This window comes from Metopolophium dirhodum, chromosome 6, assembly GCF_019925205.1.
Source record: "Metopolophium dirhodum isolate CAU chromosome 6, ASM1992520v1, whole genome shotgun sequence".
Classification (NCBI taxonomy): Eukaryota; Metazoa; Arthropoda; class Insecta; order Hemiptera; family Aphididae; genus Metopolophium; species Metopolophium dirhodum.
This window is the reverse complement of record NC_083565.1, coordinates 35,433,631-35,577,809: the sequence shown is the minus strand read 5'-3', so window position 1 is coordinate 35,577,809 and position 144,179 is coordinate 35,433,631. Positions and strand designations below refer to the sequence as shown.

Sequence of the window (144,179 nt, the reverse complement as noted above, 5' to 3'; positions counted from 1 at the left end):
ATTGTATCTTTTCGACTAATAATGTGTACCTACTTATGTTTAATACATTTAGTTTCAATAAATAGGTACCTAACTTTAAATAATAAATGTATTTAATAATTATTTTACATTTAAATTTGTTTATTTGTCCAATATCCGACTTAATCCACATCTATATCTAAATTTGTTAGGTAATTAAACTTAATTAAATAATAATACCTACTATAACTTAGGTACCTATATTTTTATATAATTAATTATTTGTTACCCGATAAGTATACTTTTTATACTAGAGTCACACACACACAAAAGTCAGTATTAAATGTACCAAATGAGGATTATCTAAACAACGAGAAATAGAATACTTACTAGGTAATTGAATATAAATTTGTATAGGTACCTACATCTATTTTGATTTTAATTTGTTAGGTAATCATAATCAACCTAATGCAAGTATAATAAACAACTAATAATTAGATACTTAAATAACTATGTATAATGTAGCTATGTATACAATTTTTTTCAAAGTGTCATTACGTTTTTTATTAATTTTATCTTAACTTAAATGGTCGCAACAGCAATATTTATCTTATCCGTCTCATGCTTAATTTAGCAACCTAAATACGACTGTCTAGTTCTTTTGAAGATAATGGTCTACTATACGGTTTGTAGAGAATGATATTTCCTGTGCTATGATAGTCTTTTCATATTTTGATAAGTTTTTAAGAGTTTGACACAAAATTTGTGGTTTATAAATTAATTATTAATTAAGTTCTATAATAGGTGCAAAAAATATGTCTTATTTATATTTTAGGTAGTTTTGTACAAATCAAAATTCAATAATTAATGTAATTTAAATAACAACACAATAGGTTTTTGTCTTGAGTGTCTTGCCTTAAAAAATAATTTTAATGACCAGCTAAAACTTAATATTATTATTTAGAATGTTTTCAAAATAAATATTTTTGTTCTTACCCGCTAACATGCTTCACTAAGATATCTCATCAGTAAAATATCTGTTGTCCCACACATTTGTATTTACAATTTAAATGTTTACTCCATTCTGTATAATTTCATTATTCCATAAAATTGTGTATTATTTACAGTTTGTAGTAATCTTGTCTCAGAAAGATTAAAGGGTTAAATTATCATTCCCAAATATTTATAAAATTTGCAAACTAACAATATTACAACCTCGATTACAACACTATTGCTTGGTTGCATAAAAATTGATCAATTTAAGTGGCTATTAGTTCACTATTAATTATAGTTATATAGGTTTATTGATTCATTAAATGTTTAGTAATTGTTCCACTTCATCCAAACCACCATTAATAATGTCTGGTCTAACTGTTCAACAAAATAATGACAATAAATGACTCGTAATAAATAACAAATTAAGAAGTATAAGTGTAGAATTCAATAAAAAAATTAAAATTCATAGGTATTGTTAGGCAGCTGTAATTGATAAACTGATGACATTAAACTTTAAAAATTTAACTGATTCTTGAAAATCTTTGAAACTCTAGAAAAATATATTTAATTTGAATAAGATAATTTTAATTTTTCAATATTTTGTATAAAATATTAATTATCTACAGCTTAAATAAAATTATGTATTTTAATTACAGGTGTTAGCTGTGATGCATGTATGAGAGGAAACTTTAAAGGACGTCGTTTCAAATGTTTAAAATGCTACGACTATGATCTATGTGCTCATTGTTACGAAGCAGGCGCAACCACACCACGTCATTCAGTTGATCACCCAATGCAGTGTATTTTAACACGTGCTGACTTTGAGCTATATTATGGTGGCGAATCATTGGCATCTGATCAGCCACAAGCATTCACATGTCCTTTTTGTGGACGTATGGGTCTTACAGAAGTGGTGCTAACAGAACATGTCACAGCTGAACACCCAGATTCTACTACTGAAGTTGTTAGTATACTTCTTAAAATACATCCTTTAGCTGGTTAGGTCCTAAAATTGCACTTCACCCAGGCTTGGTTCTTATGGATCCGTCTTACAAGTGTAAAACATAGCATAAACCTACTCACGGGGACAAAAAGGCTGTAGTCTTAAGTTTAGAGAATGTCGTACCAGCTGTGTTGTCTCCGTCTTACATACATACGACATGGCAAATTTTTCGTTCAACAGTTTCAATAGTTGTTCGTTTTGATATTAGTCAATTGACCTATTATAAAATTTAAAGGTAAGATTATCTAGGGCACAATGTAGGCTTTTCTTGTTATTATTATTCTTTAGTAACTTATGACCTTTTTGAAACAGTACATTTTAAAATGTTCATAACTTATTTAAAAATAATAATATCAAAACTAACATCACACTATGTAAGACGAAGACAACACACGTGGATACGATGTCCTCTTATGCAACCAAATTTTCACACTAGAAAGAGGAGAACATTGACTGTGTATAGTTGTATTTAACTTTTTAGTATCACAAATATAAAAAAAGTTTTTATTGTTTAAAAATTCATCATTTTTGAGTTTTTCAAACACGAATAACTTTTTTTTAGTTCTGATATCGAATAAATAAAAAATACATTGTAGAGTAAACGTTTTCCTCTTTATAGTGAGGACATTTTGATTGCTTAGCTTAAACTAGAATACCATGCTGAGTGGTTCTTACACTGTTTTTGCTATGTTTTACATTTGTAAGATGGAGACAACACATTCAGGCGTAGCGTCCTCTCAATGAAATCCTTGATCAAATCTTTTTTTTCATTATGTACAGATTTAGTAAATAAAAAAAACATTTTACATGAATTGTAAATAATGTAAATTTTTAAATTAAAATATGTTTTGATTAAATCAAATAGCATTACTATTTTACTGTAGATAAATATAAATATTTTATTTTTTAGATTGAAAATATTTTTCTTGACATAGTTCTTGGGTACAAAAATATGTGTAACAGCTATGTATTAAATGTATATATTTTGTCTATGAATGATAACGCATTAGGGTGTAATTATAAAAAATATGCTTGCAAAGAACATAAATACTCTACAAAATGTATTATTTTCCATACTAAATTGTTAAGACAGCCTTAGATGATAGACATGTTCTAAAAGTATGGTTAAAATTCATAATATTATCTATTAGTAAAATAAAAATTTGAATGTGTTAATATTATGACATATTTTATACTGTTTATCATAAACTATAAATTTATTATGCAATTTTGTACTGTTGTGTTAATACTAATTAGTAATTTATAATTTAGGTGTGCCCAGTTTGTGCAGCACACCCAGGAGGTGATCCAAATTTGTTGACTGATGATTTTTCAGTTCATTTACAAATGCAACATCGTGCCAGTCCAAGTGTTCCAAGAGATTTAATTTCATTTTTAATATCCTTTTTATATTAGAACTTACATATTATTTTTTATTTACATTATCTTTTTATAACATGATAAAAAAACAGTATGATTGTGATAAATACTTTCTAAGGAAATCATGATTGTTCAAAAGTTTCATTATGTTGACTAGTAGATTATAAATCATTGCAAAATATTAAAACTAAGAGGTGATTCCGAAGTAGTGATAGAGGCAATGGAAATTAATGTAGAAGGATTGAGAGTGAAAGAAAAATTTAATAAGAGATTGGTAATTAAAAATGGTATACAAATAGCGGGTAAGGGTAAAGAAGAGGTGAGGACAAATCTCTGTGCACAAGGGTGACTGACCCCATATATTTGGGAGAGATAGACATAGCAACAGCATAATACATTTTTATTAAACTACATATTGTAATTATTTTTTGAGGTTTTTCCTTAATTAAAGTTATTACGATGAACCTGTTGCAAGACATTCTGTTCGGCGTATACCACAGTCTGCAAGAGGTATGGGAAGTACAAGGGTTCGAAGAGCAATCAATTTCAGGTACCGGGCAGCAAAGTACGGACAATTTAATTATATTTATTCAAACAGTAGTCTTTTATGGCTTGAAATTAAAAAAAAAAAATACATTTTTTATTAGTTTGGCTAATGCATTTGGTGTCTAATTGCTATAGATATTTTTGTATTATTATTATTTGCTATTTTTGAATTACATATATTAAATTGTTGATGCGTAAATAATTGTTCATATTTTTAATATTTTTCTAAATGAATAGTTATTAATATTATTCAAATGCATTCTAGTGGTGGAACGAGAGATGGTTCGGATCCAATTGCTGAGCTATTATCACAGTTAAGTGGAGTTCGTAGAGCACAATCAAATAGTGTGCCTGGATCGTCAGCAAGCAGCTCACAAGGCACTCACAATGTTTCTTCACAGCTGCAACAGTTGCAGATGCAGCTGCAGCTTGAAAGACAACAAGTCAGGGTATTGTATATTAGTGATAATGCCAAATTTTTGTTGCATAAATATTTTTAATAATTTACATTATACGAACAAATTACAGCAGTTTATTAAAAATATTTTATGGTTATAGGCTGCTAGACAACAACTAGAACGTCTACCTCGTCGCCAAGGACATGGCTCATCTGCAGCAGCTGCATCATTAGCTAACAATAATATAGTTGGATCTGGAGCACCAACACAAGCTGCTGGTACATCATCAAACTTACTTAGTATTCAAGTTGTAGATTCAAACTCTAACCAAAATCAGTCTGCACGTAATAGTTCATCACAATTTCTTATCAAGTATGTATTAATATTTTTTAACTTTTATTATTAAAAGAAATAACCAGACAAAAGATAATTCCCTATAAATTGTAATTAAATGTTTGTTTATTGGAATCGAAATTTTGAAGAAAATATTTGGATAAGAATCTATTTAAAGTATTATTTAATTATAAGGAACTGCCAGTTTTTGGACTTTTGACACCCAACAGTTAAAAGTTGGTCAGATATTCTACACCCGAGGTTAGGCTAACCTATTGGACAATTGACACCAAGCGTAGCGAGTAACAATTACAGCTATTAGTTTGTTAGAGGAACACACAACACAAGAAAAATATTTTCTATAAATTATTATTAAATATTAAATTATTTCAATCAGAACTCTTCAAAACAATTTTGTCAAGATTCAATGTAAAAAAAATATTTAAAATAGCTAAGTGACGTCATAGCGCTAGGCTCGATATTATTGCCTATCTTACACATGTAAACGTTACTCAATTTACATAATAATTTACCACCTTCAAAATTGTATTTTTTGGTGTTAAAACTATTATGTAAAAATGTGTGATTTTTTGTGCTAAAGATGATAGAAGTATCAAAATTACAATATAACGTTGAGTTTTTTTATATGTTAAAAATACTAAAAAAAAATAATGATTGGTTACGCCATACACGTCATAAATGGACCCTACACAGACATTTGTTGTCTCCATCTTACAAGTGCGTAACATTGCAAATTTTACGCTAAGCAGATCACGTTTAGCTCCGTTAGTTTAAAAATGAGAGTGAATTGATCACTTATAAAATGTAAAGGTAAGATTATTATCTAGGCATCTTATAGGCTTTTTGTTATATTTTAATTTTAAAGCAAGTTATTAAAAAATAACACAAAGCCTATGAGATGCCTGCCTTAAGTAATAATCTTACCTTTAAATTTTATTAGAGGTCAATTCACTCTAATTTTTAAACTAATAGAACTAAACGTGAAATGCTGAGTGTCAAATTTTATATGTTATGCACTTGTAAGACGGAGACAACAAATGCCTTTGTAGCATCCTCCTAATAAATAACCTCCGCTGTTACAGAAGCGTGCATAACTAAAATTTCTTTTATACAACTCTTAATATTTCAAAAAAATTAAACACGACAAATTCTGATTCCACCTATGTGTTCAGTGTATAAAAAAACTTCACATGCATACAACAAAAATTTTAATTCGAAAATATACTTAAATAGTAAGTAAATAATTGTGTGAGGCAAGTAACTTTTACACATATAAAATAGGCAATCGTTGGGTGCCCAGCCCAATGACATCAAGTGTCTATTTTCAATTTCTTATAACTTATTAAATAATTCGAAAAGAAATTTAATATGATTTTTATAAAGTACATAATAATTATGACATTAAATTTTTATATTTTTACTGTATATTCATATTATTACATCTTATATAATCAACAAGTTTTAAAAGTAAAAAAACTTCAGTATCAATTGTCCTATATGTCAAAAGACCTATCAGTGGTTGTCAAATGCCCTACATTCAAAATGTATTTATAACCAATGTTGATGCCACCATAGAACTTATACTAGTAGATGGAGCATCCGGAAAAAGCTTGGGCAGGTGATGTGGACTCTCGTGATAGAGAGATTGTAGTTATATAATCAAAGATAATAGATAATTTTGTATTATCTATGTATATAATAGATATAATAATATTGTAAATTCAAAAGTTTCCATTTCGGATGTGCCATGTAGTCTGGTAACACCCAAACAGCACATTCTTGTATGAACACTGGAACTACATACATACTCTGTTTATTAGTATTAAGTCTATTGATGCTACACCATAAACACATAGATATAAATTTGTATATAAAATGTGATACTCTCTGATTGCCGTGGTACAACTCAAAAATCAAAATGATTATTAGGATTTTTAAAATAAAAAATTATAATCTAAATTATTTTAAATCATGCTTAGCTCTGAATATAAGACTAATGTTTCTTACTTGAAAAGTAAGAATATAATTTAAAGTTCCTACAATGATTTAAAAATTGTTAAGAATATTTTAATTTATAGAGTGCATTAGTAAAATCAGTTATCTTTTATCTAAATTTTAACTGTTACGGCTGTATTCATAGTCAATGCTTAAAAATAATTATTGCTTCTCCTAATTTTGTTAATTTAAAAAATTAAAAAATTGTAATAATAACTAAAAGTTATGCTCAAGGTTTCAACCAACCTTAAAAACAAGTAATACTTTTTCTTAAGCCAAAGTCTCATTTATGAATATAGCTTAAGGAGGTTGGAAGCGCTCTGTTTCTAAGGAGTAAACTATAGGCAATTAGTTTACCAGGTGAAGTTGCGTAGTGCTGTTGGTGTGAGTAGTAAATAAACATTTGTGTGAGAGTCCAGCGCGCCACAGTTCCTACCCGCATATTCAACAACAGTGGGATATTCATTATAATTTCTGGGAAACAACTAGCGGTTCACACGCGCATGAACAAGTCATTGCATTTGATGATATAATATATTTTGTTCCAACAAGAAACTAATTTTAATCAATCTATACCTAAAAGCCTGACAAAAATATGTCAACTCAAAATTATTGGATTTTAATTCTGTAAAAACATTTGAGTTGATCGACCTTTTTTCTAGGTTATTGTAGAAGTCGATTTTAGGATAACTGTTAAACTTTCTTAAAAAAGGTACTAAAGTAAATCTAAAAATTTTAAAAAGATTTAAGAGCAATTTTTAAAGAAATATCAAAAATCGATTTCCACAATAACCTAGAAAAAAAGGTCGATCCACTGAAATTTTTTTACAGAATTTAAATCTGATTATTTTAAGTATGTGTAATCTTGTCAGGCTTTTAGGTCTAAAACGTAAAATAAATATGCCGCTTCCAAACCCCTTAAGATGACACCACACCCGCAGTGTTGTCTCCGTCTTACAAACGCATAACATACCAAATTCACGTTTTATGCCGTTAGCTTAAAAATTAGAGTGAAACTATTATGAAACTTGATGGTAAGAACATTATCTGTGTTTGGTTGGAAGTTTTTTCACAATAATTCAGTTTTTAAGTAAGTTATGCGTGTATTTGTAAATTAAAAACAGAATTATCGTAAAAAAACTTCCAACAAAACACATATAATGTTCTTACCATTAAGTTTCATAATAGGTCAATTCACTCTAATTTTTAAGCTAACGGCATAAAACGTGAATTTTTGAGCCTAATTTTGGTATGTTAAGCAATACTTATTCTATATTGTCCTCTTAAGCAATACTTATTCTTAAGCATTGACTGAATACGGCCCTATGTTTTTTTAAATTAAATATGTTCTTTTATTTTTTATTCCAATATTAAAATTCTATTATTAAATAATTTTTTTATCTCTTATTTCAATAGTATGTGTAGTCTACATATTTTGTGCTTAAGCGAAATTAATAATAATTACCCTCCAACTAATTTTAATACAAAAGAAAATTTGGATTTTCTATACACAAATTTAAAGTGTTTTTATCTAATGTAAACAATTTTGTTAAAAATTTAATGTAATCTCTTAGTTTAAATAATTTTTAGAAATATTCACACATAATTGTTTTATTTTCTTATAGATATATTGATGCTCCACTAAATGAATCTGAACAGCAGAAATTGGAAATAGATCGTGCTGACCGTAGTTTCTTTATGCAAGAATTATTATTATCTATGTTAACTCCAAATGGAGCCATGCCAGCAACAATAACTGCCAAAAAAGACCAGTCGCCATTAGCCACAGTAGCTCAACCTCAGGTATCGCAAGCATTAGCTAAGACGATAGTACCAGATACCAAACAACGACAGTCTAACAGTAGACCATCGCCACCTCCTCCACAACAACCACAGCAATCGGCTAACCATGTAATTGGTGTTCCTCACAGATATTCTTCACCGCCCAGTCGCAATAGGCAAGCTGTAATGCAATCACAAATTCCACAGCCAGCAGCCAATGTTAGAAAACAACCTAAAGTCTCTGATCCATCACCATCGCATTGAATTAATGGGTAAAATCCGGTTGCTGCTTAACAAATTCAACATGAAATGTCTAGTCGTGTACTGGTGTTGTGTAACACTTAAAATTAAAGTAAAATATTTAGGATGATTTTTTTCTATAGATTTCAGTTTAGTTATATACTTATATGCATATAAAAACAAATATTAATGATAACTAATTCAAAACGGTATGTTATATATATATATTTTTGTGTATTAAAAAAAAGAAAAAACCAAAAAAAAAAATATACTGGTCTTTAAATAATTTAACATTGATTTATCGCTTAAGTTATTAAACTAATCGCTTGAATTCATACGTCTGGAGTTTTAAATGCGGTATTTCTCTATTGTGATATTGGAATTAATAATTATATTTTGTTAAGAACAAAATTGAAAATAAAGTTGATAAACTTAGTAAATAATATATTGTAAATATGTCTAGCCATTGTTAATTTTCTTTTGAAATTAAAAATTATATAAATATGTATTCAGTAATGTTTGTTCATCGTTTTTTTAAATAAATTTCCTCAACTTTTATATATTTTTGAGTACTGATATAATTACTTTTTTTAACAATTCTTAACAATGGACTTAATTTAATCACTCTTTTTTACTATTTTTATGGGAAATAATAATATCAACGCCTTGATACGTAGTTAAAACAACACTTTTAATTTAGAAACATACCGAGTAGGAATATTAATATAATGTGTAAACATATTATACAATCATAATTTAATTTTTATTTAATTACATCAATTAGGTTCTGGTAAATGTTATTGTTTGTTTTCATCACTTCTAGAATCTGTATAAAAATTAATTTTATCTTTTTTTTTTTAAATTATTTTTTTTTGTTACGTTAACTATATATATAATTTTATTTTATTTTTGCTTTCCACACTTAATATAACTATTTATTTGTATTCAAACACTTAAAAACATTTTAACTAACATCATTCTATAATAAATTACAAAAATAAATAATATATGAGTTATGAATGTTTATTACAACAAGAAAAAGGGTTGATATATTTAAAATATATCTTACAATGATAAACCAAAATATTTTACTTATATTTTTATAAACTAATTTTTATCAAAAATGTAATTGTGTTTTCCTTAATATACAATGTTAAGTTTAAGAAGCTTAAAACATAATTTTTTTAATCAGGACATCGTATGTCGTAGGTATAAAATGCTACTAAATTAATAAGAGAGTAAAGTATATATTCTTCAAAGAAAACAAAACGTATTTTTTCGTAACAATATTTAAAATTTATTCATTTTTACTAATTATATAATAATTAACAACACACAAATATATTATATAAAAAATCTGTTGTAATACAAAATTTTGAACATTAACCCGTATTTTTTTTCAAACAAATGTTTTAATAAAATATCTTAAGCATTAAAAATTCGATGTTGAACATTTGATTCTTTTATATATATTAATATTAGAGAAATTTCAAAATGAGTTGAAAAATATAATACCAAAATTTATGTATATAATATGTGAACAATAGTGTCATAACATGATATAATTAAATTAATAACAATGTTAATCTAATTTCCACACTATAAGCAGTACAAATGTTTATAATATAGTCCCAATTTTAATTAATATTTCCCACAGTAGAAAAATTTTTAATAGCTAATAATTTTTTTATGATTCATGACTTTCTCCAGAGATCTCAAATTGTCCCACCAGTTTGTCAATTCGTTTTGTGCAATTAGATTAAACCACGGTGTAATTGGATGTCTTAAATTCTTTAAGAATTTATTCATTTTTGATTTGGGAATATACAGGGCAGTACTCACTTCATCTGGATTGGGGTCCAAAGCAACATCTTTGTGCAAAATAAATATATAATCAATTTCGTGTTCGCCCCAAGTCCCATCTCCTTCGGACATGTACCTAAATAATACATCAAGTCAGGTACCAATTTTTTTCAATGTATTGATTAAGTTGTTATTACCTTATTCTGGTTATATATTGCAAGTCTTTAGGTTGACACTGGCTTGAAGGAATTCCTAATTCAAACACAAGTCTGCGACAAGCAGCAGCTTTAGCGCCTTCTAAGTCTTTGCGCTCATGTTCAATCTCGTACAGCGGATGACTGCAGCAAGAATTTGTATAATGATCGGGGAAAGTGATCTTTGTTGATGACCGCTGTTGTAATAGTAGCTCATCCTTGGTATTGAACAAAAATACACTAAACGCACGGTGTAACGGAAGTTTTCCGTCTACTAGTCTGTGACAGTCTCGTTTACTGGCGAAGCCGCACTCTTGGTCATGTTGATCAACAAGAATACAGCGTTCTTCGAGGGCAGCTTCTTGTACAGGGTTTAATGGTTTGGGTACGGTTGATAGAAATCGCCGTAAGGGTAATGTACCCAGCGACTTAAAAATCAACTTCATAATATATAACCTGTTGGTAAATACAAATTAATTAAAATATTATTTAAGTAAAGTGAAGTGCTTATACTAGCAATGTTAGTTCAACTGTGTTTAATGAACTTTACTAAGTATAAAGTAATGTTTCTACATTTCATTAGTAAACATATTAAGAGAGAGAAATTGTTTGCAAATGAATAATACACTGTTAATGATAAAAATAGAAGGTTTACATTCTAAATATTTAGAACGCAATAATGTGACTCATTCAATGGACATAATTACTTTGAAATACAATTGTAATTGCTGACAATTATATCAAAGTAATTAACTATTGACATACACATACATAATATGCTTATTATTTAAATTCACATGTAATTAATAATTTTTATTTTTAGAACGGTAAATATACCCAAGGGCCAAGTTGGATTATAACATTTTTAAAAACTAAACAAAATATTTAACCTAATCGACAGAAACATGCTAAAATCCTTGTTACTCAGTTTTTAAAAATCGTTCACGAAAGATAAAAAATATTTGATAGGTTTAACATTATTGAATATAACTAATAACTATGATGTTAGTCACAACATCACTATAATATTTAACTTTAGAAAAACTTGGATTTTATAATATTAAGTGATATTAAATAGTAGTTGTCATCTTATTTTGAGTTACAATCTTTTTTTTAACCCACGATAAAATTCAATTACATCATAAGTAATTTAGAGTATAAATTGCGTCATTTTTACAAAATAATAAAAAAATAAAAGTAAATATGACGTTATTAATTAAATTATAATACAATATGTTGGTTAAATTAATATGATGATAAAAATATCAAAACTAAAATTATGGCATAAATAAATTGAATCAAATACAGTATTAAGCAATATTTAACTATACATACGTTGTTATTTCTTTTTCCTGGTAAGGAAAATTATCATAACGATTTCGTGCATAATTGTGAAATATTTGTTTATTTAAGCACTTGGAGTTACTTGTATTTTTCAAGTTTTACCTTGATTCGTTGTTTGTACAAACGAGGTACCTAATTCAAATTATGAGATATTATTTTGTGTTTGTAGTACTAATTTCCATTCGTCATTTAAATTTATTTTAAGTTGAATAGATCCAGTTTGGCTGATTTTTATACATCTAATATGATACAGGTATGCTGCAGCAATTTTTAATTTTTTAGGACTATTTCTTATTAAAAATGTGTCATACACTCGAAGACAATGCTGTCAGTTATTGTACTCAAAAATTACTAACAATAAAGAATATTATATTTTTTGTGCCTTCTAGTTAAAATTGAATACATTCTAAAAAATCAGAATCATTTTTTCTATGTTTTTAAGTAATCTTAGAGTAAAATCATCAATTACAAAAAAGATAGAGAATAATATTTTTAAGGGAATGACATCGATTTTATATTTTATTGTTATTTGACATTGTATTTGACTTTCAAAATAAACAAAAACATTTTGTACATTAAAATTATGTTTAAATTGTTTTGAGACAATATTTAGAAAAATCGTTATGACATTCCCTCAAAAATATTATTCTCTATCTTTTTTGTGATGGGTGATTTTACTCTAAGATTACTTAAAAACATAGAAAAAATGATTCGGCGTACATTTTCAGCCAGAGAGAAAACAATTAGTGCGCTGACATACTCTTAATAACAAAACATTGTAACTTAAGTTGAGAGTTTTTTTCCACCTTCTATGTAAGAGGTTTTGACACAAAGCTGCCATCACATACTTGTTTGTATAAAATTAAACTAAAGTAATATTTAAACACACAAATTGAATTGTTAAAGTAATAGTGGCAAGCTACAGCTTGAGTTACTAAATGTAGTGCACATTTTATGGTAATCGAAAAGAAAAGTGGGTATAGATTATAAAAATAGATACTATAGATTGATTTATTCTTTTTCTATTATTATGTAACTTGTTTTGAACAGTACCTATACACATAATATATGTAATCTTGATTTATTTAGTTATTTGTTGTACACATTATATTGTATACATTCTATTGTGTAGCAATGCTGTGTTCCTATTGTATACTTAATAAATAAAAATCTAGTTTTATTTTGCAGGATCTGAATTTAAATTTAAAATAATAGAAACAGTTTAACAAATTAAATAAATATGCTTAAATTGAAACAAAAACATACTTATTTATATTATTGAAGAAGTTAATAGAGGGAAATTATTTTCAAACCAAAGTCAAAACTAATAACCTATTTGAAATGACAAACTAATAACTATGACTTAGTACCTATTATAATATTTGTGCAAATATCATAGTGAAATCTCATATATTATCCAATTTGATTTTTTTCAGTTAGTATACCTACCTGATAAAATAAATAGGCACATTTATTTATTTTAATGATATTTTATTTTAAATTACATTGATCTGATAGCTAAATAATTACTAACCAACATCTAGTTTAATAAATTAAAAAGCTCATTAAGATATGATAATTATTTTTGAAAAACTAGAATCATAATTTAATAGTAGGTATGCCTATTAACTATTATGTAATGATTGATCCTTGGTCTTAAATAATGTGTAGACACTTCGACAATAATGATTATGTTACTTAAATTTTATCGAATATCTATTTGCGAAAACTAAATGTTTTTATTTATTTGATTGAGTTAATTTAAAAACTATATAATCAGACTAATAACTAGGTATCTAGTATAACGAGAATATGCATAACCACATTCTAATAGAAAATATTTTTAAAAATGTCATTTAAATAGGTAATATCATTTAACCCAAATATACAACATTGTACATGCTTAATTAAATATTTTTAATACCTACCTAAAGAATAGAAAAAAAAAAAAATAATAATAAACAGGTACTCCCTCCTGTGATCACAAACGAGCAAATAAAGAGTTGTCTTCAAAACTTATTGTAATAGACCCTACCGACATGCTTGAAAATTCCATGTACCTATTGTATGCCATACAAAAGAAACAAAATACAAAACAAGTAACATACCTCGAACAAAAAAATTGAAATCCGTTTAAGAACTTATCGGCTGGTATTGACTGCACACTCGGACGAACAACACTGGTCGTAGATCCGTAGCATAATAGGCAGAAGACACCGTGCACACGTCTCGACACTAACGAGAAAATTAGAAATCGTTTATCTTTTTGTTGGAATTTATACCTACGGGGCAATAGGTCAGTAGTGGCACCGTTCCATTACGATTTAATGTAAAATGTAAATAATAATATTGTAATATTTCATTCAAAGCATCCGCTTTTTTTATCAATAATCTGCTACGTTATCAATTATGTGATATGATGATATTGTTTGACCAATCCGATGAATTCCCTCTTAAATTTTTATTTTAGGTTAAGATAACAAACTTGAAATGTAAACAAAGTACGAAATACAAATTACAAACATTTAATTTGTTCATAGTGTTGAACTGTTGACACTTGTTGTCTATAGCGTTTACTCTAACTGTTAATAGTGTTGTCTAATAGCAGCTCGTCAGTTACTCGCTTACCACTTGCCAGTTGCGAGTTGTCAGTAGTCTTTTTTCACGTCTAGTCCGTTCACACTAAGACTATAGTAAAAATACTTCTATATAGGATTGACTGTTCTCCTTATTAAAAATATTCTTCACTTTTGAGTCTTGAGAACTAGCTAGCCGCCTTATAATAATTTTTTTTTATAATTACCACTTTACCTACCTGCTGGGTAACTATGTGGTGAGTTGAAATCGACCATAACTTAAATCGTTTCGTGACAAATAAATATTCGATTTATTAAATCTCGATTAAATTATTAAATTAATAATGAACAGTAACTATAAAGTTTGCCATACCATTGCTGATGTGAAATCGACGATTTCGTCTGAAAATAATTCATTTGATGTTCGCATTGAATCTGATTTGCCTGAATCAACGACAACTGAGAAATGTATTTTGGGAATTGACGAAGCTGGTCGTGGTCCTGTCCTAGGTATGTATAAAAATATATCAGAGTAAGTAAGCAGGTTTGGTAATGAATCAAGTTTTAACAAATTAATGTCTTGACAGTAGATGTGGTGATGAAATTATAGATTTTAGGTTGCCTAATTTTCAATTTTAACTACTGATCAAGGTACTACTGTATCTTACATTGTTCATCATATCATTGTATATAATGTATTAGATGACTCGGTTCATATGTTTTAATTTCTACATTCTCGTAGATACATTAAAATATTCTATACATTACTCATAAACACATATATTTGGTATTTTACTTTACAATACGGGTCAAACCCATTACATAAAATATCAGTATGTAGGTACAGTAAAAAACGGGTATAACAGGTGTTTTAAAAATATTTCGTATCATTATTTCCCTGTTATGTCTTTATTTTACATATATTTTCAAGTCAAAAATGATAATTTGTAGATATGTTAAATTTAGTTAAATGCTAGGCAATACATTATGTGTAATAATCATCTCCATTTGACTTCTTTACAGTATACCATTGATTGAAATACTAGTACAGTAGTACCTAAGCTAGTATTTACAATAAATGTATATACCTACTGTTTTGAATTTTGTTTAATAATGTATTTGTGTCTAGGTCCAATGGTATATGGTACGTCTTATTGTTCAGTAGACAATCAAGCTATACTAAAGACATTAGGATGTGCCGATTCTAAAGTTTTGTCTGAACAAGCTCGAGATGATATCTTTGATGGAATAACAAAACAATCTGAAATACTTGGATGGGCTGTACACATTATATCACCGACTACAATAAGCAATTGTAGCTTTAGGAGGTACTTATATGAGATAAAATCATTTTTTTATTTTTGTATCAATGGTATGCATTTATTGTAGGCCATAATACTAGTGTTTTTATCACAATTATAGAGACTATAAAATATAAACCCTGTAGCCTAACCAATTTATGTTATATTTCCTATTTATTAGCATTGCTTAGGTAGTATATTTATCATACGTTTATATTCATCAACATTTTTATATTATTTTGAATAGGCAAAAGTGTTCTTTGAATGAAATTTCACATAATGCTGCCATTGGTTTAATACAACGAGTTTTGGATAGAGGAGTAAATATTTGTGAAGTATTTGTAGATACTGTTGGACCTCCCGAAAAGTACCAAGTAAGAATAATAGTAGTTTTCATTTGTTACATGCATGAATATTAAAAAGTACTTGTAAATTGTAATACATAATAGTATCTCTTTTTAAATTGTTTTTTTGTTTTGTTACATGAATACAATACATTTTAAATATTATATTTATTATATGCTTGCAAATATTAAAAACACTAGGAACAAAAATTCCAATATAGCTTTAAGCAAAAAAAAAAAATAATATATAAATACATTATAATATGAAATATGAATGACATATTCTTATTGTACATTATGATCTAGTACAATTCAAATGTTGGCTTTAGAGATTTAATCTAAAATTTTAAAAAAATACTATAAAAGTTCATATTTTATTTAACACCACTTCTGATTTTAGCTGTAATAACACAAACTCAACTGTGGTCTGACACATTTTCTGGTGGAATTTTAAACTTCAACTCTACTTATCGAAGTAAATTACTATTTATGACAAATAAGTTGAATAAAAGTAGAAATTAAATAATAATTTTACATTTTTCAGGAATTCTATTTAATAAATTAATATAAAATATTATCGGTTTACCTATACTAAAATGTAGAATGTTAATATTTTTTTTTATTATTGCTAATTATTGAGGAATATTTGTGAACAAAATGATTTGAATATATTTATATTGAGTAAATGATTTATTGTTACTTGAATCTGCATATTATTATGTATAAAAACCTAAAGTATAAACTTTTCTAATATTTTATGGTTAATATCCATAATATCCATGTATTATGGTTTATTTTTAATTTTTCAACTCGTATTGTAAATTCATAGTTTGTAATTTATTGTATTTTTTTTTGAATTTTTAGGAAAAATTATTATCAATATTCCCTCAACTAAAAATCACAGTGTCTAAAAAAGCTGATTCTTTGTTTCCAATTGTAAGTGCTGCTAGTATTTGCGCTAAAGTAACTCGTGACGCTGCGTTAAAAAATTGGAAATTTATTGAAAGACCTGGAGAAGATATTGATTCAAATTGGGGAAGCGGATACCCAAATGGTAAATCAAAATAATTATAATTACTAATGGTTATTTTCACTATTAGTTCAGAATATAAAAACAAAATGCTTCATTTAATATATTTATACTATTTAGATCCCGTAACAAAAGAATATTTAAAAAAAAACATAGATCCGGTATTTGGATTTCCTAGTATTGTACGATTTTCTTGGTCTACAGCAGAATTGGTACTAAAAAATAATGCAGAACAAGTAGACTGGTAAGTAGATGCTATTGTGAAGTGTTTAATATATTATATAATATAATATATTAATATTTATATTGGTGTTTAGTTTATATAACAATAAACTGAAAATTGAAACAATTAGATAAGTTTTTAAATAAAATATTTAACATTTTGTTTAGGTCTGATGAAGAAGAGGAGGAAGACAAAAAATCAGTACCTATAACTTCATTTTTTGGTCAAAATAGTAAACAAGTTCAACAAAAAACACCTTTTTTTGATGATAGAGGTTTAATAGTTACAACTAAATTTTAGTAGAAGAAAAATTTTTGATTTATATGTGTATGTTTCATCTTAATCATTATAATAGATATTAATATAACTTTTTTCGGTTCAAATAATGTTTATAATATTAAACTACTTACTTAAATTCATAATTCAATAATAATATATTATAATATGTAAATTAAAATTAAGTAAGGAATCTTTATTAAATCATAATAATTATTTAATATAGAGTATAGACTATAATATTATTATATTCCCTGTATTTTTTAATTCAAAATACAGTAGTATTCTTTCCTTTCCATTATGTGTTTTTATCAAATAAGTTATTACATATTTTTTTTGTAAACACTTCTCAACTGAGAAAAGCTTATTATAAAGAACTCAGATTTATAGAATTTAAATTTAACAAAGATAGAAAAAGTTTTTTGAAATATCTTATTAGGTTTTTAAGAAAATTACCAACGTTTTGAACTTTAGGCAAGCTCTTACTTTTAACTATATTGATTGCTTAATTGTCAGAATCTACCTAACTTGTTGCTAATAAACTTGTTTTAATTGTATGTTATACAATTTACTCTATGAAATATTGTTTATTCAAAAATAAGAATAGGTACTGGTACATAATTCTAAGTTTTTTATGTTCTAGAAAATTCAATGGAAATACCAGCGGTAACTGACTAATGGTGGTTGAAGAACCATTAAACTGTATCTGAAGTTTAAAGTTTAATAAAATGTAGAACAAATTATGATCACAATATTATTATGTCTATGGTTAATATGTAAGTAATGACACTGAATACACAATAATGGCGTAACATTGGTCACACTTTTTTTTAAGGTAAATGTTGGTAGGTACTAGGACATTAAGTAGTACCTATGGCATGTACTATTAAGTTGTGGTTGAAAATTGCTAAAGTACTTGTTATTGGAACTAAAAATTTTAGTTAATTTAATTCAACACTTCATAAGACTCCTAGATCAATAATCGGTGAAATAAAAAATGTATACCAAGAGAAGAAAATATTTATTACAACCATTGACCAATGAGATTATTTCAGAAAAAAATTAAGAAAAGTATTTATAGTAGTGTTCTATAATTTTAAATATATTGATTTAATTAAATGTTCAAAAAATACAATTTTTGGCTTATGTATCTTTAATATTTTAGTCCCAGCAAAAAAATTTGTACTATCTACCGCGATTATTCGTTTTTGAATTCCACAAAATAATGAAATCATCCCATGAGAAATTTAGTTTACGGGTGAATACCCCGTCAATAAAACGCTCATGAAAATTGTATTTGACTTTTATTTGGTGAAGGTTGATCAACTTATGAGAAATCTTACATTAAATTTTCAAATCTTAGATATAGAATAAACATTTTTTAGGAAATTCTAACAACAAAATAATTTTCAAATATTCGTGATTTTGACAATTTTCACATACTTACAATAAAGTATGTCTTACAACTTTCAAGCTCAGGTTTTTTAAAAATAATAAAAATACAGAAAAGTACTAATACCATTTATGGTTAAATATCAGTATTTTTGTTCATATCGTTTAAAAAACGGCGGTAGACGGTAGTATGACAATGAGATGATTATTGGTTATAAATTATTGATCATATGTACATATGTTACATTTTATATTTACTTAACAAGATATATTTTTATTTTTTTAATAATAAAAAAATAATTCATATTTTATTGAAGTAGGTCAATAGTATTTAATTTCTATTACTTAAATTGTTTTTATCAGTTTTTAGTTAACTGTCCCATAATACAGTGTGATACATTTAACATGGCAACAACAGGCTCAATCATTATTTAAAAAATAATATTCTGCTTTGGAATATGAAAATTAAACTTTAGGTATGCTGTCATTGAAAAAAGTTCAAAACCTAAAAAATTATAAAAATAAATGTTTTCTAACGACTAGAAACCACAATGTAAAATTTTTTTTCAAAAACATATTTTTCGAAATAATGAGTGGCTTATGATAAAAGAATCACTTGGTATGTAACATGCACATGTACATATGACCTATTTATTAGTATATTACAGTTATTATGTTGATTAATGATTAGCAGCAATTCTATTTTGCATTAAATCTTCGTTTAACATTACTTATCAATGTTTTTCTTTGATGAATGACAATTAGAATATAGTATTATTAATATTAATATTTTTTTTTTTTTTTTATTATTTATGTGTTTTTTAGTTACCCATTCCCATTCATTAATAATGTACACCTTTTACTTTTATTATTTAAATTTTAATTACGTAATATGTAAGCCATTCATTTGACGTATAATTGCATTTATTTTTGCGTATACTTAATGTTCATTAAAATTGTTGTAATATTTATTTTTTATCCGTCATAGGTTATGTAGTTTTTTATTTATTTATGTATTAATGAAAAACTGTTGTGCCAAGGATATTATATTATGTATGTCTGAAGAACATCGCAGCTGTATGAATTATATAATTATATTATATTAATTATATTAATTTTATTGTCTCCATAGTTAGGCTGTGGCTTATTATTAGATATATCAAAGTTAAGTACCTACCGATTTTAAACTTTAAGGGAATTATAGTGAAGAATCAGGATTCAGGCATGTCTTTATTCGTCATTTAGATTTTCATTGATGTTTGTTTTCCTGTGATGTGATTTTTGGTATCTATACATATCTTAATATATTATAGTAAATAAATCACCAATAGGTTCACATATCCATTTAGGTGTATTAATAGATATGGAAATACATTATTGTAATGATATGCTCACACGCCATTATAATAAACTAAAATTGTACAGAATAATAAACAACGGCCAGACTGTCGTTTGGAGAAATCGGTCGCATCAAATAAAACCATTGACAACGACAATATTAAGATATCGGCACGCACTTGTAACGGTATTGCGTAGGATGTGTGTGACTTTATTTTATGCTGAAGTCAAAGGATAATCTAGTTCCCATAACTTTTCGATAAAGCCGCCTCCAACACCACTCTCTGGTCAGCATCCTCTCGTCGTCCCTTAAACCAGTGCACGAGCACCAACCATCAGAGAACAACCTCTCAAGTCCCAAAGAAACCGATTTCAACGAGCGACAACCGGACTCCTTATGCGAGCAATAATCAGTGCGTTCTTTAATAATTCAATTTGTGTATTTGAAGTATTACTTTGTTTCATCTAAAACCTAAAACTCCTACGATATAATCTACAAACAACTGCGAATCAGGTAAGGCATATAATATATAATATTTTATGTTGATTGCAGTCAATACGTTCATGTGCTTTTTTCCATAAAATTACATTGAACGGTGTATATATGATCTAATTCTCGAATACACGATCTCGAGAGCCCTCCGAGGAAGGTAAAAGCGTAATTTTAATATTTTAATATAACTCGACAGGAGTCGCCGTATATTTATCTTATTTCTACGTTATTACATTATACAGAATTAAACCGAAATAAATTCTGAGTAGGTAAACCATTTAAGAGGACGCTAATACCCATGCATTCGAAATTATACTCCGAATTCTTAATATAGTATCTTATATATTTTAGCAAACTGGATCAAAATGGTACTTTAGAGAGGAAATCTTTCGATTTTCTCAATAGTTGTTTAATGCCACGGGAAAAACCACCGACAAATTACGAAAAACCGCGAAAACGGGATTTTAATTTCCAATGCTATTTTATCACCATAGAAACGAATAAAAAATAATAATATAATATTAATTCAACTTACAGGCTATAATAAACAATGCTGGGCAAGTTAATGATTTTTTTTAACTCAGTTAAGTTAAGTTAATATGCACCAATAACAATAAGTTAAAAGTTAAAAGTTAATTTAATTTTAGATTAACTCAGTTAAGTTAAAAGTTAATACACATTTTTTTAAAACTTTATTAAGTAAAAAATTTTTTTTTACGCATATTTTATTTTCTTACAAACCCTGAAACCCAAAACTAATTTTTGGACTGAGACTAGAAAAAATGTTTATACTCTATACAATATATTATTGAACTTCATTGAAGTTTTCATTTCTAAAAAAAGAACAGTAGTTACCTTACCTATATATAATAAGTAGTAAATAAATACCTAAAAATAATGAATTAATATTATTTAATCAAGCCTTGAAAACAGATACTATTTGTGTGTGTGGGTTTGAAATGGAATATTACTGTGTTTAATAAATAATCACTAAATATTTTATTAAATAGATAGGTACTAGGTATTACATACTTAGTAAAATACTAAAATATAACATATAATTTAAAGAAAAAGATAATAAATAAGTTGAAATAGTTGGATAATTATATAATATTTTATTATTTCAGCATACACATTTTAGTCATATAGATATAGTTATTATATTTTATATAGTATATTATTATATTTTAATAAATTATAAACGTGCATACTGCATACTGTTTGTGTCGTTCGTGGTTCGTATATAACCAAAAGTTCACAACTGAACACTGATACAATTTCAGGACCACATCACACAAAATCATAATATCGATAATTGGTTTTTGTTTATTTTTAGGCTTGTTGGATTTATATTTTTTTCCCGAAATGGCGACTTCGGTTATCCATAACAATAATATACCCATCATAAGGGTATAGCCATAAATCATAATGCCATAGAGTCATAATGGGACTATATTATTATGTCTATATTTTTATTGTTACTTGATATAATTAATTTATTTAATAATAATATAAAACCTTTTATTATAAAATATTTTCTCATGTATCACTATACAGGGTGTTTCTTTAGAGTACAGAGTGATTGGAAAAATATAAAATTTTTAAAAATTAACTTAACTTATTCTGTAAAATGAAAATCAACTCGTTGATTTCACGTTAATTAAAAAAAGAATTTAATAAGTTAATAGTTGAGTTAATGAATATCCAAAAGTAACTAGTTAAGTTAAAAAGTTAAGATAAAATTAACTTTTTAACTTAACTTTAACTTTTTAACTCGTTAATGCCCAGGCTTGATAATAAATAATATCAATATAAAATATCCAGACTGACAAACGGTCTCCAACGGTCAGAATCGTTATTCTAATATAATATTATTATATTAATATATATTATATCATTGAATTCTGCAAGTTTAATACAATTGTCCCACTTGTAACCTATTGTACAGCAAACCGACATCTACTTACCCGCTTTTTTTTATATCTAGTTAAATATGATTCGTGAATTTCCGAGTAAATTGATCATAACTAATGCAATAGTGTCAAAACAATTTTTACATATTTCGGTATAAAAACATTTTTTTCATCGATAATAAGTAAATATATGTTAATTTTGTATTTTAGATCCGCTGCAGAGTGACTAATGTATTAACTTTGGTTTTTAATTTTTGGAGTATGTTTTTTTTTTGTGTGGATACACTTTTTACAATATAAAAATTAATACTTTAATAATATATTACTTTCTTTTTTCTGTTAGGAAAGTGGATCTGTGAATCTAGTTGGTACTTGGGGATGTCAATTTTATTAAATTAATAACTAATAACAATATAAAATATTCTGACTGACAAACCGTCTCTTCTCAGAATCGTTTTTCTTATACAATGATATTATATCATTGAATTCAAGTTTAATACAATAATCGATTATTCATTGACCCACGTCTTGTAACGTATACTGTTACTGTACAGCAGAGCGACATCTGCTACGCGCTTTTTTTTATTTACTACTTTCATATTTCTATGATACACGAAACATCCATGATCGCTGGGATGGATAATATATATTATATACAAGCCCGGCTTAAGAGGGCAGGGGGGGGGGCACGGTCCCGGGGCCCATCTTTATCCCCAAAATATATTTTTTTAACGCATCCGCAATAGTTTTCAAAAAAAAAAAAAATTATTTAAGTAGGTAGGAATAGACGTATAGTAGGTAAATCATTATTAATAATTATAAAATAAAATTGTTCTTAATTTTATATCACGAAAAATTACTATAAACATTTTAGATTACCAATTTAACTATTTAAGTATATAAGAAGGTAGTTATAAGAAAAAATTATTTAGCTCTTGTAAATTAGGTAGGTATTTCAGTTAAAAGTATTAATGCATATTATAATATACTAAACTTTAGAGGACCATAGTCAATAACCTAGCGAACCAAAATTGATCATTTGACAGTCAAAATGTTCAGAATTTAAGCTCTAACAGAATCCATCAAAAAAATAAAGTGGTTACCATTTGAAAAAATAAAGTCGATTTTATTATTGGTACAACTGCGTGTTTAAAAATGTTATAAAAATATTATTAAAAATTATTTTTGTTTTAACGAAATTCCATATCATCGATCCATAATTGTTCAAAAAAAAAACCCGCGTACAATGACATAAGATACACCTTATATATTTTTTGTATAGTAAAAAATTATAAAGTCGTTAAGGGGATTTTCTGTTTTTGTCTAACACACGCGCGACATAGGATTTAAGACGGATTCTTTGCCAAACATACCAATTGATCTAATGAAGTGATGAGAATTCTGAAAACATATTTGAATTCGTCGTCAAGTCTACTTGATTTTGATTTTTTGATTTTAGCTTCTCCAAAATTTGAAATATAAAAATCTTTAAATACTCTTTTTTAATATGACGTTTTCTGGAATTTGGGAGATAATATCAAAAATGTGGCAAAGTCGATTTCAAGTAGACTTGACGACGAATTCAATTCTGTTTTCAGAATTCTTATCGCTTCAATAGATCAATTGGAATGTTGGCAAAAAACACGTCTAAAATACTATGCCGCGCGTGTGTTAGACAAAAACAGAAAATCACGGTATCGAATCCCCTTAATATGTAATGATACAATTATTTTGAAGTTTAAGTTTAAAGGGGGCCCACTAAAGTGTTTGGTGTCCCGGGGCCCAATTGATCCTTAATCCGGGCTGGATTATATATGTTACACCGAATTTATGAAATTGCCGATTACCTACATGAAATCGGTAGAAAAACCTAACCTATGTGTCCACATGCATGTCACAACTCACGGATAATATTAGGAAAACGTCCGACTTTCGCAGCACTTGTCTAACGCCAGCTACTTCGATTAAATGAAATTTCTCACGGATATGATAATATTATTTCCTATCTTTATTTATAATTTATCAAGTCTGCCTAGTTCATGTAATTAGCAATCAACATTTTCTGATTTCGTGAACTTGGTAGCCAAGTTGTTGATTTCATCGGCAATTTTTTTGCGATCTCATAAATTCGGCGTAACATGAATATAGTATAGGTCGGTGGCTGGCAGTTGTCCGAAAAATGATAAGGACCCGAAAATCGAAAATCGAAAAAGTACTGCCAACCATTGTAATCGAAATGTTGTAATATAAATTATTATTATTATTATTATATTTCTGTTGATAAAAGTTATACTATGATAAAAATTATACTATGATAAAAGTTATACAATTCCCGCGTATTTTGTAGTTAACGATTTCAGTATTTGGTACTATTTTTTAAGTAGGTACCTATAAGGTTTTTACTTTTTACACAATACAAAAAAAATGGATTTTGGTAATTATTTATTATGATTTATGATAGTAGTAGAAATACTCAGTGGCGTAGCCAGGGTTATGGAATGGAAGGTTTAAGTATAAATTAAACCAAGTTTTTCACCGTTTTCGTTTATAAATAGTACATATATTAAGGGGAAAAAATTCGATGGAACACCCAAAACCCCCCTGGCTTCGCCACTGGAAATATTCAATTTTTATTTACGCAAGAATTAAAAGAACATTATAAATAACATTTTTTTTTGTTGATAAATAATAAATAAATACATCGATTTTATACAACTTATTCCACTATATTATACAGGCAATAATATAACAATAATTACAATTATTTAAATATAACATAAAAAATATTTATTTCATTTTTTATATTTAAAATTTTAAATTAAGAGTTAAACATTGTCAACATTTCAACAATAAATTAACAATAACCAAACAACATTTTACTAATATTTACTTGATGATATTCCTAAATCCGCTTGTCAATTGTCAAATACAATTTGATTTAGATGAATTATTGAGTTATTTATTTATTAATTGGTACTAAATGATAAGCAGCTTCATTTCTGAATGTATTCACAACAATTGTCTCTGTTAACTGTCTAGACATCATCAATCATGATCATAATTATTTTGGTGTACAAGATGAGCCTGTTGTCGAATATAATGGTATGTATGCAATATACAAAATTTTTAATTGTAAATAAAATATATTAAATGTACATCCTTCTTCCCCTGAAAGTATTGCATGTATTATTTATATTGATTATTACTCATGATTGTAAGCAGAGCCATAATTAAGGGGTGGTTTGGGAGGGCAATAGCCAGGGTCAGCTACCCTAGCTGGTTTATGTTAGGGAGCAACAGTATTTTTACAGCGATTATAATAAAATAAAATTATGTTTTCAAACACTCAATGGAAAATTATTAATTATTAATAAATATATAAATAAATTGTGTAATATTGGTTCCCAATCAACAACTGTGAAATATTTTTAAAGTGAAGCGAAAAATTGTTTTGTTTTTTAAAAAAAAAATGCCATTGGTTACATAATATATTACTACTATAATAAAATTAGTAGAAATATGGTATATACATTTTTTTCAAACATAATTTATGGGCAAAGTAGCTAGAAAAATAAAGTAATAATACAATTTAGTCTTCTATAAAAGTTTGTCATATTATATTATAGTTTATAACTATATTTAGTTAATCATAAGACACTTATTTTTGATTTTGTGTGAATAATAAATATTGTGTAAAAATACTGAAATAAGAAAAATTAATTATATCCAAAGCCAGTGGCGCCAAAATTATGTTGCCCACGAGTGACAAAAGCTTAAATACGGCCTTGATTGTGAGTGTTTTTCTTTACTAATTTAAATCACAGATACAGAAGTTTTATAATCTATTGACGTTCTGGATTCCGGATTGCCATTTAATATGCTTCTAAGGTAACACTTTATTTTTAATTGATAGAACCTCTGCTTCCGGTTGCTGTAGAAAGACCACACTCCTACACCGTAGTTTTAGGAGTTCAAAGGGGCACAGAAATTATAAGAGACAATCTTGGGTTTATGTACTATAAAAACAAAGTAACAGAGAATAAAATGTGAGTATTAACTGTACAATTTCTTATTAAACAAAAGTATTTTAAATTATGAACATACTTTTTAGTTACTTGGCATGTTACGAAAAGAAATTGGAAGGACAGTGCCGGGCAACTGCTCACATATCTCCGGACCGCAATGATGATAGGTTGACACTGTCGAAGCAACATTTTCATCATGTCAGGGAACTTAATCTCAATGTTCCACTGCTTCGACAGGAGATAACTGAAAGGGCTTTAGAGAGAACCATAAACTCGTATACTCCACGTGGAATTTATATGCAAGCAATTGCTAAGTTAGTACCTACCTATAAACTTGAATTTTTGCTTATTTTGTAAATAACAATACATATTGTACATAAGTTATGTAACTATGCATAGGTGATGGTTAGTTTTGATATCCTTGATTACTTGAGTTTGATATGATGTATGAATTAGTTTTCCAGAAGCTGCAGAAAATTATACCTTTCTACAGAGTGTAGAGAGGATGCGGCGTATAAGACGTAAGTTTTTCCCGCAGACTCCACGAAACATGGCACATTTGCACGATTTGTTGACAGCTGCTGATAATGAACATTTTGCAATGACACTGCAAAACCCTCCTAACAGGTTAAAATATATTAATTTGTCTCATTTATTAAACACAAAACATACAAAAAGTATTTAAATACATCATTTCAATAGGTTTTATCAAGGTCCATTGATGGTAGAGGGAATCGTCAGTGGAGTCATTTTTTGTAACGTCGCCAATATCAATATGATTGCACCAGATTTGAGAAGTGTAGGTCCATTTCACAATAAATAAATAATTTATACAAAGGTAATTTAATGAATTATTTTTATGGATTTTTAGGTCCGTGTAGCAGGGTGTGATGGCACGTTTAAAACTGTACCAAAGTTTTTAGAAAATGACGCCTATCAGTTGTTTTCTTTCCAAGTGGTATTTAAGGATGTAGTAAGTTTCAATATATCTGTGTAGTAAAGTAGGTTGTATATTAATTTATTATGACTAGCGTACCTCAAAATTTCAGTATAACACACATTAAGTAATACTAATATCTATATTATTTAAATTAATAATTTATTCCACAACCCATTGTTAAAACTTTATAGTATACCCTGTTAGTTCAACAAATACTAATATATTCAATGAAAATTATTATATGGAAATAGAATATGGTAAATACTTACAAGGACATAATAAATTCTATAGAATAATGTAATACAATATGTTGTTCCAGAGCTTCCCTTTAGTTCATGCCATTTTGATTGGAAAAACTCAACAAATTTATGTTGAATTACTACAGTACATAAGAAATGTGCTTCCATTATGTTATGATCAGCTCAAAATTATTACTGATTTTGAGCTAGGGCTAATCAATGCAGTCAATTTAGTTTTTCCGGAAAGTAAACACCAAGGGTGTTACTTTCATTACTGTCAAGTAAATAGCAAATACCTTCCACTGAAATTAATGAAATTAATAGTAGATAATTAATAATTAATAATTTATGTTAGGCAGTAATAAGATATGTCAGAAATAAGAGGAGCAACATATTTCAATTATTCAAAGCTGACAATAATGCTGCTCGTGTGCTTCGAATGGTAATTTGTAAAAATTAATAAATATTATTATAATTTATAATAACTGAAATTTGACTATAGCATAAACATAGTTAAATATAGTTTTAAACATCATTCATTATTTTTAATTCAATCTTTAAGCCTTACCCTAATCACATTATCAATATACAAGTTATAGAAATTAATTAATCCATTTTTATTTTATTTTTACATTTAGATTTTAGCATTACCATACTTACCAGCTACACAAATTGGTGATGTTTTGCCTTCAATGGAGGATGGGTTTCATAGCATTGTTGAGTATGTAAACCAATTCCCATATTTGGCATTGCAATTAAACCCATTTATGTTCAATTACATTTGGGGATATTGGTTCATAACAATGGGACCAGCAGCTGTAACAGTATTCAACGAAGATATTAGGACTAACAACTTTGTAGAAAGCTACCATGCATCACTGCTTAGACTGATAAAGCCTCATCCCAAAGTTTGGGAGTTTCTAAGTATAATTTAATATTTTTAAGTTAATTAATTTGGTGCAGTGAATTGTTTCATAATAATATTATATTAGTATTATTTATTTGAGTGACTAACAAAACCTAAGTAATTTTTTATTTTTTATTTTATAGAAAAGGAGAGAAAAGTTATACATTGAAGCTTGTATATTATGTTGTTATTTCTTAATGTTGCACGATTCAATTCATGTTTAACTCTAACCAAATCTATATGTTTGTGTCTCAGGTAAGTATATATACATTATAAAATACAGATACAGGTAAGCACTATATATGTGTATGCTGTTTGTGTTAACCACCAACACTTAAGTATCAGTATTGAGAAAATTTTAGAAATAATCAATAAAGAATAAAAATATTTGGCTTAGTAAGTAGTAACAGTTTTAAAATATATAGGAGTAATCCCTAATTTATACATTTTTTATTTTATAGAAAATAAAAAAAAGGATAAATTGTGCATTGTTACTTGTATGAGTTGTTATATGTTTAACATAAAACAAAACTTTATGTTAGTGTCTCAGGTAAGTATATTATATACACAGAATACAGATACAGGTAAGCGCTATATATGAGTATTAAGTTTATGTTAACCACCAACACTAAAGTGTTATTAATCATTACTGAGAACATTTTAGACCTCAAGAAAAATTTTATTTTTAATCTTAATAGTTATTGTTATTTTATGTTTTAGTAAGATTTAATTTGGTAAGTTATAAAAATAACTAGATTTTATGTTTAGAGTACATGTATATGGATCCTAGATAACCTTAGAAGCTTTTATCTTAGACCTTAGTATCAACTAATACTCAATACTATAAACTAATAACTATAAATCACAATGTAGATACTATAACATTATAATATTATTAGTAAGTACTTCTAATAAACAACTTACTTTAATTTATTACAGTTCAGTTACAATTTCTGGAAAACCAGCAGTATACTGAATTTCGTCAGGCTAAGAACAATTTAAATGTAGGTGTATCTATAATAGCATAATTTACCATATTCCGTTATACAACTACTTCTCATGGATTTATTTACCTAAAATAAAAATATAGGTTATTTTTTTTCAATAATTAATATTTGTTTTATACAGATTCGAAATGGAGTACCAACTAGAGCAAGAATACAGAACTCTGATGCAATTAGGAACTTCCTTCAGGAACTTGCTACAGATATGAGCCCTACTCGAATATTTACATTTTTAAGGCGTGCTGGTCATAGGGTGGATGGGTATATAGCCCAAGAAATTGGACCACATCCTGGTACGTTTTTCAGTTTTTGAATTACCATTTTATCTCTAAAAAAACATCAAAAAAATTATAATAATAAACATGTTTACTTACAGGCGAAGAAGAGCTTCTTTTATTTGAGGCTGTGCAATAAATTTATAAATATTATGTTTGTAAATACTGTAAATTTGTAATATTATGTATAGTTTGTAAATACTGTAAATTTGTAATATTTTGTATAGTTTGTAATTTGTATATATGTTATGTATGTACAGTTTTGTAAAGTATTTGAGTAAAAATATTCAATAACTTAGTAAAAATGCGTCAAACTTCATGAAATTTATAATTGGATAATCAAAATTTACATAATATTGGTTATTTATTAGTGTACAGTAGGTAATTTACATAAAATAGATGTTACACCTTACGTTGATTTATTAAAACTTGACTATCAGTTATTGTCATAGTGCATTAAATTTTTCATTACATTTTTTTGTTCAATTATTGTCAATATTGTGTCTTTACAAATAATAATTGCACAATCACAAAATACAATAAAAACAACATAACAATAAAAGGTTACCCACCACAACCTATATGCAGTGGATATAACTTATAATTTAAATCCGCAATAATGTACAAATTAAACTTTGAAACTTGAAAGTTTGAAATTATAAAATTTTAAATATTTACTTTATGCATTATATGGCTTTTAAAGTTCTAAACTTTTAACTTCAAATTAAAAACATAACCTCAAATATATAACAGAAATTCAAATGGTAACTTCTGAAACCTGAACCATGGTTAAAATTAATAATTTGTTATCAAATTTAACAAATCATGATTTATTCATAATTGATGATAAAGGCAATTTCCATATGGTATTTTATTTTTTTGCTGTTTTTTAAATTTATTAGGGCAATTATTTGAATATTCGTTAAACTGACAATTTTAATGAAATCTACATACAATTTCCTATCGATACATCATACATTTCATAACCTCTCGTTTACGTTTGAATCATTAATCTTATCTTCTTACAGACATCCACAATATTTCCGTTCAACTTTAGAGAAGTTTTTTTGACCTTAGACTTGTATTTAGTGAATATTTGATGAATAACTAATCAATTAAATGAACACTAAATATAATTCTCAATCTAAATTAAATAACTGTTGTGGAGAGACCAATTTGTGAATTATATACAAAGAAAAAATACCAAGTTAGCTTTAAACTTCTTGTTGTATCAGTTAGGTATAATAGTCTATGATAGTTGTATAACTAAGTCAACTAAATTTACTATTATATCTCCGCGTAGTACGATTTGCCTAAAAAATAACCCCGGAAAAAATAACCCTGAAAAAAAGAACCCCGAAAAAATAACCACGGAAAAAATAACCCTACCTTTAAAAATGATTTGTAAGTATAAATATAATAAAGTATAAATTTGTAATACAATGTCAATAATATATAAATAAAAAATACACACCATAAATGTGGAGTACAATACAATTTTTCAATTTCAGTTTCAATAATATAATAATTTGGTAATTAAGTATAAATTGCATGGACATTTGTGGCTATTTTTTTTGCAGCATTTCCACCTTATAAAATGTATACACTCTTTGTGTACAACATACATAAACTTTTTATATGCCAACTTTTCTTTGCCCTTCTGGCTCTATATATATATATATGTATGTTACTATGTTTACACTTTCACAGTACGTTCGTTTTTCGCAAAACCGATTTTGAGTGTGTAATCTCCCTGTAATAATAAAATAAGGCACGATGCAATACTGAAAATATTTTTGTGTGAGGGCAAATAGGTGAACAATGACACACAGTTTGTAATATTTGTGTTTTTAGTCTGCTTATTAAAGTTGTTATGCATAGATTATTACAATAATCTATGTATAACAACTTTTCCTACTAGATATACCATACCTACTCATTTGCAGACCGTATTTTAAAATATCTTTTATATCAAAAAAATATTGAGTTATAATGTCACAAGTGTAGAACAAATGACTATGTAATATCCCCGTGACATAGTGTAATTACCGGGGAGAAAAAAAACGAATGTACATTAATATACTATATAGGTATAACGTAAAATATTTATTATTATTAATTGTTGTTGTATTATTATGTTATATTAATAAGTAATAACAATATTTATGAAATGACAGTATTATATTATATATATTGTTATACCTAGATTTTATCAGCTGAGTCCAAAAATTGAATTTTAGATTTATAGTTTTTTAAATATGACTTGAAATCCTAACTTCTTCAATATTGATCGTATCGACTTGAAGTCTTCAAGATACAACGCACAGAAGCTTCGAGATCAAATCTATGTATTAATGTATAGTTAAAAGTCGCGTGTCGATCTTAAGGTTGACAAATTGACAAAACAACATTTCCCTCCAAATTTATTTTTGAATAATTCAAATTATGAACACTTAATCTACCTTCATAATAGGTAATAGAGTTAAAAAACTTTTACTATCTGGGAAATAATCAAGAGACTCATATGCTTTGATTCTTGAAAATTTCAAGACGATATGACCAATATTAAAGGTTTTAAATTGTTTGATATTATGTTTTTCAAATTCGTATTATATTGAAAACCTACATCATTCAATATAAGTCGCCTATCGTTATGAAACCTTCGACGATCGAAGCAGAAGAGTACGTAGATAATCTTCCATTTGGTAAAAGTTGTTAAACTCAATTATTAAGGGGGTACGTTACATGTTCAAAATTTGAACTATTCAAAAAAAAAATTGGCGGGAAATTTTGTTTTGCCAATTTCTCAAACTTTAATACGAGACGCGGCTTTTTTAATAACAGAAATTTGATCTAGAGATGTCACTGCATTGAACCTAAAAGATTTCAAGACGATACAAGTATACAACCCATATTTAAGGAGCTAGTATTTCAAAATATACATACAATTTTGTGTTATTAGGTCAAATATAATATGTATTAGAGTGAATTGACCTATTATTTTATAGGTTTTAATATAATATTCTTATATGTCTATCGATTTACATAAATAAATAATGAGCTACACGCTTACTAAAATAAGTGTGAAAAAAAAGTTCAAAATAATTATTACTTAAAACGTTATATAGACGTATACCATAAGGGAACGTCTGGTTATACAAATAATCACATATTGCGTTTTTCAACATTTTTCTACTACGATAACGGGCGAAATAATGGTCGTACGTACTTTAACCATAGAGCCTTTTTGAATCTACGTACACCAAAATACCAGAATCTTGAGTTTCATAGTGATCAAACGAAAACCCAAAATCCAAAATGCACGTAACTACGTAATTTTCTCATTACAAAAAACACTCAAAAAATCATAACTCCCGAACCGAAAGTCAGATAACCTCAATATTGGTACCCATCGATACGTCGCAAAGTCCTCTATAACGTCCAACTACAAAAAACGGTTCGCCGTGCCCAAAATCTAAGTGTTCGTACCGAAAACCCCGATAAACGCAAATTTAAAAATTTCGAAGCCCTAAAAGACGGAGAAAAACGGCTCCTATGGTCTCGACTCAAGACACCGAATTTGATCACCAACTTCCAAACTTTAGGAATCTCGAGTTTCAGAAACGTCGTACAAAAACTAAACCTTTTCCAAAATACACCTAGGGGGGGGGGATTCGAGGACCCCCGATTCCGGGAGTACGTTTTAGAAGGGCCTAAACCGAAAGTTTGGTAACTTAAATGTATAATATTATCTTATGTGAACGTCATCTACAACTTATAGATTTATTGAACTTTAAAAACTATTACATATTTATACATTAGTTGGTAATTACGCCAGCAACATGCAAATTTCTATGTCAGTAGTTTTCTTAGAAGTAGTTACCTATTCATATAATCACAGCGATAGTAAAATTAATCTATTTAAGAGTGTTAAACATGAACAATTGTTTATATAATTGATGAACTTTAAATTTCAATCATCAAAGTTTATGATGTATACGTCTCGAAAATGATTATAACTAATTGTATTTTGTTATAATATTATAATATATTGATGTTCAACAATAAGGTGAATGTTAAATACATCATCATCATCATAGATCATGTTAAAAATATTTTTAAGTACGGTCTGCAAATGAGTGTGGTAGTAGTGTAGTGGTATTAGTAATCTATGCATAATAACCCGTCTAAAAACACAAATATTACAAATTTGATACAATCAGAATTAAATTAAAAGTGTAAAATTAAATGTTATACCCAAAACACTTATTATAAGATGTTACAACTAATAGGTATTTTTTTTTTTTTTTTATAATTTATTTACAATAAGGTACTCCTAGCTTTCGCTATCTATACCTAGAAATGAAGAAAGGTTATACATTTTGGCGTGGTAACGCAATAATTAAATTATTACATTTTAAGTTAGGTGATAACAATTAATTGGTATTAGGTAGGTACTAATGGTCGGTTGTATACATCTTAAACAATTATTATATTTAAATATATGCTTTTTATAACTTTTTATTTTTAAGTGGTAGTTAGGTTTTAAGATATTTTAAATTATGATTTTTGTATTTGTATGTTGGAAACGCTGTTATTTAATTTTTAAATATTTTTTATGCGGGAAATTTGTCTGTTATCAAAATCTGTAAATCTGTTCTATGCACAACCGTGGTATATAGATTAAATAAAATATAATTATTATCAAAAAATATAATAATTATCATTAAGTGGAACAGTAAAACCCCACAAACAAAAATATAATTTTATAGTATAATTTTTAGAAATTCAATGTTGGCAACACATTTTATGCCGCCGTCTTTCGATCCGGGTCCTTATCATTTTTCGGACAACTGCCCCCGACCCAGTATAGGTATAATTGCGGCTTCGGTAATGGAACGCTGTCGTGGATACGTCGTATTGCCATAGTATTATCCATAGACGTAATATTAAGTTAGTTATGATAGTATTATCTGTGCTCTTATTTGTTATCAATATTGTTATCATAAAAAAATTGTTATCATTCGTGCAGTCTTCATGGCGATGCACATTGTACACCAAAATTCAAAATATTGAGTTGTGGCTCCATCCACTGTGAATATGATCCACAGGTATATTATGTATATAATATATCTGTGATATTATGATCTAAGATCGCCTCCAGTCTCGCTACGTCGTACTCCCGGCCAAGTTAGGTTAGGGTCCTGGAATGGTATTTCGTCATGCTCCGTCACGAACCGCTTCGTCTTAAATATTGTTTGCGTTCACCGTACTTTGTAAACGATTATGTTAAACCCTTTTTGTGTTTTTACTAACGCTCGTAGTATGCACGCGTAGCAAACATTTCTGTGAGTCACTTCAAATAAAACAATATTACTACTTTGTCGGCAATTCAGCCGTTTTGGCTTTCGTCGTTGTTTCAATGTTCCTAACCACAAACAGCCAAACCTTTCCACCTTCGTCGTCGGCGGAATAGCATAGACTTATAAGGATAGAAACTAGTTTATACTAGTATAATAAACTTATCTACGATAGTTACGTACAGACCACAGATTTCTATATGGTGTAGTATAGAAGTCAGCGGTACCGACTCATATCCAAGTCCAACTCCGATACCAGATTTAATAGCCTACGACAAATAACATTTTTTTAAAACGTAAATATGGTGTATAAATGTGTGGTTCCAAATTGTGGTGTAATTTATGCAAATGCATCAAAAATTAAATTTTATCGGTAAGGTTTAACATTTAAAAATCATTGAGTGTATTGTGTGTAAGACTAAATAATATCTTTGATGTATGTATTATAGATTTCCAACCGATGAAGTTTTAAAAAGTAAATGGATGAAAAGTTGTTCAATTACAAAACATCTTGTATCTTACAAAGTGTGTGATAATCACTTTTTACCAGAAGATATTAAAGATAATGGTCGCCTAATGCCCTCTGCTGTCCCTAGTTTACATCTAGGTGTAAATGTCGATCCAAATTCAGAAAATTCAAGCCAAACGTATGTAGAATTTTATGTCTGTACACCTACCTTTTTATATAGATTTATAGTTATCTTATTGTTAATTATTATACACTCATGTTTAGTGATATCAGTACAAATAGTAATTCCAAACCGAATGGAGCTGACTCACTTCAAAGATCCGATGAAGTTTTAAAAAGTAAATGGATGAAAAGTTGTTCAAATACAAAACATCTTGTATCTTACAAAGTGTGTGATAATAACTTTTTACCAGAAGATATTAAAGATAATGGTCGCCTAATGCTCTTTGCTGTCCCTAGTATACAACTAGGTGTAAATGTCGATCCAAATTCAGAAAATTCAAGCCAAACGTATGTAGAATTTTATGTCTATACACCTACCTTTTTATATAGATTTATAGTTACCTTATTGTAAATTATTATACACTCATGTTTAGTGATATCAATACAAATAACAATTCCAAACCGAATGGAGCTGACTCACTTCAAAGATCCGATGAAGTTTTAAAAAGTAAATGGATGAAAAGTCGTTCAAATACAAAACATCTTGTATCTTACAAAGTGTGTGATAATCACTTTTTACCAGAAGATATTAAAGATAATGGTCGCCTAATGTCCTTTGCTGTCCCTAGTATACAACCTGGTGTAAATCTCGATCCAAATTCAGAAAATTCAAGCCAAACGTATGTAGAATTTTATGTCTATACACCTACCTTTTTATATAGATTTATAGTTACCTTATTGTAAATTATTATACACTCATGTTTAGTGATATCAGTACAAATAGTAATTCCAAACCGAATGGAGCTGACTCACTTCAAAGATCCGATGAAGTTTTAAAAAGTAAATGGATGAAAAGTTGTTCAAATACAAAACATCTTGTATCTTACAAAGTGTGTGATAATAACTTTTTACCAGAAGATATTAAAGATAATGGTCGCCTAATGCTCTTTGCTGTCCCTAGTATACAACTAGGTGTAAATCTCGATCCAAATTCAGAAAATTCAAGCCAAACGTATGTAGAATTTTATGTCTATACACCTACCTTTTTATATAGATTTATAGTTATCTTATTGTAAATTATTATACACTCATGTTTAGTGATATCAGTACAAATAGTAATTCCAAACCGAATGGAGCTGACTCACCTCAAAGATCTGATACCTCTACTAGTTTGATCACTAAGTACATACACCGTAACTACTAACAAATATATATTTTTTTAAATACGTTTTGTATACTATGTATTGCAGTATATCACCAACTCAAACATCAAAAAAAGGAAAATTTTCTCTAAAGTATCCTAGGTATTTTAATGATTTAACCGTTGAACATTTTTCTACACCAATTAGAGCTGAAATATATCTAGCATTTGCCAAACAAAAGCACAATGACGTCAGAAAGAAATTGAAAAAGGTTCAACAACAAAACCGAAGATTGGCAGAAAAATTAAAATGTATCAATATTTCAAAACAAAAGGATTCAAACCATTTGACAGAAAATGCTTCTCAATTGATGCAAGTAAATCACTTTGTACTTACTACTTAGTATACGATCTATGGTCCGATCCATGAATATATTATTATCTATGTTGATAATGGTAAGACGGCTATCTAGTATAGTTGTATTTATGTGGGTTTACATATGAAACTTTAAAGTTTTAGTTATGATTCCAAATTTTACCAACTTCAAATTTTATTTAAAATCAATGTTAAATTAATTATAATTTAAAGTTTTGAGGACGCTACACATGCATGCGTGTCTCCAAACACTTATTGTAGAAAAACGTACATTCTGAATAATCCATTCGACTATATTATTTAACATTTTCAAATGCTCATAACTCGCTTTAAAATCAAAATATAAAAAAAAAACCTATGAAATGCACTATATAATATTATTCTTACTTGAAAATTTGATAATAAGACAATTCACTCTAATATTAAGCATATCAGAGTTAAATTGATTATTCATTTTGCTCTATTTTGCTATGTTATGCATTTGTAAGATGGAGACAACATAATATGTTATGTATCACGGCCGAGATCACAGCTAATATAATAAATGGTCGAAGTATTGTATCATGAAGGGGGGCCGTTTTGAAGACCATGACATAATATTAGACCTCTGTAATATCACTATAATTATTCATAATTAATTAATGTATGGTTTAATATTAACTTAATATTTTATTAATTTTATATTTGGTTTAAGATAAACCAAATACTGGTTATCAAGCAAGGTAAATATTTGTGGTTTATTGTGCGCCATAAATGTGTCATGTCACAAACTATTATGGTTAGGAATATATTATATAGTATATTATAGTATTATCATTATATACTTTTATAAATTTGTTAATTTATGATATAGATGCCAAGTTTCTAAGTGACTAAAAAAAAGGACCATATCATTGCATTTCTTCAAGGTAATGATCATTTTTAATATTAACATTTCATTATTTTTTAACTTGATAATTTTTTTTAATTTTATCTAAAATATAATAATAACATGAATGGGGGTCTATTTGTCTATATAAATAAGTTTGGTATTATTATGTTAATGTTTCATTAAGTATAATATTATAATGTACACGTTATTATTAATTATATTATATGTTTATATTTTACAGCTATTCTTACACAATGTTCTTCAGATATTTCCCCACAAGTGATATCAAGACAACATGAAAATTTAATCCTACCAGTTCAATTTATCAGGTGTTCCGGCTCTATTAGAGAAATATTCAATATTACATATGAATATTATTAAAGGATAAGAATTTAATTTTTATTACATTTAAATAATTCTAATTTTTTTTTGACATTTACCTAACTTAAAATAGTACATTTTTTTCACAAACATGTATGTAAAAACTATGTGAAGAATTCAATATTTTTATTTTAATATAATTTTTATTTTTCTGGCTTTTAATGCTGCAAACTCTTGTGTTACTTCTTCCAAGTACAATTTGTTTGATACGTCCTTTTCAATTGAAAAAGTTGCCAAACTAAACAAATTTGGCATATTTAGAACCACAAGTAGTTTTTATAATCTTAGATTAAATACCTGTAACTATAAATTGATTAAAAAAATTAACTTTAAAGTACATTTCTGGATCAATTATAGGGTTGTCTCGAGATTCGTAAGCAAAGAGAGTCGCCTTACGTCTCAATCTTTGTAAACTATCAAATTTGTCATCAATTCAAACTTTTTTAGCAACTTCTTTTGCTGAGTTTAATGTTTATTTTAGGTTAATGTTTTCGCGTTAACTTAGGGAGCAACATATTATCCTAAACACTAGGACCTGTCTACCACCAAGGAAATGCCGCCTTTTACATACTGCGCCCCTTGTTAATATAACTTTTTTTCGACTCATACCTACGATGTTTACAATATTAAACTACTTATTTAAATTCATAATTCAATAATAATAATATATTATATGTAAATTAAATTAGGTTTTACATTGTTAAATACTATTTTATGAATAAATTAAAATTAAGTAAGGAGTCTTTATTAAATCACAATAATTATTAAATATAGACTAGCAATATATTTCCTGTATTTTATAATTCAAAATACAGCAGTTTTCTTTCCTTTTCTATTATGTGTTTTTCTTATATTTTTTTTTTTTTGTAAACACTGCTCGGCTGTTAAAAGATTGTTATTAAGAACACAGATTTATTGAATTTAAATTTAACAAAGATAGGAAAAGTTTTTTAAAATATCCTTAGGTTTTTAAGAAAATTAACAACATTTTTGACTTTAGGCAAGCTCTTATTTTTAACTATATTGATTGCTTAATGGTCTGAATCTACCTAACTTGTAATGTTGCTAATGAACTTATTTTAATTGTATGTTATACAATATACAATATGAAATATTGTTTATTCAAAAATAAGAATAGGTACTGGTACAGTGGTACATAATTCCAAGTTTTTTATGTTTTAGAAAATTCAATGGGAATAGGTACCAGTGATAACCGACAAATGCTGGTTGAACAATCGTAATAGGGTATCTGAATTTTCAAGTTGAATGAAATGTAGAACAAAATATGATCACAATATAATGTCTATGTTAAATATTTAATAAATATAAATAATGGCACCAAATACACAATAAAGGCAGTGGCGTCATTTGGGGGACCTTAAGTCAGCCCATTTACCGTGTAACTTTAAATGCTTATAAAAAAAAATTGTGTCTATGTATTTTTAATATTTTTCAACTGCTACTGTAACAATAAATTTTCAAGCTTTTTTAACCAACAAATAAAGTTTTATGTCATTCATAGAAAAAATACTAATAAAATTGGAAACTGAAAATGTTCCTAAACAGTTCATAACAAATCAAAATATTTTTAAAATTTTATCGTGTATAGAAATTGCAAGTATAAACAACCAGTGAAAATTGCATGTATATACGTTCATTTGTTTTAAAATTACACCAAAAACCAAAAACGATACAAATAAAATCAATACATTCATCGTTCCACTCAGAATCTAAAATTTGAGTTCATTTAAATTCAGCACTTAAAAATTTTAATGTTCAGTCCCACTTTTATTTTTGGGACATGGGTGACGACTATAAAGGTGTATTTTTGAAATTACGTTTTTTGTGATCCGTAGTTTGCATATCATAAGTCTAGATTGAGTTTATTGATCAAAACACGTTAAGTAAGGTGTCTAATTATTTTTATTTTTGTATTTTACGTGTGAAATTATTATTTATGATTTTCTTTTTAATATGAAACTTGCAAATTCCGTTTCAATGCCTTCGATTAACCCGATTTATTAAAATCTTTTTCTATTTGATGAACAATGCAAAACGACACAAAATTCCGTTACAACAACATGCGATATGCCAATGTATCATGTATGTAATAGGTACTATAGGTATTATATTGTGTAACAATTATAATTTATTCATATGTTTCATACGTAGGTATTGTTTCATCGTGCCAATGAATCTGTACTATTGTTCGTGTCAAAGTACCTAATTACCTATACGTAGGTATTTAATACGATATATTATTGTATAATGTATAGTCTTTTTTTTCACGAATTAATGCGGAAACCAAATATACGTGATACCATTGATTATAAATACTAGTATTTATAATCAATGGTGATACCATCACGACAATAGGCATGACTCGAGTGGGATCCGTTTTTTCCGATTCATTATTCAATAGCATTATTCGCACTAACTATTAATTATTATTTGTTAACAAAGATAATTTCCCAGCTTATCATATATATATTTTCATATTACCTATCATATAAAAATAAATATTAATACGATTACAAATTTACAAGTCTATTATGGCGTGTGTCTGCCGTCTGCCATGTGTCCACCCAGCACCCTATCGTTTGAATATTTTTTTATATTTTCCCTTTTCCAGTTTTTCATTATTATTAGTGTTCATTAGTGGCAGACAGCTCTGAGGAAAGGGCCATAGGGGATGGAGTTTCTTTGCTAGTTTCTCTCTAATTTTTTTAGAGCATCACTTCAAATAATTTTCATCTGCAGTAGCGTACACAGAGTTTTAGTTAGGTTAGGGTTTTTACCTGAGTAAATAATATACATTATTTTTTTTGAAAGTTTGAAAATTTGGGCTTGGCCGGTTCCGCCAAAAGTGTATCTTTCTCTTTTCCACCAAATCAAAAAAGTTAGTCTAGTATTTGAATAATATTTAAATATTATATATTATACAATATACATGGCAGTCATATTATAATATATTATAAATTATAATTTTATTTTTATTTCACATACATGTCAGTCATATTATAATTTACATTAAAAATTAAAATTATTTTGTTTCTTATCACTATAAAAAGGTGTTATACCTAATATATGTATTTTATAAATCAAATTAAAATTATGTTTTTATTTATATTTCACATACATGCGTCAGTCATATATTTTATAACTACATAATATTCTTATACCTTACTTAGTTGTATGATATTTCTTTTACGAAGTCATATCTTTAAGAACTTAAAGAAAAAAAAATATAAATATTGACATTAAATTAAAATAGTCACACTACCAGTCAAGATCTCCATTTGTATACTGACTTGTAAATTGTTCATTTCGAAATAATCCCGATAATCAGTGATAAATTTATCATTAGGTTTAAATTACGGTACGTTATATATATAATTATAGTACAAACTTTTTAATACTAGTAAGAAAAACTGTTATTATGAATCCTGTATTTAATTTACAAAATAATTTTAATTTTATATGTAAATTATAATATGACTGACATACATATTATATATATAATATTTAAATACTAAACTGACTTTTTTGATTTGGCAGAAAAGTGAATTGGGGGAAAGGGAAACTACACTTTTGGCGGAAACGGTTAACTCCCGAAAATTTAATGCAAGGTTCTTAATATATTGTTACAATCACATTTGAAAATATTAAAAATACATAGTCACAGTTTTTTTTTTATAAGCATTTAAAGTTCAAATCTTGACAAAACACGTGAAAATCACGAAAATGTGCAAATTATTTTGTGTTAGAAATTCATAAAATGTTTTCTTTTTAAATATAAAGATTTGAAAATGTAGGTAATATATACAAGATTCCTCATAAGTTTGTCTACCTTTGTCAAAACAAAAAGTCTACAAGAAAGTCAAATTTAATTTTTATGAGTGTTTAAAGTTCATATTTTTACAAGATTAGATATTCACTCGATTTCTCATGTGGCGATTTTTGTTATTTTGTTGTAATTCAAAAACAAATAATTGTAGATACATGAAAATTTCACTGAATTTTCTATACACCATAAAATATTGAAAATATTTTGACTCGTCTAGAGCTGTTTACGGACAATTTTAAATTTAAATTTTATTAGTTTTTTTTCTATAAATATCAATAAAATTGTATTTGTTGGGCCAAAAAGCGTGAAAATTTAATACAAGGCTCCTCATACATTTTTATAATATTAGCTTAAAAATACATTGGCAAGATTTTTTTTTATAACGTTTTGAAATTCAAATGTTGACATAATTAATTATCAAATTATTGACTATTTACAAATTATTTTGTTGTTAAAAATGTATAAAATGTTCAACTTTTATAGCTAAGGATTGAAAATGTAAAACAAGGTTGCACGTATATAAGTAGTTAATTCTGTAACCATAAAATCTAAAAAATATACATAAACATAGCTTTTTTGTATAGTTATTTTAAGTTAAAATTTGTACGAAATCACATATTAAATAACCGAGAATAATGATTTTAGTTATTTTTTTTGTAATTTTATAGTATTCATTTAACTTACCGACTACCGTATTAATAATAACAATATTAAATATCCTCGGCTGACAAACCGTCTCCGCTCAGAATCATTTTTCGTATACAATGATATTATGTCATTGAATTCAATTTTAACACCATATTCATTTAAGTCACCCACTTGTAACCTACTGTACATCAGAGTGACTTACACTTACCCACTGGTGCAACTAGGGAAATTTTTTGGGGGGGCTAAAATTGTATCAGCAGCACAAACCTTGACAATTAATATTTTAAACTAAAATATGATTAAAAAACTGGGGGCTATACGAATAAAACATTTTTGCGTAATGTTCATTGAAAATAAATTGTTTTAATAACTCTTTTTTATCTGTTATAGTTTATTTATTCATAATGTATGTATTAATGAAAAACGGGCTTGCGCAAATAGGATATTCTGTGCACCTATGATTGAAGAACACCGCAGTTACAGTATGAATTATATAATTGTATCATATTAATTACATTTTCTCTAGTTAGGCTGTGTATGAGGAATGTTTAATTTGGTATTAATTAGTTAATCAGTGACGTTTGTTTTTCTGTGCAATGAACACTTTTCTGGATAACATAAATTTTGGATACTTAAATACATATATTGTGTATATACATATATTATACAAATCGAATTGAAATCAATTCTTAGTGTACCCTATAAGAGAAAGTGTAAGGTGGATATTATTTAAAGTATTCATGATAATTATATTATTGTGTAATAAATACTAATCATTATAATATTAAGCATTTACACTTTTAAAAATACTGTAATGTACCTACCTACCTACCTAATCTAAATTATAGATAATTAGGATTACGAGACAATGCTTATGGGTGCAACATATTTAGAATTTTGACTAACTATATATAACAGCTGCAGTTCTCAAACTTTTTATAATATCCGTTTATCTCCTACACAGCTTGAACATTTTCATGGACTACTTGACCAAATAACTCTTTTTTTTTTTTGATCATCAAAAATGTATAATATATACTTCATTTTACATGTATGGAATTTTATTTTATTAGGAACTACAAAATAATGATAATATAAACACGCTGAGTGCACACAAAGAAAATTAATTATGTAAAAATGTACAACTATTATTCATCTTATTATTTATATCAAATAAGTAAACCAAATAATATTTAATGTGAACAACGAATAATGATATCCATTCCATTTTTTTCATAAAGTGATATTTTCTTAACGCACCATCTATGGCCTATATGGGCTATGAGCTTTCCGAGTACCTACCTACTTTTAGTTTTAAAAATTGTTCTTTAGGCACGCTAAAATTGTCATTCATCCCACTGTGGGCCATAGAGTAATAATATTTATCGATTTATCCTTTATTACTATTTTTCTCTCTTATATTATTATTACGTTGTTTTAATATTTATAATTATTATAATATATTATTATGTATACATATTATCGACGGTATGTCAAGACTAATATTTTGGAGTCCATCGGTTCAATGCAAACCATAAATATTATAAAATTATTGTAATCGTTTTAATGTCTTTATGTGAATTTTTAATTTTTTTAGATTGAGTTTTGTTTTATATGGCCGCGGCGAGTAGGCAATTTCTCTTAGTTCTAGACTTCTAGTCTATTTTTTCAACATTTTAAAATGCATTATTATGTCGTAATTTTATAATTATAATCAGTCTTCTTAAGAGTACTTTTCAAATGTATTCAGAATACGTACCTATTTAAATACTTGTTATAATTTGTATTTAAAATACGTATTCAAATACTTTCTTTTAAAAGTATTAAAAATTGAAAATACTTACACAAATATTTTTTTTTAAGTTCAATAAATTAATTATTTATAGTCAATAATTCAATCAATTCAATAACAAGTCGACTAACCACTACTATCCACGCCATGAAGTACTATTATTAATTAGTTTTTTTTTAATCGAGCCAACCAAACCCTCTTATGTAGGTATCCCTCCATCTATTGTGCTTAATTTAAAAATATTTTATACAGATTGTTTAAATTAAAATAAAAAAAAATTTAATAACATTAATACCAATATCTTACATTCAAATTATAAACTACTACCACAGTACCACCCATTAAATAAGAAGAAATACTATATTTTAAAGATTCAAGATAAATGCCAATCCAACCAGTGATGATCAGTTTCTTGTAGGTAATAGGTATGCAATGGTATAATATGGGAGTGAGGAGCCGATGGTTTCAGTGTTTAGTCAATGCTTGTATTTTGGCGAAACCTTATTTATAAATTATCAGAAGTTAGAAACATTTTAAAATAATATTTTAGAAACAAAATTTAAAATAGTACATTCCGAAATATTAGTAATTGGAATTTGAGTAGACCACGAGAATTAAAAAAAGTATTTATAATAGTATTCTAGAGAAAAATACAAATAAAAAGTATTTTCTGAGTATTTAAATACAAGTATTCGAATACTTAACAAGACTGTATTTAGGTATTTTATTAATATCATCATATGATTTATGATTTACCTATAGGGTAGTTTTATCAATTTATTTTTGAACAATCAGGCCATCCGCCATTCGACAACAACACTTTATTATACGTAAACCAGCCAAGCGGTCGATGGATAATATCATATATTATATAGGTAGGAATTTGCAGTATTAAATACCGTAATATATTATTACTATTATAGTATTATCATCATCATTATCGTTATAATTATATTATATACATATAGTCTGCGTATATAATATAGGGACGACAAGTGTCTATATACGGTTGTTACTTTGATAATCGGGAGTGGCAGGAACTACGGTGGACCTATATATATATATTAATATTATGTTTGTGTCCTGGACGTGTTTATTGTGCCGTGTGCGGGCTGCACTCGAAGTGTGACTCATCCCGATTTTTACTAGCAGTAAAACAGTAGGTACTACCGACTGTCCGTTTTAATGGATATCTAACGTCCGCTGTGATAAAATATAATGCGTGTATATTGTTGTTGTGTTCGCCGTACTTTTTCCCACCGTATTATGATAATTTTATATAGTTTGAATTATTATAATAATATGTTATACTGGGTGATTCACCGGGAACGCTCATCCCCACGTGTTTCGTTAAATATTGAATTTATTCAAATTCTGATTTTTGGAATTTTTTTTTTTATTTTCACAAACGCACGTACACAATCTATACAATTTTGTACAATAAACATATAGGATAAGGGTTAAAAAAAAAACATGGATTTCTTGAATAAGATGCCACCCATTATAGAGACACTCAGCTTGGTGTTTCGTTTATATTATGGTAATTAAGGAGGGATATTTAATTTAAATGGTCACAACACCATTTCCTTTTGAGTCCACGTTGTGGATTTCCGGGCAGTGAGAAGGTATGTAACTCTTTTATTAGTGGGTTAGGGTGATTTTCTAGTCTATCGAAAAAACGTTTGTAAAAAAGTTTCACTTCGGCCCAGGTATCTTGGTGGAGAGTTAAATTAGAGACAAAGAAGGGAGCGTTAGTGATTTTTCTAAGAGTAATATTCTGAAAGACTTGAATTTTGTTTAAATTTGATTTTTTGGCCAATTGGAATTTTTAAATAATAAACTGCATTATTGAAGAAAAAAAGAGGGTGACCATGCTTGGTAAATCCAAACAAAATATTATGTAATATCAGATATTAGACTTAGCACTTAGTTAATCTGAAATATAAATGTAATATAATGTATATAAATGTATCATTTATTAAAAATACTGTACTATGTACCTGTAGTATAGTATATAGTATCTGACTTATTCAGACGTCAGTGTTAATATCTATATTCTATAGGCTACTAGAAATCAGAAATTTTTTTACGACACTTATTTTTAATTCCTTAATATAATAAATAAAAAGTAGTTCAGAATACTTTCCTAGAAATATTTGTGTATAAACATCAAATAAATAGTTAATAAATCGCATTTTAAATATTCATTTAAAGTTTAGATAAGTAGAGTAATATCAACACATTTGTGTCGGTTCCGTAAAATCTGTTTCCGCCTGCCATATCGTTTCCGTCAAAACTAGAATAGATTCAATTTTCGTTTCCGCAAAATGCATATTATGTACCTACACCTATAATACATGTCACCACTTGTGCGAGTACAAGTTTAATTGGAAACCACGCAAGTAATGAAAGTAATGGTTGAAAATAATAAATTAAAATAGAAAATATATACTAATAATATTATACAAAATAGTACCATTAAAAGATAAACAAAATGCGCAACATATGAATATATAAAAATTGTGTCCTAAAATAGTATAAAAATAAATTGAAATATTAAAAATGTTTAATACACTTTAATTGTTGACATAAACGTTATTATAGATATAAAAAAAGAGTATTATTTGGAGAGATATCCGATTTATTAATGACCTTTCAAATAGAATATATTTTCAAAAATCATGTCGCCATTTGGCATATTTTGGTTAGCCCGCTCGTTTAGCCCACGGAATCTCAAAACCAATTTAATTACTGGCCACTGTATATTATTACAATTATTATTATATTATAGATTATAAAATGAAAATCTACATAAAAGCATAATACATAATATATGCGCGAGTAGGCTATACCTGCCTACCTATATGTGACTCGTACTTAGGGAATCGAGTTAATTCGTTAAATATTTTATTTACAGCGCGAGTTGTAGCTCTAAATTTTTCACTTTTCCGGCGACGGAGATTGAAACGTGGATTTATGATATAGCAGTATTTTGATGTTAAGTTTACTAATCCCCGCCCCATCCCATCGCTCCCGCTTCAATTTTGTAAAGCCGCGAAATCTGCAGCGGCTCACTTTTAATATTACAAGACGTAACCTTCGGCCTAATCGGCATCCTCAAACACGTGTAACATCGTTCAGTGACCGCGTCCACTGCAGTATAGCCATTATAGCTGTATACGAGTTTAGGTAGGTACGCCCCACAAAATGCAAAACGTTATTATTACAATTTGTATTTATCTAAGACGAGCTCCACAAGTGACCGCTTATCCACAAGGCATGACGCCTGTTGAGTGTGTCTGTGTGCGGAGTTGGGTTTTAATGTGCCGGAGAAAACGGCGTAAATAAGTATAGTCGTCGTGCAAAACGCGTACTATATGGCGAACCGGGCGGAACAAAGAAAAATAATATTATAATCTATCGTTTCGTTCACAGTCCGTCTGTGTTCGTCTATATAATGTGTTTATACACTCGATGAGTTGTTCTATACCACTCGCCCAAGGCCCCTCGTTATGCGATATACGCGTCGTAATATTATAATTTATAATCGTCCGAAAATAAAATATAATAATACGTCTTCTCTGATTCCACTCGTATTTCAATAGACAGATACGTCTCGTTCTTATTTCTTAAAATATAATAATCGATTTTTGTGTTTATAAACTTATTAGTTATTATGGAATCTAGGAAAAAAATCCCCAAAGCTATACCTAACCGCACTGTTGGGTACAGCTGTCAAAAATAATAATTAATATTAATAAAAATATATAACATTTGAATGATAATTATTATATTATTATGATATTGATAAATAGGTACATATTATATTATATTATATTGCTATATAAATATTTATTTATTTGTTTATTTATAAACGGATAGGTATACCCTTTGATAGGTAATCAAAATTAAAAGTACAGTAAGTTGAATCTCAATTTGACAAATATTATACTGAAATGTAACAATATTATATTATAAACGAGTTAATATTTTTAAAATTATTCGTATTCCTATTTACGAATCTTAATATCTCTTAAGTATTAATATTATGTAATATACTAAAATTATCAATTTTATAATAAAAGTCATAACAACTAATAACATTATCTAGACGAAAAAAAGTATTAACACCGTAATTGTTTATATTTAGCGGGAGGTAATTTCGACAATTATATAAGTAACAAATTTGTTTAGATTTTACTGTAAAATTAAAGTATAATTTAATAGTCATATTATATAGCATTATAGCCCACCCCAAAAACTATTTCTATATACGCCACTGGAGTGAATTGACTTCTTATAAAATTTAAAGTTCAGATTATTATCTAGGCAATATCATAGGGTTTTATTTTGGGTTTTTTTTCTGGGGATTTTTTTCCGATTACCCTTATTATGTGCCTGTCCAATACAGGGTCACTTTAAACAGGCCCAAATTCACTATCGTAGGCTCTAGGCACAGTACCTTTAGTGCATACACGCAGATTCCAAATCGGTTGTATAGGCTTCAACTACTAAATTATTTGCCTTTATTTTTATTTCTACGTCTTTTGAAATCTATTCAGTTAAAAACTAAATCTTTTGTCTATCTTTTGATATAAATATGGCTTTTTTGTTTTTCCATTTCTACGATCAATTTGTCAGTTATACCATAAAATGTTTGAATTTTGAATTTATTTCTAGCACTCATTTGATCACAGCATCAGTTGCATTGCCATAATTTGCCATAAATAGTGTCTATAAACACTATATATACTTATTATGCGTCTGTCCAATACGCAGGGTCGCTATAAAAAACAATAATATTTTGACTTAAATATATGTCTTTGGCCTGGGTATACGTCTTTTTTTTCTGACCGATTTTTCGTAAGGATTTCGTGGTCATACACTTATACTTATTAACAAAAACATGTTTTGTTGGTCTATATGGTCCGTATAGTCCGTCTGTGTTCGTCTATAATGTGTTTACACACTCGATGAGCTGTTCTATACCGCTCGCCCAAGGCACCTCGTTATTCGATATAAGCGTCGTAATATTATAATCGTCCGAAAATAAAATTTAATAATATGTCATCTCTGATTCCACTCGTATTTCGGTAGACAGATACGTCTCGTTCTTATATTTCTTCGAATATAATAATCGATTTTTGTGTTTATAAACACTTTATACTTATTATGCGACCGTCCAATACAGGGTCGCTATAAATAACAATAATATTTTGACATAAATATGTTCTTGGCCTGATGGGTACACGTATTATTTTTCTGACCGATTTTTCGTAAGTTTTCCGTGGTTATACAGTATACACTTATACTTATTAACAAAAACATGTTTATAATTCATACATTTTTCTTGTAGAGGAAAAATATATCGACTAGCGTGCAATGGATTTTATATCGATAATATGCGATATGTATGTACATAGCCGTATTTTAAGATTTGCAGGTAGGCTTACATCTCATAATTCTTCCCATTTGGAAGGGGTAAATAGGGGTGCTTGCAGATGTTTGCACCTGCAGGGCACCAGATGGTTCAACACAGTGGTTTTAGGCATACCGCAAACACATGTATATATATTGTATTTGTATACATTACATACATCTATATATAGCTATATTATATATTTGTTTAATAATTTGATGATGTCTGTTTTGGCAGTAGGTAGTTAAATATTGGTCAAATGCGATGTTACTGTCGAATATTCGACGAAAACAAATTTTACATAGTATTAAACTATAATAAAATAAAATATATTTCAAAAAGAACACTTCTGTGGAGGAAAAATCGATTAATCCTTAAAATAATAAAAAATACCAGGTGTAGATATAGATCTCATGGCGACTTACAATAAATGTTGAAAGTATGGAAGATATTATATAAGTAACTAAATTGTTACTACAATACTACCTATAGTAAAAATGTAAAATGTTCATTAATTTGTAATCAAAATTTGTTTACGACGGAAATTACAAATTTGAAATTATAGGCACAATGAAAGGTAAACTGTAACATCGTGCTAACATGGCAACATTGTTGCAGTAGAAATCAGTTTACAAATTGCAAAGAGGAGTCTGTTAGTATTACCTAATTATGTACCCGACATTCAGTTATCATCTCTGACCTCGGTTATCACTAAGAAGTAATAAGGCAAGAGGCTCTATTCTAATCTTTCTTTGCGAAGTTTATGATCGAATATCGATGCACTTGTTCAAAAGACAAAAATGCATTACATTGAGTGAAGGAGATGCAACTATATATGTAAGTGTAAAGATAATTGCAACATGCCAACATATGTAACTAAAAGTAAATAGGTAATTAATTGTAAATCTAATATTTATTAATAATTAATATTCAGTTAATTTTTTATTTAATTGTGTGTGTGTGCGTGTGTGTGTGTGTGTGTGGCATGTGCATCGCGCTCATGATTTTGAAATTTGTTACATAGGCAGTGGTCGAAGTGGGGGGGGGGGGGTTACGGGGGGATGGCATCCCTCTACTTTTTTGTACTTACATTTTTCATCCCTCTACTTATTTTGTCTAGAATAACGCATCCCTCCTAAGACTTGTGTTGTAAAATTAAATATCATATTTATATTTATATATAAGAAAGTTTTTTTATTTTTTCAGTGAAAATAATATTGTTTTATAACATTGAGGCCCGGCTATATCGTGTTGTTTAGTATAGGCAGTTTCGCCTATACTCAAAATGATAAGCGTTGATAACAAATGTTACGTCATACTATCTGCCCGTATATCACAGAAAAATAACAATATTGATGATAATAAGTAGGGACGTAGCAACTAGCAATATGCTAAAATATTTAAACGTAATTTCTGACAATATCTTGTTTATAGCTAATAAGTTGATGTGTAATATGTGCGAGTCGATCAATTTATAAATTTAGCCCATGGATAGAATACTGTTACTCCTTAAGTTTTTTTTTATTTACTTTTATTACATAATTAAGAAAAAGTGATGCTAAATTAAGTAGAAAAAATGTTTTACTTGAATATTAATAGATTTTGTTATATTACATATCATATTTTTAGTATTAATTACAAATTTAACTATATAACCTTAAATCTATACAGAAAAATATTAGAAATAAAAATCAGTTTTGACTAAAATTTGAAAAAATATATTTATTTGTTTAATTTTAAAGATTATTTATGATAAAAAAAGATTGTAGTGTTTTGATGCATTAACAAAACGTGAACTATAAAAAAAAAATACAGAAAAAATATTATACAAGGTGCGAAGAATGTTATAATGATATCAGGAAATATAAATTGTAAGGCATCCCTCCACTATCTTGAGCCATTTCGACCACTGTACTTAGGTAAATCCTAGACGCGATGAAATGCATCTAGATGAGAATTTATTTAATTTTGCATTTAATTAGTGGCTCGCACAGAGATTTTTTGACTTACCAAAAACGAATATTTTTTGGTTTGTAAAGGGTTGCCGTTAGTTACAAAAAATACATTTTTATAACAATTGTATCTCATTTTAGACCTGTATTTTATAATATATTTTGGTCAAAACCACCAAAACGACTGTACTAAAAATATTTGTATTTTACATTTAAGGGAGTTTAAGACAGGGTAAATCCACTGGCAATGCCGTGTAAATGCCTGTCAAAAACCAAAGGCTTACAATGGACGACCGTTATGCAAATACACATTTTTCGACCTATTTTCTTAACATTTCCGTCAGTAGATTTAGAAAGATCCGTTAGTGTCTAGACAACATTTTTATTTCATAGGTACTCGCTCTTTTTACTTTTAAACACAAATGTTGAATATGTATAGTGAAAACTCGTGAAAAATTATAATTTTTTTTTTATATATTGTTTCCATCGGTTACAAAAATAAAATAGGTAGTTATTATGATTGGGTTTAATTGTAGACTTGTATTTTATGTTTGGTCAAAATAACCTAAAGAACTTTGTTAAAGTGTAGCATATGCCATATAGTGCAGCTAAGTGCAGCTTACATTTAGCGGAGTATAAGAACGGATAAATCCATGGGCATTTAATTTTTACGAACAACGCCGGTCGCCGAGCAGGATATCGGCTTGTAATAAATTTATAAATGTCAATAAACTTCAATAAATCACAAAACGTTAAGCGCGTAATATTATATACATTTTGTTCACTTGGTGCTTTCAGTGCTGCTGGCCATTGCATAAAATGTTTGTTATGTATATAATTTATCCACACGGATCGAAGAACTCAGGTAATGTGTACAATACTAGGACACTGTTTACAATGAGCATATATTTTTACACTTGGACCGTAACATAAATAATATTATATTTATGCGCGTGAGAGTTCTGCGTCAGTGGTTCTCAGCAGAGTATGAACCATCACTGTGAACGATGGCTTGTAATTTTAATTATTAGTGAATTAGTAGATATTACTTTTACAATGTACCAATAGCTATCTTTATATGTCATGTATTTAAAAAAGATTTTTGTTCTTTGCATGCGTGTTCGAACACATAGGTACAATATAATATATTATACACATATTATGTAGGTAGGCACAATGCAAAGGTGGGCTGCATTAACTTGTTAAAAAGTTAATTTTTTTAACTTTTATCTTAACTAGTTAATTATTTTTGTTTTTGACTTATCAACTTATCCAGTTAAAATGTTTATTGTTAAAACTTAAGTTTTTTTAGTTAATTATCATTGTCATGCTGTTAAGTTAATTTTATTTTCGTGTCCGCGGAACCAACTAGATAATGCTGATTCGATGACTCTTTTTCGATTTTGGTAATTTTTTTTCTAATTATATATTAGTATATTACAATAATCTAATTTTTTACACGTGGTGACTTCAAAATATTGTTGAGGGAATTACGTATCGATTTTACATTTTACTTTGTATTTGACTTTCAAAAACATAGAAAAAATGATTCTGCGTAAATGTGTTTTGTCTATGTTGCGGCATGGGCCAGAGAAAGAAAACAAAAATTGTGCTGACATCTTCTTAATATTAAGTTTATTATATAAGTAAATATGGCTTACATCTACACCATCTTAGGTACCCTAATTTTTGTTTTACACAAAAACTATTTTTCTCGTCAAATTGACGTTACTTTAGTTGTCTCTCAGACTTCAGGACTTTTCGCCTAGGGCTCAGGGTGATCATTTAATTATTATGTAGGCTACATCGATGTGTTTTTTTTTTATTATTGTATCTGTCATCTTGTTTTGGAGTGGACGAATACTTTGTTATTAAACTTTGAGGGTATAGCAAATTCGACTAAATTAGTACCTATAGGTACCTCTGAAGGTCAAAAGTAAAAAGTACTCAACTTTTCAGAATAATCGGAATAAAAAATATTTTTCTCATGAAATACGGTTTATCATTAAACTCAAACTTAACACATCCATTATACTCATTACAGTGATCTACTCAAAAGGTACACTTGATGATTACTATATACAGCAGCGCAAGCTCCCAGGTTTTTAATACTTAAACGGTAAATGGTATAAATAGAGCCTTAGGCAACTAAAGTTAAAACTCTAGTATATAATATTAAACAATATGATCGGTTGACGGTTGTCCTGAAATGTTCAAAACATTCATTTTTAGATTCACCATTCACGTCTTAAGAAATATAATATAATACCCGCGTGTATTATTGTAATTAATACAATTTGTTGTTATAGTGGTAGTGTCACCGATGGGTGGCTTCTTCTATCAAAAGTCTCACTCGTATATATTTTATTACCCTTTTCACATTTACTTATTGTTCTTTACAGAATATTAGATTGTAAATATCATATATAGAAAATAATATAATATATCTAATTGTCAATACTTACCTATTGTATTATTAATTGTATTTATATTTGTCTTTCATAGTTTTTTTTAAATAGATATGTTTTTGGGCTGGTTACAACATTTTTTTTCTAACCAATTTTCGAGGCCGATTTTTGTAACGCTTTGTTTATCGCCATTGAAACACATAATCAACTATAAAAAAAAAAATGTAATTAAATTTCTAACAAAACATATTTATGATTCCTTAATTCAATTTTCCTTGCAGAGGAAAAACATTCAGTAGTATACTACATATAATATTTTTTTAAATAGATTTGTAATCTATTTTTGATTATTATTTTTTTCTTTCTCTTTCTTATTTTATTCTTTCTCATATATTGTAATACATTTGTAGGTACATCCTAGATAGGCGTGTTATATATATCTTCAAAAATTAATAATCTTACATTTTATTAAGTGTAATACTCTCTATTATGCTGATGACGTTAATAATATACTTAGGTATATAATAGAGACGAGTCTATAAATTAAACATTATATTACCATAATAATAAAATAATAATTATTATTGCAAGTGTGAGTATTTGTGTGGAATTAATAAAATGTAAAATTGATTGATATGTCTTTTAAGTTTTAAGAGATCTGGTTTGACCCTTCATCAGTATCGGCCTGGCACACCAAAGGCCCTAGGATCAGTTTTTTAAAGGGCCCACATAATGAACGGGCCTTGGGCCCTGTAAAGAAAAATTGTGTCTAAAAATGACGTATGGTTAAATATTTCAATAAATCCTTGGCAGAGTCCTTACTTCCTATATGGACCAGAACACGCCACACAAATCAATTTTACAAGTCCCTAAAAAAAAAACATAAAACGGAGGGCCCCGGCAGGGGTGGAATGGGCCACTGTGCTACTGTATAATTGCACAGTGGGTCGGTGTCACTTTATTTTCCCTGGGCTGGTAAAAAATAATCCACCTGGTAAAATATTATTATTATTGATGACTTTTTTAGGACCTCTTCTACATCTTGGTAAACGATAGTAGACCAACATGACTCCACTCCGCTCAACTAAACTTTTAATATTTATAACTATAGAGCACGAATTTTAAGGCAAAATTCATTATTTTTAGAAATTCCCCGGCAATGCTTTTCAAGTACAACATCCGTTTCATACATTAAAGAATTGAAAAATTAAACTTTTATTTTGCATATTTATCAGTTTTGACGTTTTTTGAGCAATAATTATTGTAATTTTTATATAATTTTGTTTATTTTTACTTTATAGTGCACATTTATATATGATATACATTTTTAGATTAAACTTAATTGGAATATATAATTCAAAACATTTTGTTCCAACCATTCATAATTGGTCAATCGTACTATTTACGACTTTGATACGTCGGTAACAATTTTGTCTATCTACAGTTTAACGGCTGTTATACATGCGTCCAGTAATAAGTAATTGGTAAGTTGGTGTTACATCATAACCGCGTTTATTTCATTAAGTTTGTATTTTTGTTTGCTCAAGAATTGTTAAAACAGTTTTTTGGTCATTTTGTAACGACATTATTGCGGTTAAAATGCATATTTTATGGCATTTTTGATATTTTTAGGGTATGTAAATCCGGGCCCGTGGTTATAAACCCATAAACATTAAACTACCCATTACAATCATCATATGATCTTAATATTAAGATCGGCGCTTCAAGTACAACTAAATAAATAGTTGTACCTAAATAAGTTTACTATGAGTTACCTACTTAAACAATTATAATTATTCCTTAAACTATTGTGTACCTAAGTAATAATGATCCATACATCACATTTATACCTACCCTAAATTTTATCTATGATTTATGATTTAGAGTACAATAAAAATAACAAACAAATCAATAATATTATCTCTAATAAATTTTAATTTTATAACATTTATCACCTGTTGATTATGGTAATTGGTCTGTAACCAAAAGTTAAAAATAAAGTTCTAAAAGCTTAGGTTGTTATAGTACCTATAGGGACGATTTTTTTCAATAGTAAGCGGACTGGGTCCCAGTCCATCCCTGGCCGACACTGATCTTTATATAGGTACAGTAGATAGCTTTCCAGAAAATATTTTGTATTTTGTAATAATTGTCTGTGTATATTGATATTGTATACGATTGCATCGTCCATTCGTGGACCTATTATATTGCATACGTTCGTAGAAAACCTGAACACTTGGAGGCAATATTGTTGTTGAAATTGTCCGAAGTAAGTATAGTGGACCGTGCAGCTGGTGTATGACATATTATTTAATTATTACCTATATACTCATACTGTATAATATTACGTATCCAACGGGTATATTGGAGCTGCTGATTGACACACACGTCAGTCGTTCTATTACTCATAGTAACAGTACCTATTCATAATTAAATAATTAACGTATTTCTTTCTTACCACAGTACCAAAATCTAACGCAATCTTTACTTCTGCTCTTCTACAACAGCGTGCTGCAATTTTCTTTATTTCGTGGAAAATCCAAACACTGCCCCTGCAGGCCTGCAGATCTGCAGTCATAATATTATTACTAGGGCCCGGAATCATATGCACTAAAAACGTACGAAATATGCATGCATTTATGCACCGATTATCGTTCAAATATGCACTTAAAATAAGCAAAAATATGCAAACAAATAATTAAATTAAGAGCATTGGAAATGCGTGTACCCAGTTGTAATGGTCACGTTATATTAGACGACTTTTATCCATATTTTTTGATTTGAAATGAAATCGCGGATTTTGGCAACGATATGGTCTGTTCATATAGGTACATCGAATAAATAGTTTTTCCTTAATGTTGACTCATCCGGAAAAACCAACGAACAATAGTAAAACAAATGGGTATGGAACACTGAAATACAGAAATATGCAGTACACATCAAAAAATGACAAAATATGCAAAGTAAAACTTTGTATATTCCGGATCTATTGACCATAATTCAAACTTGTAGCTTATCCAGCTACTTTTAAGACTGTTGGAAAAAAAATCATGAAAATGCATATAAATCCGGGCCTTAATTATTACCATATAATGATTTAAGAAATATTATACTCTACTAACCGCATGCCGCTTCCGGAGCACGTCGTGTTATTATTGTACCGAACGGTCAAGTCCCCCGACGTGCACGCACTCCAGCCAGGATCTACGCCTCGGCAGAGCACTTGTTTGTCCGCTCGCCGCAGTGGTGACTGGTGAGTGGTAATAGTGAGTGGTATATACCGAAGGGGCCGTGTGTGTTGCGGCGTGGAGCGTTCGGGTTTCGATTGCTCTTCGTGTCGTCCACCGTCCGTCGTCGAACGCGTATCTGCAGACCGCTGCAGGTATAATAATAATGTCTCTAAGCACGCGTATTAAATGAACAAAAAAATATAGTATTAAATATAGGCGTATTGTGATTTTAATCGTTGTTCGTTTGTCAAGACTATATCGATTAGTATACACTTTATTATATTTACGTTTATATATTATAATTATATTAAATCATTATCGTTCGCTGTACAACGTCGTCATTCCGATCGTCTTATATTTGACATTATGTATGCATAATTGTATATTGTATCTATATAAAAATGGCCGAAGTGTTGCGATTACCCGCGGAGGACGAGCGCAAGAGAACGGCACAATCCGCTAGGCAAAAAGCGATCAAATTCGGGCGGACTCTGGTGGGAAAAAAGGCCGTAATCAGCAAAGCCATCGTAGACAGTTGGCACAGAAGAAAAGGACGTAAAGTCAAACCGTAAGTCGCTGCCATTCGTTATTACTACGTTTTGAGAGTATTTTTTTAAGGAAGTATTTAGTATATGATTTTAAAATTACATGTACCTACACCGCACTACTACGACGAACGCGTTCGTGAGAAATAATAATTTCGATAATATCTTGCGTATTTTAATTTATAATAATAATAATTAATAATTGCATAGTGTGGAAATATGTAGTGTGGCGGAATGAAAAAAGTAGATACCTAGGTAGCCAGGTAGGTATACAATTTTTCTGTTGCCTGTTAGGATTGTATGTAAATATTGTCTATATACGAACGAAGCGCAAGTAATTATTTTCGTCGTAATATTTTTAGACTGGAAGGGGTATATAATTACAGTAATTTTATTTTATATTATTCTAAGCGTATAAATACATTTATTTACAGTCCATTATATTATAACGATACAACCATACATAATATTTGGATAATTTTAATAGTTAGATAAATATCAAAGAGTCTGTATAGATATATCGCAGATTTATACCTACTATTTATAGTGATACAAGTTTTATGTATGTACCTATCTATATACCTACTTGTATAGTTGTACCTTAAAATGCATTTGATAATTTTGTATGTTTATATACAATAAATATAATATATAATAAGTACCTATTTAGCTAGATAGATTTATGTACAATATTGTCTAAATTACTATAATACTGTATGTACAAATTAAAGCGTAAACGTAAAACGTAACCATTAGCAACAAAATCAAACATAAAACCATAAATCGATATGTTTTCTAAAATCGTTTTACGGTACATCTACTCATTTTATCATAATACAATATGACAAGGCATACGCGATATTACACTGGCGTCGTAAAGGTTAAATTCTCCTCGAATTTGTAAAAAAAAAAAGGTACACAATCTGTGTCCTTTATATATAGGACGCACCCTCCAAACAGGTTTTATGGGATGCTGTATTATAAACATTCTGCAACAGCTGAAATTGTGTTGTTAAACGTAAAAATATTTTCTACCCGAATATTTAGTTATATTATACGATGGGCGTTGTTTAATTTCGCATACGAGAGTACCTATATGTATTTTAGACTAAAAAATTGAGATTTATCGAAATTGTTTCTAATTTTGATATTATTGTATCGTAATAATTACAGCCCGGAATTATATACACTTGCATATTTGTACTAAGTGTATGCACGTCTAGGGGTTTTCAAAATGTCCACGGTTCATTTCACACCGAATTTAAACACCAAATTTTATATTGCATATTTAGAGGATTATTGCACATTGGTTCATAAAATAATGCATATAACACTCATATTTAATGGGTTTTTAATAAATTACCTATTTTAATTTAAGATAAATACATTTTAGTAATTTTAAAGGAAAAAAAATCGTTGACAAGAATATTGTTAAAATATTGTAATTTTTGCAACAATTCAAGAGATCGGAGCACGTATAGATAATATAATTATATTAACAACAATAAATCGCATACACCCGCATTTCGGCATGCTAAATCATGTTGTTACTTCGACTAAGTTCGACGTGCGCAGCGAATAGGCAGTAACTCAATTTTACAAATTTTTTTTTATAACTATAATAATATTTACATATGATTTTATTTATTTTTTATTTTAATTTTATTTTTTTTAAGTTTTCTGAGAGTTTTAGACATTGTATTTTAAACAATCTAAAATATGAAAAAATGGTGATTATAAAATATTGCATTTTGATTTTTAAAGTATTAAAATTTTAACTATTTAAATATTCTTTTGTTTCTGATAGAATATCTAGTAGGTAGGTACCTATTTTCCTAGGTGTAAAAATGTGTGTTTTTTTTTAAAAAAAAACCCATTTTATAAAGTTTAACATATGTCTTATAATTTTATATTTAGCTACTTTTTCCTTGCATATTTGCATAATATTTGACACTTTTTAAATGCATATAAATCTGGGCTCTAGGTTAATATTTAAATCATATTATAGTATGCGATTTGAAAAATAAAATATATTTTGTTATGAATTCTGCATACATCAAGCACGATACACCATAGTGATACGTATATTATACACATTTTAAATTATTATGCTTATCGTATTTATATTTCAATAAAATGTTGAATGTTATTGTTTAGATAATGAATTATCTGAATATTTCGTATTTTCGTGTCCAATATTATGTTATTATTATCAATGTGCGGTCGGTTGTCACGGTATAGGGTAAACGGAATGAATTAAACATGAAATTAAAATTCGCTATCACGAACACGCACCTGGAAATTGGTTAGCACATTGTTGGATTGACTAAATTATATTGCACGATGCATAATTTATCTTATGACAAATGCATTAATGCAGCTGCCGCGTGTAACCGAATTGAGACATTTTTGTTTTTTATTATAACAAAAAAACTATACAAGTAACGTACCTATATTCGTTATTCGTATACATTATTACATAATATTATAATGGATTACTAAGTTAACTTATTACCCACTATAGGTACTTATAAGAGTAAGGGTAGAATACTTCTATTAATTGAATCTCAATAAGTCAAACACTTTGATAACTATTAGGTAATAATATTAACTATGTCGCTATCCGTTGGCCATCGCATAGGTTAGGTGACATATTGTATGTATTGTCGCATATGCAAAGTATAATAATACATTATATGTTTATAATATTATTAATGCGTAGGTATCCGTTTGTAATAATTACTTACTTACTGAACAGTGAACACTAAAATGACGGGATTTCATCATAATATACTATATCCACTTTTCGCGTTGACGAGAAAACGGTCGATCGAGAACTAATTTCCTACCGCTGACCGATGGAAAATATCGTGGTTACGGTAACCATCTTCAAGAGTAGGTACAGCCGGGTTCACACTACACCGCGTCGTGTAAAATATAATCACACGATACCGCAGTAACCAAAACGATACCATAGCTGAATATATTCAACTTCTGAACTTAAAATTATTCATTTGTTTTTAGTTATCACTTTTCCGATCATAAATGTAACCACACGGTCAAAAGTTGAATATATTCAACTATGCGGTATCGTTTGGTAACTGTGGTAGCCGTGATTATTTTACACGATACGGTGTAGTGTGAACCGCTCTTACCACTAAAGCCGGATTCACAGATACGCGTCATGTGTCGTTTGTTGTATCAAATGTCAATCAAATCGTATTGTGATTGGGCTTTACTTTTTTGTTATCATGTAATAACCACGTTGCAACCGAGTATACCAATAATTGACTAAATTTCAAATTTTGAACCAATAGGGTTACCAGTTGTAACCATAATAACCACGCCATCGCACAACACGACACACGACGTAGCTGTGAATCCGGCTTAACGATGCGACCACTACGAATTTCGACAGTGGTATAAACTCTAGTCTCTACCATATGTTGACCAGTGACCAAGCATCAACGAGCTTACCACAGTATAAATTGGCTGAGGTGACCACTGCAGTCCACATAATATGGAACTCGCGAGTGGAAAGAGGCTATTATACACTGTCTACGTATTCCGTGTAAACCATGTGGTTAACACGTATTACCACAGTATACCAAAATAGTTGAAAATATTCAACTATCGCCCATCGTAACGGTGGTTTGTGGTTATATAAATGTGGTTATTAATGACTTGTGAAATCGTAGTTCTACCTAAACAATATTATTTAATTTGGCGAATGACGAGAAAAATCTGAACACTGACCACATGGCTTACACGGACATGGAGGTAGTGTAATAGCACCTTAAGTTATGTGGTAACCAGTAACTGTAACCCATATCCATGTGGTAGGGTACACAGTTATTGGTTATGGTGTGTTGTATGGTGTTCTGTGTGTAATATGATTCAATACGTATAGGTAACAAAATGTTGGTAACATGCTTCATACAAGTTAAATATATCAAATACCTATTGTGAACACACATCAAAAATAAATACCTAAGGAAAACCTTCGCCGTCTGCCGTCTTCTCCATATGTCCGTCCGACTCATCTATTCTCTCGATCAAACAGTTTTTTCGTCACCGTCCGTAAGTGCGTATAATATGACCTGCAGTGCTTGGATAGTTGAATAATTGTAGGGGGAAGTGGAGGGGAGGGGCGGCGGAGCACTCCTCCTTTTTTTACAAATATTACAGCGTTCCCCTTCTTATTATTTTCTAATCAAATTTTAATCCTCGCACATTTTTTTATATTTTTGCATCCCCCTTCTGTTTTTTTTCCAATTCATGCACTGCAGCGTACCTATAACATGTGCAGTGCGTCTGCGAATTTCGATCTGTTCACGCGAACGTTTACGAAATCATCTCAGCTAATACCGCGAGTCTTGCTGCAGTTGAACCTCTAAAACCTCTACCCCGAAGGAATTTGTCGTCTGTTTTCCGAAGAATACGTGCCAACAGGTTGGCGCGTTAAGGTAAGACACTAAGACGTATTACAGATTCTTGAAGGGATTGACATACAGCTCGTTAACTTCACCAAAAAAAAAATATTGTCTAGCATGGATGATGAACGACTATTATTAGTTATTATTTCATATTATTTGTTTGGTTATGGGTTAAGTTGACGTAGTGGTGTATGACTCATAAGTTATTATAACAATATTTTTTTTTGTAATTTAAATTATACATATTTATCAATATTTATACATATTACAAAGACAAAATTACCTAATTTATCTACCTTCTTTAAGCTGACGCTTGTGGTGAAGGCAGAGAGTTGAATATATAGATTATTAATATATTAGATTTAACATTTTTATAATTTTAAATAACAGACTTTCTTAGTATAGGTACAGTTAAAAAATAAATTAGATTAGAAAAAAAACAAAAGATTATTGTTATTATATAGATAATTTAGGCTTTATATTTACACAATATACATTATACATTGTTAAATATTAAATACATGATGTAAATAAGCATTCAAGTATAAGTTTTTTAACATTTAAACTATTAATAATTTAATAAATAATTTAATATTATAATAATATTAAAATAATTATTATATAATACTATATAGCTGTCCCGTCCGGTGTTGCCTATGCCAAACATTTGTTTTTAAATATATTTGTAAGAAAATGTATAATATGCTATATTTGAATATTTCTACTAGTTGGTAATTATTGTAAAACAATTTAATATGTAACCAATGACAACCCAATAAAAAAACAACAAAACTGAATGACAACAAAAAAAAATGCATGTTTATGACTCAGTGTGACCTACCATTTGGCTACAAAGAGGGGTTGCTATAAACACGCTACGATAGTATTAAGGTATCTATTGGTACATTTTTAATTGAAAACAGTAGTTTATGAGTCTATTAATTAGAGACAGACAGACCAACATCCATTTTTATATGAAAAGTGATTTTTTAATCCAAATTCTGACTTTTAAGTTTACCCAAAGACCATACTTTAAATTTCTGATATTTTTTGTACTACTCAAAGATTGTTCTGTAGGAAGACAAACTTCTATTTTTCAAATGCGAACTTGCAAATTATTTTGCAGATGATTTTCTTGAATATTGTTCTGTACTTAATACTTATCTAAATCAAAATTATAATGTGTAGTTTCCGAGTTATTAAAATGTTTATACTAAGGTCTAAGGATAACAATCTTTAAAAACGGTATTTCAAAAAATATAAACAATACATATTGTAGTATTAGATGTAGTATTTAATAATACTCTTGGACCATTTCTAGAAATTATTTATTTTGAATTTTGATAGATCATATGATTGTAAAATCATACAACTCTCCATATCTCTACTTGTTCCATTACCATACCATAGTATCCTTGGTACAAAAGTTATATAACTTAAAATTTACACGGTCAAATTTTAATTTACATCAAAATTATTAAAAATATATCTGCTTTTCCTATTAGAAAATCCGAAGTTTGTGCTATCACAGGATCATCCTCAAGTGGTACAAAAATCCTCAAATATTCAAAAATATGGTTTTCAGGTGCGTATTTAAAAATTCCAAGTATCAGAATTGGAATATATGCATAATTTAAACACAAAAATAAATTGAGCATGCTTAACAAAATCACATTGTATATAGATATAGCTATAGGCAAGCCTGGGCATAAACTAGTTAAAAAGTTAAAGTTAAGTTAATTTTAACATTTTTATTTGACTTTTTTAAAATTTAATTTCAACTTAACTGATTTTTATTGATATAAACTTAATAAATAACGAGTTAATTTTAATCAAATCCAAGTTACGATAATTTATAAAATATAATTAAATAATTAATACAACACAATTATTATTGATGTTACATGTTGCGTAAACATTTACTTTTTATTATTTTAAACCATATTACTGTAGGCTACTTATAAATTAAAAAATAATTAAATAAATAACTTAACTTATATAATAGGTAATTTAATTGTAAGTTTCCTTATAACTTTTAACTTAACTGAGTTAAAAACAAATTAAAATAACTATTAACTATAAACTTTTAAAAAAATTTTCTATTGACTTAACTTAACTCAATTAAAAATTATCATTAACTTGTCCAGGCTTGGATATAGGTAGGAATTAGGTATTTTTAAAAAAAACTATTAAAAATACCCTGTAGTAGAAAAATGAATGACTACTATAGTAGTATTAAACGAATGGGTGATGTAGAGGTAGTTACGCCCCCCTTCCCCTTGAACATGTTTATTTATTTCAGGTATATAATAAAATTGTGAAAAATATATTTACACTACATTATAAATTATAAGCCATTTAGCCGGCCATTATTTAATAGTAATATTAGTATTGACTACTGATAAATATCGAACTTATATATTTTATTGTGTATATTAAGGTTAGCTGGTCATAACACTTCCCCCCTTGAACATTTCTGGCTATGCACATAGATCAAATCAATTGTGAGGTGGATAAAAGTCGATACCTTCTATACAGCAGAGCGACTTCCCCGTTTTTTTTACTCATTGTGTTATGATTAAAATGTAAAATGTATAATAATATTTACAACGGTCTGTCAATCAACGACTAAAAGGTGGAATTGATTAATTTTAGATTCCGAGTGAAGTTAAAATTGCGTGGTTCGCATACAAATGTGTTGTTTATTTACAGTCGTTATGGTAATTATTTTTTATCAGAATTGTGTGTTTACTTGCGCCTTGATATATGCATATATAATATACACGACCACTCATTTGACACTAACGTGTTGTGTTGTATGACTCTATTCTATCACGGGGAACAAGATAATTCGTAAACACATAACTATAATATTGTCGTCAATTATTATCACTTGTTGTGCGCAATATTTGTTAGAGCACACGACATGGATATTATATTATTATATTGTATCGGTATGTCATGCTCGTTAAGTTATTTTTACGAGAATAATTATTGTGGTCGGTATAACGTTGCATAGCCGCATAGGTATATACTAGTGTATAATGTAAGTACGACTATATTATGATTGTTTAAAGTTATTTTTAAAAACAAAATCAAAAAGTAACCAAGCCGGATTTAATTGACACACGTGACGATGCATAAAATTACTTATATCAATTTGGTTCTCGCTAACCTCTCGCAGTTAAACCTATACATAGTTTATAGACCATGGACAAAAAATTAGTGAACGGTTTCGGGATTGGTTGTAATACTCTTAATACTAATTCTCCATAGGCACACGTTCTGTTTAAAATTCTAAGGAGTGTTGCAATTATTTACCCAAAGTTTTACACCTCCCAAAACATCGACCAAAAAACAAATCCCTAATTGCTTATCACTGAATATTTTCTATATTTTTAACATTATTTTTTGTTTTTTTCAACGTTTTATTAAAATATTTAATTATAATAACAAAAAAAATTAGCAGTTAATAACAAAAATAATGACAAGTTCTATTTGCAGAAATTATTTCTGAGAAATTTAAATTAGCCACAAAATTGCATATGAAAAAAAAAAATCATAATATTCAAAGAGATAAAATCCTATATGTAAGGTTGACAAAATTGTTGTTAACACCGCGGGCCACGGAGCCGACATGATCACCTTGTTAAATTAATAATAGATACATATTTGTTTTAGTTTGATCAATAGTACAAAATCAATTATCATTATGCATAATATACTATAATTGTCATCACAACATTCAATATGAACTATTGATAAAACGCTGGTGACAAAACATATACTCACTAGTCGCTACAGTAATATTATTTTGTAAATACCCTTTACCTTTACCTTAAAATGACTATAGTATACTATAAGTATAATATACGTATAGTAAATACTACTAGATGAGTTTTATTGTTGACAATATTATGTTATTATTAACTATAAAATGTTAATTTTTATAATTTGGTTTAAGTAATTAAATAACTTTTAAGGTAAACTTATAGGTAAATGCAAAAATAATTTGTAAAAAAATAAAAAATAAAATCATAACATTTTATTTATTAATAATATTTTAGTTTAAAATAGATGGTGGTGGGGAGGGGTGCTAAATGCAATTGATTGGAATTATAATTATGATTGGAATAAATACTTGACGGTATATTATTCATTTTTAAGGTTTTGACGATCAATTTATTGTGAGAACTAAAAACTTATGTAACTGAAATATTAAACATTTTCTATATACACTTTACGTATTTATAAGAAATATTCAAAATTAATTAAGTGCATCGTTAATAGGCAGTTAATACTTAATTGTTAGTACCTACACTGTAGGACGTATATTGTAAATAATTTATTAATTATTAAAGTATAATAGGTACTACAATGAGTATAATGCATTACATTTACATTTATTTCTATATTGCAGTACCTATATACTTACACAACTAGATATATATCTTCTTACTTGATTACAGCGCAGAAAGCAATATGTACCGATTGCATAGTATGTATTTAAAAACTTTCCTAGTACACAACGCTAAGTACAACGGTTGAACGGTCTAAACTGTTAAACAAGAATAGAATAACAATAATGGACAACGAAAACTAAAAAAAACTATTATTGTATTGTGTTTTTCTATACCTAGTAATACTATAATGGTATACTAATATTATACTATTCGACCATTCGTCGTACTCGTACAACAGATTACAGCCATACCACATTAGCTGTAATATTATTTTCATTGTCTTCTATCGACCTTCAAGTAGGTAGGTACGAATTTAATTTTTACCAAGTAGAAAAAAAAATATTAAAATCTGTTCCAAAACAATAATAGTAAATTGAAATTACACGAAAAATCGACCTAAATTAAAGCCGATTTTAATCTCGTTACTCAATATGTTTGTTGATAACATTAGACCTATTGTAGTTGGGATTTTTTTTTTATTCGCGATGTAACCGGCAAAGTATCTACGTAGTCGAATTATTTTTATTTATTCGAATACTTGGGTAGGTTATCTACTACCTAAATTTAATATTTTCATTTTTTCAAACATTCAATTGAACGTAAAGTTCTCTCCCACTTGAACATTCTACGATATTATATTTTTGAATATTACCACTAAATTTATAATAAATTATGGTTTTCGTGACTCGTACTGACAGCTATGAGCTATTATTAAACCGCACAGACGAGACGTCAACAGACAGTACCTACCTACCTTATATATATGGAATAAATGTCAGTATTTCACTGGTTAATTTTTTCTTCTTAGGGTCACGACTTATACGATATCGTAATTATATATGACACGAAAATCAATTTAAGCTTTATAGGTTCAAGGACCAATGGATGCTTGAGAATAAAAAACAAAAAATACGCAAACTATTATTATAATTGATAATATATGATAAGTCATATATTCCATTATTGTTTTTCGTGAATTTTTTTTAAACGCATCTAACTATAGACTATAGTTGAATAGTTTAAGTATTATTTAATATATTATGTAATAACAAATGATAATGCATTTTCCTGTATTATATATTATAGGTACTTGAGCACTATATTGTACTAAGTATGTATAATAAATAATAGTATATTGTAATTTGTAATAAAAACGTTCATATTTTTTTTATATAATTATATACTGTATGAACTCTCATATTTTATTCGTCGACAGCAGCTTTTAGAGTCTGAGTGGAACGATGAATGAATTGCGATGGTTTCATAACGATGTGTTTTTTTTTATTTCTGTGTCTGTAATCATGTTTTGTAACAGTTAAAATGTTTCAATCTCAATTTCAAGGTGGTTTTTTTTTAGCAAATTAGATCTAGAGAAATTAAACAATAACAAATGACAGTTCCAAGGAAATTGCAAAAAACCAGATAAACTGAAATAATAAATTACATATAAGCGGGATTGTTTACGCAACACTACCAGTTTTGCAATTTTTGCTGGGATTAAAAAATAAATAACCGTAGAAACTTGACATTTTAATCATGCAATTATTATTTTAGCATTTTATTGATATAACATAATTTTCAAAATATTTTGGCTATTTTTAAATTATTATTAAACATTTGGTTTTTTTTTTCAAATATGAAGATCAAGTTCAAAAAGCTTGAAAACAAAGTTCTTTATAATAGTTTTTCTTACTGGAATTTAAAAAAAAAGTTCAGCGTAAAGAGTTACCTATATATGGCTAAAATTTTAAAATTCTAAAATGGCCTGTTTTTGAGCTATGTTCACCACGACATTGGATATGATTACTAATAAAAGGAGTTCTCTGGTCCTGACATATCAAATCGTTTCTTTATTGAATGTAAATCTGTGTCAAATGTACCTTTATTATATTTATTTAATGTATCTATTTTTACTGACTTTTTTCCTTCTGACTAAAGTATATATATATTATAGTACAAACTGTCTGAAATAAAATGCATTGCTTGAAACAGAATATAATTTAAAATATCATATACCCGACATAACTAGCGCATAACTGACACGATTACGGTACTTTGGTCTTTGGTACATGCTATAATATGGTACGATAGTGACGCAGCAGTGTGCATGAACACGGAGAAGTTTGTTTTCGTCTATGATTCCATTTAAACACGACACAAATACCATCGCTAAATAAAAATTTAATTTTTATCTGGAATACAATTATACTAACCATTTTAAGTCTTAACCATTGATCATTTTCATTTCATAACAGTGAACGAAAATCAAAGGGTGGGGAGGGGGGGGGGTTAACACCCTACCACTTGTGTGTGACATGCGTTTTATATTTTAAAATAATTGTAATAAGAATACAAGATAATATTTCAGAAAACCAATTAGATTCATTGATTTACATTCGTATCAGAAAATACATTGAAGTTGAAGTTTGAAGCATTTTTACTGCTCCAAAAGTCAAAATGTGGTGACAAAAAAAACACACTATTGTAAAATCAATACATATTATATAAGGTACATCATTTATAAATACAAATACCAAAGTTGAAAATTTAAAAATCATATCACATATATTAGCACATTACTTGATATTTTTTCTCTACAAGAAAAATCTACGAATCATAAATATGTTTTTGTTATTTTGTTAATGAGTAATAATCGTGAATACGAAAACCTTACGAAAAATTGGTCAGAAACATACAATTTTCTAAACAATAAGGTTCCATAAATTAGGTACTTTATTCACTATAATATCATCAAATAGCTAAACCTAGTAATATCATAGGCTGACTGACCGTTTTCGCTCAGAATCGTTTTATCATACAAATATACAATGATACTATAGGTATATCATTGAATTCAAATTAAGAATACAAGATTATTTTTTAGACAGTAATTTAGACAAAATTAATAAATCAATTAACAATATACAAATCATAAAATATTTTGAGATTTCAATATTTTACGATTGTAGTCATACCAGTGCACTTGATAATATGTTTTATAACACTATTTTTTTCTAAACAAATTATTAGATGTGCATGTGCAGTGGCCAGTGAGATTGATTTATTATATATCTTTTAATGTGTAGTATATATTATACTTTATGGTGATAGATGATTTGGCTCTGTTACAACTATTCTTACAAGAACATGTATAATATGTAAGCATATTATGCAGATTAAAAGAGTAATTATGTTATTTTATTAAAATATAATAATATGTTAATCATTAAACGAAGTATACCTACATATTATAACTTAGGTTATATTATTGTACCTAACGAGGCCCGGCTCAAGGTGTAGGTGACATAGGCCCACGCCTAGGGCGGCACTTAAGCGGCACTTTAGTAAGAGGATGGCATTTTCAAAATACTGATAATATTATATTTAAATTCGATTTTGCCTAGTTCACTATTTTCGCTTGAGCCAGTCCTGTACCTAATTGCCTGAGTATCATACATTCACACTATCATAATATACAGTACTTGTAAAATATCTATTCAAACCATTGGCGTAACCAGAATTATTTTTGGGAGAGACGGGGGCAGGTAAAAAATAAAGAGTAATATTAATTGTAGTTTATACCACGCAAGAAATAAAATATTGGAAACAATTAGGAAACAAAAAAAACACATATTATTATCATTGCGTAAAATAATAAATACATTCATCGCTCCGCTCAGAGTCTAAAATTAGTACGAACAAGTGTAATTATTTTACACAATGAATCCTGTAAACTGGATAATAAAAACAGTGGTTGTGGTGGCCCAGCCACTCATAAAACAAATACAGTCAAATACTTAGGTCTTCATATTGATAAGCAGATGACTAATTTAAGAAATTTTTTATGTTTTTAAAAATCTAAAAAAATATATTGAATAATAAGCTTAAACAAACTGTATACTATCTATTACAATCCAGTACAATTTATTCTTGCACATGGAATTGCTTTTTGGGGTTTGCATATCATGTCAATAAGTTTGAAACCACATTAAGTTCATTACTTAAATATTCATTTAATTTTTCAAGACTATTCCCTACAAGTTCTCTATACAAAAAGTCGGAAATACTTAACATTAATTCCCTTAATTTATTGTGTGTATGTACCTTATTGTTTAAGCATAAACATACTATATTACTACCAATACATACTCATTCTACTCGTTATAAGCAAAATACTAATTTAATAATTCCTGGATTAAGAACCAGTTTTGCTCAATCAGGACCTGACTATGTATTTGTAAATTTCTGTGTCAAGTTCAAAATTAACCCTAATAACTTCTATTATTTACTAATCATTCAAAAAAAAATTATCACTGCCATTATTTATAATTTTAGCTTGGCATAAGTCATCCCGGTACTCTTTATTACTGTCATTCTACTTTATTTTATAACCAATATTATTATATCTATTCATAACTTTGTATTGTTTATTGTTTTCTTTTCATATATTATGCATATTGTATTATTGATATAACCTATTAATATCAATTTTAAGTTGAACTCCCACTTCCGCACAGCCAACGGCTTGGAAGTGGCTAACTACTGTAATTAATGTATCTTTATATTTTAAATGTTAAACCCTAGTTGGAAAATAAATCTATTATTATATTATTATAAATGTATGTGTAATCACGATGGAGATGTAAAACTAAATACTTCGGGCAGGAGACCATCATGAGTTTTATTGGGTTTTTTTTAACCGCTTAAAATTATAAATTATATTTTAAAAATTAAAATATTCAACCTTTTTCTGCTCACGCTCTGTATTACAAGTTTTGTTTTAATAACACACCCCCCCCCCCCTCCCCTCCATTTAAATCAAGCCGTATTTTTTCTAACTTATAAATTAGTCCACTGAGAGTGATTTAAAAATCGTACGATTCAATTCAAATCATACGAAATACAATCACATACAATTTTGTGGAATCGTATGTAATAAAAAATAAATAATGTGAATTATTGGAATATGCGATTAAATAAAAACAGAATATAGATGGTTAATTTACGTAGAAATTGTTTCAATATTGTTTTCCATATTAAAACTAGAAAGTCTTATACAACATGCGATACCTATTATGTATTGTATACTTGTATGCACAAGCCCGGATTAAGGGTTAATTGGGCCCCGGGACACCATACACTTGGGTGGGCCCCCTTTCAAATATAACTTCAAAAAATTGTATCCCTACATTTTTACGACTGTATAAAATTGTATAATTTTGTGCAATATTACCACGTAGAATCGTCAATCATAGATAATAAAGACTATCATCTATGCGTACGATGTAGTTTACCACTCCCATTTTATAAACTTCATCATAGAATATAAATTTCATAACTATTATAATTTAGTAATTTTTCGTGATGTAAAATTAAGAACATTTTTATTTTATAATAATTATTACTACCTACTAAAATTATTTTATTTTTTTGAAAACTATTTTTTAACGCATTACAAAATAAATATTTTGGGGATAAAAATGGACCCCGGGGCCGGGTCCCTCCCGGACCCCCCCCCCCTTAATCCGGGCTTGGTATGCATACAATATGCACCCGCATAATATATATAAATCATTGTAAATTAATCATAGGTTTATATTAAAATAGCAACAAAATAATATCAACATGCTTTTTTGTTTTTTTTTTTACCCAATTGCTTATAATATTCCACAGACCGGTGACTATATAAGTATATTGAATAAAAGCACCATAATATTATATTATTTATTAATTATTTAATACATTTATACAATGAATGCCAATCATAATTAGTGTCGTAATACCTACTCATAATTATTGCTGTTTTTAGTTCGATCTTTCGTGTATAATGTAAGCCACGCGTGAAGTGGTGATTATAATCTTCAACTTGTAATGCTTATATTCCAATATTACTTATGTAAATATCACGTATTATGTGGAGATAATTTGCAGTATAATTGTATAAATATACGTGGAGTAATTCCCAGTACAAAAAGTAGTTACCAAGTTTTGTTTGGATTAAGATATTACAACTCGAGTCAATAATTGTGTAGAAAATATGGTATCGGTACACGCGCGTATACTTACATGGGGGCTTAATGGTTCGAACTTAAACCGAAACGTTTTCAAACAATATTATTTTTTGACATGCAGCTATTATATTATATAAAAATGATACTGTTATTTTACCTATGTAAAATACAATTTTGAATTTTTTTAAATATGATTTTGTATTAACTATTCGACTATATTGACGTTCGCACGTTCTACACAATACATATTATTATTATTATTTACAATATTCTTGTATGGTTTATATAACTGTCCATGTCGTATCCGCCGGTGTAATGCGTTATTTTATGATTTATTCATCAGTTTTCGTCGCCTTTAGTGTTTGATGGCTTAAATATTTCTTGGAACATATTATAATATTCCCGTAGCGTTTATACTGCAGGTCTACGGTCATTATACTTTGTATAATCGACTAACGAGTTTTTTTATTTAAAATATATATTTTAACGATTTTTTAGTCTTTGAATCTGTAACAATTGATTTAATTAATTAATTAATTTAATCAATTAACAATTCGACAAAACGAAAAAAAAAGAAACAATATTTTTTTGTTCACATCAAAATACGTTTATTAATTAATAATAATTATAAACCAAAAATAATACGAAAATTTATTAACAATAGTTTCAAAAAAAATTAGCACGTTGGCTATAATTAATATAATATTTTACATTATTATTTTCATGATAATAAAAGGAAAAAAAATCAAAATTTACAATAATATGTGAACAATTTAACAATTTGGGATAATTTAATGAAATTTAATGAAAAAAAATACGACGGACAGGAGACACAGTAAACAAGGGGGGGAGGATGCAAGATGGCGAATTGGTGCGGAAATGCAGTGTTGCTGGCCACTGGTCACCTCTGCACGTTCTCCGACCTGTCCCGCGGGTTGACGAGTGTCGCTGGCGCGTTTGCTCGGACGCTTGACGACCTTGCCCAGCCGGCGAGGCCAGACCGAGACGGCCACGGGAGCGACCACGGTTGACGGCGACGGACGGCGGCTAGTGCGCGATGTCGTGCGCGTCGACGGTCGACGGCGCGACGATTCGGCCGACGGACGGCGAGGACCAAGACGCGGAGCGAGCTAAGTGAGATTCTGTGCTGCGGAACCGGTGGGGACGAGCGAAGCGGCCGATGTGCGATTACCACTGGGCGAAAAGGCGAGAGTCAGCGGACCACAACGCGATCCTCGACTCTCGGTCATTTTCGCCCTGGCGTTGTCCCTTCGGCCGCGCCACCAGACTCTGTGAAACAGTTAAGTTTCCGCGAGTCCAGCGCCGCTGACGTCCCCGTGTTCCTAGCACGCAAATCTCCATACCACTCACCCCGTGACGAAGTTTCCGCCGCTGCCGTCGTACCGAGTCGCCAACGCCGTCGTACCGGTCGGTGTACCGTCGGGGCGGAATCGTTGCCCGCGCCGGTACCTCTGCTATAGCCGCCGGGTCGTCGCCGCCGCCGCTCCACGTGACCGTAGCTGCAGCCGGGCGCTCGCCGAGCCGCCAGAGGGTCTCGCGCGTCAAAGACGACCGAGCGCGCTACGCCAGCGAACCCGTCGCGCCGCGGGTGGTCGGAGAACATGCGCGGGTGACTTACCGCCGCGCACCGTCCGTGCTCTTTCTCGCATCCTCCCCTCCATTCCTTCGCCGTCATCCAGTTCTCATCCAAAACGTCGTCGAGCGGTCCGCCCTCGGGAGTCGGAGTGGGATCGACGGGCCCCGACTCCCGAGGACGGCGCGTCCCCACACGACGACGACGTACGCAACACTGCTCGTCAGCAAAACGGAATGGTCCTCTTCTACTTCCGAAACGTTCGAACTGTCGTCTCCCTGGACCTTGTTGTTGTTGTTGTTGCCGAGCGGTGCTGTCTCTGGGATCGGAGCAAGCTCCGACTCTGGCGCAGATGACAGCGCATCGCCGCTCGGCAATCCATCATGCACTGTGCAAGGAGACAGACTCCTCGACGTTTTCGTTGAACCCTTTTCCATCTGCGCCTCCAAGAATCGGATTTCGTCCTTCAGGCTCCGATTCCGGGGTCTGATCGTCGCCACTTGCAGTAGTTGCGCCCGTATCAATGGCAGACAGAAGAAGTGTAACTAGACGCACGAGGTATCCGTCGCTTTCGTCAGCGTAAGCGCCTTCCATTTTGTTGACTACAATGTCTTCTAAGATTTCGAGCAATGTGGCGCGGTCGATGATGTTATAATACTGTAGTTAGTTGCCATCTTTTATATTTTGAGTGAAGATAATGTTGTGTACGTTAGGATCGAATTGAGAATTGGTAATGAGCTAAATACAAATATTCCACCGCAGAGACCGATCTCCGAGAAAATCTCCTAGACGACGACGTGTATTACTAGCCAGGCAGGTAGTATGTTTATCGTACTCGGCGGCCCCCAGCATTATAAGAATTTCGAGCGCGTTAATTTTTCTAAAGACCATTATTATAGGTATTATTGATATAATATATCCTTTTAACGAGGACGGTTTCTGGTATTACGATTTGTATAAATATTCTGTGACTCGATTTATACTTTTAGGTGATATTTTATAAATGTTACGGGCAAAGTAGGAAATTGAGCAATGTCCAATTAAATTTGGGCACTGTATAGGTTGAATATATTAAATATCATATAAAACATCTTACCGAGTTCTTAAATAAACATAAAAAAAACTTGAAATAGACGCTTCAAATATTAGTTGCCTATTAATAATTTTTTTATCTATTATCCAATATGGTACTTCCTACTGAAGAATTAATATTTTTATCTAAACAAGATACTGTTGAAGAAAATCGAAGCAGTTTTACAGCCCCAAACGGCGGTGACAGATAGAAAAATAAAAAAATAAAAAAAAACACACACAAATCATAATATATTATAAAATCAATACATTCATCGCTCCGCACATAATCTAAAATTGACGAACAAATCGATTTTATTAAATCTGAAAAAGCTATTTATTTATAGATCATAAATAATTCTTAATCATAGGTTCACTAAAAATATTCTAATATACTAATATAAAATAACATATTATAATAGTGATATTTTGTTCAATTGTATAATTTATTATACATTTGTGTACCTATATTAGATTATCTGATTATAATATACGTATTATTATTTATTTATATTCATGTTCATTATATATTCCAAAGAAAATATTGTTTTATGTGCTATTGAATAAAATGAATATTACCCTGAATATTACCGAGCGCAATAATCGACCCAGAAAAGACCGAGCTCGATTTATGTATAACGACCCAGAAAATGACCGAGGGCAATTTTATTGGTATACTAAAAGGTAATTTTAATCGCAATTGGTAAACTCCCAAGTGTACAACTAGGTATATATAAGAAGTACATTGTACATACACTATTCACATAATATACTATAATGTATGTGGCTATTTAAAAATATATAATTAATCGTTTTTAGATTACACGTAGGTAAATAACTAAAATTAATATTTTTATGTCACTATATCGACCTGAGATTATGGTCCAGCTAACCATTTAAACGGTTGGTTGCGTCCAAAAACCGCACACTTTTGATGTTGACATAAAAAAGGTCGATAGACAAAAACTGCACACTATTTTTAGTGCTAAATAGAACGGATAAGATAATAAAATACTATTTGCAATAATAATGCCAACACGTTGAAAGTCGGTCATGTGTAGATACACAGTACACCTAAATAGTGCAGTGGCGTGTTTAGGTTTCTGTCATGGGGGGTGGGGGGAGGGTGATAGGGTGATCCCCTTGATCCCCCCCCGTAAATTCGCCACTGGTGTAGTGGTTAAAACGTAAGTTCCATAAAACAATGTAAATATTGTCAGTCCAATCGAAAACCAAAAACAAGTTAGTAAATACATAGCAGTAATATTTTTGATTTTTAATGAAACTGTATTTATTTTTAGGAGCACTTGTTTAATTTTTTTTTTTGAACTATGAATATATATAACTAAATTTTTTTTTGTTTGAATAAATAATAAATTATAAAGTATTATAGATAAGACGTTTTTGGGGTCAAAATCATAAGTGTGCGGTTTTTGGATACAACAGCTTTAGAAACTGTGCGGTTTTAACCTACCAAAAGTGTGCGGTTTTTATCCTTTCAAAAGTGTGTGGTTTAGTCCTGTATTTTATTGCAAGTGTGTGGTTTTAGGAGTCAACGAAAATATTGTATCAACTACTATTTGTTGTCCATGTCTGCAGTACGTTGTTCATATAGTACCTAGGTATACCGTATACCTATTACCTGCATAGTACATAATAATAATAATAATAATATAATATAATATACTATAATAGTTAGATGAAACTATATTATGTGCCTAATTTATAGTTTATCTATGTATATAAAAATAAGTGTACATTTTGAATAAATCTTATAACTTAAGATCCGCCAAACCGATTTCGATAATTCTATTTTAGGGCATATTAAGATTGATATGTAGATGGTTTCTGTGAAGTTTATACGCTGTGGGATAAGTGGTTCTGGATTTATGGTCTTTTAAGTGCACACCTGGTGACATGGCCAAAAACAACAACAACATCTATATAATTATTTTTATCTATGTATATAACCCATAGCAACCATTAAAAAACAAAAATGTCTATCGAAAATCTCGAAATTCCTGTTTGAGCACCTACCGGGGGTGATCACTTCCCTTTTTAAATTAGCCTATGACACTCACAAAGAATGTGGCTTTGTATTGGTGAAAGAATTTTCGAAATCGGTTCAGTAGTTCTACCGCAGGTAGATTGCCTACCTGATAATATACTGCTGCGAATCAGAATTTTTATTCCGGGTAACAAAAAAGTTAAGATAAATTTTGAACACCATACACCATACACCGAATATTAAATAACGAATTGAACAAAGTTTGAGTCATATAGAATTGATACATTTAACGGGCAACGAAGTGCCAGCGGGATCAGCTATTTTGTATAAGTGGCATAACTATACTATAACTGTAAGTGAGGTCCGCGGTTGTAGCCGTAAGGCACCAAAACCCGGGAGTCTTCGTGTATATATTATATACCTACAAAACTAGTGTAATACCAAATCTAATACTGTCTACCGACCAATTATTGGATATTTAAACCCTGTGACGAATCTTTATAATTAAGACAATACCCACAACTTACAAGGGGAGCACACATAAACGAGAGCAGAGAGCTCATAATATAAACGAGTAAATATAAATAAAATATTATTTCTGTATAATACTATTCCTAAATTATATAATCATTCTGTAAAAATAACATTCCGTACACAAAAAAACAATCCTAATTATTTTTTCCTGTTCAATATTTTCCTGATTTATATAGTCCCCCATTTACAAACATAATAATATAACAAATTATTCTACGATGTAGGTAGCAGTATTATACCTATTTTAGGTAGTACCTCCTATCGGCAATCTATAGTCTGTAGGTAGACTAAAATGTATACATGACCGTATCTTATTAATTTATTATACTATGTATCTATTAACTATTTAAATACATAAAATAAATTGTACACAACACATTTCAGTAGTTATAATATTATACAATTTGGCGTATATTACTTGGCATGCGCTGACAAAATTAATGATATATATACCTACCTAATATTCTATAATGTATTTGAATGTTTGAAACTTGAGAACATCATATTCGCTTGATTATTTATTGAGTTCCAGTTAGAATATTTATCTTTACTTACGAATTTTATAATAGATAATTTCCAATTAATTAAAATTATAATCCTTTGCTATAATAATATAGTCTTATATCATATAAGATCCGTAACTACAAAGACTTACTCCGGAATAGCAACGGACGTAAAGGACGTGGCTTGACACTCTGACAGGCTCTTTTTGTTATTTAGAATTTTAAAATACCTATTTAATTGTATACAAATATTTTGTATTTCTGGATTAAAATATATTATGTGAAAAGACCGGATTTATATGCGTTTTAAATTGTAAAATATGCATGTAAACACGTACTAAAATAAGTCAAAATAGGCAAGAAAAAAATACGAAACATGCAAGATTAAATATCAAGGTTTATTAAGTTTTATATTTTATTTTAATTTTGCAGTATTAATTATTTAATAATTTTACTAGAATTCTTATAGACAAAAAGTCAAATGTATAATTTACAGGGTGTAATAGATTTTTGGAATAACTTTTGTTCTAATAAATATTTAAAATGTTTTTTTTATATATTATTTAGTCACTTACAGTAAACATATATTATACAAAAAATTATTTTTTTTTAACTGAAAATAAAAAATTTTAAATTTGATTTAAATTTTTTGGATATATTCAAATCAGCCAATTTGTGAATCTGCTTATAAAAACAATTTTGATGGTGAAAACATTTATCTAAATCAAGTAGTTTATATTTTAGAATTTTTTAAAATATCAATATTTTTTTGATTAATTGAATTTGAAACGAAATAACTTTTTAGTCTTTTCAAAATTTTTTTTTGGGAATTGCTGACACGAATATATTTCTTAAATTATTTAATCATATAATTTTAACAATTTTTGTCATACGTTTAAGTAGCATCATTTTTTTCTTCAAGTCTCTGTTATACCTTGTATATATTAAATCACAGATATTGAGATATGCAGTTCAACAATTTAATTTATTAATTTTTAATCGTTAATAATGATTTTAAACCTGTAAGTAAATAACATTTTAGTAAGTACGACAAATTTAATTCTTTGAAGTAAAATATTTGATATATAAACATAATATCATATATAACACCTTTTTAGTGTATAATAATTAATATGTATGCTTTTTTCTTAAAATATGCAAACATATGCAGACCATGCAATAACGTCGGAATATGCAAAAATATGCAGAGTAAAATGTTGATATTTAATCAATCAAATAATGATTATAGACACTCATTAACTGCATATCATGTTGAAAATAGCAATATGCATTTTATGCAAAATCTGGTCTTTAAATGTATGTGTAACCACGTAAAATTGTTAGGTACCACTTGCCAAAGTTATAAACGGGGTGATAATCATTTTGTCAAAAAATGATATAAAATATTTGCACAAAACGATTTCTCGCTCAACTAAAGTCTGAAGTTCTCGATCTTATTTTATTTGATAAAAGACTATAACTTCGGCACTTCACCTCAAGAACAAACGTTAATAACTACCTATAACACAGTAGTATATGTTCATTGTTTTTTCTTTGGTCATTCTAAGACCGGTTTGTTCTCAGTTCGCCAATTCCCTATTCACCGATACTCGTTTTTTCGACCAAAAAACCAGTTTTTAATGGTTTTTAGAAAAGCCCAAATTGCCGGCAATGATGATAACATTGACTATACACGCTTCTTAGCATAGTGATTTAAACAAATATAAGGTATACTACCTAGCCTTTTCACTGCTCCAGACATACAACTATTACGTGTAAAAATGTCAACTGTCAAGTAAAAATCTTAATTAAAGATAAAAGATAAAAAAAAAAAACAGAAAATGTCATCCTCGGAAGATGTGAAAACATATATATGAGCTCAGAAATGTAGATTTACCATGTTGAATTTGAAGTAAATATTCTTAATTTAAAACACGTGCTTCCATATTATTTGTAGGATAGGATTAAAAATTTTGAAGAATTATATTTGTTCAAATTGTAGTTTTCAGAACATAAAGAGTTAACTTTTAAGAGAATAAAATATTTACATAATAGGTAGGTACGCTACGTACATATTTACATGCATATATATAAAAGTGACAAATAAATTGAACTAAAAAAAAAAATTACCTCCATAAAAAATTCGCTCGGCACGAATTCCGATCTCGGCCTACCTCCAAGGTTCGACGTCCGAATTAGATTGTCAGTGGCAAAACAATACATTTTCGGTGAATTTTTCGAAAAATGCGAAAAACCAGTAGAATTTTAGTTGGTGATATTAAAGAGATTATTGAGATATAAAAATCGCCTCTCCTTTTAATAATATAATAGGTATTGAGCGTTACGCAAAAACGATAACGCTCGAAAATTTTCACTGCGGAACATCTGAACGTCGTATAAGTTGTTTTCACATCAAAAATTGTATGATATAATTATATATTCTTTCAAAGTTGATAACTTTTTTTGATAACTTGATATTGCTTTTAACCTTTCCAACAACTTAAAACTTTTCGAAAAAATGTCTATATTTACCTTATAATGATGTACTTTTACAGTTTTACTATATAATTTATAGGTAGGTTAGAATGTTGAAATTTGGAGTGCTTATTATAGTAGTATAGGTATCTTACTTAATAATTTGTGATAAATGACACGGGGGACGTTTTATATCTCCAAAAATTGATACGAATATTTGCAATATAAAGTAGGTACACACAAGTTCATTGGAATATAATATTATTATAATATAAGGTATGAAACGCTTAAATGTTAGAGGGAATCTCACATGATACGTAGGCACAAAGTGCAATAATTATAAAAATATAACGACAATTGATGACACTTTCAGTGCCTATATAAATAGGGTATTTCGCCCGTCATTAACTATTTTTTAAACTTTTATTTATATAGTTTGTGAAATATAACTGGAACTTTTTTACTGTGCCTGACCAAAATTGACAATAATCCATGTATAGTCATCAGACCGTATTGTCGTTGATTTAGCATAACATTTGTTAATTTATTGTCATATTGTCATATTGATCCAGATGTTTTTCCATTATTTGTCTGCAGTTATGGTGAGTATGTAATTTTTAACGTCATTTGTTCAACTAAATAGTATTTCTCCAATTAATGTTGTTGTGCGCTTACCTATACACATACTGTGATCCCCACTGTATGATGTTTTAATAGGCCACTATTGGGTTTTTACACTTTCTCGACACCTTGTATGTGCCTTTAAATTAAATAGACATTCAATAAAATGTATACATATTATATTTTGCATGTATTTTGCATATTATGACCTATCCAATTGAAATAATATCGTGACAAAGTCAAGTCTAATTAATTTTGCATGTGATTATTAGGTAGTTACCTACTTACATTAGTATACACACGTGACACGCACTGTTCCTTATATATTTTATGTGCTATATAGCGCGTTGCAGTTGTTAAAAAATATGTTATACAAACAGATATTATATCGGAATGTCACATTCTAACAAAGTATACCATATTTATATCAACTGTTACTACTTCTCTTGCAGTTTTTTGAACTGTAGTCGAGTAGTAAAAAGTTTGTTTTAACAAGCCAGAGTATTTAAGACAGGGGTGTCCAACTTCAAACTCTATGATAGGTTTTCCTTATGACTCCATTAACGACTTAATTTCATTTCCCAAAACATGAAATCTGTTGAGCACTAAACGACCGTCTGACCGTCTGTCCATCACGTGTGTCTGTATTACTTAATGTCCTAGGCCCAGTAAAAATCGGTGGCCGTTCAAGTCATGAGGGACCGCTGATTGAAAATATTATGTTAAGAGTTAAAAGTTGAAGAGATGGGACTATAAAAAAAAGATAGATGTCGACAAGTGGGTACCGCTCTGCTGTACAGTATTTGTATAGAGCATGTCGTTGTAATGAATATTTGAAATCAATGATTAATCATTGAACAACGATTCTGAGCGAAGACGGTGTGTCATCTAATTGTATAAATAATCAAATTGAATAGTTAAAAAAAAATTTATAAAAATATAAAATTTTTCACGATAGTTATAAATAACGTGACATTCCGGTGAACTCTTTCTTTTTGATAGAGATAGAAACACATGTTGGGACCCTTCTATTAAAATTTCTTGTGTTAGCTATGAAAGAAAAACTTTTATGAATTTCTAACTGAAAAATATAGTTTACAAAATTTGAAAATTTTAACATGTATGGAAAATGTTAGTATAAATATTTGGTGAACATTTCATGAGTCTACAGTTATTTGTTTTAGAAATACAACAAAATATCAAAAATCGATCAATAATTTCAAATATTGTAAAAATTATAAGTTCAAAAGTTCAAGAAAAATTAATGTTCCGTTTAAGTACACTTTTTTTTTTACTACAGGTAGAAAAATATATGAAAAATCTTCCATTAAAATGTTTAATCTGAGGTATGAAAAGAAAAACATGAATTTCTAACTGAAAAATAATTAACAAAATTTAAAAAAAAATTATATAGCTTAAATAGCTCAAAAAGAGTCAACATTGTTTGAAAATATTTGGAATATTTTTTTAAGTCAGCCGTGGGTTGGACACCACTGATTTAAAAGCTTAGCGAAGTCGAAGTGGCGACACGTTTATGTACTATACATGACGTGATAACTAATAATAATATAATAAAAAACAATAGGTAGTACCTAAATGAGTAATGCATTTATGCACGTCACATTATCACCTAGGTTAGGCTAGGTAGCTACCTATCACCTACGTAATAAAAAATTTTACGCGACTTGTTTGATTTCAATTACTTATGAAATTCGTCGTATCATATAATTATAAAAGTAAAAAATATACTTGAACATAGATATGTTTTTGGGCTGAGTACAACTTTTTTTCTTAACCAATTTTCGTGACGCTTTGATTATTGTCATATAAACGTGAATAAACAATAAAAACCTATAGGTTAAAATAATTAAATTAAATTCCTAACTTAATGTAGCATGTTACTAGATATTTTTTCTCTACAACTATACCCAAAACATATTTATTATTCCATGATAAAATAACATGGTATGTTGAAATATCGTCGGGTCATCATTTTTCGCCTCATAATACGCTATATATAGGTATACCGGGTGTAACAGCAGAAGACCCGAAAAATAACTTTAAAAATTAAAACAACTTTTGTTCTAATTAATATTTTTAATTTTTTTATAAAACATACATGTATTGACTCTTGCGTTACACGTATAATATAACATTTTATTATTTTTTTATACTTAAAATAAAATTTTTTAATTCTGATTAAAATATGGCTAATTTGTAAATTTGGTTTTCAGAAAAAAATGTCATTGTAACATTTATGTAAGTCATATAGTTTATTTTTCCAATTAGTTTTGTTAAGTAATGTTGAAATAGTCGTAAAAAATATTTAAATTTCAACAAGTATAAACTTTTTTAAAAATATTTTACGGTTTTTTTTTCTTAATGTAATACATTTCTGCACTATTTACGTTTAAGTCACCTTGGGGGGCTCACCTTGGAGGGAACAAATGTTATTTTATTTGTCAGGTCTTCTTGTTTCATCCTGTATATTATTTATGACAACCAATGAAAAGTGGCGAACTGGTTACAGATGGTCGGCGAGGTAAATATGTATAGTATGCGTATCATTAAATCATAAATTGCCGCATCGTGCGATGTTATTTTATCACGTAGGATTCCTCGATTCAGTGGCACGACCAGGATTTATTCAAGGAGTGATCCAAAAAAATTATTTAACTACTGTTTTTTTCCTGAGTATCCACATACATTTTATTTCTTAATAAACACAATTTACCGGGTTTAAGGCCAATAAAAAAAAAACCACAATGTCCAAATTTCATAAGTAATAACTAATAATCAATCTAATCAATAAGTTTCAATGAACATTTCAGGGAAACTTTTAAAAATAATAATATAACTATGACATAAGCCAAGGGTGGGGGGGGTCGGACCGGGGTTCGCCACTGCCTCGATTTTCCTTGCAGAGCAAAAATATCTTTCAGTATGCTTCAATGAAAATAACTGGCCGACGATATAGGGTTTTCCCTACGTTGAATACGTTGTACCTATATAGGTATATTTATTATGTAGTCCGCCCTTCGCCTGCAGTCTAGTCTAGTTGATTACAATTTTTCTTACCTTTTTCTTGGTGCAAAATACATTCGAATTTTTACCGCTTTTATACCGGTAAACGAGAACCTATAAACATATTATTATAATTGTGTGTGTTTTATGCGGTATGTAGACCGCAACACTCGTAAGATATGTCTACCTACAAAATTTGTTTAAAAATAATGTACGCGTGCAATAAAATATAATAAAGTATGTTATACACATTGTGCTATGGATTGTGTACGTCTGTTAACTCGGCTGCAGCCCACGTAGCAAACTTAAATTAGAACGTTCGCGTCGCATGTGTGCGTGCACAGAAGGTACCTACCGATGTGATACGAAACAAATCTCCCCCGAAAAAAAAAAATCTGTCCCCTTCCCAAATCGTAATATTGCACCTCCCCTCCACTGCTTGGCCGCGTTCTGATACAATATCGTTGTGCCGCCGTCGCCGCCACGTTCTTCGGCGAAGGTCGGCCCCTCTAAAATAATATCTATTATTATTATTATCATCATTATTATTATCATCATCGTCGTCACGTGATGATGAATAAATTCTTACCGAGCGTTTGGGTTCATTGGCAACCGGTTACCGCGGCATACCGTTCAGTCGGCACCAAGTTGTGCTTAGGTGTTACGCGCGCGCCTCTATAATAATATGATATCTGCCTACGATAGATACCTCGTCTGTTTCGTGTAAAACTTTCGTCTGCACTCGCGTCACGGTCACTGTCGAAAGCAAGAACAATAATAATAAAAAAATGGAGGACGAAGAATCGTTGTGGAAAGTGTTTTACGTTCGGTTGCAGCGGAAATTGAGCTCCCAGAGTATTTCGCCGGACATACAGTAATAATAACCAATATATTATAATTAAATATCCGTAAAAACGTTATCAATTATGCACAAGTAATAATATAATGATTTGTATTATAATTATCATAATTATTATTATAGTCACTGTGGTCCGTCGTGGCCGTGGCCAGTTAGTGTAAGGTACAGCTGTCCAGTCGTAAATTAGTGTGCAATTAATTTTTACTTGTTTATTTTTAGATATCACTATAGCCTTAGGGCTGGTATCTTTACTCATAACTAGGACATTATAATTTATTAATATTAATATATTATTACCATATTATAGTAAATATCACAATCCCCATATCACGCGGTTGAAAATGTTTAGCTAAAAAAAAAAACCATTAGATGTTTATAATATTTATATTTATAGCCTTACAGTTGGACCAGTCCATTGCATAATATATAGGTACCTACTTATAATTTATATTTAATATTTACAAATATCTATGTTGTCAAGGGTGGTTGTCGGACACAAAAGGGAGGGAATCGTCACCATGGCCTCATCCCCACTCTAAAAATAATGTGTTATGTAACTTTACAATATACCTAAATAATATTTTAATATAAATGATGAGATTAGCAAACGAGGATCCATCGTTTCTATTGAGGGATTAACCAGTTCCAATTGTGTAATGTTCATCACTATATTGTTGATTTTATAATTTAAAATGTTACGTACTTTAGCTGTAAGATTAATGTCAACATTCGTATTGGTCTCATCCCGTTTCATAATAATAAATAAATCATCGACTTGTTTTTCATTGTAGTGTATACTTTATTAAGCAATCAATTAAATCGGTGACAATTCGTGTTGTTGTTATTTTTATTATATTAAAAATATTAATATTTTTCGAAATAATGAGTTTCTTACATAACAATATGTCCTGTATATATATTTTTATTACGATTAAATTTTTTCCTGAAAGGGCAGCTAAAACCAGAAATTAGATGATTGGATCAAATAGTACAATTATAATTGTAGTGACTTACCTACTATAGTTGTATAAAAAATAAAAATTAATGATATAATTGAACATATCATATAATATATTATATGTAACATAAAATATTAACTTCTAACTACCGTCTACCATTCATATGTAATATGTTGTATTGAGTACTTATATACAATGTATATAATTAATAAATATATAGTAATTATATAGTGTTCTTATACAATTATATTATTACTATAATAATTTAAAACAAAAAAAAAAATGTTACCACTGTTGGTATCCCCCCTTCAAAAATATTGGTTTATATATGTGAACTGTATGCATACTTAATTGAAGCATATTAAAAAGTGATTATAGTCTGCATGAGATATGTTTCTATACTGTGAATTAATATATTTTAATAATACCTATAGTAACAAGTAACTTCTTAACTAGGCTATTTAGACTTAAAGTTGTCTACATTGTTATACATTTTATATTGTACATTGAAATTTATTTTAAGACTATTTGTCACGTTTACAACTTGTAAGTGCATAAAATATGGTTGATTAAAAAATAGCAAAAATATTGGTATATTATGTTATATTAAATAGTTTAGAAACTAATTTTCTTGTCGCGTATAATATGTAACTGTATATAATATTATATATTATTTTCTATAAAGGAATTTGTTAATAATAATTACCAATACATTTATCCATCCAATTGTATTAACAGCTGGTCGTTAGTAATCTGGTATTTTATTAATCCGGCTTTGTTCCCAGAGTTTAATGATTTACTGCAAACTGCAGTCCAGGGGTATTCAAATTTTTTTTCGAAATCAAGCTCAATCTTCGATGCATTTCTACATTGTGAGTAGAAATTGTTTGGGGAGCCATACCGATGTAATGAGGTTGAAAAGATAGCTAATGAATCATTTTATTACCATTTTATTATTTTATTTACCTCACATTAATCTTACGGACGATAAAAAAATCATTTTACCATTATTTCCTTTTTATTCAATGATTTTACTTATTGATTGAATTCCTCACAATAAAAACTCTGATATTATATAATAAACATCCTACAGATCTTGGCTCTGAAAATCAAAACATCAGTCAGTTTTGCGGGACGGCTCAAAAAGCTTCAAGGATTGGTAACCCCTGAATAGCTGCAATTGTATTGTACACAATATGTTTTACAAATAGTTTTCCTGTCACTCGATGCAATCACTTGACAATACTTTTTGTATTGTTGAATCTAAATAACAATTGTGATATTTAAAATATTCAAAATAAACGAGTAGATGAGTACATTATTTTGTTTATGTACCTATTAAATTGTGCTGGCTGAATTAACCGTCTCTGCCGGGTTACATAAAAAAAAAGATTGTTGATTATAATTATATATAATATATAAATAAATATAAAAAAGGTGGGTAAGTGGATGTCGCTCTGCTGTACAGTAGGTTACAAGTGGGTCACTGTAATGGATGGTGTTAAATTTGAATTCAATGATATAATATCATTGTATAAGAAATACGATTCTGAGCGAAAACAGTCAGTCAGTCTATAATATTACAAAGTATATTTGATGATATTTTTGTGAATAAAGTAATTTATATATAACCTATTTACGTGGAGCCTTGTTTTAAATTTTCAATCCTTAGCTATAAAAGTTGAACATTTTATAAATTTTTAACTACAAAATAATTATTAAATTTTAAATTTAATAAATTTGAACTTTAAATGCTTATAGAAAAAAATTGTGCCTATTTATTTTTAATATTTTTCTACTGCTATTAGAACAATATATCAGGAGCCTTATATTAAATTTTCACGCTTTTTTACCCAACAAATAAAAATTTATTGTTATTTATAGAAAAAAAAAACTAAAAAAATTGAAAACTGACTATGTCCGTATACAGCTCAAAAAGAATCAAATTATTTTCAAAATTTTATCGTGTATAGAAAATGCTAATATGAACATTCAGTGAAATTTTCAAGTATCTACAGTCATTTGTTTTTGAATAACAACAAAATAGCAAAATCGTTACATGAGAAATCGAGTGAATATCAAATGTTGTAAAAATATGAATTTCAAACGCTCATAAAAATTTAATGTGACTTTCTTGTAGACATTTTTTTTTTTGATAAAGGTAGAAAAACTTATGGATAATCTTGTATTACATTTTAAAATCTTAGATTTAAAAAGAAAAAATTTTATGAATTCTCTACTCAAAATAATATGCTAATTTTTGAGATTTTTCCGTAATATTTTGATTATACAATTCTGATTGTTTTAAAAATAAGTTGTTTATGTCCTGTGGTTTTTATAAACTATATTCATTGTATCTTTTAGATTCTGAGCGGGTCGGATGAATGTATTGATTTTTCAATGAAGTATGTTTTTTTTTATTTTTTACGCAAAATCGGTTTTCTGGTTGTTGTTTATTGTCACAGCAAAAGCTATTGTTAAATTATCGGAAATTGACGTTTAGTAAATGAAAAGAGAAGAGTAGAATCAGACAGGGTCAAAATGTCAAATAAATTCGAGGCAATAAAATACGCTGGCCAGTTATGAATTCGAAGTCTAAAGAATGGTCGTACAATAAATCTTGTACCATTCATTAGATTTGACACTACATTTAAATTTCTCATGAGTACAGAGTATTACTATATAGTACCTTATTGCTTTAATATCAAACCGTGCGGAGGTAATGGTTAACCACTTAAATGTAAACTATCTAAAAATTCTGTAAGAAACAGAAAATAGTCACAGTCTTCTGACACTGTGTTGAAACTTAAAACTACTTGCCCTGGCAACATAATTTATTTCATTACAATGTTTATTCTTAAGTGCAAGAATATAGCAAACTGTTAAAAAATAGACACATTTTCATATTTTATCAAAAATAATATCTCCAAATACGTATTTTAGTATATCACTTGATAATAACGATGGATTTATTTCAATCGAACGAATAGTGTCAGGATTTATTTGTGGGTATTCGCCACATGAAATTACGAAATCGGAAATAGTGTTTTTATTAGAAAATGCCGACGACGATAACGTAGCAGTAGATATAGGATTGTGTGCTAGCACAATGTAAACGTATACGCTAATGACAAAATATATTATGTTTTATTTAATGTTATGTTGTCATGTCGCCAGGCAGTGATAACCACGGTTGTAGATATATACCTATATAATATACATATTACATATATCTTAAACCGTGGTAATAACGCACGTCGCCGGCAACGACGACTCGGCAGTAAGGTACTGCAGTTTTCGACAAAATCGATTTTGGTTTTTGGTGTAACTCTAAAACAAATGACCATATATAAGTACATGCAATTTTCACTGGTTGTTTATATTAGCATTTTCTATACACGACAAAATTTTCAAAATATTTTGATTTGTTTTGAACTGTTTACGGACATTTTCTGCAGTTTCCAATTTTATTAGTATTTTTTTTTCTATGCATTTAAATACAATTTATTTGTTGAATAAATAAGCATTTTAAAGCTTGTTTATTCCTAACATATTGTTACAATGATATTTGAAAATTATTAAAAATCCATAGTCACAATTTTTTTATACGCATTTTAAGTTCAAATCTCGACAAAATACGTAAGAATCTCAATAGTCTGCAAATTATTTTGAGTTAGTAATTTATAAAAATTTTTCTTTTTAAATCTAAGATTTAAAATGTACAAGATTCCTCATAACTCATAAGTTTGTCTACTTTTATCAAAAAAAAAAAGTCTACAAAAAAGTTAAATTAAATTTTTATGAGCGTTTGAAGTTCATATTTTTATATCGGATATTCACAGCGATTTTTTATCGCTTCGCTCAGAACCTAAAACTACTTGCACTGGCAACATGTTAACAATTGCATTATTTATTTCATCACAATGTTCATTTTTAGGTGCAAGAATACCAAATTATGAAAAAATAGACAAATTTTCACATTTTATCAAAAATAATATCTACAACTACGTATTTTAGTATATCACTTGATAATAACGATGGATTTATTTCAATCGAACGAATAGTATCAGGATTTATTAGTAGGTATTTGCCACATGAAATGACGTGAAATCGGAAATAGTGTTTTTATTAGAAAATGCCGACGACGGTACGACGACGATAACGCAGCAGTAGACATAATATCGAGTACGTGCACAATGTAAATGTTAATTATACGCTCATGACAAAATATATTATGTTTTATTTAATATTATGTTGTCATGTATACGCCAGGCAGTTATAACCACGGTTGTAGATATACCTATATAATATACATATATCTTAAACTGTGGTAATAACGCACGTCGACGAACTCAGCAGTATACTGCAGTTTTCGACAAAATCAATTTTGGCTTTTGGTGTAACTCTAAAACAAATGAACATATAATATAATGTAGTACAAGACATTTTCACTGGTTGTTTATACATATTAGCATTTTCTATACACGATAAAATTTTCAAAATATTTTGATTTGTTTTGAACTGCTTACGGACATTCCAAGTGTATTAGTTTTTTTTTTTATGAATGTAAATACAATTTTATTTGTTGGTTAATAAGCTTGAAAATTTAATACTAGGCTCGTAATATATTGTTACAATGACATATGAAAAATATTAAAAATCCGTAGTCACAATTTTTTTTATACGCATTTAAAGTTCAAATCTCAACAAAATATACGTAAAAATCTCAATAATCTGCTATTACGCATGCGCCGCTAGTAACTATAGTCGCATATTTATCTCAAACTATTAATCGTATAAAAATTTTTTTAAAAAAATATGCGAACAATGGAAAAATATGTGACAAGTCATGCGCAGAAATGTACACATAACTGGCGACTTGTCGCTAACATGTAGATACATCAAAATATTGGGCTGTGGCTCCATCCATTGTACCTATATGATCTAAGATGATAACGCAGTAGTAGACATAAGATTGGTGCGTGCACAATGTAAACGCATAATATACGCGCATGAAAAAATATATTAAAATATTATGTTGACCTGTATACGCCAGACAGTAATAACCATGGTTGTAGATATACAGAGTGTAACAGATAAAACTGACTTTTGGAAGAACTTTTGTTCTAATCAATATTTAAAATGTTTTTTAAATATAATTTATAGTCACTTGCGCTACACTTATATTATACAAATAATTATTTTTATTTTTTAACACTAAATAAAAAATTTTAAAATTGATTTAAATATTTTTGGATAAATTAAAAATATCTAATTTGTGAATCTGATTATAAGAACAATATTGAAAGTAAAAACATTTATCTCAGTCAAGTAGTCTATTTTTTAGAAATTTTTATATTATCTATAATGTTTTGATTAAATAATTTTGGAACGTAATACCTAACTTTTTTCAAAATATTTTTTTTGAAAATTTGCTGACATGAGTATATTTCTTAAATTATTTACTTATCATATAATCTTAACAATTTTTGACTTTTGTCATATACGTTTAAGTAGTATCATTTTTTTTTCGTCAAGTCTTTCTGTTACACCTTGTATATATCTTAACCGTATTATTAACCGTGGTAATAACGCAGTAGATATAGTGTTAGTGGGGGTTGTAAAGATGTGTGTGTGCGCACGGTAAGCATATGCGCGTTGTTATACGCAACTACAAGGACAACTAAATATTTCCAAAAACTATTTAATTGATATATTTTTGGATTTTTCTCATCAGATGGCTCACCAGCACACTGAGTACCTAATTGGGTTTAAAAAAAAAAATCATGAAAATCGATCCAATATATAGAACTTCAGATATAGCTGTCCGAAGAAATCGCCTCGCGTTTTAATAATATATAAAGATGGTATAATATACCTATATCTAATATTATGCATTTATGCATGTTATGCACAACAATTAAAAGTGACAACTCATAATGATCTAATATCGAATTAATGGGTATCATACGAATCAAGGTTAGGTTAGGTTAAACCCAATCGTAGGAATTCTTGTGCACAAAAATGTAAGTTAATTTTTAATTGCTCGTAGATTTTTATTTTTAATTGGTTTTCGAAATCGCCATTGCTCATTGCAAGAAATTTGTTCTGCAATTGATCAATATATGGACATGAAGTATAAGTGTATAAGGTATAATCACCATTTAATAATTAATAGTACTGCAAATTATTGCAAGTACTTAATTAATGGTTATATTTTGAATTGTCTACTAATTACGCATAATCATAGTGAACCGTTTAAAAGAATTCAATTTTTATTTTGAACACCTGTGTTTAAAAACAAGTTGTACAAAAATAACAATAGGTAATAGGTAGCAAGCAAGTAATACAATTTATTATAAGTTGTAATATGAACCTATACCTACTAGTAAATTAGTTTGGATAAAACTATTGTTATTTATGAAGAAGAAAAATAGGAAGGGTCATATTTATATAGTGTGAATCATAACATATTTGTGTCTTGCGAATTGCAAGTTATAAGTAGGGATGTAGAATGCCTTTTTATTACACACTTAAGTAATTATATATGAATTTTTTTTTAGTGCGTATATAGTAATATGCTTCAATATTATTTAAGTATTTGAACATTGTGATTCTATAACCAAACTCGATAAAAACGAGTTGAATTGAATATATATTTTTATTTTTATATAATATTATAGTAATTTAAATGTTGATAAATAAAGTACATTTCAAAGTACTTAAATTAGTTATTAGTTTTTAGTTTTAAATCTTGCTACATGCTGATCTATTTTCTTTCAATAACTAATTTATTCAAATTCTGATTTTTGGAATTTTTAAATATACTCAGACCGTTTTTTCAAATTTTTAAGATATTTTTGTAAGACAGGAGTGTCCATACTTCTGATTTTCAACTAAACCACCTCCCTTTTTTACTGTAAATTATTTAGTGAATAGTTATTTTGAAAAATTGAGTGTACCTCGTCATCGATTAAATCACTGTAATGGAATGAATGTATTCAATTTTAATCCAATGCTAAACTATTGTACATGAAAAACGATTCTGAGCGGAAACGATGTGTCAGCCTCTATTTTAAACCTAAATATATTTTATTGTATATTTATTTAACTATTTGTAATTCATTTATCTATTAGTAATACAATTGGTTGAAAAAAAATAATTGTTGTCAAGAACAAATCTCATATTATATTAAAATATTATTTATTTATTTCATATACCCACCTATTACATATTCAATATTTATAATACTTATATTTACAATACTTATAAGCATTTAAAGTTCAAATTTTGACAACATTTATCAAATTTATAATTTATAAATTATTTTGTAGTTAAAAATATATAAAATGTTTAACTTTTATGGCTAAGGATTGAAAATTTAAAACAAGGCTCCACGTAAATAGGTTATAGATAAATTACTTTATTCACAATAATATCATCAAATATACTTGGTAATATAATAGGCTGACTGACCGTTTTCGCTCAGAATCGTTTTTTTTTATACAATGATATTATATCATTGAATACTCCAACGCGGCCGTCCACACGACGTCCTAAATCTTTAATCTACTATTATATTATGTAAATATTGTCTTATATTTTATTATTTTTATTATCTGTCAATGTTTCACAATCTTATCCTATTCAGTATATTTTTAACCATAGTTTTAACTATTTATACCATAATTGTGATCTAATTTATAAATGTTAAAAAATAATTAATTATTTACACCTAAGTTTAGATGATGTCAAATGTCAGGAAAACTTTATATTAATAATAATAAAAAAAAAAAAAATATCATTGAATTCAAATTTAACACCATCCATTACAGTGACCCACTTGTAACCTACTCTACAGCAAAGCGACATCCACTTACCCACCTTTTTTTTTAGGTTGCTGTTTGAAGAATTTATCAAATTTTATTTAAGTTTCAAGTATCGTATGTAGGATTCCTACCTATATTCGAAAATTTAAATATCGTATGAATTTTTAACTATATACATTAAAGTATACATACTATTATATTACTATTATAGGTACTCGAAATTCATGGTTAGGTTGGCATTCACACCATCGTTAGGTAGGTACACATACCTTTTTTTATTTGATGTATATATTTCATGTGATGTATGATAAAAAAGTCAAAAGTGTTGTATTGTATCATAATTCTGATTTATTCATACTTAAGTATCGTCTGGAGTATGCGACCTTGAAAAAAATTTCCGAAATAATTGTCATGTATTATAATATAAATAATAATATCATAATATGTAAACATTGTTCGTACTAACATAAACATAATGGACTATTAATAGACAAATTCACATGGTATGACATCATCCTATTGTTTTTTGTTAATATCTAAACTACAACAGGTACCTATTGCAGGTAAATTAGTAGGTAGGTAACTTGGGAGTTTTTTCTATTTTTCGATTAGGTATAGTTTATTATTATATAGGTACGTTTTTTCAGCGTATCACCTTGAGATCATAATATAGGCAATTGTCTCGGAGTTTAAAATGTTCCAATACCTTACTTATTATAACATGAATAATCACTTTTTTAGAACACGTACAATATGTTGCAAATTATTTGATATGACATTTTGAGAGTATAAGGGGGAGGGGTTACTACTATACTACATATTACTACATACCGAAAACCAATCGGTGACCTTAGGTGTTAAGTACGTATTTGTTAGTTGTTTATACATTAAGTTATTTTATTTATTTATTTAATTTTATTTTAATACGGGCCGCAGCCCAAAGTACAGAATATACATTAGTTATGCATTAAGTTATACATTAGTTATACTTTATACATTAAGTTATACATTAGTTATACATTAGTTTATTTGTTAGTTGTTTATACATTTATCTGATAATCGGGAAAAAAGACCAAGGAAAAAAATAACAAGGAAAAAATTTAAAATATACCTATTAATTAACCATCACAAAAAAAAAAATAAAATATTAATATCAAATTTTATTACCTATTTATTACCGGTAACACTGCAAACCTACAAAAAAGCTAATTGTCTATACATTCACATAAATGCTTCGTTGTCATTCCTATATAAAATATTTAAAAAAAATCATTAAATATAAAATAAAAAAGTTAAAAAAAAATGAATTTATAATAATCAAAGTCGAATCAAAGTATGTTATGTATGAGTCGATTTTCGATATTTTAATTTCAATGTTTCATAATTAGCTCTAAAAGTTGTGATATTTTACTTTTTTAATTTCAATTATTAAGTACATATATCGAAAATGTACTATTATACAGGACACAGGCATGGATCAACTTGTCTTCTACATTATAGATAATAATATATAGGTGTTTTTACTTTCAAACCACCCAATAAATCATATTATTAGAAATACAAAATTAATTTTCATAGCGTTTTCCATGCCATTGTTATTTGATACACACCTTAATATTTTTTTAATTTTCATCATCAATTAATATATTTTTAATTTTTAAAAAATTCTTTTTTTATTCCGTGTTTTTTTTTTTCTTCGGTCTTTTTCCGGGATTTCATTTACTTATATAACTTTCTCAGTTAGGCAAAGGGAACATCAAACGATTACAGACATATAATATAGTATAGCGTATATAAATCGTGTTTCCGAGTGCCTATAATTTTTTCATTTGGAAAATTTAAATCAAACTTGGAAACCGGGAAGACGTATTTTAATTACATTCAAGTGTCTGAGAATGTCCGACGTATTCTACAACATCTATTATACATACACTTGGATCTTTGGTATTTTGAGTGTGTGTGAGTGAATTATTATATACATCATACATATAACATGTGTACATATAGGTATTTATATATATATTATAATTCATGGTGTGAGTACCTACACCGACGCGGTGTGCATATTATTATAGTTTTCTCCTTATTTGACTCATCGCCAATATTACATACCCATTAATTTCTATTGATCTTATACCAGTTACCACCTACATCATTTACAATTAATATAATTTGTAGACTCGTAGTTTATTTATAGTACCAAAATTATATTATCTAAGCATGTACGCAATATCAGCTGGCAGTATCCTGGAGGTTAAGGGTTACGGAAAATAAACATAATGTATTGCTGATTGCTCAGGTACATACACCGTGCCCAAATTAAATCCTTTTCGGGCAAACCGAAATTATTGTGATCTTTGAGTCATATTATATACGACCAAATAGTAAACACAATATAATAATAATTACTATTGTTGTTCGTTGGCGTTTTCATTCAAACACACATCCGCTGAGAACGAACTATGTGCATACGTTTTTTAGTATTTACAATATGCGTCTGCGAAACCTTTTCCGATTGTTTACCTAATGAGCACTCGACTATGACTGTATTAGAAATTGTTTCCTTCCGGTGTGATTAACGATCGTCAAGTTATAAATTGCCAATAGAAATAAAACGGTAACGAAAGTATACATATTATATTATTATAGATAAAACGATTATAATTTATCAGCAAATGCAAATTACATACGCACATAATTGTTTGTCGAAAATATTAACGTTGGTAGTTTTTTTTTTCCCATTGATAAATATATAATATTATAATGTAGCATTATAAATATAATATATATTATTGGATATTGTGTTCTCAAAAGCCGGTCGGGAATTAATAATCAATTTAGATTTTAGATAATAGTATTATAATATAATTGTTGCATTGTCGTGAGTCATGGCGACTAGTGGTTATAATTATTATAACATATTACAATGTCGCTGCAGTTACAACACGATAGTCGATGATACTAAAACGCTCTTATAATTTTGTTGGTTATATAGACTTTTACTGTCTATTATGTGTAGTACCTACGTGTTAAAGGCAATGCAATGTTTCTTATGTTAGGTATTTAATTTGTACACATAAATGTTTCGCATTAATTTTCTGAACAGTATAACTTTGCAGTCGTCGATTTCCATTTACAATATTATTAACAGAGTTGACATTTTGGTGTATTGTATTGTTTTGTTTGTACATTTAAAATGTCGGAAGTGCATCAATATGATCCTATAGAATCGATTTTCACAGACGTTCAGCACTACTATGATCAGAAAAAAGAAAACATGAACTGTGAATCTCAACATTTTTTAAGGTAATATAATTTGAGATGCACTCCGCGCAAATAATATTTGGTAATAATATATACTTGCCATGTTATTTGGGATTCAAAACTTGTATAGTTAAACTGCAAAACACTGTAAACATAGTTATTATAATATTAAGGATTGACTATGTTTTTATACAGTTTTTTGTATGGTATAATTATTGATTTACATCAAATGTATGATGCAAACGACTAATTTAATAATTTCACAAAAGTATAATTATATACAGGGTGATTCATAAAGCGTAAAACACTCATTATCTCAAAAAGTATTAATGTTTTTGAAAATATTTTTTTTACATATTTTTTATCTATATAATTTTTTAAGTTTTTTATTTTTTTGAATGACAGCATAGAGTTTTAAATTCATATTCCAAAGCAGAATATTTTTCTAAGTATTTTGATTCATAAAAATCTAATTTAGGGCGAGTAGTCTATGAGGTATAAGCATTTAAAGTTTAGATGGGCGGAGTGGAGTGGTATGGGGTTACCCCGCAAATGTGTGTCCACTACTCTGCTTGTCTAAACCTTAAATACTTATAACTCATAAACTACTCGTCCTAAATTCAATATTTATGTGTTAAAATACTTAAAAAAATATTCTGTTTCGGAAAATGAAATTAAAACTCTATGCTGTCATTCAAAAAAGTAAGAAACTAAAAAAATTATAAGGATAAAAAATGTTTAAAAATATAATTTTTTAATAAAAATGTTGTTTTTTTAGCAACTTGAAACTATGTAAAAAAATATTTTCAAAAACATTAATACTTTTTGAGATAATAATGAGTGTTTTACGCTTAATAAATCACCTTGTATAGATATTATTCTTACATAGATATAATCATAGGCGCAAATAGTGTGATATTTGAGGGGGGCTGAAGTCTTACTATTATACTAATATTGAATAAGCTTGAAAAAGTTAAGGAAATGAGTGGTTAGTGTTTTTGAACTTTTTACTTGAGAAGGGGCTTATCCCCTAAAACCACACTACCTATTTGTAACCTATATCTACTATATAATAACGAAGAATTTTGTGTAAAATAAGTTATTCTAAAGAGCAATATTATTATATTTAAAACCACTATTCTATTTTCGGTTATTTTGTACCTGTTTAACACATTTATTAACCTGCGGGTTATGGCTTATGATAAAAGTAATAATTATTTAGGCCATGCACTTTTAACATACAATCAATTATATAGATTCGTAAAATATCGTCACCGAGCAATGAGCATATCATAGCTATAAAGATACGTTTACAAGCAGTAGAAATTGAACATAATATTATATAATTTATACCGATTCATTCTCATATGCGTTAAAAACGAAAAAATAAGTAATCGAATTAATAAGTACTGCAACGTCAAATATTTCCTTACGATTAATGTTATACGATATCCAAACAAGTTATAAGTTGTTTGATAGGTGGTAAAGAAAACTTCATATTAGTAAATAATACGCCAACATTAATTATTATGTTATAGTCAGTACAGAAGCGAACAGAGTAAAAAAAAAAAAACCAAATAAAATAATGCTAACCTTATACTATTACATATAAAATATATAGGTATGTTATATCATGGATGTGTATGCGTACAAATTATTGTGAATTAAAATACGATAACGATAAAAAAAAATTCGTATAATATAGGAATTACCGGAAGTGTTTGTTGAGGTAATATTATTATTTAGGGGAATAGTCGTTTTTAACATTTATAATGGAAGCGATCAATATCTCATAATTTGGTGGAAACGGGTACCACCCATTATTATGCAGTGTAGATTGGATTGAAATGTGAACGCGATATTTTGTGTATGAGACAATATATATCGAAGAGGAGTGAGTAGAAAGGTGCAGAAGAAAGCGTAGGATGATTGTGTGGGTACTATACAGAGGGACATGCGAAGATTTTCGTTTTGGGAATAGAGAGGTCGAATGTTGGCGTAATATTTTGTTTTCATTGTTCATTCTCTTTAGTAGAGCTTTGTAAGCCCGGTCGGACATCCTCTGTAGTTGACGGCACGCAGCCGTGCAGGTTTCTAACATATTAGGATATCTGAGTAGAATTTTATTTTTTCAGAGTTTAATTTTAACTTAACAACATTGAATAGTTTAAGTGTTTTTTTCCACATTATATGCGTAAATCAATATAATATGTGGGAAACTAGTCCAACATTTTTTTTTTTGTAACATATACTAACATAATATGGTAATTAGTTATTACAATGTCTATAATGGAAGTCGCGACAGACTGCATACACAATAGGTACGTATTGTATAGATACATGCCATGTTATACCTAATAAAAAAACATAAAATATTTTTGCTTTTATTCTAAAAAAAAATTGTATCATTATTATTTATTTTATAACATTCGTTTAAAGATTTTTTTTCATCGGAAAAAAACTTAAAAATATCTCTTTAGACACATTTTAGCTGTATATACTTGTGTATACATAAACGCAATAAAAAAATGTAGGTACCTATTTAGAATTTAGATAAGTTACATATCGACAATCATGATTCTAGACGACTAGACATTATGTCATTATCAGCGAACCATTTAATACACTTTGTTCTAAAAATGTGTGTATAATCTGCCCTATAGATAATATATTTGTATACGTAATTAGAATAAAATGAGTCATGGTAATTATGTTGATATTAATTTCTTTACAATAATAATAATATCATATCTTTAAAAAATATTACCATAATCAAATTTAAAAAAATATATTAATTTTTGTATTACTATATTTACGAGTTACCTATGTATATTTTCTTATACATATAGTTACAATTACTTAATTTTATAATTTGATTTATTATGTATGGAAAATTGTCCAAACCAGAGACGTAATTTGGGTGGTGCCTGGTAACAACGAAACTATACAAAAAGTTAATTAGATACCTCCTACTTCCTAAAAATTTTAGTCTAAAATACATAAACTTTTCATGTTGACACAAAAAAATCATAATCTCATTTACAAATGCATTAACAAGTTGGGAGCTTTTGTTGTTAATTTCCTATTATTCATCCACTAGCTATGAACATTTTTAGATAAAGGTGACATTTCTCAAATTAAAGTATTACAAATAATTAGATTATATTAATAAAATAATCGATGGTAAATGTTTGCTTTATTTTAAGAATTATATATTTCTATTTAGAATATTATTTAATTATTTTTAAATTGTATTCTTATAGAGCTGAGCAAATGGACGGTGGATTTTTTGAGCGTTATGGTTCAGGATTCAAGAACAATTTTGAAGAGGACACCATAATTGCCGAAAAGGATAAATTCGCTACTCTAAATGAAAGAGAAATTTCAAAAGTTGACAATGATATTGCCGAGAGGACTCAACTCTCTTACAAAGAGTTGTTATCGTCATTGTTAGAATTAAATGCAAGTATTTTTTTACCTACCTAGATAAACATTATTTTTATTTTGTCTTACTGGCAATACTCAACCGACTACCCCCGGAACTTTCTACTGAAATTACTTCGGGGGAAGAGAGAAACCTAGAGAAACCTAACAAACATTTTTTGCTTCATCACGTACTCAAAACGTTTTAATTTCTTAGGAAAATAATTCTAGGATTGGGGTGTCAATATTATAATAAAATCCAAATCCGTACACTTTACCTTCACTCTTCGTTAAAATAAATGTCCTCATCCTATTTATTTATTTTTTTTTCATTTCACAATAGTCAATAGTACATACACAATATATAACAATTATTGCACAGTAAGCATATAAGATAAGGGCTATACATAACATGATTACTTGAATAAGAAGTCACCCATTAGTGGAACTTGACTGGAAGTTGTTTGGTTATCTAACTACTAGCTGATCCCGCTGGCACTTCGTTGTCCGTTAAATGTACCAATTCTATATGACTCAAACTTTGTTCAATTCGTTATTTAATATTCGGTGTATGGTGTTCAAAATTTATCTTAACTTTTCTGTTGCCTGGAATAAAAATTATTTAACTCTAAAGTATCAAAATTGTCCCAAGTTAATCATTTTTACTTAATTCCACCTTCGGAGGATTAATATAATCAATTAATACAAAAGCCTAACGCAACCGTACTAAAATCCACTTATCCCACAGCGTACAACACAGAAACCATCTACATATCAATCTTAATATGCCCTGAAATTTTTATCAAAATCGGTTTGGTGGATCTTGAGTTATAAAATTTATTCAAAATGTACACTTATTTATATATATATAGAGATATTCATATAATATAACATATATTTAATAAACAAATATAAGTATAATATATTTTATTTTTTTCCCCCTTAGTGTTTTAACAAGTCACGGTATCAGTTCCTTTTTAGACGACGCCTGGGGTTGCCAGGTAAGGTTTGGGTGGACAGGTTTTTAATTAGTGGGTTTTGGTGTGTTTGGAGACGGGTATGAAAGTTTTTATAGCTTTTTATAGTTTTTATAGGTTTTTAACTTCTCCTGTCAAAGTTTTAATTGAAAGGTATGTATGTATGTATGTATGTATGTATGTATGTATGTATGTATGTATGTATGTATGTATGTATGTATGTATGTATGTATGTATGTATGTATGTATGTATGTATATATGTATGTATGTATATATGTATGTAATTATGTATGACGTGCGTATTTATGTATAGTATAATTAGATACCAAAGGGTAGGGCATTATCTTCCTAAGGGAAATATTCTGGAATTATTGGGTTTTTTTGGTATTGGAAACTTTTGCAGTAGGTACTCCATAATTGAAAACCATAGGTCCATAGTGGTTTAAGTAATGTTTTATACATAAGAAATTTTAATCCGGAGTGTTCATTATTTGTGAGTAATGAGCGCAGATGTATCGGTAAAAGTGGATTCCTAGGAAAAGTTTGAGTTGACTTAGGTTGGGATGCACAGGTAGCTGTTTGAATGATTGAGGTAAATTTATCAACTGCGTGCCGAGTTATTTGTCATTTTTATTATTTAAGAGAGATGCGATAACTTATATTAAAGGGTTAATTACTGACTTAAGTTCGTCAAGAAAGCTTGAAATTTTTTTTATCAAAATCTAATACGGGAGCTCGGTTGCTATCTCTTGACTGGTATGTAGTAACATGTCGATTTTAATTTTATCTGCATGTTTATTTTTCACTTTCGGCGACGTGGGTGAGTTGGAAGGCAGCGGCATGTTATCTAGTGGGCAAAAAGCAACCTAACCTAACTGAAGTTCGTTGCAATGATAGCGCGACGGTTAGAAAGTAGGCGGTAGGAACTTTAAACGTGCAATGATTTTATTTACATTTAGAAAGAAAAAACGCACTTAGGCGCATTTTTATAATTTGTATAAATAAATAAGGTAGACGGTTGCGATTTTTTACGTGCTAACTGCTAACTATATATGACACATTCGGACACGAACGAATTATAGACAAGATCTCGACAATTAAGTGGAGCGTAACTAATACGTGTGCGGCGAGCAAAGAGCAATCCGCGACTGACATCTCCTATAATATTCTTAATGAACCAACTTTACCAAGTGCGCAAAATATTACTATACCTATACATACTAACGTCTTACCAGGTATTCGGTAAGATACGCGCAACAAACTCTTATCCTTAAACGATCGCTTCCGTCTCCTCCGCTATCTGTTTCATCTCGAATCACACAAAATTAGCAACTAAACTATACTAATCCATATTGACTTTTCATCAGACCAATTTGAACATACGGAGTCAATTATGGGCCTCTCAATATTTCAATTACTAATCTTACTCAACGTTTTCAATCTAAAATTCTAAGCCCCTTCGAGCTATGACCAAAGTACCTTGTTATGTATTAAATCACTCCATACACAATGATGACCTTGCCATCTCTCCAATCCGTGAAGTACTTAGCTAAAGCGCATTAAAATTAACAAACAATTCAACATAAATCTCTGAAATCACACAAATTCACTAATTAAAGGACTTGCATGAACAAAATATATGCCTGGTAATCCCCAGAACTGGTTGAAGAGATGGTGGTGTCGTGACCAGCTAATTAATACCACCCATAATAGTTATCTATACATTTAATAATAAATAATAATAGTTGTATAAAAAGCAATTCTAGTAGGTAATTTATCTTATCATTCACTAGTTTTTAATTAACAAATTGTTTAACTCGTGTCGAAGTTCATTCTTTTATTTTGCATACGCGCCTTTTACTTTTTAATGTAGACATAATATCGATAAGCTGTTTTTTATGATTAATTTTAATAGTTGCATTTTGCATTCATACCGTTTTAATTTTAAAATTAGGTGTTTTTTAAACTTACATTTTTATTTAACAATATTTTACAATGTAGTGAATAAAAATAATACATACTTAAGAGGATGTCAGCGCACTATTTGTTTTCTCTCTCTGGCCCACGCGCAGCATGTACAAAACGCATTAACGCAGAATCATTTTTTCTATGTTTTTAAGTAATCTTAGAATCACCTATTACAAAAAAGATAGATAATAATATTTTTGAGGGCATGACATATCGATTTAATATTTTATTGTTATTTGACTTTGTAATCGACTTTCAAAATAAACAAAAAATGTTGTTAGTTTAAATTATGTTTAAATTGTTTTGGTACAATATTTCGACAAATCGATATGTCATTCCCTTAAAATTATTATTTTCTATCTTTTAGTAATAGGTGATTTTACTCAAAGATTACTTAAAAACATAGAAAAAATGATTCTTCGTAAATGTGTTTTGTCTATGTTGCGCGTGGGCCAGAGAGAGAAAACTAATAGTGCGCCGCCATCAGTTATATTTACTACTATTTTTTATTGTTATCAATTTTTAAGTGTTTTACTTGTAAATGACAACATTAAACATACATATTTTTATTTTTTGTAATAAAGCAGAATATTTATTTTTGACCTTTTTGATACAATTTAAAATCGAATTTTCAATGGATAGGTCGTACATTTATTAAATTTAAATGAGCGTAGTAGTAGACTAGTAGACCAAAACAATTTGTGGAGTAATATATTATGGTATATACTGTGCCACACTACTCCGCTCATTAAAAATTTAAATGCTTATTATTAACTACCTAGCTTAAAATTCTAGCTCTAGTAGCTAGTTTAAAATTCGTTTTTTAAGTAAAAAACGACGAAATACTCTGATTAATTCAACAACGAAATCGTCAGAAAAAAATATTGCATGTGATATGAAATCAAAAATGTATGTTATGTTTCAAAAAAGTAAGAAAATGATAACGATAAAAAATGTTGTTTTGTAATAACTTCAAATTATTTAAAAACCAATATTTTCAAAAACCCTTATTTTTTTTCGAGATATAATTATTCGATAGTTAATCTTTTTAATCGCTTTATATAGTGACATGGTTTTCTTAATATTAAATACTATACAGTAGATACCTAAACACAATAATACAAAATTGGGAATACACAGTAATCTATTAGAAAACTGGAATTTATCCACTTGCAAGTTACTAATGATTATATTAAAGGTTGATTCTATAAACATTTTAAGAACACTGTCGGTCCTGTGAAAAATTATAGTCTGTATGATTTGGCAGTGATAATTGTAAAAAACGTATGATAATTTTAACAAGTTTTTCGTTGTTACCTATTTATTGATTGTATTTTATTTAAAAGTCGTTTTCAATACAAAACATTATAATTACATGTTAACCTACTCACCTTCCGGTTCGAAATTCTCTAGTTATTTTTTACCAGTTACTACCTATGTAATTAACGTTAATAATGTGGCATTGTGCATAAGCTACAGCAACTGTATAGAATGGTGTATAGAAAATCGAAACTAAATAAAAAATCGTTTTATTAATTTATTTAAGTGAAAAATCAGTTAGGTATATAAATAATTTAAATAAATAAATAAATATTTAAATAGTTTCTCAATTCTTACATACTTTAAGTCTTAACTGGTATATTTTGTTTAATATTGCACAATAAATAATAATGATACGTAATACGTAATTATGTCGCGAAGGCTATAGCCTTTACCCTATAGGTATGTCGTATATAGATCATTTTGTAAATTATCTACATAATACATTTTACATTTTAAATAACCAATGGCCATTTTATAAATGACAATCAATTAGACATAAACAGTGTTGGGAATAGATAGCTAAAAAATTATCTAGATAAGATAAGATAATTTTAACGAAATATTATCTAGATAAATATCATTTTTTTACACTTATTTTTATTGTTTTTTAATATTTTTGTAATATTAGATTTATATCAATATAATGACATAATATTTATAATAACAACGAATTGAGCCTTTGAAATACAGTTCTACGAAGTTAATTTTAATTTTTCTTTTTAATGGATGGGGAAATAAACCTATAACTAATAATTTTAATATGCTTATTATGGCTATAAAAAAAATAGTAGAGAACGATGTATAGTGCAAGCCCGCATGCAAGTTCTCGTATTATCGTAATATTTTCGTTGGAAATAATAACAAGAAATATATTCTTCTAATTTTATAAATAATTTATATTATATTAAAATTTTAGTAATATTGGTTTTATAATTTTGTAGGGGCACTAAAATATTTATCTAGATAAGCCCATTTTTTTATCTAAGCTAAACATTAGATAAATCGTAACATAATTATCTAGATACTTTAAAAGATAATTTATTTCAAAAAATCTTATCTAGATAATTGAATAAATCCCAACACTGGACATAAATATTATGACACAAATACAAGTAGAAATGTACCTATACTACTGTTCTATAATTTATTATTGTTTATTATATTAATTATCATTATATTACCTATGAAAAACTAAACATTTTAAAAGTAAAACAATCTACTGGTTGATTAATTTAATAAGTACTAAGAAATCTAATAGGAAACACATGTTGAGTATTCGGCATACAAATCACACATCCGTGTTAAATACGACATCGCCGATTGGTTTTTAATTAAGACACATGTGATTTAAGGGTTTAAAAGGCACTCGGAATGTTACATGAAAAACAAAAACAAAAATAACAATATGTTTGTACCTTATAGATACCATATGTATTATGTAAACAAAATTAGACTATTTAAAACGACATTGCGTTAAACTAAGTCCATAAAAATATTATAATTATATACGAATGCACATAATTTGTTAATTAAACATTTTTCTGAGGTTATTAACGACTGATGACTGTTGGTCACGTGAAATATAAATAACCATACCTAATTATAATAACCAAAATTTGCTAAAGAGGTACATTATAATAAAATATAATAATAGTCGTTAAACTAGGTTGTACAAAAATTTTAATTATTTAATCATTGACACAGTTATACATATTATAAAATAATAAACTAAAAAATCATAAATACCTAGGACAAGTACCTATACCACAAAATATGTATAATTGGAATAGTGGTTGTATGAAGGTATTTACTATTTAATGTCGGGTTACTATATGACCGAAATGTGCCTATAAATATTAATACATAAAATAATAAATAAAACTTGTAAAAAAATATACCCCTAGAAACTATCTGTTGATAATATACTGAAGTGATAACTGATAATTAATAAAATACCTATAGCGCCTAGATATAGAATAATAAAATTATTAATATTATATATTTAGTTTTAACTTTTAATGTTTATAATTTTAATATAGATAAACAGTTATTATAAAAAAATGTATGGATCGTTAAAAGTATTTTTTCTCATAATATGTTCTTGTTTGTTACTATATTGCAACTATTAAACATAGACAACTCGTAAAGAACTAAAATACATAGAAAAAAAAATTAAAAATAGATACCTACTATCACTGAAATAAATAATAATGGACTTTTATTCTAATAAAAATGTCAATGTGGTAGGTATTATACATAAAATAAAATTTGAAAAATAATGATTTATCGTCACATTAAACCATCATAATATTCTTATTTAAACATTATTCAATAGCGCATCTATCGTGTCTGTTTAGCATTATCATTATTTATTTAATTGTGTTAATGAACTGTCTTAATAAATATTATCTGATTTTAAAATAATATAGTTACTATATAATTTACAGTTTTATATTAATGAAACAATGAAAAATCATAAATGGATTGTGCACATTTGTATAAATTTCTTTATTTTGACGTTTATCGAGATCCACATTAAAAAAATCTCAACGTAAAATATACGGGGGCGGAGTTTGGTTTAGGTCACTGTTTGGCACTATAGCAGATTACCACAGAAATAGCACATTTGGCTTGGGCAGCACACGCGTACGATTTATCTTTAGAAGTGCTATTTCATCTGAGTATTCAACACAGTTTTTTCACTCGTAGATAACTCATTCATTCTCCGAAATTTTGTATATAAAATGAAGTCTAATTTTAAAGCAAAACATTTTAACTTTAGGGGTGTTAAAAAAGAAGAGATTCAAAGGCAAAGTGAAAATCAAATACAGTATATGACTGTTGGTCTAATCGATATTTGATAATAAATATATAAGTACTATGAAGACGTCAAAAGTTTAATGGTATAAATGTATTTTTCTATTACAGATAAACGAATTATACGAAGAAGTATTGCACGAAATATTACATTGCATTGGGGTGGAAAAAAATTGTTTAAATCAAGAAAATATAATTGAATTCGCCCGAAAAGCATTTAAAATAGAACAAGAAACTCACGATGCTATATATCAAGCAGCCATAGAAAAAGAAGTAAGTGCCTACCGATTTTATACTAATTATTACATAATATTAAATATATATATATATGTATTTTAAATATTATTTGCCTGTATATGGCGTAAGCAGTAATATAGTTATTAGTAAAAACTAAAAAGTATTAACGTTTAATATATTTTGTTTAAAAGGCTCCGAACATAATGTTAAATATTGAAATCATCGAAGGCAAAGACATAAAACCAAAAGATGCGAATGGTTTTAGCGATCCGTTTTGTACCTTATTTTTGTCGTCTACCCAACAACATAGGTATAACACGTCGGTTAAAAGTGAAACTCTGCGGCCAGTCTGGGAAGAACACTTTTCACTGTAGGTATTTCCACAAACATTAATTATTACATATAGCCATATAGGTAATATTGTTAGACATAAGAAATCAAAACTACACATAGGTATTCAATTTAGGCCGGTCGAGACTCCCGCTGACGATATCTTATGCGTGGAAGTTTGGGACTTTGATCCGGCGGAAACGGTAAAAGAAAAAGTTACAAAGGTCGGCAAAATTAAAGGATTTAAAGGAATGAGAAGGTTCATGAAAGAAATCGCTGTAACTGCTACGAACGGAAAACACGATAACGAAATTATCGGCGGCACGCTAATACCACTTAAGGTAATTATTACATATTTATTTTTTCACTTTTTCTTGACGACTGACGTTTTAACATATTTTTCGTTGCTATTATATACAGACAATACCTTCTCGAGGTCAAATAGCTTGGTACAGTTTGGAGAAAAAAGGCAAGGGCAAGCCTCAGGGGAATTTGTTATTAAAATTGTCGTTTGGCAGTGAAAAAAATAAACAAGTTGCCGCCCAAGAACATAGACATCTACTGCGCGTATTGTTAGCTTACCAAATGAATCTACAAAAGGTGAATTTTTATTTAAGACAAATAAAAAAAAAAATAAAACAAAATCTAATATTTATTTAACGTTAGCCTGAAACGAATTCGTGGATGGGTGATTTTTTGCCAGAGTCTAGCTTGATCATTCAACAACATGTAGTACAAAGTAATATCAGTGCCGTCGACGAGTGTTTGGGCCAATGGATTGAATTTATTAACGCTCATGTGTTAAGTCCTGTGGTGAATTTTAAAGTATTTTCGGACTTAATAGACAACTTAGCCAAGTCCATAACCGCCGGACACTTGTCCAATGAAGAGGTAGACAAATATTACTGGAATTATGACGTTTTTAATTTTTAATAAATATGTATTTTTATATTATTTAGTCAAAAATGTTCTGGCAGTCGTCTAAAAAAATATTGCCATTTTGCTTCAATGCTATTCGAATGATACGTAAAAAATCTGCAGACGACGAACAGTCATTGAATCAAACGGAATACGTTTTAAAGTAAGTTTAATGAATAATGATATGATTATAACGAGACGATGTTGCTAAATTAAATTTTGAAATTTTCAGTATATTACGAAATCTCACGTCGTTGAAGTTACCAAATGATTTAGATCTCTTTCCGTCGGATGTTTATGGTTGGCTGTTACCACGTGAAAACAATAGAGACATAAAAAGTACATTGCACGACGCTGTCGTCCATGGCGCGGTGGATTGGTTAGCATTTGTTTTAATATCCAATCACTGGTTATTTTTCTAACTGGGTTTTCCATGTTCATACAGGCATGTTCACATATTAGAAAATAACAAACCCGATGACTATACGGACGAAGGACAGATGAAACTTCAACTTAAAATAATTCAACTTCTGAAACTAGATTTGCAGAGGGCCGTAGAGTTTCATAACAAGCTATTTATCAAGTAAGATTACCTAATAATGTTCAATATTAATTTAAAAAAATAATATACCTACCTATTTTACAACAATATAATTTATTAATTTAAAGGAAAATGCAATTTCCGTATGCCAGTACACTATTTTCAATATACGAATGTAAAATATCTGAAATGTGTGAACCATTCATCACTCGCATTTGTATGAACATGAAGCCAATTAATTTCGAGGAAAACGGACGGTTTCAAGTTGAAAACGACCCGCTTGCAATGGGAACGTCACTGTTTGAACTTTACATGGGGATTCAGAAATTTGTCGAGTAATTTTTTACAGTTCTTTGCTAGACGCACGGCAATAATAAAAATACCTAACATAATTTAAAAAAATTTTTTAGTTTAGGAAAAAATGACTGCCACGTGGACTTGGAGAGTAGTCATTTGGTCAAGTATCACATATGGTTCCAACAAGGTGTTGCCAGGTGGTTGGATATTGCCGCGTATAAGGCCATGCAACGCATCGAAAGAGCTGTCGATTTGGACAAATTAGTCAAAGTGGACATATCAGTAGAGTATAGTTCGTCGGCGGTGGACACATTGGCAATTTTCTACCAAATAAAAGTGTTTTGGCAACAATTAGCATGGCCTGACGCCGAAGGTTCTTATTCATTTGTGGCAAAGATAATTGACGACATTTGCAGATGTTCGGTTTACTTTTCGGACAAAATGTCTTATAAAGTTAACAATACCTTAACTGAAAATAAAAGATTCAAAGTCACCAAAGAAGTAATAAATTAATTAAAAAAATATAATAGGCAAATAAAATAAAACATTTAGCATTGACTCAAAGGTGGTTAAAAAAAATTGAAAAATGCACAATTACTATGTGTGACCCAGACAGTAATTTATTTTAACCGATTTAAGTCAATATTTTTCTCCACTTTTCATTAAACTTATTGAGTTAAATGTATTGTTTGTGAACTATTAACGTATGAATTAACTAAATCAAGTGAAATTTTTCAATTAACTTGCCCACTTTTGAGCATTGTATGATGGCCCTGTGCTTTTTCTTTTACCTTAAATTAATAACAAATATCATCTTTCTTACGCATTCAATAATTTACAGTGGTGTCTGGCAGTAAACAATATAGATTATGTAAAACAATCCATCCGTCCATTTGTCAATGATTTGGGCCTAACGCAATTGATGGACAGCTTGGCAAACTTTAAGAGTGAAATTTCTGCAGATCATTGTAAAAAAACACTAGATTTAGTCGTTGATAATGCAATCGATACAGTAAATAACAAGATCATAGACCTTTTACAGACCGTTGTGAACAAAGTATGTTCAAACAGAAAATCTTTGAAAAGAGAATAATCAACTTTTTTAAAAGTCATGTTCTATTTAAAGTTTTGTTTTATTTTTTTTTAGATGTCCCCAGAAATAAGTAAATTTTTGATCGAAGGCGCAGAAGTTATTAACACAAACAATAGTCATTTGGACAATTTAATGTTATATTTGGATGAAAATCTTTGTACGTTGAGTAAGGAACTTAACGAAGAAAATTTCCAACGTACACTTGACATTATAGTTGATCAAATAGCAACGATAATGTATAATCTTATACAAAATAATTTAGAGGTAAGCCATTTATATGTTTAATGGCTCAAATGATAATATTAATTATTTTTTGTTTACACATTTTTATAGAAAAAGAAACCATCCACATATTTTAAGAACCTAAGAGATAGTTTTCATATGTTGTTTGGGTTTTTGAGAAAAGATAACTCTACTGAATATAAAAGCGAAACAATTCATAAACTAGAAGCACTAATGCATTTACATACATTAGATACTGTAGACCTTATACATGAATACTATTTAGAAAGACTTCAAAAACAAAAAGAGATGGAAGAGGCTAGCGAAGGAGTATTAACTGTTAAATTAATATTTATCAACAATGTTCTCAAAATAGACATACTAAATGCAAATGGAATTAAAGCAATGGACTCTAATGGTATTTAATTATAAGTACTATACAAACCTGTATGTATATTGATGTATAAACCAAAATTTTTACACATTGTTTTTCAGGTTTCAGTGATCCATTTGTTAAAATACGTTTGCTGCCCAGAGACAAATTTTTACATGCCTCCAAACCAACAACATCAGTACAGAAAAAAACTTTGTACCCATTATTTGACGAATGTTTTAGAATGTTAGTATTGTAATAGCTTACAATAGAATTAGTAATTTTGGTAACTATTTTGTTATTATTTTTATTACAGTCCTTTAACTCCTCAACAACGTGCTGTAGAAAATGGTTTAGTTATGTTTATAGTAAAAGATCAAGATTTCATGGGAGTGACAAATGAGTTTGTATCTGAAACATTTGTACATTTTAAAGATATTCCATCTACACAGTTGGAAAATGACTTAGGTAGTGTACCTCAAATAAGATTAAAGCTGACGTCTCCTAAATCTTTAGGTAATTATCAATAAATTAATATGTATTTATTTTATTAGGACATTATGCTGTATGGGCATAAATATTGTTATTAATATGTATTTATTTTATTAAACATTATAGATACAAAAATTCTTCGAGCTATTGATTCTAGACCTACAGACAAATTGGCAAAAGAATTTCTTAAGCGAGAAAAAATAAAAATTGCTGCAGCAAATTCGACACCGAAAAAATGACTACAGTCCATTATTGGACGAATTAAGCGCAATACGTCCACATTGACAAGGAAAATTAAAAATTCATTTTGATTTGTTGTATAAATAAAATTTATCAAAAAATTATAATGTAAGACTGAACTAGGGATGACATTTTTTTTTACATATTTTAAATTTAAATACAGTGCATGGCTGTGTTACAATATAAATAAATGATTTTTAAAGTTAAGTTTATTATTAAACTATTTAATATGTATATAATTTATAACTTGATTTATAATTAATTTTATACTATATATTTATATTTCTTAATTATCTTATCATATTTTGTATAGATATTGTATTAAATTATAGAAAATAATTGGGGCAATATTAACTCAATAGATAAGTACTTATAACAAATTTGTATCAATAAATTGAACAAATATTAATTTTTAAAAATACAAATTGTGTTTTATTTAAAACATTAGTTGATAAAGCTTAATGTATATGAATACTTTCTTATAAATAGGTACATTATAATTAAGAGACAGTGCACAAATTTGACGGATAATACCCTGTGTATAATATTATTACACTTATGAATACTGTTAAGTTGACAATAATTCAAATTTTCAAATTAAATAGTACTATTGTGCAGGGGTGGAAGATAATATAAGTAAATATATACAATCTATTAATTAGTAATAATATTATTAAATTCAGTCTCTTTGAACAGAAAATAATGTGTCAATCTGCCCTTGTTTGTAAAAATAATACTCGCAAGGTGAAAAAAAATTTAATAAATTGATAGGAAGATACGAGGGTAGATAATATGTAAAGATAATAAATAACAAGTACTAAGTAGGTATACAGAATAAAAAATATTTAATATAATATGGGTTCAAAAAAATATATATACAAAAATTACATTCAATAAAAATATATTAGAAAAGAAAGTACCTAAACTCTGTCCCATGAGAGAACATGTCGGTTCTGCGTATTCCTCCCACGTCGTTCTGCTGTCAAAACCGGTTCCCTTATGGCAGGGTGTCACGTGATAACGCGCAGGAAAACCAATTTTGGTCAGAGGCATGTTCTCTCGTGGGACAGAGTAAAATGATAATTCATTTTTATACATAAATATATGCTTAATCGCAATTATTTTTAAAAAAACATCTGATTGTACACAAAGTATAAAAATAGTGTAATTATATTTTTACATAATTAAAAATATACCTAAACTATTTAGAAATTAGAAATTCCATAGACAAGACAAATATGAGAGGTAGTTATTATTAAGAAAATAATATATTGCTTTAGCTTATGACCGGTATACCTGTATCTGTCTTGTAAGTTGTTACATAAAAATCAAATTAAGAATTTTAAATATTACAAGTTATAGGTAAACCCTTGTCATCTCAGGAAATACAAAAGTATAAAACATCAGAATATAAAAGTAAGATAGGTGGTACCTACTACAGGTACACAAAAAAATTCATAAATATTTTTTCAAAAATACATTGAAATACCTAAGTATGTTAACAAATCTTTTTTACTCACAATTCATCCTTTTGATTATTTTTTTGATTAACAGGAAATGCCCAAAATTCATTAGGTAGACCGTTTGAATCTCGCTCGCGTTTAACAAAAGCACTGAATGAAGATATACAATTGCCAATAAAATAATCCGCCTTGCCCAATATTGCAAGATCTACGTGCGGATTATCCCTATCGTATTTTACAGTTTTCAGATCAAAACTTGATAATGCATGTGAAAGTTCAGGGATTAGATGATTGTTATCGGATGCAACAAACACCGTACTTATGTCTTTACCATATTTCCGAATAAGTCTTTTGAGTTGTTTCACAACTGTTTCAAACGTTGGATAGCATAATTCTTCTGTTGCTTTTCCATATTCATTTCTGTAGCCTAAGCACTGTGGAGCTGAGAACAACAAAGAGTTCTTGGTGATATGTTCGCAAGCCCTGACCCAATCAATACCATTGCGCAAGTGAATGCCAATAAATTTGCCAGGCTTAATTCTGTTATTTATAAAAGAGTTTGCCAACTTATCTATTTCGTCATTCCATTTTAAATACTTATGAATCCCAACATTTTCTTTTTGAATTGGAAAACTTGCTGGAGCGCCAACAAATGCCAGCACCGGCCATTCGGATGGTGGATACTTCTCGTGCCATTTTGATATCATATCGTGATGGTAAACATCGTAGTTTAGGGGGGCATAAAATTCAGAAGATGAAAAATCAACGCCATATGTATCCCAAAATGATTCAAAAGGATTCCCTGCTTTGGCATTACATCCTTCCGACTCGCCTCTTTGCATATAACAAAATGATGTTCGACTAGCTGACGGCCATAAATTATTTGAATATTTAGTCATAAAGTCATTCATTAACTCGACTCTGTGATACTCTAAAAGCGGATCTACTTTGAAGTATGTATCAAACGGAATTTGTACAGACTTTTGCTGGCCATACCGGTATTCAATCCAATGAGGTAACAAAAGCGTGCGATTTAAAGCTTTGGCAAAACCAATGGCTCCCAGAAAGTGGTCGGCTTGGTTTCCAAAACGACCCATACACGGGCAGTAGGCTATGTAACCAGAAGGATCTTGGGTAAATGCATAATTCGCAAAATCCGAAAAATACAAAAAACCAAATAATAGATATAACAGATTATCGGTACTCATGTTTGATTGAAATTATGAGTGAAGAGAACTTAAACAGACAACTAGATTAAAAAAATATACTACATTACATTCAAATTACAAAAGAATACAGGTAATGAACTTACTTAGCTTACAATTGAAAAATGTAAGTACATGTTATAATTAATATTATTTATCAAAAAGTGTTTAAGTGATAAAATATTATGGACCTATTCTATGAATAATAAATAATTGTAATATAATTTATAACGAATTAATAACTATTGGCAATATTATTAACCGCAAATTACAAAAATATTAATTAATATCTAGGTATGTAGAAATTTAATAGCCCGTTATAAAGTCGGTTTACAAATTTTCGAAAACAAATTCGGTGATTTTGATAACAGCAAAACTCTGAGATAGCATTCGACAGCGGCGGAAACGGATTACGGAACAAAGACTATCGAATTTTTTTCGCTCATTACGCTGGTCACACTGCAAAGTTCAATGGCATGAAGGCAGACAGGCGAAGTAGGAACTAAATAATATGATAAAAGTGCGAAACATACTTCGTCGAGTTTGTTCGCTGACTGGTTACCAATAATGATATGCCAAATATTTGGCAATTAAAATGATGAAGTCAAAAACTGCCAATAATATTTTATTAACACACACTACACAGTAATATCTATTTTTTTTTAAACAGATCCATTTTTCTAATTAAAAACTGTTCTCTGTATAATCGCGTAGTGTAAAAATGTCTTCGAAAGCTGAAAAAGACAAACAGAAACAAATACAGGATAGATGTCTGTCATTGCTGAACCAAATGTTGAAAGATGACGATAACAAGTACTGTGTGGACTGCGATTCAAAAGGTAAATTCTCGATAAGCATAAAACGTTATTCTATAGCTAAATAGGTTAATATCACTGTTTACAAACTTAGGACCGAGATGGGCTTCTTGGAATTTGGGAATATTCCTGTGCATAAGATGTGCCGGTATCCATCGTAACCTCGGCGTACACATCAGCAAAGTAAGGTCTGTGAATTTAGATTCTTGGACTCCCGAACAAGTGGTGGTGTGTACACATTATTTATTTTCAGTGAATGCATTATTTTTATTATTTTTTTATTAAACATTAAATTCTATAATTACAGAATTTGCAGCAAATGGGAAATAGTCGAGCAAGAGCTGTATACGAAGCAAACCTACCGGATAATTTTAGACGCCCGCAAACTGATTCTGCTTTAGAGGCATTCATTCGTTCAAAGTACGAACATAAAAAGTACATTGCCAAGGAATGGGTGCAGCCTCCATTACCTAAAGTAAAAATTTCATCAATATCATTAATATTATTATTATTATTAGCAACATTAAACTATTGAAATATAGTTAACAAGTAGTTTACCATCAAAATTATTTAATTTTAGGTAGGTACCTATGTCCTTATAACTAAATTAATCCATAATATGCTTATCAGAACAATGTTATATCTGACCAGATGATAATATTTTGCATACATTTAACATTAAAATATTTAAGTAAAATTTTTTACAAATAATAAGGTTTAAGGTACCTATATTAAAATAAAAACAACATAATTAAGAATTGGTTCAATAATTAAAACTATAATATATTATATAATTGTTATACATTACATCTGTGACGGAAACATTGTATTTTAAACAGCCGAGAATAAATCCCAGTGCTCTTTGAAAAAACCACGGCTCATAAAATGGTTTTTAATATAGATCAGATTTAAAAATATGAATAATAACTATCTGTTTGCCAACATTTTAATCAGCTGTAAAAATCGTTAGAATAGACCACAGAAACTTGATATTTGTTAAAATAAATCCCATATGAAAACAATAGTAATAATGTCACATACATGTAATATCAGTCCACCTAAAAGCATCCTCATGTCACAAATAGATGGTACCGCCCTTGAACGTGTTAATAATAACTGAGATTGATGTCTAAGAAATTATTATGATCTAATGATTAAAATAAAGTCATTACTCATTACCTATGTATTTATCATCTTAGTTATTTTATATTGGTATGTAAACATTAAAAAATAGAATATTAAATATAAAATTAATATACACCTACCTATACATTAGTTAATAGTATTTTATAGTACCTATTAGAATTACATTTTTTACTTAAATAGTTATTTTATATTTTTAGGTAAATTGGGATAAAGATTTAGAAGAAGAAGCTGAAAAACAGAAGAAAAAAAAGCGAGAACCAAAACCTGGGTCAATCATGCGCAGTGTGCCTTCAATTGTGCCAAATCCATTACCTAAACCTATTTCTTTAAGCCCAAAATTATCATCAAACAAGAAACCAATTTCAACCGATTCAAAACATTCCACTGATCTTCTCGGTTTGGGTACATAATTTAATCTATCTAAAATGATTCATAACTTTTTAACTTTTTAACTATTAATACATTATTACAATACAGATACTCCAACAAAAGATTCAAACCCTACATTGATAGATACGTCCTTCACATCTTCCAGTTCAGATTCAACAGATCCGTTCAGTAGTTTTTTAAGTGCATCTGTTTCTTCTACTACAACCGCTTCTCCCCAAATTCAACAAACAATTGATCCAATGATAGGCCGTTCCACTGAAGAGGAAAACTTTTTCAATCAACCAACAGCTACAAAAAATAAACTCACTACCGATTCTATTTTGGCATTATATGGGAAAACATCATCCCCAAATAACATGGCCGCAAGCCAGTACACAAGTATATAACTTTCAAATACGATATTGTGTTTATATTTAAAACATTTTTTTTTGTCTTAGGTCAAAATAATGGTTTTGTTCCTCCTCAGCCGCAACAACCATTATTTAACGCTTTCAATCAGAATGGATTTCAAAATATGCAATCCATCAACAATCTTGTATGCTTATTTATAAATAATTAATTAATTACTGTATTTTAATTATGACTTACATTCAAACTATTTGTTTTTTTTTTTAATTTAGGGAAATTCTATCAATTTGTTATCCAATAACTCTATTGATTTTAACAATCTTCAGTCATCTACAAATTCTAATTTTGCGTCTAATCCATTTTACAGTATGGCTGCAAAAAATGCACCAACTCAATTTATTAATCATGTAAGTGATTTATTTGTTTTAGTTTATTTGGTTTATTGAATTTTTAAGGTTTAAAGTAAAAAATATAAGTTATTTTATCAAATACATTTATTTAAATGATATTGGGAGTAATATTGTATTACTCCCGGTTAGTTTTTACTTTGCATGCTGTGTAGAATATTATTTTGTACAAGAACACAATAATTATGATTGTTAAGAGGACCTGTGTGTATTGTTTCCGTCTTACAAATATGCAACATAGCACATAGCATTCAGTAGTTTCATTACTATGCAGTGACCTTTAATAATACAGTGAATTGATGTATCATCAAACTTAAAGGTAAAATAAATATATCCGTTTCTCGTGGGGTTTTTATTTTCGAGTAAGTTATGAGTTAACAGTTGCATAGTATACAATATTACAATTTAAATATTCTCATAACTTGACTAAAAATTAAAATATTATAAGAACCACAAGAAAACACAGATAATGTACTTACCTTTAAGTTTGATAATAGGTTGATTCACTCTAATATTAAAAGTTACTATATGAAATTGGATCTGCTGAACACAAATTTGCTATGTTGTACGTTTGACAGAAACAACATATGCAGGTGTGGCATCCTCTTAAAATTAATAAACATTTAAATATATTATTTAAAGTACATTGTTTCTTAGTATACCTATAATTGATTTATTTTCTTAACATTTAGATTGTTTAAAATTAAAAATGCAATGATCAGTTTAACTTTATTGTGTTTGTGTGTATAATAAATAATAAACAGATACAGTTAAATTAATATTGATATCCTATTTTTAATATTAACTATTATAAATTTAATTTTACAATCAAAATAAATGTATTTCTTTTGTATCTTTAAGTACAAAGTAATCAGCTGTAGTATATACTCCATACTTATTTAGTAAATTGTTTTTTTTTTTCACTTTAATACTTCATCATACACAGATAACAATCAATTATGCAAATAATACTACAAAATCATCACATAACAATCCTAATTAAATTGCACACCTTATAAATTATAATACATCATGTGTCATAAGGAGATAGGCGCAAATAGGTGTAGAGCTGGGGGAGGGGGGGTTATCCTCCCTTAGAATTTCTATAGCCCCCCCAAAAACTAATCATTTCACTACTATAATTTAAAAGCATCATAAAAGTATCAAGTCTAGACCCCAAGTTTCAAACACTATTTACACATATGATTCTACACCTGTAATTGATACTTGGCTTAAGATTTAAATAAGTGTAGCGAATAATTTTTGGAAGAGATTTCTATTCCTAATTTTCCTAAATAATTAAGTTATTTCTACATTTAAAATATCTAAATAAAAATTATTAATTTTAATTTTAATTTATTAATAACTGGGGCCTAGAATTTTATAAATGTACATATTATCTTTATTGATGGACCCCAAAAATAGTTAAAATAACAACAAATTTAAATAGGAGTTACATAGATTTTTATTTCCTTGACTTTTGAGCACGTATTCAAAAAAAATACTTAAATATATTATAGCTTTAAATTATCTATGGGTAGTACTTAATTATTAATGCATATTATTAATATATATACACATATTTATTATTATTGATTTTAAAAAAATATTTGCTGCGTTGCCCATTTGTTACAATACATTTATATTTTTACATTCAAAACTTAAAAATTAGATGAAATTAAAAATAAATAAATAATATATTACTTATATTAAATTGTTACATATAAAAAAATTAATTATTAGTTAGGTCTCCGATAGGTCTAAGGGATGTATCGAGGTTTTCAAAGTTATTGAAGTTTAGTCTGTTGGTTTTGTATTGACAGAATTTGAATATATCAACACTTATACCACATAATTATGTATATGGAGTGGGAAGAGGGGGGGGGGAAATCTTCTTTAGACATTAAGAAGTTTGTGGGTTGTTAGTTGAATGTGTCTTATCCATAGACAATATATTTGATCTGTTTAGATTTAACAAATAATCTTATACTATCATATCAATATTATAATAGGTATTATTAATCTTATAATCTTATAAAATGTTTGCCAAACAATTTAAAGCACAAAACACAAGAAATAAGTTTTTTTAATTTGAAAGAATGTTAAATTTTAAGAAAAATGGCATACATTTAACATTTCTACTCTCATTATTTTATAAGTTACGGGAAATTTAAAAAAGATGTGTGATGTCACTTCTTAATTTCCTATGGTGTACGTGTAAAAGTTGCTTGGTGCCACAATAATTTATTTACCTTTAAAATATATTTTAGATTCTGAGCGGAGCGATTGCATGAACATTGATTTTACAATGATGTGTTTAAAAAATTCTTAATAGTTTTCGAAAGCGCATTCAGCTCAATTCAAATTTAATATCATTCATTATACAGTGACCCACTTGTAACCTACTGTACATCAGAGCGATATCCACTTACCCACCTTTTTGTTGTATGTTGTAGAATTTAGGCTGTGTAATATCGTTTTTATCTTTTTGATATCACTTATACGAAAAAAGTTCTTATTGTTTCAAAATCCATCATTATTTGTGTTTTTTAAACTTTAGTAACTTTTTTGAAGTTCCGATAACGAAAAAATGAAAGCAATATTGCACAGGCAAAGTTCTCTTTTATATGTGGTGAAAATTTTGTTTCCTAGTTATGACTGTACCTTCTCGGTTTTTTCCCGCGCAAAATAGTTTTTGCTATGCCGTACGTGTGTAAGACGGAGACAACAAATGCGGGTGAAACGTCCTCTTATGCTTGGTGACAGCAGCAGTCACTTATCGCGAGTTGCGACACAAGAAGGCGCAACCGGCTATTATCTTCTTTAATATTTAAAAAAAAACTAAATGAATGTTATATTGCAATTCTGAATTGTCTTTAGCTCAGAAAGTCACACATTTATACGTAAATCAATCATCAAAAATACAATTTTTGGATAGGAAAATTATTGTGTAAAGAGAGTAAATTTTACACGTATAAGATAGGCAATTATATTTAGTCCGGCTCAATGACATCACCCGCCTATTTTAAATACCTTAATATTTTTTTTTTACATTGAATTTTGATCAAATAATTTTTAATAGTTCTAAATGTTCTAATTACCTACCATAATTTAATATTAAATAATAATTTGAAGAAAACATTATTTTGTGTTGAGGGCTCCTTGAATACTTAATACCAACATACAAATTTTAAATTGTTTAAAAACCTATATGATCTTCTGATTATTAATTTGTACAATTTTATAAATTAATAATTTTTTAGCAGATTGTAACAACTATTGATTTTTTATATGTGTGTGGGTGTTGTGTGTCCTCAGTGATTCACTTGGATTTATACCGTAAACTTCATATACCTACCTCCTTATGAATTTATGCACCATTACATTGTTTTAACCATAAAAATTTGTTTAATCAGTAATGAAGTCACAATAAATTGCTTAAACCAAAAATAATAATTCTGTAAGGCAGTAGATCTATTACTATTAGTTTAAAATGTTGCATACTTATTACTTACTATTATAGTATAATACTATAATCATGCTTATTTACTTGTAGCAAATACACACAATTTTTATTTGTAAATACACTTTTAGGAGAGCCCAGTAGTGAAAAATAATCAGTTTTCAGCATTTGATTCTCCAAATGATTTAGTTCATGTGAGTAAATTTACTGTAAGATAATAATATTTAATGATTAACTAACTATTTTTTTAACAAAAAATCTATTTTTTCAGTTGCCTCAACAAATGACTATGCTGAATTTGGGGCATCCAACAACAGCTCCGTCAACTGTCAATGGCTTTACAGACCTTTCTAATGGATTTACAGACCTCTCTCATGGCTTTACAGACTTCTCTAACGGCTTTACGGACCTTGCCAAGCAATCCCAAACTGGCCAAACGCTTTCACCTAATTTATGGCAGTAGTTACAGCTTGATGATTGTTCACAAACGTTTTAAATTAAATACAAGTTGAATTGAAATACGTTTTTATTGGGAAAATGTATTTTTAATTGGAACTTGTAAATTATGAGACGGTACATTTACATTTTTTGCGTATTTATAACGCTCTGCTTTACCTATATACTCACGGAACCGTCCATTAAATGGAGCTCGGCATGTAAATAAACGTATCGAAGAAACCATGCATCTTAAATGTCTAAAATTATCTAATGCTCTATTTAAAATAAATTTATGATTAATCTTTAATGATAATTGATTGGTTTACAAATTAATGAAATAATTGTATTTCAATGAATTGCACTATAATTGTACACTTGTACGAAATATTCATAAAATTATCATATTATCGTGAACCTCTATTATGCAGTGTGTCAACGACAAAGGCATTGAAAATATTTATTATAATTATGTACACATTTTTAATCAATTATATCCATATAAATTTGTATTTTATTATTTATTAAATGAACCAGAGCAAAAGTTATTCAAATTAAATTAATTACATTAATAAATAGGCTCTGGTAAAATTGTTTTTTTTTTTTTTAAGTGTACCCACCATTTAGTGTGGATTTATTCAATTTCATATTGGTGATTTACAAAATATGAAATATAATAAAAATATTTTATTAGTCATAATTGATATTTAAGTTTTTGTGCAATTATATGAAATTTATAATATAATTAGATTTGTAACTTATCCGATTGTATTTATTATTATGTTTTTTTTCTGATTAAAGTCAAGTGATCCACCACTATAATAGCTACCAGATGTGTAGTTATTACATTGTTTCCATCAAACAAATGTACAAATGTATAATAGCAAATTTGCATACAGTAGAATATATTTTGTATTATCAGTTACAAATTTATTTTAATATTTTTAAATATAAAATAAAATACTTTTTTCCAAAAGTATTATTTAAATATTTAACAAGTATATAGTTTCAGTAGCTTATCTAGAATTTCTTTACGATTAGGGGGTCATGAAGCTCCCTACCCCCCCCCCCCCCCCGCTATAGATACACCATACACCACTGTATGGTTTCACTATTTCAGTGTTAATAAATTGGCCTTTTATCAAATTTCAAGGTAAAAATATTATCTAGGGGCCTAGCGCATCCCGTGTTCATTTAATGTCTTAATATAATACCTAATATTATAATCTTAAAGTGGGTTATAAGGTATAACTTATTAACTAGGTAGAGTATTCAAACTTTAAAATGCTTATAACTCGCTTTAAAATTTAAATATCAATCAAATACTTTATGGATGCCCCCCCCTAGACCATAAGTTTATAATAGGTCAATTTATTGAACACAAATTTGTTTTGTTGTTCCTATTTTTGTAAGGCGTATAGTGTGAGCACACGTACTGTTGTAAGGCTCATAATAAATTGTTTCAAAGACAGATGAAAAATATTATGAATCCAGTCACAATTTTTTTTTTGAAGTTAAAATATTGACAAAATACGTAAAATGTACGAAAATGTGGAAAATGTGCAAATTATTTTATATTAGATATTCATAAAAATTTTTTATTTAAATCTAAGTTTTGCTAATGTAATACAATAGATTCCTCATAAATTTATCTACCTTTATCAAAAAAAAAAAAAATGTCTACAAGCAAATCAAATTTAATTTTTATGAGCGTTTGAAGTTCATATTTTTACAACATTGGATATTCATTCGATGTAGCGATTTTGTTATTTTGTTTTAATTCAAAAACGAATAACTGTAATTACATGAAAATTTCACTGAATGTTTATATTTTCATTTTCTATACACCATAAAATTTTGAAAATATATTGACTACTGTTCACGGTCATTGTCAGTTCTAAATTTTTTTAGTTTTTTTTTCTATAATTGTCAATAAAATGTTATTTTTTGGGCAAAAATTAGTGAAAATTTAATATAAGTCTCCTGATATATTGTTACTATAACAGTTGAAAAATATTAAAAATACATAGGCACAATTTTTTTTTATAAGCATTTAAAGTTCGAATTTTGACAAATTTTATCAAATCTAAAATTTAATAATTATTTTTAGTTAAAAATTTATAAAATGTTCAACTTTATATCTAAAGATTGAAAATTTAAAACAAGGTTCTACGTTTATAGGTTATATACCTACTTATATATAAATTACTTAATTAACAATAATATCATCAAATATACTTAGTAGTTAGTAATAATAGGCTAGAATCGTTTTTCTTATACAACGATATTATATCATTGAATTCAAATTTAACACCAGCCATAACAGTGGCCCACTTGTAACCTACTGTACAGCAGAGTGACACCCACCGGCCCACCTTTTTTTATTTTAGATTCGGTGCGGCGTGACGAATGTATTAATTTTGGTTTTTTACAATGAAGTATATTTTTTTTTGTTTCTGGAGACACTTTTTTCAATATAAAAATTAATACGGCCCTTATAAATCGTCAATGTCTTGTTAAGTAGTATTGTTTTTTTTTTTTTTTTGAATATTGTACCTATGTTCTATAAACGTAAATAGGGGAGAGGGCACTCTGAGCCCAAATCAAATTTTTAGGTAACGTGAATTTTTTTTTGCCCGCTGGTCCTAGGGACAGCCTTAGTTGAGAGCTATTACCTACTTGGTATTTATTTTTAGTATCGTGTGTTGGCCAAAAACACAATATAAACAAACGATCACAAACAAGTTATTCATATTATTTGATATATTGTAATAAATAATAAATAATAATATGCTGGCTAAATAGTATGCTACCTAGTAATTAATTTTCTTATCGATGTTATTACCGTTTTAATTCTGTTTAAAATAAATTTGTATAACAATATGCATCAGTTTTAATAAACTTTCGTTAATAATATTTATATTTTTCCGATTTCTGCTGTTCTAATTTTTAATTTCCATAAGTTTTCCGAATTTATTTTGAACTTTTTTTAGTTTATATTTTTTGTTCTTCAAGTACAAGTTCTTTTTATTTTCAACATAAGCCATTACACCTTTTTAAATTCATAGACGCACACATCAACAACGAATGCAATTATATTAACAAAGAAATTGAAAGGATTTTATTTTTGGAGCACTGCAGATCTGAAATAGTTACAACATGCACCTACAATGTTTCAACATCGTTTAGCTATGTAGAAAAGTTATTGAGTTCAAGTGACGGTAAGTAATTATTTTGGTATAAAAGTCGATCGGTGCAGCTTAACTATATAGACGCCTAAACCAAGTAATATTATTTTATGTACTTATATTGTAAATTACAGGGCTGGATTTAGACTTTCGGATGCCGGGGCTAATCTTTTTTTGAGGCTCGCTCCAGCAGTAAAAAAATTAAAAATATCTAAAAAGTTGAGGAAATAAATTAGAATTTAATAAACTTGCACATTATAACATCTACCTAAAATGTGTTTATTTAAAGTTTAAAACACCGCTGTTCGTCTATCACAAATTTCAAAATTAATTTAAAGATAGAAATTGTCAATATTATAATAATTGTATTAAACCTTCGTAATTTGAAGAGTAAAAATAAGTTTTTTAATCTCATAACATATTATTATTTATTAAAATTCACACTGTTAGTTGTTACACTAAATATTAATAATACATTGTAATTACAGTTTAATTAATTTTAATACTTTCAAATGTGTAGGTATATACTGTAAATAGTATGATGAAAATGATGCAAAAAAAAATCTGCTGTCCTTTAGAAGTCCATGTCACGCACCGGGTTTTCAGGGCACTGCCACCGAGTTGTTTAAAAAAAATCATAACCTAACCAGTATTAACCACTCAAATGTTTATATCTGTATATTAAAATATTTCGTATTCGTTGGATGCCCCAATGTCACAATATTATAAAAAATAATGGTACAATAAAATTATACAAATCAATATTTATTTTTTGAAGTTGATATATATTTTTGATAAATTTCCTAAACATAGGGTCAAAAAAAGGCAGAAAAAACGTGGCAGCGTCGAATTATGTAACTACGCGAATGCATTTATGAAACTTTTATTTTCCATTTTTTTTCCATTTTTAGTATATTTTCCGGTATTTTTAAATCAAATCCCGTCAGTTGACATATTTGAAAAAAAATTTTTTTTTTGTTTTTTTTCGTCCAATGCAATAGTAAAGACTAAAGATGAATAAGATACCCACAAATAAATATATTTAAATTTGTTTTATTATTTAAACAAAATAAATACATTAAAAAAATTTTAAAAAATGTTTCAGCTAAATAAGTATTATACAAATTGAAAATTCAATCAATACTTTTACTATTTTATTTTTATTAAATAAACACTTTTTATGTATGTAAAATGTAATGTACTAATGTATATAATATCAATATAAATATTAAATTAAAACCATTTTATGTACATTTTATACTATAATTTTTGGCATTTTATATTGAATTTTTTGCATTTTAAGTGCGTATTTTATTGAATTTCTTCGTCATTTCGAATGCATTTTTTAAAGGTTTTTAGTGCATTAAATTCATAGCCCTGTGTATGACATTATGTATTAATGTATTAAATATTTCCGAATTTAAGACAGGTCGATAGAGAGGTCCAATAGAAATAGTGAGAGAGGTTTATAAATAAGACTTTGGTGATGTCTAATTAATAATAAATAAAATATAATAATAATAATATAGTTATAGTTATAATATTAGGACAGCGTTGAATTTTAAATAGGTAAGTATCGGGGTGATATAATCCTTTAAATAATTTAAAACTTCTGTAATTTATTATTATAACAAACTATTATTCACGAATTATTTTAATTTATATTTTACATACTCAAGTAGTGGCAGGCACGGATCCAGACCAACAAAATCTTTTTACAACACAAATGCAATTACAAATTTGAAATTATTACAATATGGGTACACTTTATTCTAAATTTAATTCGTTTTCCCAATATTAGTATATACCTAGTCTTAATGTAATAAATCAATTACCTAATGATTATCCCTATGAGCAATAAAATATTTAAAAAATGTTTTTAAAAATATAAAAAAAAGAATAAAAAAAAGTTTTTAAAACACATGCAGCAATGTTTTGATGGCCACTTTTTCATTAAAAAAAATATATTAAATTAACATTTTTAAAATTTATTAAAAATATTTTTTGATAGTCTTTAAAATCTATTTAAATTATTTTTTTGCTGTTTTTAAATAAACAAAAAAGATTTTTTATATATTTTGTAAAAGCTTCCTAAATGTTTTTTTTAAACATATGCATAAATGTTAAAAATGCAGTGTTTTCAGCTAAAAAGAACATTTAAAATAATTGTTATAGGTACATTATGTTAATTTTTCATATACACACATAGGCCGTTATAGAATTGCAAGAATTTGTTTATTAAAAAAAAAACATGTATTAATTTATAATTCAATATCATAAAAAAAAAAATTAATTTTAAATAAAATAATAAAGAACCTTGATAGTTAGGCATAGGTAATAATATGTATAAAATGAATACAAAATAAAATAATAATATATACACCTAATAAGATATGTATATTTAGTGTGTATATATTAATGTATATAATTATAGCTATACTTGAATACTTATTTTTAAAAGAAAATAACACTTATAAGTATAATAAAATAAAAACAATAACCACACTTGAAATTAATACTTATTTATAAAAGAAAATAATAACTTATAAGTATAATAAAATAAAAACAATAACCACACTTGGAATTAATACTTATTTATAAAAGAAAATAACAACTTATAAGTATAATAAAATAAAAACAATAACCACACTTAGATGTAACAAATAACTGGTTATAAGTCAGATAGGCTGGTCAGAACATGTGGCAGGATCATCATCATCTATTATTGCTGAAGTAGTCAAAGAAGATACTTTAATGGCATTTCTATAATTAATAAATACAATCATATTAAAAAATAAATCTTATAATAATGTAAAATAACTGAAAATGTAGGTATGCCTTTTAATTCTGGTTACGCTCTGAGCCATCCATGGGCTTATAAATTCTATAATACTAGCTTTTGTAGTGGTAGGAAATTTGTGTTGTATTGCACCTAATAATAAAATATAAAACAATATTATATATACTATAAAATTATGTACCTAATACCTACAAAATACGAGCAATAAACATTTAATTTGGAAACAAGCTTCTCTACAATTTTGAATATTATAATATAAAAGTGTTAGAAATACTACAAGTTATATGATAACATTAATAACTCTATTCAAAATTACTGTTTATTACTGTTAGAGTCGTTCCTACGCAATGTCCAGTAAAGTTTCAGTTAATACTAACTGACTGATAATAGATTTTATTACAGGCAGAATTCTGGCGGTTATAAGAGTCTGCCAACTTTAACTGGATATTGTATTCTTATAAGAACTAACCTTAGAGAATTAACAATATTGTTTGTAATTCAAGGATGCGAAACTTGTTCATAAATATTAAAATTGTAAATAATAAAAAATAATTGATATGAATATTGCCTACTTATTATGACTTTGTGAATTGGACTTGCTTCAAGACTTTTTTTTTTTTTTTGCCCCTTCCAACTATAATCTGCAATAAATTCATCTGAAAACATTATCCTCATTGTTGATGTTGTCATTTTGGATAAACTCTTTATCCCACCAATTGTAAATGCAATTGTGGACACCTATTAAGTTAATTGTACATTATTAATGCATGGTCTAACATATTTTAAAATACAAAAAATATATTTTTATTAAAGAATATCACACCACTAACTTTTTTTAATTTTGAGTCTGTTGGTGTATTATTGTAGCCAAAATTATTGAAAACGTTTTAGTAAAAATCCAAAGTTGAAAAAAATGATTATTTATCAAGATAATGAGTCGATAAATGCCGCGTGGCGCTATATATAGAACCGACGGGTGAGTAGCCGCCAATGTGTTACATGTTTATGTATTTTGATTTACACAATGGTTTTAATAACTTACAACACAGTATTTCAGAATTTTGTTTTTCATAAGCCGAAGTATATCTATGTGCTTAAGACGAGCTATTGATTTAAAATTTAATATATATTAAAATATATATTTAGTGTGGTGATGCCCTTTAATATAGGTATAATGAAATTATATTATTTAAGAGAAAATTTTTATTTAGGTATTATTTTATTTATACTTATACAATATATATATTGTTTCAACTTAAAAATTGGTTTCTAATAATATTACACTAACCTTGGCTTATTAATTTAAAAGAATATATGCACTAAAATATTAAAACAAAATGTATTATATAATTTAACTAATACATATTATGAATAGAAAATAATATAAAGTAGTAAACTAGCTATCTACTTTAACACTTCATAATTACCAGTTTATGAAAATATTCAATATCTTCAAGTTTGTTTTCTAACATCTTAAGACCATCTTCACTTTTTATTGGAAATATATTGTCCATTTCATAATTAGATACTACTACAGTTTTTTTATCATCAGTTGTATCCTTATTATCAATGAGATGATGTTTAATATAAGAAACAGTATTCCTTAGTTTCATTAAATCGGCTGCAATAATGGTGCAATTAAAATTAAGAACTTTAAAAAAAATAATTTAAGATTTTTAACTCACCAGAAATGAAACACAGGTCTGATGAAGAGCATCGGTGTTCGTTTTTACTGTAACGTGTACCAATTAAAGGACATACAGGTTTAGAAGACTTATCACCTTCAACTAGAGTACTCATAACAGCTCTAGAGCTTGATGTAGAAGGTGACAAAGTTGATATTGAATTAAATGTTCTCTTTGTAGCAGATTTCAACAATACAGGTGGAGGAGTAGGAAACTGACGTTCAATGTTTACTGGTAATCTGGCTTGTAGTCCTAAGTTTTCAATAGAACTGGTCGAAGGATGTGGATCATTATTATCTACAGCAATATCCTCATCGCTACTACTTATTCCAAAAAGTTGCTTTGAAGAAGTTGTTTTTTTTCGGCAACCTTTACCTCTAATTTCAAACTCAGAATCTAAATTAGACTCACTTTGTTTTTTATTTGCTTTTATCATCATTTTATATCCTCTCTCATAATCACCTATAAAAATAAATCAATTTTGACATAAGTATTTTAAAAATCTCACTATAAAAAGTAGCCAGCTTCAATGCTTATTTTGTAATTAATTGAATATTGTAGTTATAAGAACAAAGTAAATTGATTAATAACAAAACAAATTTCTTACTAAATTAATTATTAAAATTAAACTTACTAATATCTTGTTCAATAATGACCATATTGAAAACTTCCCAATCATCTTTGCAATCTGTGTTTTCTTTTGCCAACTTTTTTATAGTGCTTACTCGAGCAACGGGGTATAAGCAGTGTTTATCATTCACTATCCACTTATTTGGTACTACATCATAGTATGTTACCTCATCCGTATCAATAATTTTGATTAATGACCACATTGTTACGTATTATCTGAAACTAAGTTGGAAAAAATAAGTTTAAAAAAATATATTGTTTTGTACCTACACATATACCATACCTATAGACATATATATTTTCTATTTTATTCTCTCCCTTAAATAATTCATAAATAAACATAAACAACCTTATACTTAAAATTCAAAATACTTAGGTAACTAAATACATAATCATTAAATTTACATCATTCAGCATTAAAGTTTTAAATTAAATGAACAAATATTTTACATGTTTTAGGAATAATATTCTTCATCTTATTGTTCATAAATCTAACTCTTATATTATAACCTAATATTAAAAGTACAAAAAATAACTTATCCTAATAAATAATCTTTACATTTACAATAGGTATTTAACATAGATGAATTAAAGGTAAGACAATATATGACTGATTTTTGTATGGAAAATATATATATTTTAAGCAAATTTCTGAAACTGGCCACATTTTTAAGGTGGAAAAATGTTGAACGACATAAATTCCAAGTGATGAGCTATTACACGGCACTGAATAGTAATCTTCTTGTGATACAAATTTTTTACCAATGACAACTTCAGTTTTTAGTGATTTTGAATAAGCAAAGTTGTGCACCATTATAATATCACCATTCTTTGACCCACAGCAATTATCAGGTTTTGTTATTCTTAATTGAAAGTGGTGAAACATATGAATCTTGTATTGTGGTCCACAACAATCTGATAGAAGAGGACCATCACAGTGAATATGTGATATTTTTGGCAATGATGATTGTTGAGGAGTTTCAAAATAGCTTTCTAATAAAAAACATTCACCTAATCGATTACAGATTTGTTCAGCTGGTTTATTATATCCTCGCACCATTGATTTAATTTTTTGCAAATAATTTTCAAACTGAAATGCAGATATTGTTTCTAAAGTAAAATTTGATGTTATTCCTGAATAATAATCAGAGTCATCAACTAAATGAATTAAACCGTGAAAATTATGAGTGATAAAGTCTTTACTATACAGAAGAATAAAGTCTTCAACAAAACGCTGTAGTAACGATCTTGCATAATTGCGCATCTCACTATCTTTACACATTTTAGGTGACAATAAAATAGTCACTGCAAAATGAAGAGTTAGAAAGTTCTCATATTTTTTACTAGTTAGAACAGATTTTAAGACAACCGGTCCTAAATATAGCAAAAATGTTCTAAATTCAGTAGCTTTCCAACGAAGTATAAGTTTCAGCTCTCTTGGTTTCCTATTAATCTCAATAGGTACACATGAACGATATTCAACTAATAATGATGATAATCTAAGACATAGTTTACTAGACAATTTGTGAGGAATATTTCCTGTACTCCATGTTAAAATCATAGTTCGAGTTACTCCTAAATAAACAAGGTGCATTATATCTAAAACAAATGAGTTGTTAAAATGCAGTCCTCGGATTTTTGTAAGTAACGTTTTAGTTTTACGAAATTCTGTATCTGACCAATTATGAAAATCTTCATTTGTTCTTAGTACACAATCAAGATCTGTAAATATTCTACGGTTGTTACTCGTTTCACCTTTAACAACACATCTTGTACACGAGTTATACCCACTAAAAGACTTTATACCAAGAATGTCTGCCTTTGCAGGAGCATCACAACAGAAAGCAACAACTTTCACTGGTATTGTTTTTCCACTTTGATGTAAAATACCTTTCTCTGATAAATTATTCACTTCATTAACAAATTCTTCTAGGTAAGAATCCATATCATGAGGTTTACCTTTACCACAGTATAAACCAATTGGAAACACTTTATTTTGTAGTTCATTTATATCTGATAATATCCCAAATAAAATTGGTATGACTTGTATGTTTGAACTTTTAAAAATTGGAATACCATCTATATTAATTATTAGTTTGAAACTATGAATTGAATCTTGAAAAGGACCAGAAATAATTCTTTGAAGTTGTTTCTCAAGTCCTATGTGAATATATTTTCCAGGAGAAACAATTTTTGAACAAAATTTAGTCTTGGAAGTTTTCAATAATGTCCTAGCATCACTTGGTAAAGCAGAGGTTAAACCAGGAACTGTATCTTTCAATCCCCGTAGTAAATCAGATAGACAATTATGAGTTACATTATGTTGAATAGACCATCTTTGAAGAAACTTTTGTAAGACATAAGGAGATTCTTGTGGTTGTTCAGAATTTGCATCTATTATTAATGGAACATCAGAAAATGTGCTTTCAGCCGAAGAACACTCTGAATCAGAAGTTATATTACTCAAAATGAACTCAACCTCATCACTTAAAATTTCATCAGAAGATTTTTTGCATTCCTCAGAAGGTAAAGCTTCAAAATCAATTGAGGAAACATTAAATGAATTAGAACCTCGATTAGAACATTTTGCATTATTTAAAAGATTTGTCATTGGTTCTTCAGACTCATCATGACTTTCTGGTGCCTCATTGAATTTATGACAATCTTCATTTATGCGCCTACGTTGACTTCTTTTGGAGAGGTTCTTAAAATGTTCCCGTTTCCTTGGCATTTCTTTTATGTTATATGTATTCTAATAACCTAAATCAGAACCTAAATTGTTTGTTTTGCTAAAAATAAATTATATTATACTACCTAATTTGTTTTTAAAAAATTAAAGTCATTATTTATTAAGTACCTACTCAAACTATTTGATAAAATTATCAATTACCTAAACTACAATATATTAAATCACCAAATTTTTAATTTAATGTTATAGGTTTACATTACATTTGAACCAACGGATTTTTAAACTATAAATAAAAAAACTAACTCTTTAGGTACATCTACCTACTCTAATTTAAGTTGTCTACTGTTTTAACTAAACTAACTATAATAGATAGAAGTTTGGAAAATTTCAAAAACTAACTTAAATTCTAAATTTATTTCTTTTTTGTTAAACTTTAACTAGTTATTTGAAAGAAATTAGTAACTTGCCCAGCTTGCATACATATAATATGAAAAGACACGTAAGTTATAATTGTTAGTATGTATGTAGGTACTTAAGTATATATTATGCTATATTATACATAGTTGTAGGCACATTTTTACGGCAGATGAATACTAAAGTTAAGCCTTTAGTTTGACAGGACTGTACAAAGACACGGGGTAGGCACGACTGCACGAGGCATGTGTTAACAAACACTTGTTAAATGACTTTAATTATGACTGACCTGTCTCGAAGCAGTCGAAGCCCTCGCATTCGCTGTCCAAGTTCCGACTAGGTACTTGTTCAATAATTGAGTATCGACACCACTGCACGCACAACGGAATGTCGCTGTTCTGATGAGGTAAGACGTTGGCACACGCGTTTCAGCACAATACACACGACCACGGACCGATTGTTTGTAAAACCAAAACTTACGAGTTACAATAAGTATACCGAAACGGCGAACGCACCAACCGATTATACACACCGTATAAAAGAAATAAGAATATCCGTATGTCGCAAATGGCGGTGGAACAAAAACAACAACGACGCACATTAATTATAAAACTTACATCAGTTACATCATATAAATTATAAACAACGCTGTGGCGTCGATCGACAGCGTCTATCGATAGATGACAATGTCTGTTACTCTGTTACGCGCTAGGGCCAATCACAGCGCTTGGTCCGCGCTTTAGGCGCTTATCATCAGTACTAGGTCTGCGGATATTAATATCACGACACCGTTAAGAAAACCCATAATATTTTATTAGGTGTAATTTTATCAATAGTGTAGATCATAATATTACATCATTATAATTATTATATACATAATATACATTATATACATAATTATTATTATTATTATTATATACATTATTTATATATATGTAATTATAAATAACACACGGAAAATACATATAAAAAATGTTTTTAAAAAAATAAAAAAATATAATTTTCATATTTTTTTTAATTTAAAAAAATGTTTTAAAAACATCTTTAATATGTTTTTTTAAAGATAATTACAATCATGTACATTAATATATATATAATTATAAGCACATAGAAAATACATATGAAAAATGTTTTTAAAAAAAATTAAAAAGGTTTTTTTCATATTTTTTTTTTTAATGTAAAAAAAAAATGTTTTAAAAATATATTCAAAATGTTTTTGTTAAAATCATTACATTCACAACATTGTAATTAAAAAAAAACATTTAAAAAACATATTATTGTTCATAGGGATATAATATTAAATAACAAAATTCAAAACGTCTATATTGTCGCTTTTTCCAAAACATTAAATTATTAAGTCAATGTTTATGTAAATTTTCCCATGAAAATCGGAGCAATGATATGTCTGGGAAGGGGGGCTGGGCCCCTAGGCCCCTCCTGGATCCGTCCCTGAGCAGTGGTGTATAAGTTAGAATAATTCATCATTCCCAGCCCCGTCACATGATGGATGTTATAAAAATTTGCGGAGTAAAAACGGGTATCCCGCAAAAAATTGTACCCGGTTTTGAAAGCAAAACACACGACCCGCTAATAAATTACCCACTCTTATATCCATAACCCGCAAAACAATATTGTACCCGGTTTCGGACGCGAAACCCCCAAACAATTTCACCCAGTTTTTAACGCAAGGCCCACAACTCGCGTAGAACTTAACCCTTATTTCTACCCTTATACCCGCCAACAATATTATTGTACCCGGATTCGGACGCGAAACCCGCAAACAATATTGCACCCGCGGTTTTGAACGCCAAACCCTAAACCCACGACCCCTTTTTTTACCCGGTTTCTAATACGAAACTCACGATATTTTTTACCCGGTCTCTAACCAGAAACCCATATAGGCACCCGCAATAATATTTTAACCCTTTTTTACTCCTCTAGGACTTATAACACTATGTGACAAAAATACCAACGCCAGCAGCCTAGCTAGCCCTTTCCGGAGGCTGAAACACACTTTAACTAAGTACTAAAATTCAACGCTAGTAAGCCGAGAATATGCGAATTCCGTGATTCGAAAAAATTTTAAATCAAACGTTTGACGTTTAGTTAAATTCGATATTAACGTATATAATTATATTTATTGATATTAAAATATGTTTTTATAAAACTTAAATTATATTATACGCGAGAAGCGCAGTCTTCGCTGTACCGATCTATGTAAATTACAGCTTTATGACATAAACGCCAAAGATGCAAAAATGACATATCATATTTGCGCAAAAATTAATATATTATAATTAACTATTAAGTGGTTATTTAAAAATGTAGATTTTAAAAAAAAATGTCAACAAATATCAGTGCTCGAATTGGGAATTATTAAGTAGAGGAGCTCAATCCAGCGACTTATAAACTGCGTTCCAAGTGCAAAATTACTCAACGCAGACCCGTGGACGCTTTGCTCTCCAATTCGAGCACTGACAAATATGATGGAAATTAATTATAATTTTAATAAATTGGTTGATTTTTTCGATCTCGTAAAAAAATGTCAATAATAATTTGTTAAAAATTATAATGTATAGTTCTATAAATTTAATATCTACTAACCGTGGCACACAGGTTTTTAGGATTTTAGCACTTTCGTACAGTACAATTTTTTTTTTCAATCTCATTTTGGCGCTTATGTCTTTCACTGCAAATTAAAATATTAATGTAGTCGACCGGCTTTCGCGTGTTCTCGCTTGCGATGAGGATTAGGCATACAGGTTAGGTTATTGTGGTGTCAATAAAAAAAACACGCCTGGTGTAATACCTCGTGGCTTATCAAATAATATATTATATTAATAATAATATAATAATATATAATTAATATATTAACAGACATAGGTGGTGTGGAAACTTACGCGACACTGCAACTTATGCTACATCGAGTACTTTCCACGGCTGGACATTAACTAGATAAAAGTTAATTTCATTTTAACTTTTTAACTTAACTTTAGTTTTTTTGGCTTTTCATCGGACATTTGGCCCTAAAATCACATTTAAAAAAGGTGGACAAGTGGGTGTCGCTCTGCTGTACAGTAGGTTACAAGTGGGTCGCTGTAATGGATGGTGTTAAATTTGAATTCAATGGTATAAATTAATTGTATAAGAAAAATGATTGTGAGCGAAGACGGTCAGTCAGCCTATGATATATTACTAAGTAGGTATATTTGATGATATTATTGTGAGTCAAGTAATTTATATATTATGTAAAACCTATTTAGGTACGTGTAATCTTGTTTTAAATTTTCAATCCTTAGATATAAATGTTGAACATTTTATAAATTTTTAACCACAAAATAATTATTACATTTTAAATTTGATACATTTTGTCAAAATTCGGAATTTTAAATGTTGACCTCCAACCATATTCACTTTTCCATCGAACAAGATACTGAAGTTGAAAATCGAAGCATTATTTCGACTACTTATCATGTGAACAGACAAAAAAAAAAAAAACACACATCATTGTAAAACCAATACATTAATCGCTCCGCTCAGAATCTAAAAATTGATTTTTTCTGAACATAATCAGTGCGCCGTTCGTAATACACGTATACGTGTGTAAAAAATTATTTTGTAATAAATGATACCTATCTTATATTATAATATTATATTCAATAATCAATAACAAATTTTAAACAAGGAAACAATATATTATTGTAGGTAAACGCGCTCACATTCATAAGCAGTATTTCATCCTGCCAAAGATAAAAAGAAAATGTTGTTATCTTGTGTTCAAAGTTATTTCGTTAGTTTATATTTTTTAATATAATATTATCATGGCTATTGTTACACGAATAAGTAATAACTACGTATCGGTGACCTAGCTGTTCTATACAATATTAAATAAGCTAAATATTATTCCATACTGTTATGTAGATATGGAGAATTTATGTAAAAAAATATCGGTAAATTTACCATTAAAGTGGTTAAAATGGTAAAATATAGAATCTAAGGTTGAATAATAAAATTTCTCAGAGCCATCATTTATTAGTAAATACGATTGTTATTTCTATTGTTGTATTCTTGACAAATGAAACTATTGTTCTGTATCAGTAAATAATATATTATGAATATTTAATTATTCATAGTACAATTAATAAATAATTACAGCATTAATTTCCTTATTTTTTTTGTTCAAAAGCCAAAACATTTATATTTATTTACTTTTAACAATTACTTATAATATACAGTGTCGATAGAATAGAAAATATGATTGTATAATAATATTATTGGTATATTTATTATGAGTTGATAAATTGATATCTCTTTGTAATTCGGGATGGGCGTTTTCGATTACATTTGATTAGAGGGACCACAACATTTTTTTGCGTAAAAAATAATTCACCGGTAAAAAAAAATTGGTAAAATTTACGTTAAATTCTTTTACCGGTAAAAATTTACCTACCTGGTAAATGTACAACACTCACATCTTTACAGTATTATATTATAGCTGGGAACATGGCAAAGTACCTAGATACTTATTATAATATTCCTCAGTAAACAGTACAACATTTTAGAATCTGAGCGGAGCGATGACTGTATTGATTTTACAACGATGTGTGTTTTTTTTAATTTTTTTTTTTTGTGTCTGTGTACCCGATAATTAGTCGAAATAATGTTTTGATTTTCAACTTCAGTATCTTGTCCGATGGGAAAGTGAATCTAGTTGGTGCATTGGTGAGGTCAAAATCCCATATTTCCAGTAGTTTTCAAAAACGCAGGAAAAACAAAAAAAAAATTAGGGAAAAACGGGAATTAGAACGCAATATCGGTTTCCAAAAAAATCGATTTTGGTTTATGGTGTAACTTTAAAACAAATGACCGTAAAAGATACATGACATTTTCACTGGTTGTTTATATAAGCAATTTCAATATACGATAAAATTTCAAAATATTTAGATTCGTTTCGAACTGTTTACGGACATTTTCAGTTTCCACATTTTTTAATGTTTAAAGTATTACAGTATTTTATGTCCCCTTAGTATAATAGGTACCTAAGTATAAATCAATTCAAATCATACTAATTAGTAATTTGACACATATATAAATGACTATTGTAAGTTGATTCTAATAACTTACCTATGGCCTGTCACTTGTAATATAGTTTACGATAATTTCTAGAACACACGCGCAACAAATAAACTGCAGCATTATTCATGGGAAACAAAATGTAACTGTAACAATTATCAATCATCAATGTTAAATATTATAAAAAAGCGGGTAAGTGGATATCGCTCTGTATCTACAGTAGGTTACAAGTGGATCACTGTATAATGGATTGTATTAAATTTGAATTCAATGATATCATATCATTGTATACGAAAAACGATTCTGAGCGGAGACGGTTTGTCAGTCTGGATATTTTATATTGTTATATTATATTTTATTATAGCCTGTAAGTTGAATTAATATTATAAACTATAACAAAATAACTAAAATTTTTATTTTTATTCGTTTCTATGGCGATAAACAAAGCGTTAGAAATTAAAATCTCATTTTTTGCGATGTTTTGTAATTTGTTGGTGGTTTTTCCCGTGGCATTAAATAGTTATTGAGAAAATCGAAAAATGACCTCTTTAAAGTACCATCTTGATCCAATTTGCTAAAAGATGAGATATTATATGTTGAAATCGAAGCACTCCTTCTAGTTCAAATTTTGTACAGGTACAGGATAAAAAAAAAAAATAAACACTATTGAAAACCACTAGATCCCTCATCGCTTCGCTCAGAATCTAAAAATTATAAATAATATAATAATTACAATATTTAAAATAAATCATAATTCATATAGTCGGATAATTGTGTCCTGTGCATGATGTGTGTGACGTGATATGGATTATGATTTATGGGGAGGTCACCCCTCCTGCCACCACATGGGTGGTAATTTAAAACAACATTTTGATAATTCAATAATTGTATGAACGAAAATTAATGATATTAAATTCTGATTTACTAACCTCAGTGAATATAGTGCTTAGAACCCTGCTGTTCATTCATAAGACAGTGTCACATAAAGTCTCTCAGTTTGCAGAAATTGGTTTTATTTTTTAATTTTACTTTAGACAAAATAATGTCAAAGGGTTTCCATTGACATAAGTAAAAAAAATTAAAAACCTATCGGTTTATTTTATTATTTCGTTATAATTTATAAATATCATATGAAACTCACCAAATATATTTCGTTTTATGTTCATTTCGTTAACTTCAATTATTGTTTTAAGTTTTTTGCTTCCAATGAATTTTTCAACAGTAGGTAAAATACATCAAACTATGTACCTATATTGTATATATTATAATAATATTGACTATTGTAAATGAAATTGCAGTCGTAACAATCAAATAATGTCATGTTCACAAGTTCAAATGCCAACGACCATACCACGTTGAATACACCAGTTCTCGTCCGATCACTGAAGTTAAGCAACGTCGGGCGTAGTTAGTACTTGGATGGGTGACCGCTTGGGAACACTACGTGCCGTTGGCATTTTTTTATGCCTTTTTTACAACTATAAGTTTAATTTTTGATGTCGGTTGAAACTTTGGAATTTTGCCTTTTTCCGTCCTGTGAATGGTAAATGTTTTTATTTTCTGACCACTGTGCTAGAAAAGTGAAAATCCCGGTACGAGGACCATGGTTACCGTCTCAAACTCAACTTATCAACGGGTCATAGTATAATGGGCATTATATGTAAGCTGGTCCCGCGATTATCACTTTTGTTGTAAGCTTGGCCGGAGATTTCGAAAAAAGTCGATTGTAACCTCAGGCCGATAATGTTTACAGAAAAAATATAATAAGCACATAATTTAATCTGAAAATTCAAAATAATAAATAACGTAGGTATACCTATATAATATATAATATTATACACTTGTTATATAATTTAATGCTGCTATAACGAATTTGCACAATTTTTAAGAATATGAATATAAAATGAAATAATTTTTGGAGGATAATTAAAATCACCTGAGAATTTCCTCGTGGTGACCTCTGGTAATGAACCTCAAAAATATTTTAATTTTTAAGATATTAATACGATATGAGCTGAAGTGCATATTATTTGTATATTAAACAGGCAAGTGTGGTGCTCTGCCGTCCCCACCCACTGTTCAAATACCTTTAAAATATATTACTTTATGTAATATAATATATTTGTAATTTTTTTCTCGTTCACTTTTCTACATTTATTATAATATTATAAATTATAATACATCTATTTCAAGCTAATAACCTAGTAATTGATGGCGTATCATGAATAATAAAAAAAAAAATACATTATCTATTACAAAAATTAAGAATATTTTCAATTAATTAATATATTACAACATTTAGGTACTATTATAATAAATATATATTTTAAATTATAATAATAAATTTAACCATCGATTCAAAATTATAAAATTATAAAAAAAACCCTACTATATCGAGTATTGAGAATCGACTATATTTTGAAGGTGTGTGTGAGGGGCCTGGTACGAAACATCGACAGTCAATATATCGACAAGTTAAAATGTCGACGGATCATTATATCGACAAGTACAGATTATCGAAAAAAAAGATTACATTTTATAGTTTAACGTTGAGATAAAGTGAACGGTATTCTTTTGGATACTGAATACTCTATAATAGCTTTGTATACACAGATAACGATAAAATAAATAGTATTTCTCGTGCGAGAGAGATATGAAATCATTTCGATTTAGTGCCTATATGTATGTTAATATCAAAAAATCAGTCGGGATTTTAAAACGGGTCAACAAGCTGAATTTTATAATAATATATCAGTATTTATTAAATAATTATTTTGAAATATATAATTTTATCTTGAGTATTTCATGCATTACAAAAATATGTAAACATCAATTTGAAAAGTTGAAACACTAGCTTTTTAATATAACTGTTAATAACTGTATATAGGTATAATAATTTATGAAGAACTTAAATAGAATAAAAATATAATATTTCATTAGGCATATAGTGACCTATATAAGTGACAGTTATCAGAAAAAATGCTATCTACTATGCGTACAGTATATAGTATAGTTATCCAAACTTATAGGCACGAATTCACGACGATGCACAAAATTGTGTGAGAGTCCTATTTTTATTGCGGTCTTATCGTTACCATCGCTGTCGTCCGTAATATATTATGTAATACCTAATCCGTCATAATGTTTTATTATTATGAGACAGGTAATTGATGATATACGAATAATATATTAAACCTAATAATATTAATAATGATATTTATTTTTTTAAGTTTTAAAAGTAGTTAGTTTATTTTTTTACAAACATATTATATCTTTACTGATTTTTGCTTAAATTACGTAGGTACAACAAATTTCAAGTATCAAACCACAAACATTTATATAGAAAAGTGGAAATTTGTAAACTAATACCGTCACAAAAAGGAAAATATAAACTGAATGTTCACGGATATCTTTTCCTTCAAAATCAACGCCGTAAAAATAAATTTTATTGGAGATGCGATCAACGTATTTCCATTGGTTGTAAAATTTAATTTGTAAAAATAATTCTAAAATATTTTTTTTTATTTACATAATTTGTATACTTATTTTAATTTAATTTGTCGACGTTGTACTTGTCGATATATTGACTGTCGACGTTTTAACCAGCTCCTGCGTGTGAGAGAGAGATCAGACATAGGCACAAATAGGGGGGGGGGCTTTAGGGGCTAAGCCCCCCAAAAATGTCCCTAGCCCACCCAATCATTTCTTACATATTATTTTAAGCTTATTCAATATTATCAAAGTAAGGCTTTAACCATCCCCCCCCTCCCACCAAATCCCAAACGCTATTTGCGCTTATATGGAGTCAGAAGGCGTTTATTAAATTGTGTTCGAAATAATACCTTTTAACAATAATAACTCCATATATTTCAGTATAGGTACTTATCAACATAATAAAAATTATATTTCTTATGGTTCTCACATCGCTTGAGAACGGTTGGACTAACATGCATAGGCGCAATTTGAAGGAGGCTTGGGTGTGCTTAGCATCCCGAATTTTGAATTTAGCACCCCCAAATGTGTTCATGTTAATTTACATTTTAAGCTGATTTCCATAACATTAAATAACATGTAAAAAATAGAAGGGCTTTAGCACCCCCAGATTTTTCATTGAAACTGAGGTCCATTTCAATGGCCCCCCCACTTTCTAAATTTGAACTTCTGACCACGCCAAACGTTTGTGCATCGTTTGTGCAGAAATGTGCACCAAGTCCAATCGTTTGTGCACAAAAACTGAAAGCTCTTTCCCTGAAA

General features: G+C 28.5%; 9 protein-coding genes, 2 long non-coding RNA genes and 1 other non-coding gene across 30 annotated transcripts in view; 7 read left to right on the top strand and 5 right to left on the bottom strand.

Moving 5' to 3' along the window:
* Positions 1-8,943, top strand: part of LOC132946153 (E3 ubiquitin-protein ligase KCMF1-like) — a 9,839-nt gene extending 896 nt beyond the window's left edge. Inside the window, exons 2-8 of one of the 3 annotated variants that reach the window (XM_061016001.1) lie at positions 1,611-1,918; positions 3,230-3,355; positions 3,796-3,902; positions 4,149-4,332; positions 4,442-4,653; positions 8,256-8,433; positions 8,562-8,943. In XM_061016001.1, coding sequence (XP_060871984.1) covers positions 1,611-1,918; positions 3,230-3,355; positions 3,796-3,902; positions 4,149-4,332; positions 4,442-4,653; positions 8,256-8,433; positions 8,562-8,588 — 1,142 coding nt within the window. In that variant the 3' untranslated portion in view covers positions 8,589-8,943. Of the gene's footprint in view, positions 1-1,610; positions 1,919-3,229; positions 3,356-3,795; positions 3,903-4,148; positions 4,333-4,441; positions 4,654-8,255 lie in introns of all 3 variants that reach the window. The other 2 variants (XM_061016000.1, XM_061015999.1) reach the window with 2 other exon arrangements.
* Positions 8,944-9,776: 833 nt separating this feature from the next.
* Positions 9,777-14,294, bottom strand: LOC132946155 (isopentenyl-diphosphate Delta-isomerase 1-like). The gene is made up of 3 exons (XM_061016004.1): positions 14,102-14,294; positions 10,653-11,105; positions 9,777-10,591 (listed from the first exon to the last, which is right to left on the bottom strand). The coding sequence occupies exons 2-3, from the start codon at positions 11,093-11,095 to the stop codon at positions 10,321-10,323; spliced, it is 714 nt and encodes a 237-aa protein (XP_060871987.1). The 5' UTR covers positions 11,096-11,105; positions 14,102-14,294; the 3' UTR covers positions 9,777-10,320.
* A 44-nt stretch (positions 14,295-14,338) lies between these two features.
* On the top strand, positions 14,339-18,878 carry LOC132946154 (ribonuclease H2 subunit A). Of its 2 annotated transcripts, XM_061016003.1 has the most exons (7): positions 14,339-15,079; positions 15,699-15,897; positions 16,118-16,244; positions 17,079-17,268; positions 17,365-17,488; positions 17,635-17,794; positions 18,387-18,878. In XM_061016003.1, the coding sequence occupies exons 1-6, from the start codon at positions 14,914-14,916 to the stop codon at positions 17,765-17,767; spliced, it is 939 nt and encodes a 312-aa protein (XP_060871986.1). In that variant the 5' UTR covers positions 14,339-14,913; the 3' UTR covers positions 17,768-17,794; positions 18,387-18,878. The 2 variants fall into 2 exon arrangements, with proteins under 2 accessions (XP_060871986.1, XP_060871985.1); XM_061016002.1 differs by lacking the exon at positions 18,387-18,878 and having other exon boundaries at positions 17,635-18,310.
* Positions 18,879-25,584: 6,706 nt separating this feature from the next.
* LOC132947350 (uncharacterized) lies at positions 25,585-31,763 on the bottom strand. 6 transcript variants are annotated; one of them, XR_009664900.1, is made up of 8 exons: positions 31,744-31,763; positions 30,139-30,322; positions 29,915-30,063; positions 28,744-28,899; positions 28,114-28,385; positions 27,231-27,524; positions 26,984-27,157; positions 25,585-26,895 (listed from the first exon to the last, which is right to left on the bottom strand). It is a non-coding gene; the product is annotated as an uncharacterized LOC132947350 (long non-coding RNA). The 6 variants fall into 6 exon arrangements; XR_009664896.1 differs by lacking the exon at positions 31,744-31,763 and adding an exon at positions 30,842-30,987 and having other exon boundaries at positions 30,135-30,322; XR_009664895.1 differs by lacking the exon at positions 31,744-31,763 and adding an exon at positions 30,842-30,987.
* On the top strand, positions 25,877-30,256 carry LOC132947348 (uncharacterized). 3 transcript variants are annotated; one of them, XR_009664894.1, is made up of 11 exons: positions 26,801-26,925; positions 26,991-27,218; positions 27,361-27,531; positions 27,607-27,703; positions 27,776-27,877; positions 28,164-28,364; positions 28,439-28,525; positions 28,722-28,804; positions 29,134-29,245; positions 29,452-29,994; positions 30,119-30,256. XR_009664894.1 is itself a non-coding variant. In XM_061017619.1 (9 exons), exons 2-9 carry the CDS (start codon positions 26,891-26,893, stop codon positions 29,016-29,018), a joined length of 1,218 nt encoding a protein of 405 aa, XP_060873602.1. In that variant the 5' UTR covers positions 25,877-25,981; positions 26,793-26,890; the 3' UTR covers positions 29,019-29,127. The 3 variants fall into 3 exon arrangements, 1 of the variants encoding a protein (XP_060873602.1); XR_009664893.1 differs by having other exon boundaries at positions 29,134-29,994; XM_061017619.1 differs by lacking the exons at positions 29,134-29,245; positions 29,452-29,994; positions 30,119-30,256 and adding an exon at positions 25,877-25,981 and having other exon boundaries at positions 26,793-26,925; positions 28,722-29,127.
* A 3,522-nt stretch (positions 31,764-35,285) lies between the features above and the next one.
* Positions 35,286-40,581, top strand: LOC132947339 (uncharacterized). Of its 2 annotated transcripts, none has more exons than XM_061017604.1 (9): positions 35,286-36,002; positions 36,079-36,276; positions 36,363-36,608; positions 36,695-36,940; positions 37,027-37,272; positions 37,359-37,442; positions 37,511-37,774; positions 38,631-38,685; positions 38,890-40,581. In XM_061017604.1, exons 1-8 carry the CDS (start codon positions 35,932-35,934, stop codon positions 38,647-38,649), a joined length of 1,374 nt encoding a protein of 457 aa, XP_060873587.1. In that variant the 5' UTR covers positions 35,286-35,931; the 3' UTR covers positions 38,650-38,685; positions 38,890-40,581. The 2 variants fall into 2 exon arrangements, with proteins under 2 accessions (XP_060873587.1, XP_060873586.1); XM_061017603.1 differs by having other exon boundaries at positions 35,288-36,002; positions 37,511-37,778; positions 38,890-40,574.
* Positions 40,582-55,158: 14,577 nt separating this feature from the next.
* LOC132947351 (uncharacterized) lies at positions 55,159-58,509 on the bottom strand. Its single transcript, XR_009664901.1, has 4 exons — positions 58,218-58,509; positions 57,824-58,007; positions 57,554-57,705; positions 55,159-55,303 (listed from the first exon to the last, which is right to left on the bottom strand). It is a non-coding gene; the product is annotated as an uncharacterized LOC132947351 (long non-coding RNA).
* Positions 58,509-114,190, top strand: LOC132947345 (protein unc-13 homolog 4B). Of its 6 annotated transcripts, none has more exons than XM_061017610.1 (18): positions 58,509-58,893; positions 101,786-101,984; positions 109,143-109,304; positions 109,460-109,638; positions 109,735-109,939; positions 110,019-110,198; positions 110,265-110,489; positions 110,558-110,679; positions 110,749-110,895; positions 110,962-111,099; positions 111,186-111,392; positions 111,468-111,855; positions 112,196-112,411; positions 112,502-112,711; positions 112,781-113,087; positions 113,165-113,288; positions 113,359-113,558; positions 113,661-114,190. In XM_061017610.1, the coding sequence occupies exons 1-18, from the start codon at positions 58,727-58,729 to the stop codon at positions 113,771-113,773; spliced, it is 3,489 nt and encodes a 1,162-aa protein (XP_060873593.1). In that variant the 5' UTR covers positions 58,509-58,726; the 3' UTR covers positions 113,774-114,190. The 6 variants fall into 6 exon arrangements, with proteins under 6 accessions (XP_060873593.1, XP_060873597.1, XP_060873595.1 ...); XM_061017614.1 differs by lacking the exon at positions 58,509-58,893 and adding an exon at positions 63,203-63,336 and having other exon boundaries at positions 113,661-114,188; XM_061017612.1 differs by lacking the exon at positions 58,509-58,893 and adding an exon at positions 86,231-86,484 and having other exon boundaries at positions 113,661-114,189.
* A 412-nt stretch (positions 114,191-114,602) lies between these two features.
* Positions 114,603-116,788, bottom strand: LOC132947349 (GDP-fucose protein O-fucosyltransferase 1). Its single transcript, XM_061017620.1, has one exon. It carries the CDS (start codon positions 116,443-116,445, stop codon positions 115,291-115,293), a length of 1,155 nt encoding a protein of 384 aa, XP_060873603.1. The 5' UTR covers positions 116,446-116,788; the 3' UTR covers positions 114,603-115,290.
* A 154-nt stretch (positions 116,789-116,942) lies between these two features.
* LOC132947346 (stromal membrane-associated protein 1) lies at positions 116,943-124,217 on the top strand. 3 transcript variants are annotated; one of them, XM_061017616.1, is made up of 10 exons: positions 116,943-117,087; positions 117,157-117,281; positions 117,352-117,485; positions 117,565-117,732; positions 118,601-118,805; positions 118,881-119,171; positions 119,231-119,328; positions 119,414-119,548; positions 123,143-123,220; positions 123,283-124,217. In XM_061017616.1, the coding sequence occupies exons 1-10, from the start codon at positions 117,038-117,040 to the stop codon at positions 123,472-123,474; spliced, it is 1,476 nt and encodes a 491-aa protein (XP_060873599.1). In that variant the 5' UTR covers positions 116,943-117,037; the 3' UTR covers positions 123,475-124,217. The 3 variants fall into 3 exon arrangements, with proteins under 3 accessions (XP_060873599.1, XP_060873600.1, XP_060873601.1); XM_061017617.1 differs by having other exon boundaries at positions 116,944-117,087; positions 123,143-123,205; XM_061017618.1 differs by lacking the exon at positions 123,143-123,220 and having other exon boundaries at positions 116,944-117,087.
* Positions 124,218-128,856: 4,639 nt separating this feature from the next.
* Positions 128,857-135,582, bottom strand: LOC132946553 (uncharacterized). Its single transcript, XM_061016604.1, has 7 exons — positions 135,142-135,582; positions 131,754-131,971; positions 131,120-131,581; positions 130,862-131,055; positions 130,007-130,172; positions 129,473-129,566; positions 128,857-129,397 (listed from the first exon to the last, which is right to left on the bottom strand). Exons 2-7 carry the CDS (start codon positions 131,950-131,952, stop codon positions 129,313-129,315), a joined length of 1,200 nt encoding a protein of 399 aa, XP_060872587.1. The 5' UTR covers positions 131,953-131,971; positions 135,142-135,582; the 3' UTR covers positions 128,857-129,312.
* A 5,680-nt stretch (positions 135,583-141,262) lies between these two features.
* On the top strand, positions 141,263-141,381 carry LOC132947985 (5S ribosomal RNA). Its single transcript, XR_009664981.1, has one exon. It is a non-coding gene; the product is annotated as a 5S ribosomal RNA (ribosomal RNA).
* Positions 141,382-144,179: the final 2,798 nt, after the last annotated feature.

What these genes read in the sequence shown, in the direction of transcription:
- LOC132947346 (XM_061017616.1), top strand. Translation starts at nt 117,038, where the DNA reads ATGATGAAGTCAAAAACTGCCAATAATATTTTATTAACACACACTACA. An exon ending in TTATTAACACACACTACACA is followed by an intron (nt 117,088 to 117,156) that starts GTAATATCTATT and finishes ATAATCGCGTAG; the next exon opens with TGTAAAAATGTCTTCGAAAG. An exon ending in GGCCGCAAGCCAGTACACAA is followed by an intron (nt 119,172 to 119,230) that starts GTATATAACTTT and finishes TTTTTGTCTTAG; the next exon opens with GTCAAAATAATGGTTTTGTT.
- LOC132947345 (XM_061017610.1), top strand. Translation starts at nt 58,727, where the DNA reads ATGGCCGAAGTGTTGCGATTACCCGCGGAGGACGAGCGCAAGAGAACG. An exon ending in ACCAAATGAATCTACAAAAG is followed by an intron (nt 110,199 to 110,264) that starts GTGAATTTTTAT and finishes ATTTAACGTTAG; the next exon opens with CCTGAAACGAATTCGTGGAT. An exon ending in TAAAGCAATGGACTCTAATG is followed by an intron (nt 113,088 to 113,164) that starts GTATTTAATTAT and finishes ATTGTTTTTCAG; the next exon opens with GTTTCAGTGATCCATTTGTT.
- LOC132947348 (XM_061017619.1), top strand. Translation starts at nt 26,891, where the DNA reads ATGTACTATAAAAACAAAGTAACAGAGAATAAAAT. An exon ending in AAGTGGTATTTAAGGATGTA is followed by an intron (nt 27,878 to 28,163) that starts GTAAGTTTCAAT and finishes ATGTTGTTCCAG; the next exon opens with AGCTTCCCTTTAGTTCATGC. An exon ending in GTTACTTTCATTACTGTCAA is followed by an intron (nt 28,365 to 28,438) that starts GTAAATAGCAAA and finishes AATTTATGTTAG; the next exon opens with GCAGTAATAAGATATGTCAG.
- LOC132946154 (XM_061016003.1), top strand. Translation starts at nt 14,914, where the DNA reads ATGAACAGTAACTATAAAGTTTGCCATACCATTGCTGATGTGAAATCG. An exon ending in TGGTCGTGGTCCTGTCCTAG is followed by an intron (nt 15,080 to 15,698) that starts GTATGTATAAAA and finishes ATTTGTGTCTAG; the next exon opens with GTCCAATGGTATATGGTACG. An exon ending in AATGCAGAACAAGTAGACTG is followed by an intron (nt 17,489 to 17,634) that starts GTAAGTAGATGC and finishes CATTTTGTTTAG; the next exon opens with GTCTGATGAAGAAGAGGAGG.
- LOC132947349 (XM_061017620.1), bottom strand. Translation starts at nt 116,445, where the DNA reads ATGAGTACCGATAATCTGTTATATCTATTATTTGGTTTTTTGTATTTT.
- LOC132947339 (XM_061017604.1), top strand. Translation starts at nt 35,932, where the DNA reads ATGGTGTATAAATGTGTGGTTCCAAATTGTGGTGTAATTTATGCAAAT. An exon ending in TCAGAAAATTCAAGCCAAAC is followed by an intron (nt 36,277 to 36,362) that starts GTATGTAGAATT and finishes ACTCATGTTTAG; the next exon opens with TGATATCAGTACAAATAGTA. An exon ending in TCTACTAGTTTGATCACTAA is followed by an intron (nt 37,443 to 37,510) that starts GTACATACACCG and finishes TATGTATTGCAG; the next exon opens with TATATCACCAACTCAAACAT.
- LOC132946553 (XM_061016604.1), bottom strand. Translation starts at nt 131,952, where the DNA reads ATGTGGTCATTAATCAAAATTATTGATACGGATGAGGTAACATACTAT. An exon ending in AATTCACAAAGTCATAATAA is followed by an intron (nt 129,567 to 130,006) that starts GTAGGCAATATT and finishes TTTTATTATTAG; the next exon opens with GTGCAATACAACACAAATTT. An exon ending in AGCGTAACCAGAATTAAAAG is followed by an intron (nt 129,398 to 129,472) that starts GCATACCTACAT and finishes TATTAATTATAG; the next exon opens with AAATGCCATTAAAGTATCTT.
- LOC132946155 (XM_061016004.1), bottom strand. Translation starts at nt 11,095, where the DNA reads ATGAAGTTGATTTTTAAGTCGCTGGGTACATTACCCTTACGGCGATTT. An exon ending in CAATATATAACCAGAATAAG is followed by an intron (nt 10,592 to 10,652) that starts GTAATAACAACT and finishes TGTATTATTTAG; the next exon opens with GTACATGTCCGAAGGAGATG.